The sequence below is a fragment of the Saimiri boliviensis genome, chromosome 13 (assembly GCF_048565385.1).
Source record: "Saimiri boliviensis isolate mSaiBol1 chromosome 13, mSaiBol1.pri, whole genome shotgun sequence".
Lineage (NCBI taxonomy): Eukaryota > Metazoa > Chordata > Mammalia > Primates > Cebidae > Saimiri > Saimiri boliviensis.
This window is the reverse complement of record NC_133461.1, coordinates 46,300,785-46,417,785: the sequence shown is the minus strand read 5'-3', so window position 1 is coordinate 46,417,785 and position 117,001 is coordinate 46,300,785. Positions and strand designations below refer to the sequence as shown.

At 41.4% G+C, this 117,001-nt stretch overlaps 2 protein-coding genes, 1 long non-coding RNA gene and 1 other non-coding gene across 5 annotated transcripts; 2 read left to right on the top strand and 2 right to left on the bottom strand.

Annotated features, from left to right (window-relative positions):
- Nucleotides 1–14,943: 14,943 nt before the first annotated feature.
- On the top strand, nt 14,944–64,173 carry DSG2 (desmoglein 2). Its single transcript, XM_039463746.2, has 15 exons — nt 14,944–15,380; nt 34,741–34,776; nt 36,310–36,444; nt 37,290–37,451; nt 37,594–37,738; nt 38,874–39,040; nt 41,711–41,848; nt 41,962–42,147; nt 46,421–46,686; nt 50,558–50,700; nt 51,206–51,433; nt 53,781–54,008; nt 56,235–56,356; nt 57,555–57,887; nt 61,019–64,173. The coding sequence occupies exons 1-15, from the start codon at nt 15,336–15,338 to the stop codon at nt 62,036–62,038; spliced, it is 3,354 nt and encodes a 1,117-aa protein (XP_039319680.2). The 5' UTR covers nt 14,944–15,335; the 3' UTR covers nt 62,039–64,173.
- LOC120361788 (U6 spliceosomal RNA) lies at nt 40,422–40,528 on the bottom strand. Its single transcript, XR_005577903.1, has one exon. It is a non-coding gene; the product is annotated as a U6 spliceosomal RNA (small nuclear RNA).
- LOC120361659 (uncharacterized) lies at nt 57,176–71,289 on the bottom strand. The gene is made up of 6 exons (XR_005577811.2): nt 70,345–71,289; nt 69,028–69,101; nt 65,169–65,465; nt 61,034–61,204; nt 58,133–58,424; nt 57,176–57,354 (listed from the first exon to the last, which is right to left on the bottom strand). It is a non-coding gene; the product is annotated as an uncharacterized LOC120361659 (long non-coding RNA).
- A 34,737-nt stretch (nt 71,290–106,026) lies between these two features.
- TTR (transthyretin) lies at nt 106,027–113,054 on the top strand. Of its 2 annotated transcripts, none has more exons than XM_010335466.2 (4): nt 106,027–106,134; nt 107,058–107,179; nt 109,334–109,469; nt 112,801–113,054. In XM_010335466.2, exons 1-4 carry the CDS (start codon nt 106,066–106,068, stop codon nt 112,906–112,908), a joined length of 435 nt encoding a protein of 144 aa, XP_010333768.1. In that variant the 5' UTR covers nt 106,027–106,065; the 3' UTR covers nt 112,909–113,054. The 2 variants fall into 2 exon arrangements, with proteins under 2 accessions (XP_010333768.1, XP_010333769.1); XM_010335467.3 differs by lacking the exon at nt 112,801–113,054 and adding an exon at nt 110,526–112,777.
- Nucleotides 113,055–117,001: the final 3,947 nt, after the last annotated feature.

The following is a 117,001-nucleotide window of genomic DNA, read 5'->3' as shown; positions in this document are numbered from 1 at the left end:
AAATACTCTTTACCTTTTGGTAAGTTTTTGGGATGACTGATACTGGTTGTTGCTTTCTGTGTGTAATGCTACTTTCAGAAGCTCTTGTAAAGCAGTAGTGATGAAATCTCTGAGTGCTTGCTTGTTCACGATAAATTTTATTTTTCCTTCATTTATGAAGCTTAGTTTGGCTGGCTATGAGATTCTGGGTTGAAAATTCTTTTCTTTGAGGATATTGAATATTGACCCCCCACTCTCTTCTAGTTTGTAGGGTTTCAGCTGAGAAATCTGCTATGAGTCTGATAGGCTTCCCTTTATGGGTAACCTGACCTTTCCCTCTAGCTGCCCTTAGAATTTTCTCCTTTATTTCAACCCTGGTAAATCTAACAATTATGTGTCTTGGGGTTGCTCTTCTTGAGGAATATCTCTGTGGTGTTCTCTGTATTACCTGGAGTTGAGTATTGTCCTGCCTTACTAGGTTAGAACAGTTTTCCTGAAAAATATCCTGAAGAATATTTTCCAGCTTTGATTCATTCTCTTCATGACATTCAAGTACACCTATCAAACGTAAATTAGGTCTTTTCACATAGTCCCATATTTCTTGGAGACTGCTCATTCCTTTTTACTTTTTCTTCTCTAATCTTGTCTTCTTGTTTCATTTCATTAAGTTGGTTTTCGACCTCTGATATCCTTTCTTCTGCTTGATCAATTTGAGCGTTAAAACTTGTGCATACTTCGTGGAGTTCTCGTATTGTATTTTTCAGTTCCATTAATTCACTTATATTCCTCTCTAAATTGTCTATTCTCATTAGAATTTCATTAAACCTTTTTTCAAGGTTTTTAGTTTCTTTACATTGGGCTAGAACACGTTCTTTTAACTCACAGAAGTTTCTTATTATCTACCTTCTGAAGCCTAATTCTGTTATTGGAATGCACTCTTTCTCCATCAGGCCTTGTTCCCTTGTTGATGAAGAACTGTGATCCCCTATAGAGGGAGAGGCATTCTGATTTTGAGTATTCTCAGTCTTTTTACGCTGGTTTCTTCCTATCATTGTAATTTATCCACCTGTCATCTTTGTAATTACCGACTTTCAAATTAGGTCTCTGAGTGGACGTCCAATTTGTTGATTCCCAGCGCTGAAATCTGAGCTACCCACTGCACCAGCTGAAACAGCGGTGTTAAGATTCTTCGTGCTTTTCTGCCCAGGAATCTCTGGTCTGGCTTCCCTCTTGAGTCCCTTTTCCAATCAGCTGAATGGGTGACTCTGCCTTCTCAGAGCTCCATACATTGACCAAAAGGGGACCCAGTCCCATTTACTCTGCACCAAGAACTGCCGCGCCGGCCACGAGAGTCATGCTGGTGACCCATGGGACTCCTCCACTGGGAATCTCCTGGTCTGTGAGCAACAAAAATTCGTCTGAAAGTGTGGCGTCCTCCCGTTCTCTGCACTTTCACTGGGAGCTACAATCCTGAGCTGCTACTAATCGGCCATCTTGGGTCTCTCTCCAAGAGGTCAGTTTTCAAGATACACAGTAATGTTCATAATGAATACAGTGATTTAAAAAAATTTTTTAAACCACAACTGTCCTCAGACAAACTGAAAAGGGTCATTGTGAGCATTACACCTAAAGTATCCAGAATAATTTTTCCCATTGCCTTCTTTGTATGAAACTTTTTGTTTAATCAGTTTGCTTAATATTTAAACATATCTCTGTTTCATAAAACCTCCACTTGGAGTGAGAATTAGAAGAGGTAGTGTAACTCAATCTAGGCCTACTAAAAAGAAAAACTATATAATTTGAACAAAATAGTTTTAAAAACAAACATTTTCCACTGGGTGCGGTGGCTCACGCCTGTAATCTCAGCACTTTGAGAGGCCATGGAAGGGATATCACAAGGTCAGGAGTTTGAGACCAGTCTGACCACATGGTGAAACCCATCTCTACTAAAAATACAAAAATTAGCTGGGCATGGTGGTGTGCACCTGTAATTCTAGCTACTCAGGAGGTTGAGGTAGGAGAATCACTTGAACCTGAGAGGCGGAGTTTGCAGTGAGCCAAGACTGCACCATTGCACTTCAGCCTGGGCTACAGAGCAAGACTCTGTCTCAAAAAAAAAAAAAAAAAAAAAAAAAAATTCCTGAAATGCCAGACACCAGAGACAATGTTTTGGTTCCCTTCTCTTATAATATCTAAAAGACTGCTTTGACTCTCCAGTTCCCTGGGTGTGTATAGATGACTGAGTTAATTAAATTATTGTTTATCATGTTATGGGGTTTTCAATTACTTTGGCTACAGAGGTAAAGTTACCAAATAGAAATAATTTTCCGTTCACAGTGTCTAACCTCGAATTCAAGCATAACAATATTATAATTGTAGTCAGCACAGCTCATGAAGTGTGTCCTCCAAAGTAGATGACATTCACAAGCTCACACTCACAGATGGAGAAGCCCTGAGCTCAAGGCTAAGGCTCCCATCTCCTTCCCATGTTCTTTCTCAACCTGAGGAGAATGCAGAACACAAGTGAATAATTTCCTTATTGAATAGCCTTAAATGTATTCCAATCATTTTAACCAAGTGAATCATTTACAAATTTCAGAATGTTGTTATTAACAAATTAGTACATTGACTGAAATTTCCAAGCCACCAACAAAAAGACTAATTTGTAAAGTGAATTAAAATAAATAATTTAATTTCTTTAAATTCTTGATTTTCTTTAGAATGAAAATCATGTACTTTTGAAATTGTGCATCTCTCAACCAAAGTACTTTCAGTCATCATTCTAGGTCATTTGGAAATATTTTTAAACCCACTATTTTACTTCCAAGTTTGCTCTCCAAAGCTACCGCATTGCTTCTATTTCACGTTTTTTTCTTTTATTTATTTATTTATTTATTTATTTATTTATTATTTTACTTTAGGTGAATACTATATCTGGTATTTCTCCCCATGTTATCCCTCCCCACCCTCCCTTCCCTCCCCACTCCCCATTGTCTCTCCCCTACCCCCCTCAACTGTCCCCTGTGTGTGATGCTCCTCTCCCTGAGTCCACGTGTTCTTGTTGTTCAACACCCACCTATGAGTGAGAACATACGGTGCTTGGCTTTCTGTTCTTGGGCCAGTTTGCTGAGAATGATGGCTTCCAGATTCACCCAAGTCCCTACATAGGACAGGAACTCATCGTTTTTTATGGCTACGTATTCCATGGTGTATATGTACCACATTTTCTTTGTCCAGTCTATCATTGATGGGCATTTGGGTTGGTTCCAGGTCTTTCCAATTGTGCACAGGGCTGCAATAAACATACGTGTCTTTATAGTAGAACGATTTGTAGTTCTTTGGGTATATGCCCAATAGCGGGATTGCTGGGTCAAATGGAATTTCTATTTCTAGATCCTTGAGGAATCGCCACACTGTCTTCCACAATGGATGAACTAATTTACACTCCCACCAACTGTGTAAGAGTGTTCCTATTTCTCCACATCCTCTCCAGCATCTGTTGTCTCCCCATTTTTTACATTTCACATTTTTGTGGCACATAAAAATGTCATTGTCTGTCTATGAATGAGTGGGATAATTGCCAAAAACCAGTTTTGTTTGTTTTTTCTGTCTTCTGAGGGCTTTTTGTTTTTTTCTGTGTATCTCCCTAAGCTCATTAGCCACAATGGGTCAGTGTGATGGTTTCTGCCGGACACTCAGTAAATAATGCTGTGCCTGCCCTAAAACCCTGCAAGCCCTGTCATGCTGGTGATGGATTCCACGGCTGCTAACTGCTGTTAGCAATCAAGGACTCCTCTGCTCTCTTCCCTTGCTATTTTCCTTATCTTTCCCAGAACTCCCATAAACAAAACCTAGGGTGAAACCAAAATGGTAGATATTCATCCTGAGTAGATAAATCAGCTCTCCTCAGATGTTGCGCTCCTGTAGTGAAGGCATACTTTGTTCATTGCCAGGGGTAAAGAGGATTTTTCACGTTGTTGATGCTTTCTTTTTTGGTTCCCTCTGCAAGGAAGGGAGCCATAAAAAAGAAAAACACAGAAATCTTCTCCACTGGCCTCTGAACCTCTCCGCTTCACCCCGTCCAGGCAGTCTGAGCAATGCCCACCCTTGACAAAATTGTAAGGTAGAGCAATTTTGTCCACAGCAAGCCAGGCCTCTTACACCCCGACCCCAGTTTGGTGACAGTCACTCATGTCCTTCCAGAAATCCAACGTTCTCTTCCCCTTTTCCCCTTTCCCCTCCTTTTACACAAACACACACATGCACACTTCCAAAACAACCTTAAAAATGTTCTCACTTATTCATTCATTTACACATTCCGCTGGGACTAACTATAGGCCTACACTGGGCCAGGCACTGATTTATTTGCAAGATACATGGTAGTTCACAGGAAAAATCCCAACCCTCATAAAGTTTACATCCTAGGGAATGGCAACAGATAAGAAATAAGTAAAAAAAAAAGAAAGGAAAAAAAAACACACAGTCTTTCAGGTACCAAGAAGAAAAATAAAGACGAAGCAAAGAGGATGGAGAACACTGGGCATGGGCAAGGGCAAGGGGGCGCAGTCATTACAATTTTAAAATCATTGGTCAGGGAACGTCCTTACTGAGAAGGTAACACTTGAGGGGAGAAAAGTGAAGAGTGATAGAAAAGACCTTGCACATTTCTGGAGCAGAAACTCCCAGGGAAAAGGAACTGCGAATGTAAGGCTCTGAGGTGAGGCATGCCTGGTGAACCTGTGGCATTAGCTAAGATGTAAATAACTGATAATGGATCAACACGCTGTCCTTTCCCAGCAATACGCACTCCATGGAAGCCTTCCACTGAAGGAATGCCGGCATTGATCAGCGAGAGAGAGAGGCCTTCTGTTAGGGCATCCAGGCCTTGCTGGGGTTTCCCAGGCAGTCACCTGTTTCATAATTGTCTCAACCCAGCATTAGTATATTCTGATCATATTTTTAAACTAGTGTGACTTAGTTTTAAAAAGATTACATGAGATGTGTTCAACACCTTACTGATTCCTAAGAAGAGACCATGTTGTTTCCTCTACTACATGGAATCCTATTTTGCAACTGTCATTGTCTTTCCCTAATTCTCCTCCACCTCATAAACGATGTTAACAATTTCCTTAAAACAGCTTGGCTCAGAGACTTTGCATCCAAAGCAGTCAGTCCGTGTATACTGACTCACAAGGACGAGCATGTGGCAAAAGCTCAGTGAGACACTGTGACTCACAGCTCTGGGACTTTCTCACTCTTTCGGGATGTTGACGTCTGCGGCTATGATCTCAGGGCTGCCTATTTTTGCTCCCCCAGAATGGGGGGCCTGTTCATTAAGAATGCGCTGGCTTCTTTGTGCTAGATAATAGGGCTTGGAGTCTGCTGGGCTTTATTATCTTTTAAGTTCTAACGGGGCGAGGAAACATAACTTTTCTCACTCTCTTATTAGAGGCTGCCTCCACCTCCAAGTTGCCCAAGGCTCCTCTCCCAGCATCTAAGGCAGAAGCTGCTCTCAGTCTATCTAGAGAGTCCATAAGAATTTCAAGATCCTGACTACAAATGCTGGTGCTGTCATCCATGCTTTGACTTCCATGAAAGAGGACCATGGGTCTTTCTCCAGGATTGAGGGGAAGAACGATCCTCTCCCATTTCTCCACAGCCAACATAACGAACCGTCTATTCTCCGCTGTGCCCCTGAACTCCTCCAGCTTCACCCTGTCCATCCTCCCCCTGACCACACTCAATTCCAGGTGTATCCTGGATATAGGAAAATATTCCTTACAGAAATGATTTTTAGGACTTTTACATTCTTTTTCTGATACTGTCACTTTATTTTTTAGACAGAGCACTCTTGTTGCCCAGGCTGGAATGCAGTGCTGCAATCTTGGCTCACTGCAACCTCCACCTCTGGGGTTAAAGTGATTCTCCTGCCTCAGCCTCCCAAGTAGCTGGGATTACAAGCATGCGCCACCACACCCAGTTAATTTTTTATACTTAGTAGAGATGGGGTTTCACCCTGTCAGTCGGGCTGGTCTTGAACTCTTGACCTCAGATGATCCACCCACCTCGGCCTCCCAAAATGCTGGGATTACAGGCTTGAGCCACCATGCCTGACCACTTTATTCTTTACTAGGTTAAATATTCCCAGCACCTTCAGCCTTTTGTTATAGATCTTGTTTAGCATCTTCGTTTGTGTGATATTATCCTCAGTGCCTAGTTCAGTTCTTTTTATTGATGTTTTACATAGATATTTCCATAAGATGTCTTCAATCTGGACCTAGAAAAACATCAAAATAATAGTTGATCTTTCCTGCATGCTTACACCTTTTAACTGCCAGCCAGGTCACTCTACCACCCTGACTTACACCTACCAGCTGCCATCCTTGTGCTGCTCTGGGTTGCAGTGTTGTTAGCAAAAACACACGTACACAAACAGGTGTGTGTGTGTGTTTGTGTGTGCAAATGTATGTACACACACATATTACAGACCAACATCTTCTTACCAGCATGTCTGCTAATTCACCCACAGTAGATATTCCAAACACTTTTTCTTCCAATACTTTTCACTTAAAATCAATCTCTTCCTGTGTGTGGGTTTATTTCACCAAATCTTAATTGATCATCTGATATGTGCTGGAATGCTGAGGGTTGGGCCCACTATGACTATCTTATGGCCTCTGCTCTCAAGGAAGCAACAGTTTTGAGAAAGAGAAATGGGTGGAGTAGTAGACGTGGATGAAATAACCATAAACTACACTGTGATTGCTGCTATGCAGGTTGTGTGAGTCATCTGGGATAGAGCCGCAGAGTCCTAAAGGAGCAGTAAGTAACTGGATATGGAGAGTATGGAAAAAGAGGAACTGAGGATGGCACTCAGGTCCTGGCACAAGTGGCCAAGTTCACAAGGCTGCCATTGAATGAGTTGGGCATATGAGGAAGTAGCAAGCTTGCACTGAAGAGATAGTAAAGAGAGGGTGTATTCGTCTGTTCTCATGCTGCTAATAAAGACATACCTAAGACTGGACCACTTATAAAGAAAAGAGGTTTAATGGACTCACAGTTCTACATGGCTGGGGAGGCCTTACAATCATGGCAGAAGGCAAAAGAGAAGCAAAGGTACATCTTACATGGAGGGAGACAAGAGAGAATGAGAGCCAAGCAAACAAAGAAACCCCTTATAAAACCATCAGATATGGTGAGCCTTTTTCACTACTATGAGAACCGTATGGGGGAAACCGCCCCCCTGATTCAGTGATCTCCCACCAGCTTCCTCCCAGAAACAGTGGGAATTATGGGAGCTAAAATTCAAGGTGAGATTTTGGTGGGAACACAGTCAAACCATATCAATATGCTGAGTTTTATATCCCTACAAAATTATTATGGAAATGTGAGGTTCCCATGAAATATCCAAATAGTGATGTCCTGTGATTCAAGCTTGGGAAAGAAAGCCAAGTTACATAATGGAATTGACCACAGAATCATATCAGCTACTAAGTAAGAACAAAAGAGGTGAAGTACAGAACTCAGAAGACACACACATTTTACAAGTAGCAGAGGGTAAGAAATGGGTTGAAAAGGAACAGCCAGTGAGATGGGAAAAAAATAAGGTGACTATTCCTGCTATCTAAATCTATTTGAAATTCAGTCGTCCTTTCTCATTTCAAATGACTTGCTAGGCTTTTCTAATTGGATTTTGTTCTAATGTCTCTAATTCAACAAGTTTTTACCAAAAGAAAAGGTTTTACTTCTGATTTCCCTGTTTGTGTCAACACAATGAAAGGAAAGCTTTTTTCACAACTAAAGCAAAAGCCCCTGACTCTTCAACAGCATCCATGCTTTGAGTTACTCTGCCCTGGCAGGTTCAATACCTGGTTCACAATTACCCATCCTTAAAGAATCACTTCACCAAACCTCCTCCAAGAAGCCTTCTCTAAACCCATAGTCCAAAGTGTGAGTCTGGAAACTTCATTGTTCATATTATGCTGCATGTGTAGTTCTATCGCAGTGCTTATATTATTTTATTTTATACATAATTATTTTATAAGCACCTATTCTTGCTTCTTTGGATACAGGAAAAAACATTAATTTTGCATATTCAGTAAAATGCAAATTAAATGTTTGCTGAACAGGCACTAACTATTGAACAAACTAGTAGAACTAAAGCAAAAAACAGATTCCTCCTTGGATTTCCCTTCTCAGATTATCTGGGAGTATCTCATATTTTGTCCTGTGTTCATATGCCCTTTACTAATCAACATTCCATGAGTAATCCTCCTGAGCATGATAACCTTTTTTTATAACAGCTACACAACTCTATGATTTGTTTACAAGGCATTTTAAAAGGATAGCAACCAGATTAACTCTCACCACTGAAACACTAATTTTAATACATATACTCACCAGGATTTTCACTGGAATTAAGTGGTCAGCCACTTATTATACCTTTAGCCAGAACTGTTCATTTTAAGAAGTAATATTTAATGCTAGGATGTGTTGGGAGTAAGGAGGCAGTGTTAGAAGAAAAGAGATATATTAATTTCCATTGGTCTTTCTGAAAAGCTTTAAGATTTTTTTTTGTTTTAGATCATATTAAAGAGGTGATTTTAATGAGCTAATTATTTGAAGATTACTCTCAACTGTGTATGTGTGTGAAGCAAAGTATCCTGGAAAACATAAATTCAGGTAGATATTTTGAATTTATCTAGATGTTAAAGGTAATTATTATTTGCACAAAATATGTTTTGAACTAATCCGTTCTAAATGTCTTAAGAAAAGTACATTAACCATAATATTCAACTAATTTGCGGGAGGAAAACCTGAAAGTTAAAATTTTCACAACCTTTAACACTTCAATTTATTTTAAACAAATCTTCAGTCCTTTGTTGGTAATGGCTACATTTATTTTTATGCACAGAAATGTATGAAACAGATTTACTCTAATCCCAGCATAAAGAAGTTAGGAGCCAGAGAGTTAGCTGTGAATTCCATGCTTTTCAAGAAGTCTCTTCACCTCCCTGAGTCATAAGTTTTAGAATTTTAAAAATAGAACTGATTCAGGAGTGGCATTCTATGGCATTGGATGATATATTGGCACCTTCTCTCAAAGCCCTGAGAAAAATGTCTTACAGAAGGAATACTACCTTGAAACTTAACTTTGACAGCCTTCAGGGGAGGTTAAATAATATAACGGAAATAAAGTTTACATTGGCTATTTCTCATTCTGGAAGCTATGATGATCTTCATTACTGAATAGAAACCAAAGTCTTAATGAGGTATAAATATTTCTTTATAGGACTCAATTGCAAGGGCACAAATTTGAGGCAGGACTGACATAAGTTTCCTGCAATGATCTGTGCAAGTGATTTGGTAAAGCCTTGCTTCTTGAATCAGGAGTGCTCCCAGCATGATGGCAAATGAGAAGTATCACCAAGGTATGCTACCCACTCTACCTCAAGAGAAAGCAGTGGACATTAAGACATCTTTCCTCCAGATTCAATTATGTAAAAAAGTTTGCTGAGAGTCTTCCATAGTACAGAGCACAGTCTGGGACACTTCTGAGCAGAATGTTGAGCTACGTGCTCAACTAATTCAACGACCATCACTTAAGTAACTGCATGAGAAAATCCACTCAGCAGCTAAGCCCCAAACATATGGAGAATCTGCTTGTTTCAGCTCAAATAGACAGTGTTCCTTGGGGACCTGGGAAGAACAAGTGTAATGAGGAAGGAGGTGGTGACTATACTGGATCTTGAAGATTGGCACTTGGGAGGGAAAGGTGGGAGATCCTGCCAGAGGGAGAGGGGGCGTTTTGGACCACAGAAGGAACTCTACTATTTATATATATAGGTGTGGAAAAAAACTTAAATATTAAATTTGGACTCAGTTGAACATGGATACAAACAATGGTCACCAAATCCCGAACAGGTCGTGTGAGCCCCTTGAGGAATTCATCCAACACTGTTTCGAAGAAACCTCTATTTCAATCTGTTCCTATACATGAGTTATTGCAAAACAGCAGACAATCCCCAAAACAAATTGACCTTTTGTGTTACTCGAGCCCAGTCATGAAAGGCCCTTATGACTGGGCCTTATGCCTAACAACTTTTTACAAAAAGAGGTAGGGTCCCAGACCGAACCAAAGCTTCATGAGACCTCTCCTCGTCTGTGCATGAATGAGTGGCCGACTCTGGAGCACAGGCTGTGACTTCTCAGTCTAGTGGTGAATCCTCCATAGTCTGGTGACTGCAAATATATATATATATATATATATATATATATACACACATATGTTTATCTTTTCCCTTCTTCCCTTCCCATTGCAATTTGCTTATTATATCAATTTGCTTATTATATTATTCGCTTATTATATCTACATCGCCATTTATGTGGGATAAAGGTTGTTTACTCTTAAAAGCATTGTGTGTGCCTTCTTCCCTCGCGGTTCTCCCATATAGAACATTTTTGGCATCACGAACAGGATGCAAAAGCGAAAGCATGCCATTTTTTGGCTGGGAGGACCTCACTGGGAGCTCTAGGACTTCCTATATCCCAGAATGGAAACGTCCCCAGTTCTACGTCCCCAGGTCATTGAGTGGTCCAAGGGAACTGACCTTTGTGAAAATTCGGAGTCTAAATTAGCGCATTTTGAACTGTCGGCTGTGTGTGAGGCACTGCAGGGAATCCCCGTCGGTAAAGGAGACACTGGGAAGATTTCCTGGTGTGGATGGTGCTTGCTTACTGCTTAGAAGTTAATATATCAAGATAGGGACTGCTTGCTACAAGAGATAAGTAAGCTGAAAAAAGAAAATGTTAATCTGACTTCCAGACTCGCCTGGGCCCAATGCCAGGCCTATGTCTTGACTGATCAAGCTTAAAGCTAACAGCCTATTGCTAAAAAAAGCAGCTGACCAAGTGGCCCCCTCAGGGTAAAACTGAAGAACTCATCAGCCAGGGATTGAAGCAGGTAAAAACCCAGCTCCTATCTCAAGGATGAGAAATTAACCCTAGTAAAATTCAAGGACCTGCACAAACTATAAAATTCCTTGGCATCCTATGGAATGCAGGGAAATAGTCCATTTTACCAAAGGCTAAGGCTAAAATACTAGAATTTGCAACCCCTACCACTAAAAAGGGGGCCCAGAAATGTATTGGCTTGTTTGAATTCTGGAGACATCATATTCCCCACTTGGGCAACATTTTACAACATCTGCATGCAGTCACTAGAAAATGCTAAGGCTTTCACTGCAGAGACGAACAGCATGGCTTTTGAACAAGCTAACAAGCAATGCAACTGGTCCTGGATCTATGGCCCATGTGTGATGGGCACCTAGAACCGCAAGTAACTGTCCTAGATCAACATGCTAATTGGAGCCTTAGCCAGGAACAAGATGGAAACAGGGTGCCTTTGGGGTTTTCAACCCAGAAACTGCCAGAGGCTGGCAAAGCTTATACATCTTTCGAGAAGCAATTGTTAGCTTGCATTTGGGCTTTTCGGAGCACCTCTGCTTTAACCATGATGTCTTTATAAGGCCTGAAATTCCTGTTATGACTTGGGTCACGAATTCCCCCAAAGCTCACTGGATAGGGCATGCCCAGGAAAGTAGCATCATCGAATGGAAATGGTACATACAAGATCAGGTTAATTCAAAACCAAAGGGGGTATCACTTTTACACGAGGATGTACAAAACCTGCCCGCTCAGGAAACCACCAAGCAAGTTCTGCAGATAGGGAAGGAAACCCCCTCCACCCAATGGGGCAAATCCTTTAAAGAACTAAGCCCAGAGGATCAGAAACTTGGTTTACTGGTGGATCTGCCAAATACGTTGGTGGGACCCAATGCTAGAGGCCGTGGCTTATAACTCTATTAAAAAGCATTTCTGATGAAAGCAGGGGTGGGAGCAGCCAGCTGGCTGAACTAGTAGCTGTCCTCTGAGCTATTCAGGAGGAGGGATTTGTCACTTGTATACCGACTCTTGGTCAGTAGCAAATACCTGGATGCCCCACTCACTGGCAGCAAAACAAGTAGTTAATTGGGAATAAAGAGGTTTGGGGAAAACAGTACTGGGAAGATATCTGAATCCTGGCGCACACCACCATTATCACTCTTTTCCATGTTGATGCTCATGCATCTCTGCTTTCTCTTGACAGACTATTTAATCAGTAGGCAGATCAACAGGCCAAAATTTCCACTGTAACTGCAAGCTTCAATGTGGATGAATGGATTACAACATGTTCAAGCCTTGCAGTGAGAGGCATTATAATGTATGGTGGTATGATTAATAGTGATTACCAGGGAGAGTTAAAGGTCATGTTAGACAATACCACTCCAGATTCTTTTGCTATAAAACCGCAGATGCGGGTAGCTCAATTGTTAGTGGTACCTTGTCAACAATTAACCCCTGAGGAAATCTCTGCCCTAACAGAGGCTACACACAGAACTGGGGGATTCAGATCCACTGGTACAGATAGCTTAAATCCTGGAGCCAAAACATGGATACAGCATCCATCAGATCCTGATCCCGCCCCTAAGGCTGGTGACCTTGTAGCTATGGCAACAAAAAATGATATCACAGGGAATAACCTATCGACTAATGGTCAGCACCTGTGTCTTTGTTTCTGAGGCCAAGATTAACTTCATCAACTGGGTAGCCACCGCTGCAGAAGAAACCAACCGTAGTCAATGTTGGCTATGCATTGAATTGCCAGAGGCCACCGGGAATGGGCTACCTTGGAGAATCGTCCCTGCCAACATTTCTGAATGGCTATGTCACTACCAATGGGACCACAACAACACTTACAATCCCACCTAGACTTCCTTTGACCAAACCAAGTCTTGGTACTCTGGGGTTTCTCCTGCCAGACAATTGTCAACATGTACTCCAAATCAACATTAGCCCTAGTGAAACACAATCTCTTTCCTACTTTAATAACACATTGGTACACTACGATTACAGTAACTCCATTGCTGTCCCCTATGGGGCCCTCTGGGTATGTGGATCCTATGGGTGGTGATACGTGTTCCCACACTCGACAGGGAGATGCACTTCAGGGTGGCCATTAATTCAATTCACCATCCGGATAATATTCTCCTCCCCAGTAATCTAGATGCTTGCAAACATCGATGGTTACAAATGCACCCAACTCTCTGGGGGTGGTACCCTATCACCGTATTCTTCCCTGCGGCTGGTAGGGTCCTGCTTCCGCAACAAATTAAAATATTAAGCTTACAGGTAGAAAAGCTCTTAATGATAGTAGCCCTGGACTTATGTTGGTATCAAATGAATTTGCTCAGCTTTCGTACTGTTGTGTTGCAAATGGAATGGCATTAGATATGCTTATCACAGCTCAAGGAGGGATTCGCACCTTGCCGCATACTGAATGTTATGTATATATCCCTGATGATTCTCACAGTATTACTCTCCTTGCAAAGCCATGATGGGTGTTGTATTTATTCGTTGTGCTTTGAATTCTCCTGTGCTTACCCTGTATCTGTAATCTACATCAACTATGCCTTCCCCATGTATCTGTAAAGGTATTTTCCTGCAACTGAGTATCAAATTGAAGCCGAATGTGGAGGAAAAGTTAAATGTTAAATCTGAACTCAATTGAACATGAACACAAACAATGGTCACCAAGTCCCGGAACAGGTCGTGTGAGCCCCTTGAGGAATTCATTCAGCACTGTTTCGAAGAAATCTCTATTTAATCTATTCCTATTCGTCAGGAATTGAAAAAAAAAAAAAACCAGACAATCGCAAAAACGAGCTGACCTTTTTGTGTTCCTTGAGTCCAGTCGCAAAGGACCTTCACAATGGGGCTTCCTACCAAACAACTTGTTACAAAAACAGCTAGGGTCCCAGACAGAAGCTTCATGAGAATCCTCTGTCGTCTGATGAGTGTAAATATAAAGGTATCTTTTCTCTTCTCCCCTTCCCATTGCAATGTGCTTATTATAGTAATTCGCTTATTATATCATTTGCTTATTATATCTGCATTGCCATTTAATTGGGATAAAGGTTGTTTACTCTGTAAAGGAATTGTGTGTGTGTCTTTTCTTCTCCCCTGGCGGGTTTCCTGCATAAAGTAGGCTCCTCCACTACCTCTAGTAGTTACATTTCTTGGAAGTTTCATAATCCAATGCTGATTCTAGTGTTTGGATGTCTGTACTTCACTTCTGCTTTTCAAGAAGATTTCAGTTTAACATCTTATCTCACAATCACATTGTTCTAATTTTAACAATTATCATATAATGAACCTTTAAGCTCTAGAAACTGCAGATTTTCTAGAGCTTAAAGGTTCAATAAATGATAATTGTTAAAAACATAAGATTTTCCCATTTCGTACTCAAAACATCCCTATGTGCTGATCGCTATTAATCCCATTTGACAGATCTGGAAACTGAGGAGGCCCAGAGAAGCTAGTCCAGGCCACCCAGCTAGTTACTCTTAGAGCGGAGCCTCTGATCGCTAGTGGTGTTAATAGAATTTGTAAATCATATCAAAGAGTATATATATATATATATATATCTTCCGTAACACTCCAGAGTTTTCTCCTGGCCCAAGAATTGTCCTTTTTGACCTCTGGTGATTGTTTCTCCCTGAGCCAGATAAGCCGCAACCCTGTTGGAAGCAGTGAAGGGCCGTAGGGAAGAGCAGCCTTTGCGGAGACAGCCACCTGAAATCCTGCTCCACAGCTTCGGCTCCCGGAGAGCCGGCCCAACGCACAGCGATCGCGGCTCCCCTGAGGACGCGGGTCCCCGAGTCACCAGCGCCACCTGCGCTCCGGGCCCAAAGCACAATCACAAAGCGCGGGACCTTTGGGCGGCGCGGGGCGACCTGGCCCCCCGCAGCCACCGGGCTCGATCGCGGGACCCCGCAAGGACTCTGCTCCGTGGAGCGTTTGTCCTTGGGCCGGGGCTCTGCGGCCCGCGCGGCCCAGGCCGAGCCCCGCCGGGGGGCTCCCTCCTCCAGGTCGTTCTCCAGGGAGGAGGGGACCGGGAAGGAGAGAACGGGGGGCGGGGCCTGCCACCCACAGTCCCCAACCCGAGGACGTCACGGTCCCAGGTGCGAGTGCGAGGGGGCGGGAGTCCACCCCGCGCCTCCCTCCTCTGCAGAGCTCCCCACCTCGTAAGAGCCGCGCGGGCCGCCCCCGGCTCCATTTTCTCGCGGCGGCCACACCTGGAGCCGCGCCTTTGGGTTGGGCAGGGCCGGGCCGCGCGGCCGCCGCGGGGAAACGGCCCTCGGGGCGGGGAGGGAAAGAGGGGGAAGCCGGGCGGCCGGGGCGGGCTGGGCCGAGGCCGGGCGGAGCCGAGTGCGCGCTCGGGGCCGGCGGCGGCGGGAGGCGGAGGCGAGGGCGCGATGGCGCGGAGCCCGGGAGGCCGGTGTGTCCTGCTGCTTCTCCTGGTAAGTGCGGCGAGCGGGGCGAGGGAGCCACCGCCGGGGAGGGCGTCGGCGGGCGAGGTCTAGAGCTCGCGCCCGGACCTGCCCGCCCGCCCGGCGCTCCCTCCTGCTGCCCCGAGGTGGGAAAGGGCCGGGCAGGCTGGGGCGAGACCCGACCTGGGGCTTCGGAAAAACCTCTCGGCTGCGGCCAGGAGGGTGGGTTGGGACCTGTCGAAGCTGTGTTTTTCTTCCCGCGACACCCAGGCCCCAGCGCCCTTTGCTGTGGTGTGTGGGTGTAGTGAGCCCTGGGACGGGGAACACCGTTGCTGGGGGTCCGGGGCTTTGTTTGGCGTCTCTGGGACGGGAAACGTGGGGGCAGTAGGGAGCCACCTGGCGCCTCTTCCACTTTCCTTAAGTTTCCCTAGGATTCCCCAGTTCCTCTAGCCGCCGACACACGCCAGTGGAACTGGGGAAACCAGGAACATACCTGTATTCTTAGAGTGCAAAAAGTAGGCTAAAAATAGTTTCTTTTTTTAAAAAAGGTGTGATTTACAAAGCTTAACTTTTAAGTGGATCACCCACATAAGGATAGTTTTAACCTAAAGTTTATAAAATCGATGTTTCGAAAGTTTTCCAGTATTAAAGATAATAAACATATGTCATAGTTTGAAGGCTTATTCATTTCAAAGGTTATAGAAAACCGAAGTGTTTTTTTATAAACCTTTTTTTATAAAAGGTTATAGAAAACGGAAGTGTAGAGCCCCCTCCCCGACCCCCCTGGAGACGACGTTCATTCCTTCGATCTAGCGTTCTTATGCTCAAACTGGATTTTAAATTGTTGGTTGTCTGTTTGTTAAGGGGTTGCACATATGTATCTCAGTTATAGGGGTTTGTTAAATGGGTTTTAATAAAGTGACAGTTATGCTGCAAATATAGGTGTGGGTTCACCTTCCAGAGAGTTCACAAATATATATTCACAGAGATTAAATGCAAAATCATACTCAGTTTTCCTATGTAATGATGAAAATGAAATTGAAAATGCAGATACATTCACTGTCTTCAAAGTTCTGACATCCAAAAGATGAGCCCTTCTGTCCCAGAATTGTGGTGGGATATGGAAGAAAATCGTGTGTGTGTGTGTGTGTGTGTGTGTGTGTGTGTGTCTCAAAACAGAAAAAGACTGACTAAATCCAGTGTAGAGCTTTCCATGAACTCTTAGGTGGAAAAGCATGATAATTAGGACCTCCAGGCCTACCACACAGTTCATGTTTGTGCTCTACTTATCCATTTCATTTTGCCCGTATGTTTGAAGTAACTTTCAGTGCAAGTTCATTTGGTTAATAAAACTTTTCTAAGACATGATTTGGGGCTTCTTTTTTAGCCTCAAGAATGGCAAAGCAACTAATCCCCTCACCTTAGTGATTTCTTGGCTAAGGAGAATTCCAAGCTAATATAGCACCTAGCTCACTTTGAGAGTTACATATTCCTTCCATGTATGAAAAGCAATGACCTTTACTCTTCAAAGAATATAGCAATCAGGCCAATTTGTACACTCACAGAGTAGCAGGTAAACACGTTAGGTTTATCCTTCACTTTAGCAATTTGATACTTTTACCTTATTGGGCAGTAATAAACAGCTCCTTTAGAAAGCGACTATAGCCAATGGAACAGGAGCAAAATTCTTGGACTGTTCTATGTATTTTCTATAAAACTTTCTGCAGTATAAATTTGAGTACGTCTATTTTTTGTTCAGAGAATAGTGGGCAATTAAGCGTTTTGCCCCCAGTGTGTTTGCAGTTGTAGTCTTTTGGTTAAAAAAAAAAAAAAAAAAAAAAAAAAAAAATGGAAAGCAACTCATCTGTCAGAAGTAATTGCCAAGGAAACAGGTTCTTTACTGGAATATAAATTGTAGTCTGTTGGATCAGAGTTCAGTTGCAGATAGCAGACTACTTTAGCTGTTTAAAGCAAGAATAGGTTTACTTCAGGGCACTAAACTGACTACCTAAGCATAAGAAGGATTAAGAAGACTCCCATTTGAGGTCTCAATAATGACTTCAAAGCCACACAGCAGAACCACACCACTTAGGGAGCTGCTGCCTCACCTGTGACCAGGAACTGCACTGCCACTCCCACATTCTAGAAACTGCTGTGATCAGGGTGCCCCTTTTGCTACCAGCTGCCTTCCATACATCCACATCTGCTCTCCAGCAAACACAGCAGGCACAGAGCTTCTGCTTCACTTCCTTCTTTCAAATTTCATGTAAATACCGATTGAAGCCAAACCACATTCAGAACGAAGCCTGCAATGGCGTCTATGACACATGGCCTTTCACTTTCCTCAACAGTACTGGGAGACACACCAGAAGGTACCTGGGTCACCCACACAGTTATCACATGTTTAGGGCAACTCTATCAAAATGGAGAAAAGAAATAATTTTCTGAACAAATTCAGAGAATGTTTCCTCTTCAAGCATTCTTCATCTGCAATCCATCAACTCCCAAATGGTTCACAGATAGAATTCAGAGGGTTCTTAGAGATGGCAAGGAATTAATTACATACATATTTTAACTGACTTCTGACTGAAATTTAGTATTTCTTTAAATTATGAGTGTAGGGAAGACACTGCCACAGTAGTGTGAGCAGTACCTGTGACTATCACAATAGAATTCGCAAATCCCTTTACATCATGCTATAGTGATCTCAAAATACCATTTATTCTGAACATCACTAACAGACTTTCTACTAGATCTTTTGCTTGATATGTTAATAACAAAATACATGATATTGCTGCATCACAAATTGATATTTTAAAAATGCTAGTAACTATTTCAATATAATTGGGTTCATTGATAATCCCCTGTATTGTATTTTATAAATTTGAAATCATTAATCTGAGGAGTTCATAGTCCTCACCACGTTGCCAAGGAGGACTCATGGTTGAGAGATTTCCTGATGGTTGCTTCAATTTTGGGTTCGACTAATGAGGCTAGTGCTTTAAAATCAAACTACATTTTAAGGATTCAGTGACAGCAAATCATACTGTGGGCAGATATATTTAGTAGGTATTAGTTTGCTAGGGTTGCTGTAACAAAGTGCTAAAAACTGGATTGCTTAAAACAACAAAAATGTATGACCTCACAGTTCTGGAGGCTAGAAATCCAAAATCAAGGTGTGAGCAGGGCCATGCTTTCTCGGAAACCAGTTTCCCTCCTTTCCTCTCGCGAGTGCTTGGTGGTTTGTCAGCAATCTTTGTCATTCCTTCTCTTGCAGGTGCATTCATTACTCCAGTCCTCCCTCTGCACATGGCATTCTCTCTTTTGTCTCTTCATATCCTCTACCTTTTGTGCATGTCTGTGCCCTTGGCCAAATTTCCCCATTTTATAAGAATATCGGTTGTATGGATTATGGCCCAAAATAATGACCTCAACTTGGTTAAATCTGCAAAGACCCTATTTCCAAATAAGGTCACATTCTGAGGTACTGGTGGTTAGCACTTCAATATATTATCTTGTTGAGGACATAATTTGATCTATAACAAGTGGATTCAACTATCTATAAATTACCAATATCAGAGTTATGCTTAATGTTCTAATATACAACTGAATAACACATATGAAAGAATACATTTAAGTATAAATTAGAAGGTGAATGTTGAAGCCGTAAGAATAATCAATTATATTCAAGGATTTTAGAAACATAGGGATTTCTTACTGGTTTTTGCTTCTAAAAGTTAGTAGGTAATGAGAAAATGGCAGCTCTTAACAGAAATTTTCTTTAATTATAACTTAAGGCAAGTATGTTACAAAAAGACACGAGCATTCATTGGTCTAAATTCTCTCTGATTATTAGAAATCCCTGATGAGCTAGCTAAATTAGAATTTCCAAGGCTAATATTCTGTGGTGTGTGGGTATAGTAAGCCTTGGGTGGGGCTCACTACAATATAAATCTGTATTTATAGAAACTTCCCAATTGATCTAATTGTCAGACGTGTAAGCATGAGAATTACTGATCTAAATTTTGCAAAACAGTTTCTTTATGACATAGAAAAATTTACATGGGAAAAATTACATGTTGAATATTGGTATTTTTAGAAACTGCCAAATTGTAATAAAAATTAGAAACTTTAGGCTGGGTGTGGTGGCTCACACCTATAATCCCAGCAATTTGGGAGGCCAAGGTGGGCAGATCACCTGAGGTCAGGTATTTGAGACCAGCCTGGCCAATATGGTAAAATTGCCCAGGCTGGTCTCTACTAAAAGTCTCTACTAAAAATACAAAAATTAGTCAGCCGTGGTGCATGTAGTCCCAGGTACTCAGGAGGCTGAGGCATGAGAATCGCATGAAGCTGGGAGGTGCAGGTTGCAGTGAGCTGAGATCACACCACTATACTCCAGCCTGGGTGACAGAGGGAAGCTGTCAAAAAAAAAAAAAGTAAGAGGGAAGAGGAAGAGGGGAAGGAAGGAAGGTGGGTAGGTTAATTGAAAGCATAAAGGACTTTTAGATCTATTTGAGCAGTTTTTTGTTTTGTTTTGCTTTTGACATGGAGTTTTGCTCTGTTGCCCAGGCTGGAGTGCAATGGCTCAATCTTGGCTCACTACAACCTCCGCCTCCTGGGTTCAAGTGATTCTCCTGCCTCAACCTCCCGAGTAGCTGGGATTACAGGCATGCACCATCACACCTGGCTAATTTTGTATTTTTAGTAGAGACGAGGCTTCTCCATGTGGGTCAGGCTGGTTGAGCAGTTTTTAATCACAGCCTTTTTTCCCCTGTCTTTCACTATGCCACAGATTTCAATAGCTTTGATAACAGTTTATAAACATATAGTCTGTATATGATGAAAAGCTATCTTCTCAGTTTTGTTTTTTATTAAGTTTTCTTCATATGCAAAGCTCGGTGATTAGGCTGGAACAACAGAATTCATACCATGGTCTGTAGTGAGATGAGAAATGTCCATAAGAAAAGAAACCAAACACACATGACCCCTATTTAGTGAATCCCTGTTTGATGCTAGGCAGTGTGCTAAACAATGGGGAACTAAGAAAAAGCCAGACATGTTCTGCCCTCATGGTGCTTACAGTCTAATGGATAGTGCAACATGTAAATGGCTAACTTCCAAATGGGTAGTTTGGATAAGAAAAGTAATAATGGAGAAGCATAGTACCGTGGAGCTTCCAGAAGGAGCAACTATCTCAGCACTGGGTATCCCAGCTGGTATCTGAGAATAATTATACATTAGTGAGATGATATGAAGAGAAATAGATTCTAGGTAGAGAGAAGAGCATCTACAAAGGCCTGAAAACAACAGTTCATGGTTCTGCAGAGGATCTTAAAAGTTCGTTGTTGCTTGAACATAGAACGTGAGGCAGAAGAATATATAGGAAGATGAGCCTTCAAGAAGCCCAAGAAAGCTACTTGCCAAGGAACTGTTTTTAGGGAGGTATTCACATAGCTAAGCAAATGAAAACATGGGCTTTGGTTGAGATGGTCAGGAAAGCATCAAGAAAGAAGAAATAGGATTTGAGTGATTGAGTACAGTTTTACCCAGTTAAAAAGAGAGGCAAGAGGTTTTGAGAACTTGGTAAGCTGAGATCAAAGCCAGGCAGAAAAGCCCAGAGGCCACGGGGTACCTGGGAGGGAGAAGCAGCCTGGCCACCATAGGGAGATTGGTTTGGGAGCAAAAGGAATGGGAACGCATTTTTGTTGTCACAGTACCTGAGGATGCCCCTGGTATTTAGTTCCCAAAGTCCAGGGATACTAAGATTCCTGCATTCTGCATAACCCTCAAGAACTGGCCACGTGTGAGGAATTTTCCTATCCAAAATGCTTATAGCACCCACACTGAGAAACAGTGATAGGCAAATAGTAAGAGGTTCTAAGTAGGGATTTATTTTACTTGTCTGGATCCTCTTTTTAAAGGGCAAATATCTCTTAGGTTGACTACGCCTTGATACATTCATCCACTCGACAAATACTGGGCCAAGCACTGTTCCAGGTCTCACCTCAAAATCGCCTGACTGAATAATTTTCATCAGTCAAGCGGTTGCCCACTGGCTGACTGGGGAATGTTTTGGATGGAGATGAGGGGAGATGAGACCGTTCAGATTTCCCTTGTTCTAACACACCGCCATCCCACCACTCTTTCAAGTCCTCTACAATGCAAACAAAAACATTCAACTAAGTGTTTGATACCCACTTCCTCATTTTCATGGTCTCCTTAAACCCTAAAAGTGCTAATTGAGAAATGGGGCAAGGGTCCCAGCTCAGTCATCATCTTCTTTTAACACCATTAATCATATCATCTCTCCTTTCAGATCTCTCTTTCCTTTGCTTTCTCAGTATTCTGGGGTTCGTTTCACTTACAGAAACCTGCAATGCTTCTTATCCCTTTTATTTCTGGGCAAGCACAATGGGGCGGAGGAGGGTACACAGTACATATATCACTAGAAGACATCAAATAGGGGTGGGAGACACAGCAGTGGCTGAGAGGGTGCTGCCTTTAGGACAGTGTGTGTGTGGACGTTGAGAACGTCTCCAGTGGTCAGGCGATCCCTGCCCATCATTGAGCCGCACTGCCCTGCTTCCTATTGTCCAGCCTGTCTCCTCCCTAATCAGATACTTTCCCCAGGACCTAAGCTTGACATGCCTACAGTCTGTCCTCTGGGAATTGCGTCTTTCTAGTCGCTCAGCCTGAAAACATTGGCACCCTCTGACTCCTTCCCTATTATCCCCCCATAGGGCATTGCTAAGGATTTTTGTCCCCATAAAGACTCCTACCTCTACCTGTCTATCGCATTGCCCTTCCCCTGATGCTGTTCCTCATTCCATCTCCCTGGCTCAGTACTTGAATCTCGGCACTGTCTCCTGCCTTTCATCTTGCTCAGTGCTGCCGGAAAGTCTTTTGGAAGCACTAGCGACATAGTCTCCCTAATCATAAGCTGGCAACGACTCTCCACTCCTTATAAGATCAGTGAAGAGCCTCAGCTCAGCGCCTTGTCCTTGTTTTCTACTTGCCACCATCGTATAGTTCTAGGTGCCAAGCTGCACTACTTCTCATGTTTTGTCCTCACATCTCCATGTTCTGGCACATGCAGTCTCTCGTCTGTGCGTTTTCCCTTCCTCCTATGGGCACAGAAGCAGATAATCTTCTATTTCCAAGGCAAAGCCCATTGCTACCTCCCTGCTAAACATCTCCTGGTTTCCCCAGAAGTAATCTTGTCGTCAGAAGGAAGTAATCTTGCCTTTTCTGAGTTCCCCAGAACTATTTTTATAGCCATCAGTAACACAATTAAGGTTTCCTATCTTATAGTAGATTGATCCACCTACTAAACTGTAAGTTTCTTCAGAGCAGGATTTTTGTGTCTTTTATCTGTAAACTAGCTAAATGCCTTGGACACAGCCATATTCTTTTAAAAATGTGACCTAAAGTATCTTTCTATATTTAGAAAAGCTGGAATAATGATATGAATTTCATGTGTATAAGGTAATTATTTAATGCCTAGGTAGGTTAAGTGGTAAAGTTTTTTTTTTTTTTTTTGAGATGGAGTCTCATTCTGTCTCCAGGCTGGAGTGCAGTGGTACAATCTTGGCTCACTGCAACCTCTGCCTCCTGAGTTCAAGTGATTCTTCTCCCTCAGCCTCCTGAGTAGCTGGGAATACAGGCACATGCCACCATGCCCAGCTAATTTTTATATTTTTAATAGAGACAGGGTTTACCATGTTGGCCAGGATGGTCTCGATCTCTTGACCTCGTGATATGCCTGCCTTGGCCTCCCAAAATGCTGTTATTAAAGGTGTGAGCCACCACCTGGCCAAGTAGTAAATTTTTATTTAACTTTATGCATTTAGCAATCACAAGTTGGGCTTCTCCTGTATGACCAACTGTCTTCTAAGGGCATGTGAACTGCCCCTGTAATCTTGGAGCTTACAGTGGAGAAAGAGGAATGTAAGGGCAAGAAGCTGACATTTTTTGAATATCCGCTGTGTGCCAGTCACTGGATTTAGTGAAAGTTAATAATGGGTGAAACTGAATCAAACCCAGGTTCACCTGGCACCAAATGCCTATACAGCAGTTTGCTATAGTGAGTCATCAATAAGGTCCAAACTTCTGAAACTAGATAATTAATTTCACTGCAAATTAGAATTATTCTAGAAAGGAAAAAAAGAAATGTAAATTAAGATTTACCTCATTTCAGAGATATAGTCCTGCAAAAGTATATATACACTTTCTAAAGCCGTTGATTTTCACACTTTTCAATTTTGCTGATCCACTTATTTGAGACCAGTGAAATGCCTGTTTCCCACTTTGGATCTTGGAGTCGCCTGTGGGTCAGTTTCTGGTAGTTCCTGCAGTTTACCTTACTAACAGGCCAGTGCCATCTAATAGTACCAAAGGACAGCCTGAAGCTCTTGGTTTTCTTAAACTTCTCAGTGAAAAGAAATCATTTCCTTCATTTTATTTTTTAGTGTAGTGTTCAGGAATATATTGCAGCAAAAATCTGGAAACAACCTACCATTTTTGTCTATCAGATTATGTGAGGTCTGTCATACAGATTTATTTATATTTCGCCTAATTCCAAAAGCATTTGTGACCGTTACAGTAAATACCTACCAATGAAATGGTAAAACGTGTTGTAAGTGACCACTGCTTAGGACCAGTAAAAGTTAAACTAGAAGAAGAGGTATAAACCAGGGAAGACACTACCTGCAGTATTCCAGTTGTAGCTGGTGAATACTTGTAAAGTGAGAAATCTTTTTGTGGTGAGGAGAACTCAGTTACTGAACTGCCAGCTTTATTTTATTTTATTATTTTATCTATTTATTCTTGAGACAGTCTCACTCTGTCGTCCAGGCCCGAGTGCAGTGGCGCCATCTTGGCTCACTGCAATCTCTGCCTCCCGGATTCAAGTGATTCTTGTGCCTCGGCCTCCCGAGTAGGTGGGATTACAGATGTGCACCACTACACCTGGCTAATTTTTGTATTTTTAGTTATAGATGAGGTTTCACCATGTTAACTAGGTTGGTCTGGAACTCCTGACCACAAGTGATCCACCCATCTTGGCCTCCCAAAGTGCTGGGATTATAGGCATGAGCCACAAAGCTCAGCCTGAACTGCCTGATTTAGAATACATATTTTCACACATCTCTCCATAACTAGGGGCTCCTTATCCAGTTTATGAATTATCCAGGCTCTCATTTTCTTCCCTTTCTCTTGCTACCATGTGGTTTTACAGAGTGGTTTTCTCTCCTACTTCTGGGACCAAGCAGTATCAGCACCACCAGGAAACTTGTTAGAAATACAAATTCTTGGACCCCATCCAGACTTACTGAGTCAGACACTCTAAGGTGGGGCTCAGTAATCTGTGTTTTATCAAGGTGATTCTGATGCTACTCGAGCTTGAAAACCACTATTAACATCCCAATTAGAAAACAAAAATAACTAGAGTAAAAAAAAAAGATTAAATAGTAAAAAGCCCTATACCAAGGGGAAAAAATAGGAACTGTCCCTGAATACACAAAACTTTACTTGAAATAAGAATTCACAGTATGAACAAGTCAAGTGTAGTAAAGCATTGCTAAATGCATATTTTAAAATTCTATGAGTTAATAAAAAGTCTACAAAGAAACTGTCTTCCTCTTGGTAGCTAACTTGAGTATGACTCACCTAAAATCACATTTGTTACATTCAGATTAGCCCAAACATCTGAAGAACAGGTGAAAGATTTTGATAAGTCATATACTTTATTACTGTCAGACTTAAAATATTTATTTTTATCTAAAATTCAAATTCAGAGTTCAAAAATTAAAAGTTCAAAATATCGCTCGTTTTTTTTAAATTAACAATTGTGAAAAATATAATCAGTTGTTGAGCAAGACTGCTGTAGGAGTATATAAATGTCTAGATCGTCTATAACTTGGACTTTTAAGTTGGAATTTTCTAAATAAGTTGTGCCAGTTAGCCTTAAAATAAATTTTATAAAAACTGCGTTTTCTTCCTCCCATCCTCAAAATAAGATTAAGAAGAAAAAAGTGTAATAGGTGAATTTTAACATAAATTCTAACATAAATCTAACATAAATTCTAATATAAATCAGACTTATCAGAGCAGATCACCAAAATCATTGGATCGCCCTGACTGCACTGAGTCACTTGAACTCTTCTGAATGTGTACATTTCTACGACTACAGACTACAGAGCTTTCTTTGTGGCTGCAGAGACTGCTACAGACCAGACCTCCAGCTCTGCCAAAACAAATAGAAAAATCAGGATGTGTGACCAGAGAAAATAAACAAGTGGTATCCACTGGCTTTCTTTTATCTCATTTTATTTCCTTCAGATTATTTTAGCCAAAGTTGAAAAGCCTTTAAAAATGGATTGGGGATAAACCAAGGATCCTCAGGGCAGTTTTTGATTTGACCTCCTGTACAATAAAAGGGAGAAACAAAAGAATTACAAAACATTCTGGGGTTGGGGGGGGAAATAGGGGAGGGACAGCAAGGGGTGGGGAGTTGGGGAGAGATAGCATGGGGAGAAATTCCAGATTTAGGTGATGGGGAGGAAGGCAGCAAATCACACTGCCATGTGTGTACCTATGCAACAGTCTTGCATGTTCTTCACATGTACCGCAAAACCTAAAGTGCAATTAAATAAATAAAACCTTCTGCCTGATTAGAAGGTTGAGTAACACAAGGAGAGAAAATAACACAGGTGTTAGATGATGGGCCTCAGATGGGCATGAGTGTAAAGAACCACTGGCAAGTGCTATGTCCTCTGTGTTTGAGTTGTAAAGATGGTCCATTGAGCACACTGCTTACCTTGTAGTAATTTCTCGCTGAATGGACATAAGAAGCCATTATAATGACTCAAAGTTGAAATAATATTTTAAACTACTTTGTATTTCTCTACATCCATTTTTTTTGTATGAACATTTGATTTTATTCTCTGATATAAGTTTGTGGGAGGGTAATGATTGAGTCAAATAATAGGTGTATCTTTTAATTTTTTTATTGCATTTTAGGTTTGGGGGTACATGTGAAGAACATGCAAGATTGTTGTATAGGTATACACATGGCAGTGTGATTTGCTGCCTTCCACCCCATCACCTATATCTGGCATTTCTCCCTGTGCTATCTTTCCTCAACTCCCCACCCCCCCGTCCCTCCCCTATTTCCCCCCAACAGACCCCAGTGTATGATGCTCCCCTCCCTGTGTCCATGTGTTCTCATTGTTCAATGCCCACCTATGAGTGAGAACATGTGTTTGATTTTCTGTTCTTGTGTCAGTTTGCTGAGAATGATGGTTTCCAGATTCATCCATGTCCCTACAAAGGAAATGAACTCATCATTTTTGATGTCTACATAGTATTCCATGGTGTATATGTGCCACATTTTCCCTGTCCAGTCTATCATCAATGGGCATTTGGGTTGGTTCCAGGTCTTTGCTATTGTAAACAGTGCTGCAATGAACATTCGTGTGCATGTGTCCTTATAGTAGAACAATTTATAATCCTTTGGATATCTACATCCATTTTTAATAAGATATCTCTTAGTCTGAGCTGTTAAAGCTTAAGGGATCACCTCACCATAAAACCACTGAATACTTCAAAATCCTCTGCTTGAAAGGTAAGACTTCTGATAGAGAACCTATCAGCTAGGAGGAGCGGTTATCCAGTGACTCATGAGTCCTCCTGGATTCTTGTTTAGACTCATCAAGGTGACTTCAGAACAGGAAGTCTTTTCTAAAAGTGCTGACCTTGAAAACAAAGAGTACATTGATTGATCGTGTTTGGCATTCCCTCATACCTCTACAAAAAAAATAATAATAATATTTTGCCAGTTACCAGGAAATTCAGTTTTCATAAGATGTGCAGGATCCAATGGTAGAAAAAAATTTTTAATGTTTTTCAAAGCAGCAAATCCAGTTAAAATAATTTTTTTACAGTTTAGTGAATTAGAAAAGCTTTTGTAGGATATTTTGTTCATCTGAAAACACTGCTTTGGATACAGGAACTAGCAGCTTACTTTTCCTCATCAGTCTTAAAGGCATGTTGCAGGTGACATTTTTCTGTCACCAAGTTCCTGGTAAAAAAAAAAGTCACAAATTTAGTGTTTGTAAGAAGCCATGTCAGCCACCATGTCCAGTCAGCCATCTAATGCTCGAAACCGCTTTACAGCATCCCCACGGGTGGTCACTCGAACTTACAAAGTGGCCAGGTTTTTCAAAAAGTGCCAGGGAGTGGGAATGGAGGAGTAAGGCAGAGAGCGTCTGCTTATTCCATTCATGTTACTTTGCCTTATATTACCAACTGGAGATGTACAGAATCCCCACAGTCCTCTGCAACTTATATGATTGTCCTGACTCTAGTTATTACAGTAGCTTCCAGTCAGAGAATCATGGTCATGGTTTCTTAACCTGGGCACTTTGCCATTTGGAGCCAGAGTACACTTAGTTGTAAGGGCTAGCCTGTGCATCGTAGGATATTTGACAGCATCTCTGGTTTCTACCCACTAGATGCCACTGGCACTCATCTCCTCCACCTCGAGCCCAATCCTGGTTTGACAACCAGAAATGTCTCCAGACATCACCAAATATACCCAGCGGCGGGAGGAGCAGGGCAGGGCAAAACTGCCCCTAGGGGGAGAACCACTGGTCTAAATTAAGGATGCGTTCTGTGAGATAAAGGGTCTGAAGGAACCAGATCAAAATTATTTAGAAAGCAGTGGCTGAGATCTTAACTGTTTGCTCAGTCAAATAAACAGTTCCACAACTGACCAAATGTTGATGCAGTTCTTTTTTTCTTTTTTTGTGCAACGGATGAAGCAAATATTTCAGTCCATCGCACCTTACGAAAAACAGGCTACTGCAGTAGGTGCTATAAAAATGCAAATAGTGGAACCCTATTACCTAAATTCCAAGACAACCTTGACTTTAGGATGCACATCCATTTTTTAACGTTTTAGTGTAACATACAGAAAAGTGCACATATCCCAAGTTCACTGAATCTTCACAAACCGAAAACACCATGTCACCAGTAACCAGATGAAGAAACAGATTGTCAGCATCCCAGAAGGCCCCTTGGGCTCCCTTCTGTCCCTGCGAGCCCCCTAGATAGCCATTGTCCCGATTCACAGCACAGATTAGCCTTGCCTGTTACACTGGCTCCTTAGATGCACATCAATCTAATAATAGCCTTTTGAGAGAAGAAAAGAAACATTACATTAAAGATGTACAAAACCTCTAATAATGCATCCCAGTTCCTTAACTAAAACCAACTGATGCCTCCCAAATTTTTATCTCCAAGCGTAACTTCTTTTCTGAGCTACTAACTCTTATATCCAACCAGCCATTCACACAGAACACATAAAAACAGCTCTTACCTCCCATTTCACTCCTCCCTCAACACCACCCCCTCTCCTGCCCCACCTCCAACTTATCCCCTCCATCTCCCCATTCTGTCTCATCTCTGGAAATGGTGCCTTCACTCACCCAGGTGTTCAGGTCAAAATTCCAAGGGTCATCTTGACTACTCTCGCCCTCATTCATTCCATTCACAGGTCTCTGTTGCCTCTGCCTTCAACATAGACACTAAAGGTATCTACTTTCTTTCATCTTTGCTACAGCCCCCAGGGTGCGAGCTAGTGTCATCTACTGTGTGCACTTCTGCAGTGATGCAGTGACTACCATCTGGTCTCTATACGTTTGTTCTTGCCCCTTTATGGCCCATTCTCCATATGGTAGCACCAACAAGCTTTTTCAAACATAAACTGGTTTGTATCATTTCCAAACATATAAGCTTCCAGTGGCTTCCTCTCACACTCAGGATAAAACTCAAGTCCTCTCCCTGCCTGGGTACTGGCCTGTCCCTCTGACATCATCGTCACTGATTCACCACTGCATGGCTTGGGTGTTCTTTCTGCAGGGCTCTGCCTGACTGGCTTCCTCATACCATTCAGGTCTCTGCAGATGCAGCCCCTTCTGAGAGTTTTCCCATGCTTCTAAATCACTCTCTACTATCCTGACCCTGCTTTAATTTTTTTTTTTATAGCTCTTATCAAAGGCTGATCTGTCTTTGCCTCCCCAGTATGTAAGAATCCAACAGGGTAAGAACACTGTTATTTATCATATCCTACAAGCTCAGAAAATTGAGGGTATGAATTAATTCAAACTTGCAGAAAGGTTAAGATGAGGACCACGCAAGACTTAGAACTGGGGAAATGTCACCATCAATTCTATTTATTGAATGCCGGTCACTGCAATAGTTACATTTTATGTATTTCTTTAATTTGCACATCAGCCCTGGAAAATGGATGTATCCTAGTGAGGTGGCTTTCAGATGCAAGTAACAAAATCCAACTAAAGCTAGGTTAAAGTAAAGAATATTTAATATCTCATGAGAAGAGGTCTAGAGAGTGCGGCTCCATATTTGAACAATTCTGTAACTTCAAGACTTGATGGTTTCAGTTTGGCTTCGCTAGCATTCTGTTAGCTTTCCCCTCGCTCACAACATGGCTGTAACTATTCCAAATGGCACATCCTCACTCATCAATCCCCAGAGGCACTTTTAGAAAGGGACGTTATGTATGCGCTGCTCTTCTAATGGGTGAGGACAATCTTTTGTAGGGTCTCCTGATATCCCATTGGCCAAAATTCTCTTACACATGTATGCCTAAGCCAGCCCCTATCAACATAAACAGGCATATGTACCATGCTTTGTCATACCAGTCATTCAGCTCCATGAGCTGGGCAGGGTCTACCCGAGAGTATAAAATAGAGTCTTATGAACACTGAAGATGACAGAAAATGGCAAGAAGCCAGACAATTCAAACTGTCTGTCACAGTATGTATTACTCTCCTGTTACAGATAAGGAAATTCAGACTAAAGCAACTTGTCTGGCAGAATCTCCTCCCCAGTTCCCTCTGACCTGAAGATGGGCTACACTTAGTGACTCACGTCCAAAGAATGGAGTAGGGAAAAATAGTAACTTTACAGTGGAGAAACCGCAATCACTGCCTTAGTCCATGGTGTCATGTGGATATTGCATACCAGACAGTATGGTCACATACTTTTTTTTATCACTAAAAAGGGCGCTTCAGCTCTGTGATTTTCTTTCCAAAAACGCATAATACTGATCTAATCAGGAGAAAAACAACAGATAAACCTAAACCCAAGTTGGAGGACACTGCGCGGGACACTCAGCCAGTATTCCTCAAAACCATCAAGGTCATGAGAAACAAAGACCGGGGAACAGTCAAAAACCAGAGGATACAAAGGAGATGGGATAACCAAATGTGGAATCTAGGCTGGGTCCTGGGACAGAAAAAGAACATTCGTGGGGAAAATGGTAAAATCACAAGAAAGTGTGGAATTTAGTTAACAGTGCATTAACTAAATGCACCAATGTTAATCTCTAAATTTTGACAAATGTACAGTAGAAACTTAAGACGTTAACATATGGGGAAAGTGGAGACAGAAACTCCTAGTACTATCTTTACAACATTTGTGTAAATCTAAAATTATTCCTAGGTTAAAAACATGTTTTTTAAAAAATGTGTGCTAGGTAATTGTTGAGACTGGATGTTAGCTCTATGGTGTTCATTGTATTATTTACTCTGCTTTTATACATGTTTGTAATTTAAAATTATTTTAATATTAAAAATGCATACATTAATGAAATATATTTTGAGTTTCTGCCTTCAAGATATTAGCAGTCAAGAGTGACAGAAATTCTCGTGCTGACTACTGAAACAATAATGAATAAGGCAGATTTTGTTGACTTGTTGGTACCTAAACAAACATATAGTATTTCATGTTACATTCTACAATCTTGCTACTCAAAATTTGGTGCAAGAAACTACACTGCTATCATCTGAGACCTTGTTAGAAATGCAAAGTGTAAGGCTCACCTATAGACCTAATGAATTGGAATCTTCATTTTAACAAGGTCCCCAGTGAACAAAACACACATTAAAGTTTAAGAAGCACTGTTTGTTACCATGTGATTTTCTGCATTTCTGAGCAGATCACATCTAGAAAGTGAATTCCAATAAAAATCAATGAAGATGCTCATATGATGATTTTACTTCTGATTAGAGGACTATAAATTACTTCCATTTTCTCATATCCTAATAAAACACATGACATTTGGTCAGAATAATAATATTGACTTAAAGTAACATGTAATATTATACCCTCTTGCTAAGGCCAGTAAGATTGTAGGGAAGAATAAAAGCAGCAAATATTCAGTCCAGCCAACTCCTTAATATGGCCTGTATCAAAGAGAAGAGTCTGATGGTTAAAAGGATGGGCAAGATTCTTACATTAAATTTTAAGACTGTTCCCTGATCATGTGGGCACTGAAACCTCTCCGATCCAGGCACTGATTTTTCCCTTAAAAAATTCCCACCCAGGCAACATGCAGAGAAAAGTGATCTATCTCACCATTGTTTTCCCTTTCGTTTCATACCATGCCACCTTTGAAAATATGCAAATTTGGGGAGCACCACTTTGGTAGAGACATCTCTGGTCATTGCTAGCTGGGCAAGTTAATAGTAAACAGAATAAAGAAGAGATCATTAAAATAGAGAATTGATCATAAAATAGAGAATTGGCCGTAATTGTTCTTCTGCCTCAGAGAAGCGTACACTACAAGCTGAACATCTGCTCTCCTTGAGTTACTCTTTGGAATGGAGAGTGAAGAACCCGAAATGACAATGGAAAAGAAAGAAAGAGGCTGAAGGATTCACATGTGGAATGTACCCTACAGGAAGCTTTCAAATAGACACAAAGGATGTGAAAGAGACTGAAATTTTAGGGAACTCTCTGTTTTTCATGATGTACCAACTAGGGCTTATGGATCTATGTGACCATGCAGATGGGAAAAGGCAAACAGCTGAGACAATCTACACCAAAGACAGAGTCCAGTGAATTAATGCATCAGTGGAAGGTGGGGTCGTGGGGGCAGTGCATATAGACAATCGTTTCAGTTTGGAATTATAAGTAAGAGAGGGATATAGAGCAATAGATCATTAACAGAAACAAGAGAGGGGTCTGGTTTTTTCAGGATAAGGAAAACCTAAATGTATTTGGTTTGCCAATCAAGAAAATTAATGTGTTGATTAGCCAATAGAGAAGGAAGATAAAAGGTTAGTGGAAGGATCAGGTTCTTTGAAGATAAATGTGAGAGAACAATAGAATTGCAAATAAAGGACACAAATGGTGATTCGCCTTGGAAAGGAGTCAGGACACCTCTTCCCTGGGGAAAGAAGGGAACGAGAGGATGACTGAAAATAGCCTCAGTCAAATATGTGGGGTCATCTCATAAGACTGAGTACGTACAGAAGTGTGACTAGTCCTCTCCTGAAATTTGGAATGCCTGTTGTAGAAATGCAATAAGGGTAAGGCAATGACAAGGCGGTGATATAATTTATGGTGTGAGCACACTTTTGGGGATGAAAGGGTGGCTAACAGATGGAATGCCTCACAACAGTTGTCAACCTGGACTCGCAAATCCAAACACATGGCCACACTAGATAGGAACCACCACCCCAAGGAAGAAGCAGCTATTTGAGAGCATGAATGTGTAAGGGATCCATTCAGCCACTGTGGCCTCCTCTAGCAATGTTCCCAGTACATGGTCAGAATTAAAGAGAATGCTGGTTTCTCGAGTTGAGAGGAAAAATGAGGAAGAAATAGCAGAGTCATAAAAATCATGAAAATGAAGGCTCCCTGGTGATCACTGACATCTTTGGAGTGGCAGGCAGCAGTCTGCTACACTCTCCAATAGAATTGTGTGCAGGGATGGAAATGTTTTCTGTCTGCCCTGTCCAAATGGTAGCCCTTAGCACATGTGGCTGTTGAGCAACTGAATTATTCATTTCAAATAATTTCAGTTAAAATTCAAATAGCCACGGGTAGCTACCATATTAGAAAGTGCTGGTTCAGACTGAGCCAAGCAGAGTAAAGCCAGCAGGGAGATTAATGGACTGTAAGCACAACGTGACTGGAACTGGAGGTCATTATGTTAACTGAAGTAAGCCAGGCACAGAAAGGCACATACAACATGTTCTCAGTCATATCTGGGAGCCAAAAATTTTGATCTTATGGGCATAGAGAATAGAATGATAGAAGCCAGAAACTGGAAAAGGTAGTGGGGAGGTGGGGGAAGAAAAGAAATTGATTAATGGGTACAAATATATGGTTTGATAGAACAAATAAGACCTAGTGTTTGATACATCAGCAGGGTGACTATAGTTTACAATAACCTATTATACATTTCCAAGCAGTTAGAAAAGAGTTATTTGAATGTTTCTAGCGTGATGAAAAGACAAGTATTTAAGCTGATTGACATCCCAAGTACACTAATTTGATCTTTACAAATTACATGAGTGTATTATCACATGTATTCCAAAATTATGCACTTCTTTAATGCATCAATTTTTAAAATAATTTTTAAGTGCAAAATATTGAAAAAGCTAGATGGGAGTTTATTGGGCAAATTTAAGAGTAAGCATAACTGCATTTAGAACAGTACTATGTCATGAGGAAGTCCCAAGTATGGCAGTGCCAGTGAACAACCAAAGAAAAGAGTTGATGGGACTGAGGATACTGAGGAACCAAGAAGTCAGAAGATGGGCTGTCCGTGTGTGTGTGTGTGTGTGTGTGTGTGTGTGTGTACGCTCACACACCCACAGAGAGTTAGCTGGGTGTGGGGTACATTACATAATGGTAGCCTTGAGGAAAGGTAAGCAGGTACTGGAGAACACAAGATAAAAACCATAGGATGGGCCGGGCATAGTGGCTCAGGCCTGTAATCGCAGCACTTTGGGAGGCTGAGGCAGGTGGATCACAAGGTCAAGAGTTCAAGACCAGCCTGGCCAACATGGTGAAACCCCATCTCTACTAAAAATACAAAAATGAGTGGGGCGTGGTGGTGGCCACCTGTAATCCAGCTGCTTACGAAGCTGAGGCAGGAGAAATGCTTGAACCCAGGAGGCAGAGGTTGCAGTGAGCCAAGATCGTGCCACTGCACTCCAGCTTGGGCAACAGAGCAAGACTCCATCTCAACAACTAAAAAATAGGATGAGGAGAAGAGATGAGAGAATGACTGAGATTTCATAAAGCAGATTATTTTGTTTGTTTTTTAAGATACTGTTTTCTGGAGGAGTCCGTATGGATCAAGGAGAATATAGATTTATCTTCTGGCACTGGTCATTAGGGAAGGCAAAGGGAAAAATTAAATTTGTTTCCTCTTGACAAAGGATAGTAGTAGTGGGGTTTTTTTTTATGTCTATAATATTCAATGTGGTAGGTTATTCATGAACAATGTTTTCACACTGAATTGAGCAGTAAATTGGCTAAATATCAATTAAATAATTTTATTTTACAGATCTGCTTTAACATTGGAAGTGGACTTCACTTACAGGTGAGGAAACAAGGGGATTGTTTTCTGCCTTTTGACTCGGGAGACTTAATTCCGTGGCAAACAGGTTGGCTGGGCTTTACTAGATTAAAAACACACATTGTATTGGACCCAGCCATTTTCATTCAAACAATTGCAGAGGAGCTTACCCAGGGGTGATCAGTGCAGCAGCTTTTAACAATGTAAATATCCACCAATAGGTGAATGTTAAAACCATTTATGGTACATGGAAGAATGTTCATGACGAGGTGCTGAATGAAAATCAGTGGGCAAAATAAGATATATAGTATAAGTCCATTTTATAGCAAAAAGACCTTTATATATCTATGTATATATGTGTAACTATAGTTATGAAAAATCATAAAAGATATTTATCAAGCTGTTAACAATGAATACCTTTTGAAGTATAAGTGAAAAAGCCACTTCAATTTTTTGTCATAGAAAATTTTGTTCAAGGAAAAAAAAATCAATGACCTAGTGATAACCAGTGTAAATATTTTGAAGTAAAATACCTATTACATAGATCAACAAAATGAGTAAAATGACAAAACAAACCTAATATAAGGATTATTTCTGATCTTAGGATTTCAGGTCAGCTATATTGAAATTTTTCCTGAATAAAATATGTATTTACCTATAAAACCCAACTGAAAATTTACAAAACAGTTTTTTCTACCTAAGGTTCTGAAAATGAAATGGGAAATTTAATTCTTCACTCAATCCTGAAAACAACAAATTTATTAAATGGCAGTTTCCCTAGTTTTAGTCAAATTTATATCAATAGATTACTAAGATTTAGTCTTTAAAAAATTTAGTAATTTATTTTTAAATCACAAACCACCACAGAAAAATGAGACTTTATTTTCAGTTAATAAGAAAAAACGTTTTTGACATGATCGGTTTTTTTTTTACTTTGCCAATTGGTAAAGCTACCAAATGATTCTTTAAACTTTTCAAACTCTCACTCTGGGAAATCATTTCTTACAGTTAAAAACAAAATTCTACTGGCTAGGAACAGTGACTCAGACTTGTAATCCCAACACTTTGGGAGACTGAGGCAGGTAGATTGGTTGAGGCTTGAGTCTAAGTTCGAGACCAGCCTAGGCAACATGCTGAAACCCTGTCTCTACTAAAAATACAAAAATTAGCCAGGTGTGGTGGTGCACACCTGTGATACCAGCTTCTTGAGAGGCTTAGGCAGGAGGATGGCTTAAGCTGTGGAAGTCAAGGCTATCATGAGCCAAGATCGTGCCACTGCGCTCTAGCCTAGGTAACAAAGCGAGACCCTGTCTCAAAATAAAAAATAAAAATTAAAAAAACCCTACTGCTTTACCCACTTGGAGACAATCTCTTGGGAGCCTATGCAGTTTGCTGGAATACATATATATTTCATTTTAGAAAATGAACCCTCATAGGAAATATAAAGCATACCTTAAAATTTGTACTATTTAAAAGTTTAACATGTTATAAGACACCATACTACTGTTCTAAGTTTATGACACATAATACATTGTTGGCAATATTCTATTGTTGTAGGTCTTAAACACAAGAAATGGAAATAATCTGCTTCCTAAACATCCTCATTTAGTGCGACAAAAGCGTGCCTGGATCACCGCCCCCGTGGCTCTTCGGGAGGGAGAGGACCTGTCCAAAAAGAATCCAATTGCCAAGGTACCTCCTAAAGAGGAGCATGAAATACATACATATGACAAAAATGTGGTACGAGAGGACTTTTATGTCTGCTTTAAGGAAAATTACATAATGTGCTTTCTGAATTTTTAAATATTCAGGATACATCTGAAAATTAGCAGAGCTTACTTTTCAGCATAAAGCATCAACTTTAAGATTCTCTTTCCCATTCTGGAAGATGCAAAATCTTGCATTGACAAAAATATAGATAACTTTGAGTTTTGATTTAACCAAGAGTAAAGGGATCTGGCACTGGTAACATGGAGTGTTCAGTGTTCAAAAGACGTCATAAAATGTCATTTTCAAGATGAACTGGTGTCTCTACGAGGTAGGGTGACCATCTTCGTTTGCCTGAGACAGTCATGCTTTATGCCTGTTGTCCTGGCTTATGATATCTATGTTTTCACTCTCAAAGGGTCGAATTTATTGATAAATTATGTGAAAATGTTGCTACTCTGTATTTCAATGACATGTACAAACATGAACCCTTCATTTTTTTTTTACCCCTAAAGCTTTCCTTTATAAATTCTACCCATTTTGGTAAGTGATGCTATAATTCTACAATTTTTCAAGCCAAAAATGTAGCACATTCTATCAGTGCGATTCCAGAAATGTATTTTAAATCTTCTCTTCAACTCCACTGCCATTCCCCTAGCCCAAGTCATGGCATCTCTGGCCTGTATTACCAAAGAACTTCAGAAGGAAATTGTCCATAAAAATATTTACCTGTAAATTACAGAGAATCACTTATCAGGCTTTTGGCTAAGATCAAATCTAGTAAATTACGGAGAGTTCAACCTGAAACATTCCTGTTATTTTTCTGTTAGATACACTCTGATCTTGCAGAAGAAGGAGGACTAAAAATTACCTACAAATACACCGGAAAAGGGATTACAGAGCCACCTTTTGGTATATTTGTCTTTAATAAAGACACTGGAGAGCTGAATGTTACCAGCATTCTTGATCGAGAAGAAACACCATTTTTTCTGGTAAGAAGAATAATTTTACATTTATTAGTTTGTAGCTTTTCTTTTGTAATAAGTAGCATATGCTTTATTTTTTTCATAGTATGGTAATTCCATTTTCTTAGCTTGAATCTAATCTTATTTATTATTTGTGTCATAATTTCAGCTAACAGGTTACGCTTTAAATGAAAGAGGAGTCAATATAGAGAAACCCTTAGAGCTACGCATTAAGGTTCTTGATGTCAATGACAACGAACCAGTGTTCACACAGGATGTCTTCTTTGGGTCTGTTGAAGAGTTAAGTGTGGCAAGTAAGTGGGTTTTTTTTTTTTTTTAAATGAATAAATACCTAAGATTACTTTATTCCCACTGTAAATAAACACTAAATTTCATATCTTAGTGAAAGTTGAGTATTACCTACAGAACAAATTGTAAGAAACCTTTCACTCTAGGTTCAGAACTGCTTTCCTTATAAGTTTAGTGGACTTTACATGCCATCGTTTTTATCCTCAGTACAGATATGGTATATTAATATGACAGATAAGGTCTCTGTAGCAACTACTCAACTCTGCTCTCTGCAGGAAAGCCCCATAGACAATATGTAAACAAAAGAGCCTAGCTGTGTTCCAATAAAAGTTTATTTACAAAGACAGGTGGCTGGTGAGCTTTGGCCCTACAGTTTTGGCTATAGTTTGCTGACCTGTAACTTATGTTATTTTTACTCTAAGGTTTATTGACAACATTGTTCACACAGTGCTCTTCATGAGGACTCGAATGAGAGATTTCTTTTTGATTCTGATATCAAAACTAGTTGGCCGGGTGCAGTGGCTCATATCTGTAATCCCAGCACTTTGGGAGGTCAGGAGTTCAAGACCATCCTGACCAATATGGTGAAACCCCATCTCTACTAAAAATACAGAAATTAGCCGGATGGGGTGGCAGGTGCCTGTAATCCCAGCTACTCAGGAGGCTGAGGCAGGAGAATCTCTAGAACCCGGGAGGCAGAGGTTGCCGTAAGCTGAGATCGCACCATTGCAGTCCAGCCTGGGTAACAGAGCAAGACTCCGCCTCAAAAAAAGAAAAAAAAAAAAGAATAGTTATGCTTCTGATTTGTTTGTGTCTTAATAAATATCAGGAGCATGTACCTGCTCATGTTACTTTCTTTGTATTGGCTACTACTACTATTATAAACAAATCTGTCATCTTACATAGGAATTTTTCAGGACTCCACTCTCAACCTTGCCTTCATCCTGTTTTTCCTGCTGTTATATTCCATTCATGCTTATGTCCTCATCAGTTGAATGTTATATTGTGGTCATCTGTATGTGATTTTTAATAAGCACCCGAAATCTTTTTTGGAACAAGGTAAAATTATAAATAAAATAACAACAGGTAAGTGTGCTTAAAGTTGAGTTTCATCTTGGACATCTTTATTTCTAATGCCAGATACACTTGTGATGAAAATCAACGCAACAGATGCAGATGAGCCCAATACCCTGAATTCTAAAATTTCCTATAGAATTGTATCTGTGGAGCCTGCTTATCCTCCAGTGTTCCACCTAAATAAAGATACAGGAGAGATTTATACGACCAGTGTTACCTTGGACAGAGAGGTAAATTAATATTTTATGTTGCTCATCTTTAAACACCCTTTCTTTTCCAGTTTCTCCTCTCTTTTTCTTTTCCAGTTTTCTTATTTTGTTCTGTATTCCTTGTCCATAGGATAACTCTTGCAATTACTCTCTTTTAGGGATGTGCTGTCCAATATGGGCCATTAGCCATATGTGACTATTGCACGCTTAAAACGTGACTGGCCCAAATTGTAATGTGCCACATGCATATTGAGTTTGTAATATATGCACCAGATTTGAAAAACTTAGTATTAAAAAAAAATGCAAAATATGACTTTAATTTTTTTGTGATCATTGCATGTTAAAATAATGTTTGGATATCATGGATTAAATAAAATATACTTGTTTAAAATTGTTATCACATTTCTTTTTAAAATGTGGCTACTAGAAGATTTAAAATTACATAAAGACAGCACCATGCTAGGACCTATCCTATCAGGATACTGTTTACTAAACATTCCTAAAACATTTCTCAGTTTGCAGTTCTCTAGTGAAACATCAGGAGTCTCTCCACTGCTAGTACACAGGAGGCGGTGAGGGAAAGGGTGACAACAGGAATCCTAGTTAGAGAATAAAAGTATTTGTAATGGAGAGAATTAACCTAAATCCCAAATTGAAGGAAAATTTGAGTAGGTTTTCTAGGAAGGGCATTTTTTGAACATTTCACTTTATTATTTCTAACTCAAAGGGAATTTTTTTTTTTTTTTTTTTTTTTTTTTTTTTTTTTGAGACGGAGTCTCACTCTGTTGCCCAGGCTGGAATGCAGTGGCATGATCTTGGCTCACTGCAACCTCCACCTCCTGGGGTTCAAAAAATTCTCTACCTCAGCCTCCCAAGTATCTGAGATTACAAGGCGCATGCCACCACGCCTAGCTAATTTTTGTATTTTTCATAGAGACGGGGTTTCACCATCATGGCCAGGCTGGTCTTGAACTCCTGACCTCATGATCCACCCTCCTTAGCCTCCCAAAGTGCTGAGATTACAGGTGTGAGCCACTGTGCCCAGCTTCAAAAGGAAATTTTTAAATAAAAAGGGGTTATAGAAGATTTTTTCAATGCTATATGCATAAAGGTTTTAACAGCGTAAAAGAGTAAAATGGTATTGATCCTAAAGTACACTCTTTGTCACCAAATAGAAATCATCCATGTGCATTATGTTCAGTATTTCTTAGAAAAATGATTTAATTCTGCCCAAATTGGAAGGATTGTGCGCAACATGCTTAATGGGATGTTTATAAAATTAAAGAATATGATTACACCTAAAATTCTACTCTACACCTTTTCACATAGAATTAGAATGGAAAGGTGCTACTTTGCATCAGTAGTGTGATATTTAACAAACTGTTCTTGCTTTTTTTAAAAAAAAAATATGGAATGCTTCACGAATTTGTGTGTCATCCTTGCGCCGGGGCCATGCTAATCTTCTCTGTATCGTTCCCATTTTAGTATATGTGCTACCGAAGCGAGCACCAAACTGCTGTTTCTAAAGGACAGAAACTTCCGCCAATAATAATGGCTGTTAACTTACTGGTTATTTACCCTCTGCCAGGTGCTGTTCTGAGCCTTTTGATGGATTAACCCATTTAATCCACATAGAAACCCTATGAAGCAGATTCACTTGATACCCTATCTTACTCAGAAAGAACCCGAAGGTCAAAGGGATTAAGTGCATGCCCAACACAGCCAGTAAGTGATGAGGCCAGAATTGGAACCCAGGTGGCTGACTCCAGGGTCCCGGTGTCCTGTGCACTGAATGGTTCTGCCCTACACAGGACCCAAGGCACTGACACTACCTGCCCTCCTCAAGCTCCAGCCACGCTGAACAGAACCATAGTAAGGGGACCTCATGAAAGAGAAGAAGTGACGTCTGAGAAGCTGTTCTCTAGGACACATACTATACGAACCAAGTCTTGGCCAGGCACAGTGGCTCACACCTGTGATCCCAGCACTTTGGGAGACCCAGGCAGGAGGATCACGAGGTCAGGAGTGTGAGTCCAGCCTGACCAACATGGGAAACCCCATCTCTACAAAAAATACAAAAATTAGCTGGGCGTGATGGTGCCCATCTAATGGGACGTATAATCCCTGCTACTCAGGAGGCTGAGGCATGAGAATTGCTTGAACTCAGTAGGCAGAGGTTGCAGTGAGCTGAGATCGAGCCACTGTGCTCCAGCCTGGGCAGCAGAGCCAGACTCTGTCTCAAAATAAATAAATAAATAAATAGAATCAAATCTCTGGGGAATTCTGGACAAAGTTCATTCCATTTTGCCTTCACTAGCTAAGTTTATTTAGGAGCAGATTTTCCTAGCTGAGGATGAAGTGTAGGACAGAAAGACCCAATTCCGACAGTTCCCCCTCACTTTCGGCAGAGAATAAACTACATTTTGAACAGTGGCTCCTTTGTGCAGACTATCTCCTCGTAATATCACCAATGACATATTTAAGAATTTGACTGTCTACAGCTCCTGAGACTTTTCTGTTCTTCTACAAAAGTTCTGACTGCAAGTAAATAGTATCTTCACACAAATAATAACAGATCCCAATTTGTAAATAAAATACACTGCGGTCCATGATAAACTGGACTAAAACCAGAAAGCCAGATTTGAGAGTGACTGTTTTTATCCTAGCTGGACATTTTTCATTGCTCTACAGGAACACAGCAGCTACACCTTGACAGTAGAAGCAAGAGATGGCAACGGACAAGTCACAGACAAACCTGTGAAACAAGCTCAAGTTCAGATTCGTATTTTGGATGTCAATGACAATATACCTGTAGTGGAAAATAAGATGGTAACTATTATTCTTACAGTAACTATACCTATTCATATTTTAGTCCTAACTAAAAATATTTCACTTATATTTTTATTTCATTGAAATAAAAATCATGTGTTCATGTTTTGCAGCTTGAAGGGATGGTTGAAGAAAATCAAGTCAATGTAGAAGTTATACGCATAAAAGTGTTTGATGCAGATGAAATAGGTTCTGACAATTGGTTAGCAAATTTTACATTTGCATCAGGAAATGAAGGAGGTTATTTCCACATAGAAACAGATGCTCAAACTAATGAAGGAATTGTGACCCTTATTAAGGTAAGTACTAAGTATTCAAAACTGGCATGGGCCAAGTTGGTGCTGGAGAGGAATCTAATATATATTGAGCCCTGAACACTTAGAAGTGCTTTACATGCTCAATTAACTAGCACTACAATTGTTTGAGAAAGGGGCCTTCCCTATTTGCCCAAGTTCTGCAGTTAGGAAGTGGTCACACTGTGGTTCAAATTCAGATAAGGGGACTCTAATCCTAGCCAGACAGCATGGTACTAGCATCATTACTGCTCAGCACATTTCCAGACTTTCTTGGAGCTCATGCCTGGTAATCACACTCTCATATTACGGCCTCTTGCCTCTATCGAGTGTCCCCTCAGTTACTACCTCTTATTTTATCTACTTAACAGTAAAGCCAGGCCCTTACTTTGAGAAGCCAAGGCAGGCAGATCGCTTGAGTCCAGGAGTTCAAGACCAGCCTGAGCAGCATGGAAAATCCCCACTTCTACCAAAAAAAAAAAAAAAAAAAAAATACAAAAATTAGCTGGGTATGGTGGCACATGCCTGTAGTCCCAGCTAAACTCAGGAGGCTTATTAAGTGGGAAGATAGCTTGACCCCAGGAGGTGAAGGCTGCAGTGAGCCATGATCACACCACTGCACTCCAGCCTGGGCAACAGAGTGAGACCCTGTCTCAAAACAACAACAAAAAAAAACCAAAGACTGAAACAAAACCAGTAAATCCAGACCTCACTAATAACATCTAAAAGTAAAAGCTATGATAACTTGATAGTTAAGTATGCCTAAGAATCACCTCATAATATACAGTATGCCAAAAATGCAGGTTCCTAGTCTCATCTTCAAAAAGTTTCACTGGGCAGGTCTCAGGAACTTGTCTTTTTAACAAAAATCCACTTGTGATTCTAATATAAGCAGTATGAGGCTTATATTTAGAAGTATACTAAGTTCTTGTGCTTAATTAAATCAGTGAAGGAAAAATTGAACTAAATAGGGATATTAAGCAGTTATATCATACACATTTGGAGCTCGTAACTCTCACGGAACTTTTTAAACAAAAATTACAGGACGGATTTGTATGTAACAAAATTGGTAAGGAGTAATATCAATGTATTTTAAGTGTCTTATGTTAGAATTGCCTTAGGAGGTTTTAAAATAAAATGCAAAGCTATAGCTTTCAAAATGCTATTTCATTAAATTACACACAGGCAAAAATTGATTCCAGAAGTTTCAAAATTCTTAAAAAACATGATATATAGCAGACTGGGCAAAACTGGCAGTGGAAAGAGGAATAATGTAGATATAAATGTACAACAGAATACAGAAGAATTAACTTGAAGTTTTATGATAAGAATTATGAGCACCATTTATTGAGAGCTAGCATATGCATTTCAGCTACCTTTTTCAAAGCAGAGGAAAATTGAATATCGTTACTTCATGTTTAAAGGGAAGACGTCTTGTGATTATTGAAGAAGTGGATCATGCCATTTGAGACAAAATCAGTTTATCTGCTTGTGTAGAGATATAATTTTTAGTCATCAGTTACAGGTACAGCCATGCCAGATACCCGAGATAGGAAAGCCAATTAATTGCACACGTAAGGAGAAACAGTCAGATATTGATGAATGACAGAGGCGCTAGCATAGAATTGTCGTGTGCCACATAAGAACAGTCAGTGATAGACTACATACACACCGATGGCCCCGTAAAATTATAATGGAGCTGAAAAATACACAGAGTAAGGTTGTAAAGAAAGAAAATATTTTTGTATAGCTGTGCAGTGTGTTTGTGTTTTAAGCTAAGAATCATTACAAAAGAGTCAAAAAGTTTAAAAATATTAAAAAGTTATGTAAGGAAATTACGGTAAGCTAAGGCAAATTTATCATTAGGGAAAGAAATTTTTTTTTAATGCAGTATAGCCTTGGTGCAGTATTACAAAGTCTGCAGTAGTGTACAGTAATGTGCTGGGCCTTCGTATCCATTCACCACTCACTCACTCAGAGTAACTTTTAGTCTTGCAGGCACAAATTGTGGTGAGGGCCTACACAGCTGTACCATGTTTTAAATCTTTACTACCATACTTTTACTATACCTGTTCTAAGTTTAAACATGTTTAAATATCCAAATACTTACTATTGTGTTATAATTACCTACAGTATTCAGGACAGAAAGGTGTGATACAGGTTTGTGGCATGGGAGCAATGGGCTCTCCCATATAGTGTAGGTATGTAGTCGGCTTTACCATCGAGGTATGTGTAAGTTCACTGTGTGATGTTTGCACCTCAACAAAATTGCCTGACAATGCATTTCTCATTTCTCAAATCATTCAGCGATGCATGACTGTATTTTTAGTGTACCATGATAGCACAAAAAAAGGTGATATAGTTACTTGTATCAAGAGGGATGTGGATTAAAAAAATAGTAAAATGAGTATTACGATGAAAGCAACCAAGTGAAAAAATTACAAAGTCACTGTCTCAATTACGTAATGAATTGCTTCCAAATTATAAGGGCAGTAATCAGATTCCACTGAAAGGAATTTAGATGAAAAAGATATACAAGTAGCAAATACCCACATGAAAAGGTGCCCAACATCATTAGTCATAAGGGAAAATCAAATTAAAACTATAAGAGATACCACTATACCTTCTAGAATGGCAGAAATCGATGTCTTAGTCTGTTTGGGCTGCTATAACAAAATGCCATAATGTGGGTAGATTATTAGCAACAGAAATTTATTTCTCACAGTTCTAGAGGCTGGAAAGCCCAAGATCAAAGCAGATTGAGTATCTGGGCAGGTCCCACTTTCTGGCTCACACACACAGCGCCTTTTTGTATCGTCATGTAGTGGAACATCCAACAAGCTCCACCAGGCGTCTTTAAAAGAGCATCGATCTCAAGGTCTCCCAAAATCCCCACGCTTAATATCATCACTTTGAGAATCAGGATTTCAGCATATGAATTTTAGGGGAACACAGACATTCAGACAATAGCAATCAAAAAGATTGACAACACCATTGTTTTTCTATATATCGGCAAAAATGGAAACTGGATTGCTGGTGCAATTGTAAAATGATACAGACAGTTTGGCACTTTCTTTTAAAAGTTACACAGGAGTAGTTATCCTGTGATCCAGTGATTCGATTCCTAGGTTTCCACCCAAGAGAAATAAAAACATGTCTATACAAAGACGTGTCTGCAAATGTTCATAGCATTATTCATAATAATAATAATAATAAACCTAAAAGCAGTCCAAATGTCCATCAGCTGGTTGAGTAGATAAATAGAATGTGGTCTATTCACCTGATGGAATACTAATGAGCAATAAAAAGGAATGAAGTATTGATACAAGTTACGACATGGATGAACCTCAAAAACATTATGCTATGGGCAAGGCGTGGTGGTTCACACCTGTAATCCCAGCACTTTGGGAGGCCAAGGTGAGTAGATCAGCTGACCTCAGGAGTTTGAGACCAGCGTGGGCAACATGGTGAAACCCTGTGTCTACTAAAAATACAAAAATTAGCCAGGTAGGGTAGTAGTTGCCTGTAATTCTAGCTGCTTGGGAGGCTGAAACAGGAGAATTGCTTGAACCTGGGAGGCGGAGGTTGCTGTGAGCCAACATCAGTCACATCACTGCATCCCAGCCTGGGAGACAGAGCGAGACTCTGTCAAAAAAAAAAAAAACACCATTTTGTTCATTATGCTATGTATAAGCAACCAGACACAAAATACTACATATTGTATGATTCCATTTACTTGAAATTTTTAGAAAAGGCAGAACAATGGGGATAGAAAGCAGATTGGGATTGTTTGGAGTGGGGACTGACTACAGACACACATAAAGGAACGTTTGGGGGTGATGGGAGTGTTCTAAAACTGGACCATAGTGATGATTGTATTATTTGTAGGGATGGGAACTCCCTGTGTTGCCCAGGCTGGTCTCAAACTTCTGGGCTTGAGTGATCCACCTGCCTTGGCTTCCCAAAGTGCTGGGATTACAGGCATGAATCACCACGCCTGAACAAAATACATCTATTTTTGCAATGATTTCAACATTTAGAAAAATAAATTGGTAATACTTCCTAAACATCCTTAGCATTTGTGAATATCCAGATTGACAGAATTTTTATTTGCTTGGTGTCAATATAAAAGTTGGAATATTCAGTGCTGCTTTATTTCTCATGTGTTGAATTATTGTATGTAACATTAAAACCACACGTGTGTGTGTGTGTGTGTGTGTGTGTGTCTTCGTCTTCTGTTTTCTCTTTGAAAAGAATTCCCTTTGGTTTTCCCTTTTAGGAAGTAGATTATGAAGAAATCAAGAATCTTGACTTCAGTATTATTGTCACTAATAAAGCAGCTTTTCACAAGTCAATTAGGAGTAAATACAAGCCTACATCCATTCCCATCAAGGTCAAAGTGAAAAATGTGAAAGAAGGCATTCATTTTAAAAGCGACGTCATCACAATTTACGTTAGTGAGAGCATGGAAAGGTCAAGCAAAGGCCAAATAATTGGAAAATTTCAAGCTTTTGATGAGGACACTGGACTACAAGCCAGTGCAAGGTAAGAGAGAGACACATGTATTTCTTTCTTTTAAATTATTTTCAGTGCCTATTTTCAAAAATCATAATGAAATATGAATAATTCATTCCTTCAAATCCAGCATTATAGTTCCCCCAAAGGTCTATAAATTAAATTTTCCAAAGATGTGTCTATACCTGAGAGATGAGGGGGAATTTTCACCAGAATCCACTTTCCTCAACCACCTGTGTGTGAGGGGGAAGCTGCCTCACTCACCTCTGAAACAGTCCTGGCTAGAGACAGCTGAAAGGCAACAACGGAAAAGTTCAAGAAAAAACTTTTTAAAATCTGTCTTATTTTCTAAAAGATTATTAGTGGAGGATAAGAACATAGCAGTTAACATCCACAAGATTTACTTGACACAAGTTACATAGTGTGTTTTAATATAGGGAAGCCAGCTTTACTTATGCATAAATCTTGAGGATGAATCTTCGTTTAAACCTACGTATTTCAGAGGTTAATGAGCTTTTTACACTGTTTATGTTTGTCTTCATCATAGTGACCTTTACTCAGAATACATTTACTGAGAACCTACAAGATACTTGCTGTATTGTAAGAGACTGCTTGTGTCCACTCTGTAGTGGCACCTTACTGTGTGATACTTTTAAATTTTCAAAGTAAATTTACATCTTAGATCTCAGTGCCGTGCTGTGGAAAGACCGTTCTCCACAGAGCTGACATTTATGGAACTCTAATTACTGTTACCGCAGTTGAATTTAAAGAGTCCCCACCTGATATCCCAGACACAACTTTGGTGACCTCCTGCTCAGTGCCAGAGCTGCCTGGTTGCTTGAGTGTCCTTACACACCTGTGTCCCTGTCTTAGTCCATTTGAGCTGCCGTAGCAAAAATACATTAGACTGAGTCATTTATAAACAACAGATTTGTTACTCACAGTTCTGAAGGCTGGGAAGTCCATTAAGGCACCAGCCAATAGATTTGGTGTCTGCTGAGTCTTGCTGTCTGCCTCCAAGATGGTACCATCTTGCTGCATCCTCACATGGTCAAAGGAGCAAGAAAACTCATTGGAGTCTCTTTGTGGTTTTTTGGTTTTTTAAATTATACTTTAAGTTCTGGGGTACATGTGAAGAACATGCAGGTTTGTTACATAGGTATATACATGCCATAGTGGTTTGCTGCACCCTTCAGCCCATCATCTGCATTAGATATTTCTCCCAATGCTCTCTTCCCTAGCCCTCCAGCTCCCTACAGGCCCCAGTGTTTGATGTTCCCCTCCCTGTGTCCGTGTGTTCTCGTTGTTCAGCTCCCACTTGTGAGTGAGAACATACAGTGTTTGCTTTTCTGTTTTTGTGTTAGTTTACTGAGAATTATGTTTTCCAGCTTCATCCGTGTCCCTGCAAAAGACATGCACTCATCCTTTTTTACAGCTGCATAGTATCCCACAATGTATATGCACCACATCTTCTTTATCCAGTCTATCATTGATGGGCATTTGCATTGGTTCCCAGTCTTCGCTGTTGCGAACAGTGCCACAATAAACATACGTGTACATGTGTCTTTATAGTAGAATGATTTATAATCCTTTGGGTATATACCTAGTAATGGGATTGCTGGGTCAAATGGTATTTCTAGTCCTAGATCCTTGTGGAATTGCCATACTATCTCCCACAATGGTTGAACTAATTCACACTACCACCAGCAATGTAAAAGCATTCCTATTTCTCCACATCCTCTCCAGCATCTGTTGTCTCCTGACTTTTTAATGATCACCATTCTAACTGGCATGAGATGGTATCTCAATGTGGTTTTGATTTGCATTTCTCTAATGACCAGTGATAAAGAGCTTTTTTTCATGTTTGTTGGCTGCGTAGATGTCTTCTTTTGAGAAGTATCTGTTCATATCCTTCACCCACTTTTTGATGGAGTGCCTTTTTTAAGAGCACTAATTCTATTCATGAGGGTGTAACCCTCATGACTTAATCGCTTACCAAAGGTCCCTCTTAATATTATCATATTGCGTGTTAGGGTTACAAACATTAAAACGGTAGCAGTCCCTGTGTGCCAGTGCTTCATGAAACATTGTATTTAAGTGCATTGCCAAGTGTAGCAAGAATGAAAATGTGGAAGAAACTCTTCAATGACCCTTTTCCTTTAAGTGAATCTCCTTTCAATTCAATTCCTTAAATAATTTTTTTTCCCCCAAAACAATGTTAACAAACAGCTTCCACTGTGTTTTCTGTGGTGCCTTGGTGACATTCTTTGGCCTTCCCTGCTTCTCTTGAGTTATGTGGTCTAGTTTTAATTTTCTCAGCCCTGTATCTCACAAGACTATATGCCCTAACTGAATTCCCAAAATTGAGGATGAATTTTCTATATGATCATTTCTCACTGCTGTCCTCAGAGAAGCTTATATGTTCAAACTAATTATATACCAATAATATGTGGCCACCTACTGAAGCTTCTGTTTCACCAAATTATTTACTTTTGGCTGCTGTTTTTTTTCCAGGAGCTGTGAATATATCAAAAGGTTGTGTGTTCTGCCTGGAAGAATAATGAACCATGGCTCTTTTATTTCTTAGTGTTTTATTGTATTCTTTAGCACACAATTACAGAATTTTAGAAAGAAAAGATCTTAAAGACCAGTTCGAACCCGTTATTTTAGAGATAAGGAATAGACGCACAGCCAAGTTAAATGATTTTCCAAATGTTCACCCAACTAATTAGTGGCTGTTATTTTGAAACATTAATAAGCGGCTGGGCATGGTAGGCTCATGCCTGGAATCTCAGCACTCAAGAATCCAAGGCAGAAGGATCACTTGAGGCCAGGAGTTCGAGACCAACCTGGACAATACAACAAGACCTTGTGTCTCTACAAAAATATATATGTATATATATTTTTTAATTAGCCAGGCATGGTGGCACATGCTTGTAGTCCCCCCTACTGGGGAGGCTGAGGCAGGGGAATTGCTTAAGCTGAGGAACTCAAGGTTCTGGTGAGTTGCAATCACACCACTGCCCTCCAGCCTCCTTGTCGTAATTTACTGTTTTATTGATTATTCATGTGTATCACCTGTTTATTGATATTTTACATAGCATGTAAGCAGCTATGCTACTTGAATGATGTTTAGTTTTGTTTTGGGGGGTTTTGTTTGCTTTTTTGGACGGAGTCTTGCTCTGTCACCCAGGCTGGAATGCAGTGGAGCAATCTCAGCTCACTGCAACCTCACCTTCCAGGTTCAAGCAATTCTCCTGCTTCAGCCTCCCAAGTAGCCATGATTACAGGTGCCTACCACCATGCCCAGATAATTTTTGTATTTTTAGTAGAGATGGAGTTTCATCATGTTGGTCAGGCTGGTCTTGAACTCCTGACCTCAGGTGATCCACCCGCCTCAGCCTCCCAAAGTGCTGGGATTACAGGTGTGAGCCACCATGCCCAGCCCGCTGCGATCATTTATTTTTAAAGTCGATGTTTGTAAATGTTGCTAACACCCCCAATAAACAATAGAACATAAGACTGCTCTTCTCCACCAGTCCTAATTGTGTGACTAAGTTATTCCCCAAAAGTTTAACCCAAATTTAAGGGAAACTGAATTGAAGGCCATAGGACAGACTGCAGAGCAACTTAAAAACTTGGGTTAGTGGGCCCAGGAGAATCACCCTTAGTTTTATGTCTTGCATGTGTTACAAGAATAAGGAAGGTCCAATTTAAGTGTGGCATGCAGGAAAAAGAGGGGCTTTTAGGATGGTTTTATGAAATTAAAAATATTCAAAACAAATGTCTGTAATAAGAACATATTTAATGAGAAGAAAAGTAAGCCTGAAAGAGCTATAGATGTTAGAGATTGCCAATTCATGCAGAATTCAAAATTAATTTTACGTTTGTTTTATGACAGATATGTAAAATTGGAAGATAGAGATAATTGGATTTCTCTGGATTCTGTAACATCTGAAATTAAACTTGCAAAAATTCCTGATTTTGAATCTAGATATGTCCAAAATGGCACATACACTATAAAGATTTTGGCTATATCAGAAGGTAAGTTATTAAATAGACGTTTTTCTTGGTTATATATATTTAGATTTTTATTTTCCAACATCAGAAACCTTTGTTTTCATCGTGTACAAAAATCTAGTCTCAGCCAAGCAAGCACAGTGGCTTGTATCTGTAATGCCAGCTACTCAGGCATCTGAGGTGGTAGGATCTCTTGAGCCCAGGAGTTTGAGACCAGCCTGGGCAACATAGCAAGATACCATCTTTGATTAGAAAAAGGAGGGGTAGGTAAAATTTAAAAATAGATGTTTAAAAAATTTTTTTAATAAGATGAAAAAAGCACCTAATTTCTCCAGTAGATAAACCTGACATTTCTACTTGGTAAGTCGATTGGAAGATATGACTTGGGCCAAGTTTGAAACGTATCTAGGATAGAAAATGTCCTAAGTGGTTAGTACCTTCTCCACTCGAAATTGGTAAGGGAATTCAAACTATGTCTGTTGTCAGCAATAGGAACAGAATGTACATATTTTTCTCTCTTATTTTTAAGATGATCTTAGAAAAACCGTCACTGGCACCATCCGTATCGCCGTTGAAGACACCAACGACAACTGTCCCACACTGACAGAACCCGTGCAGACAGTGTGTAATGACGCACAGTATGTGAACGTCACTGCAGAGGACCTGGATGGATACCCAAACAGTGGCCCTTTCCGGTTCTCTGTCATTGACAAACCACCTGGAATGGCAGAAAAATGGAAAATAGTACGCCAAGAAAGTAAGCTAAATCACTGGACTACCCTGAAATCCAAATATTAAGCATGCTAGATATCTGAAATATTTGTAAGTTGTATGTCTTCTCATAAATTATGTTTCCAGTATAGTTTTTTAAAGGAGTTTTGAAATGAGGTCCTGAATCTACAGGCATATAGTATCTTTTATATGCTTATGGAGAGAAGAAAAATAATGTAAAATGTCTTAAAGGTAACTGGTATTCTCTAAATAGCTCTTGAAGTAGTTTTGTCTGGTGAGGTGAGGAGTACCAAGCCTTTCTCAGTACCACAATTGTAGTAGGTACCTTCTAAAACTATTGAAGTATAGTAACAGTAATTCCATTTAAAGCACCATTTATTGAACACTTGCTATATGCCAGGCAAATCTGCTAGCTCATCCTATATATTACCATATTTAATCCTTACTTCTAATATTATTCCCTGATTGAAGCTGAGGATACCTTGATTTAACTGGAGGTAAGTAAAGCTCAAAGCTAGAACATGATAGAAAGAAACAACATGACAACGGGATTATCTGATTCCCCTGACTTCTCCATGCCAGTAGGCATGTCCGTATGTCCATATCCGGGACATCTAGACACTTGGACCATATGATGTGTTGATATGAGTTTTCAGATGTCCTTCAGGGTGGTTTTAAATGCAGAAAAGTCTATCCAAAAAACGATTTTGTTTTAACCAATTAGGGTTCATTTCAGAAAAATTTCAAAGACAATGATTAGGTTTTTTTTTTTTAATCTACCGCTTTATTTTGCCGTCTAGCAAATGTTTGAAATCATTTTAAGAGGCTTTGAATAATGGTTAGTCCAATTAACAAATTAAACATCATCAATATTACAGTTTTAATACATTTAGTTTCCTTTCTTATGTATTTCAGTGATCTGAATTAACAAAGCCTCCCTATGATCCTTATACTCTAAAATTCTAATAAATTTAACTTATAAGTATATCGAGTTGTGTATTAGAGAGTATTATCAACAATAAGTTGAAGTCGGGTGTGGTGGTCCACGTCTGTAATCTTGTAATCCCAGCACTTTGGGAGGCCGAGGCAGGTGGATCACTTGAGGTCAGGGGTTCAAGACCAGCCTGGCCAACATGATGAAACCCCATCTCTACTAAAAATACAAAAGTTTAAAATTAGCGAGCATGGTGAGGGGTGCCTGTAATCACTTGAACCTAGGAGGCAAAGGTTGCAGTGAGCCAAGATGGCGCCACTGCATTCTAGCCTGAGCAACAGAACGAGACTCCATCTCAAATAATAATAATAATGAAGTTTAAGAGTGTTAATGTTCCTTGATCTTAGAAGCTGTATGCTGAAGAATGTCATGCTATCTCTAACTTACCTTGAAATAGTTTAAAAACTTAAAAAAAAAAAAGAAAAGAAAAGAAAGAAAAAGTGAGTATATAGAGGGCAAGAAAGTATTGTTGCAAAAATGTGAACAATTAGTGAAGGGTTTGTTAATATTCACTAAAATGTTCTTTCAACTTTTCTGTAGGTTTGAATTTTTTTCTATTTTGGATATATACAGTATTGACAACAGAAAAAGAAGGGACTAGAGAAAACAAGATCAGCCCATTGTTGAAAACGATTAAAGCTGAGGATGGATAGTGGGGGTTATGCTCTTCTATTACTATGTTTGAAAAATTGCCTTAATAATTTTTTTTTTTTTTTAAGAAATGGTAAAATAGGCCAGGCACGGTGGCTCATGCCTGTAATCCCAATGCTTTGGGAGGCCAAGGCAGGCAGATCACCTGAGGTCAGGAGTTCGAGAGCAGCCTGACCAACATGGAGACACCTATCTCTACTAAAAATACAAAAATTGGCCCAGTGTGGTGGCACATGCCTGTAATCCCAGCTACTCGGGAGGCTGATGCAGGAGAATCACTTGAACCTGGGAAGCGGAGTTTGCGGTGAGCCGAGATCACGCCATTGCACTCCAGCCTGGGCAACAAGAGTGAAACTTTGTCTAAAACCAACAAACAAACAAAAAAGAAATGGTAAAATAAAGGTCACTGAGTAGAAATGTTATTTAACTCACCACTTGTTTGTCACTGTATTCCCAGTATATAGAACAGTTCCTAGCATTTCCTAGACCCACAGACATTGGTTACAATTAATCATCATGAAAGTAAGGTGTCCAAGTCTGACCCTTTGCATGTTCAGGGCCTATGGGCAAATTTTAAGGAGCACACTTCAATGAGAAGTGAAGGAAGAAGAAAGTATCTAATTGGAGCTAAATATAATCAGCAATGAAAGAACATTTCTGAAATTTAATGTTGTCTCATCCTTGGTAATCATTCCTTTTTATTTCCTTCTGCCTCCCAACCTTGTAGGGACCAGTGTGCTGCTGCAGCAAAGCGAGAAAAAGCTTGGGAGAAGTGAAATTCAGTTCCTGATTTCAGACAATCAGGGTTTCAGTTGCCCTGAAAAGCAGATCCTTACACTTACGGTTTGTGAGTGTCTTCATGGCAGCGGCTGCGTGGGAGCGCACCGTGACTCCTACGTGGGCCTGGGACCCGCAGCAATTGCGCTCATGATTTTGGCCTTTCTGCTCCTGCTGCGTAAGTCTTTACAAGCCACTCTATAATGCTTTTAGGAATGTGAGTGCACTACTAGAGATGTGTTGCTATGCTAGTCACTGATTTCTTCACAGTTATTCTTCAACCACACCAGACTGCTTTGAGGGTGAACAGGGAAACAACTGATGATTGACAGATCACCAAAGCATAATATAGGACTCTTCAGAATTTGTTTTATAAATGTATATCATTTTCTGATCTCAGTAACTTAGGAATTACTTTTTGGCATAAACTTCGCAGGTATTCCCATTTCAGTGAGCTCTGTGAGGGCAGCATGCTGTCTGTTCTCTTCACTGCTGTATTCCCAGTGCCTGGAACAGAGCCTTGCATGTAGTAAGCATCAGAAAAGATTTGTTGCACGACTTGGAGTTATGGATGCAAGGTTTTTTGCAAACCCAGCTTATTCCAATCGATCCTGCTTTGTATTTCAGAGCTCCGCCTCCCTGAAATCCCCCACTTGGCTCGTTTCTTCACCAGCAAGTAGGCAGACCCTCTGAGCACATCCTGTGCTTCCTGACCCCAAGATGTTCTCAGCCAGTCCTGCCTGCCCTACCCACCCTCCAAAGACCTCAGGTTTCCTTTCATGAAAGAACAAGGGACTGAATCCTGGGGTCATGTGAAATACCACTCTACCTGACCACTGAGCGTGGGCAGAGGGCCACTTCCAAGGCAGCTGAGGCTGGTGCAGTGACAGAGGAGGGGCCTGTTAGACAAGGAGTCCCCAACCCCCAGGCCACAGACCAGCATCAGATCATGTCCTGTTAGGAACCAGGACACACAGCAGGAGGTGAGCAGTGGATGAGTGAGTGAAGCTTCATCTGTATTTACAGCCGCTCCCCATTGCTTATGTTACCACTTGAGCTCTGCCCACTGTCAGATCAGTGGCAGCATTCGATTCTTACAGGAACCCAAACTCTACTGGGAACTACACATGCAAGGGATCTAGGTTGCGTGTTCCTTATGAGAATCTAATGCCTGATGATCTGTCACTGTCTCCCATTGTCCTGAGATGGGACCATCTAGCTGCAGGAAAATAAGCTCAGGGCTCCCACCAATTCTACATTATGATGATTTGTATATTTCATTATATATTACAATGTAATAATAATAGAAATAAAGTGTACAATAAACGTAATGCACTTGAATCATTCTGAAACCACCCCACCATACCCCCAACCTCCCTGTGGAAAAGCTGTCTTTCATGAAACCAGTCCCCAGTGTGAAACAGGTTGGGGACTGCTGTGTTAGGGCTATTGGTAGATGTCCAGTTGAATGCACAGCACTCAACAGTTTGCAGTGTACTTTTATACAGTTATCTCCATGTTATGGCTACGTACACAGATACATGATGGTAAATGACTTGTCTCAGCTTACCAAGTGCGTAGGTAGGTACTGAAGCAGGGACTGAAAGAAGAAAGAAGATCCATCTTTTGCTCATGGATTCCTTGCACTGCTTTCTCATCTCAGATTCCCTGGAGCCTAATGTACTTGGCACATAATAGACACTTGATGAATGTTTGTTAAAATTGTTGAATTGCCACAGGCTGAGTTCAATCTTCTTCTTAATCATAGTAGCAATAGTTGATGTGCTGTTGACTGTCTTACATAAAAAGGAAATCTAGGCACTAGTCAGTGCAACATTGGAAGCTGCCAAACTGGAGTGGCAGATGGGCATGCAGATAAGCATGCAGATGGGCCTGCAGATGGGCTTGCAGATGTGTTTTATTCTTTGCCGCATTGATCAAGGGGTCAACCTTGGTCTTTGCTTTCTCCTAGGGGTAAAATAAAATCTAAGGAGAGAGCTCTGAAATTGTTACACATGTCACTTTATTATTTCTAATTATTATTATTATTAGCACATATATTTTGGGGACAGTGATTTTTTTTTAATTGGGCCATAGTTTTAAAAAATTTCATCTTTAAGCTGATTTTGATGAGATTCCGTCTGACCTAGTTCTGGTGTTCCACTCAACAACCACAGACAGCCTCTTTTTGATGAACAAGGCCTAGAATCTGTACGACTCCCTCATTCTGCCTTCGGGCTTTGGAGTAACTCACCCCAAACAGCTTGGCACAATTGGATCAGGGTTGACAAAAGAAAAATAGGGCTGCAAATAAGTGAAGACAACTCCAGGAAGGGACATGCAAATTCCAATTTAGAAATTGTCAGGATTAACCTTATCTGTGTTCCACTTTGTGTCTGTACAGTGGTACCACTTTTACTGCTGATGTGCCATTGCGGAAAGGGCGCCAAAGGCTTTACCCCCATACCTGGCACCATAGAGATGCTGCATCCTTGGAATAATGAAGGAGCGCCACCTGAAGACAAGGTCAGTGGATCAGTATGACTTGTCTTCTTTTTGGGTTTTAAAGGGGCCTAGGGAAGTGTTTCTTAGATTTTTGGTAGAGTGAGTAAAGTGATCACTATGGATTTCACTCACATGCCTTTGTTAAGCAAAGGGTTCAAATGAAAGGATATTTTGTGTTTGTTGCTGGGGCAGAATTGAGATGGTTTTACTCTGTTGTGACACTTCCCATGCTGTAGAGAATGTAGAGCAAGGTTCAGGAAGAGCAAGTGTGTGTAAGGATCTAAGTCTTTTGTCCCAGCATTAAACAGGCAGTTTTCACAGCCAGGAACTGCTTCATTTCCATTCCCCTCAATGCGCAGGGTTTGCAGAGGTAACCCACAACCCCCATGACAGTTGTAAAATGTTGCAAAGCCCACTTTCCCAACGACTTCATAGCCATATCCCTTTGTCTGTTGCATCTTCACCCTGTACCTCTCATCATCGTCTGTTATGAGCACCATTTCTAATAGGATAGAATTTAGCATCAAGTGGCAAAGAACTCAAAATAACAGTGGCTTAAACGTAAAATGGGCAGTCCAAGTCAACATATTGGTGATTCCTCCACAGTGTGGTCCCTGGCCCCCTCTTCCTTGTTTTTCCTCCATGGTTGAGTTCCATTCCCACGCTGTCCTCATGTGTCAGTGCTAGCTACATAGCTGCCATTCCCACATTCTAACCAGCAAATGGGAGAAAAGTGAAGAATGCTCTTTAAGCACACTTCCCAGAACTTCCATTCTGCTTAATTCACATTGACCACAGCTTAGTCAGGTGGCTATACCTAGTGGCATCAGAGACTTGGAAATAGTCTTTATTTTGGGTGGCCATGGATCCAGGTAAAAACAAAATTAAAAATTCTATAACTATAGATGAAGGTATCAAACTGCACAGGAAGGTTGAAATGCCACTGGTGCACACAGAGTAAAGGAGCTGAGACCCTATGTGACTTTTGGGGCCTTGTTTCCTCTTTGGGTTATATCCAGCTATAAAACAAGAAGATATAAGAAAGAAGATCTTCATAAGACTTATATAAGTTATTTAACCCAAAAGATTTTTTCTAATTGGCCTCAGTGGAAATAGCTTATACCTTCCAATGCCTACTTGGCTCAGATCCTTCTTCCAAGGATGAAGGAGTCCCCCTCCATCTTCCTGACTCGGTTCTCAGCTGTGTTTCCTCTCACAGGTGGTGCCATCGTTTCTGCCAGTGGATCAAAGGGACAGTCTAGCAGGAAGAAATGGAGTAGGAGGTATGGCCAAGGAAGCTACCATGAAAGAAAGTAGCTCTGGTTCCTTTGCCAAAGGGCAGCGTGAAATGTCTGAGCTGGATGGAAGGTGGGACGAACACAGAAGCCTGCTTTCTGCTAGAGCTACCCAGGTTACAGGGGCCACAGGGGCTATCATAAGCAAGGAAACCATGAAGAACACAAGAGCCACAGGAGCTTCCAGAGATGTGGCTGGAGCTCAGACAGCTGCTGTTGCACTGAACGAAGAATTCTTAAGAAATTATTTCACTGATGTAAGGATTGGTTTTATATATTGGGGGGGTGGGGAACATTTATATGTAAATGTAATATTATTAGGGTAATCATTGCCTTGGATCCAAATGAGACTTTGGGGTTTTTTTCTTTTTTCAGGGAATACTTACAGGCAATAAGGAAAGAGAAATGGGACCCACTAAATCAGTTGGTGTTAGCCAAATTATGCTGCGGTAACAAGTGAGCCCACGATCTTAGTTCTCACATAGGCATATTTCTCACTTACAGTTATGTTTCTGCCAGTCAGCTCAGCTCTGCTCTGCTTCATGATGTCTTCGTTTCAAGATGCTCTGAGAGAGCAGATCTGACCTGGGAAGCTGCCATCCTTGTGGCCCAGAGAAAAGAGCAAGGCAGAACCAGGCAATGGCTTTTAAAGCCTCCAGCTTTTTATACTCACATTTCATTGACCAAAGCAAGTTACGTGATCAAGACAGATGTCAGTGGGTCAGAAAGTTTTATCCCTGCAGTAGCAGACTTGGTAGGGATGAGCCCTGCAGGAGAGACAGAGAATATATAACCTAAAAAACACAATCTATTAAGTCCATTTAAATTTTACCTTCTGTATGAGAGTACTTGGCTTTGCTATTCTGAGGGTGTACCAAAAAATGATGAGAAAAGCTGCAGGAAGATGATCAGATGCAGTAAGGAAGCTCATGCTAGAATTAGGAATTAGAAGCAGGACTGAAAATAAAAGTATGATGTAGAGGTCAGGCACAGTGGCTCATGCCTATGATCCCAGCACTACGGGAGGCCCAGGCAGGCTGATCGCTTGAGCCCAGAAGTTCAAGACCAGTTTGGGCAATATGGCGAAACCTTCACTCTCCAAAAATACAAAAAATTAGCTGGGCATCCTGGCACACACCTATAGTCACAGCTACTCAGGAGGTTGAGGCAGGAGGATCACTTGAGCCTGGGAAGCCAAGGATGCAGTGAGCTGTGTCAGACCACTGCACTCCAGCCTGGGCAACAGAAACTCTGTCTAAAAATAATAATAATAATAACAGAGATAAGTATACTTCAGAACAAGGATTATTACCAGGAATAATGAGGGATGGTTCATAATGAAAAATGGGCCAATTCATCAGGAGGTCTGAAACTCCTAAATATGTCAGAACCCAATAACAAATTATTAAAACTTAAAGCAAGCCGGGCGCAGTGGCTCAAGCCTATAATCCCAGCACTTTGGGAGGCTGAGGGGGGTGGATCACGAGGTTCAGGAGATCGAGACCATCCTGGTCAACACGGTGAAACCCCGTCTCTACTAAAAATACAAAAAATTAGCTGGGCATGGTGGCGCGTGCCTGTAATCCCAGCTACTCAGGAGGCTGAGGCAGGAGAATTGCCTGAACCCAGGAGGCAGAGGTTGCGATGAGCCGAGATCGTGCCTTTGCACTCCAGCCTGGGTAGCAAGAGCAGAACTCCGTCTCAAAAAAAAAAAAAAAAAACTTAAAGCAAAAACAGAACTGATAGAGAAATAGACAAATTCATATAGTTGGAGAGTTCAACCTGTTCTATCAGTAAATGAAAGAACAAGTAGACAGAATCAGTAAGCATATAGAAAACTTAGTATTATCAACCAAATCAATCTCGTTAACATTGAGAGAACACTCCATGCAACAGAAGCAGAATACACATGCTTTTTGATTTAGACTATATTCTAGAACATAAAATAAATGTAAATAACTTTTGAAGAACTGCAGTCATACAGTGTACTTTGATGACAAAAAAAAAAAATAAAACCAGAGATCAGTAACAAAGTAATATATAAAATATACTCAAATATTTATAAATACACATGACTGCAAATTAAATTACACTTTATGAAAATTTGTGGGGCACTACTACAGTGGTGCTTGAAGGGAAATTGTCACAAAAATGGTTATATTAGAAGATAGGTCTCATATCAGTGACCTAAGCTTCAACCCTCAAAAGCTGGAAGAGCAAATTAAACTCAAAACAAGCAGAAATAAGGTAATAATGAATTTTAGAGCAGAAATCAATGAAATACTTAGCAAAAAGTAATAGAAAAAAAAAAAAAACATTGAAACCACAAACTGATTATTTAAAGAGGTCAATAAAATTGATAAACCTTTTACCAGACTAGGATATTAAAAGAATAAACACAAACTATGGATATCAGAAATCAAATAAAAAACATTACTACAGATCATACAGACATAGTCAGAATAATTAAAAAAAAAAAAAAAAAAGCAGGACTGGGTGGTTTTCTTGAGAACAAGGCCTTGTGCTCCCATAAGGATGGGCAGAGTTGGAATATACGGCATCTGAAGGGCCCTAGAGAGTAGTAATAGGGGGGCTTCCACTGAGGAAAGCAAGTTGCTTCCATCCCCCGTCTTCTATATTTACAAATTATTAGTGAGCTTTCCCACTTTCTGCTCCTCTCCACCCTCCCTTCTTTCATACCGTCCTTCACCCACCTCCAAGTATAGCTTAACGGGGATGTGGTTGGTGTCAAGGAAGACTACATCTTGGCCTTTCCTGTCTCGCTGCTGAGCTCAGTTCTAGCATCCTATTTGTTTTATTTTTGATAGGTTTTCCCTCTCCACTCGAATCCTGCTCTAGTCATTTTTGGTTATGTATGTATGTGCTAACTTTTGATTTAGAAGTCATTTCAAAGTCATTAGAAAATTTGCAAGAATGGTAGAAATTCTGAACCCAATTATTAACATTTGGCCACATTTGCTACTTGCTTTTCCATTCTCTCTCTCTCTCTGACACACATCCACACTCATTCTTTTACGTCACTATAGTACAGTTAACAAATGTAGAACTTTACCACTGACACAGTGCACATTTCAGTGTAGCCAACTATCACACTGTCTTTTGTTGCAATTTTGTTTTTTCAGAATCTTGCATTCCATTAAGTTGTCCTGACACTTTAGTCTTCTTTAATCTGAAACAGTCCTCTCTGCCTTTCCGTTTTTCCCCTGATATTAATATTTTTTGAGAATACAGGATCTCTCTCAATTTGTGTTTCCCTGTAATCCACTTCACATTACTGCATTTTCAACAGGAATATCGTCTTGTTTTTAAATGAATTTGTATTGCTCATTATTTGTTTTGTGTTTGTTTCATTTTGTTTTCATCTTAGAAAGCGGCCTCTTACACTGAGGAAGATGAAAATCACATAGCCAAAGATTGCCTTCTGGTTTATTCTCAGGAAGAAACCGAATCTCTGAATGCTTCTATTGGCTGTTGCAGTTTTATTGAAGGAGAGCAAGATGACCGCTTCTTAGATGACTTGGGACTTAAATTCAAGACGCTAGCTGAAGTTTGCCTGGGTCAAAAAATAGATATAGATATGGAAATTGAGCAGAGGCAAAAACGTGCCACAGAAACAAGTATGAACACAGCTTCACGTTCACTCTATGAGCAAACCATGGTTAATTCAGAGAATACCTCCTCTGGCAGTAGCTTCCCGGTTCCAAAATCTTTACAAGAAGCAAATGCAGAGAAAGTAACTCAGGAAATAGTCACTGAAAGATCCGTGTCTTCTAGGCAGGCTCAAAAGGTAGCTACACCTCTTCCTGACCCAGTGGCTTCTGGTAATATGATGGCCACAGAAGCTTCCTATGCCACAGGTTCCACTAAGCCACCAAGCACTGTGATCCTGGGTCCTAGACAGCCACAGAGCCTTATTGTGACAGAAAGGGTGTATGCTCCAGCTTCTACCTGGGTAGATCAGCCTTATGCTAATGAAGGTACAGTTGTGGTCACTGAAAGAGTAATACAGCCTCATGGGGGTGGACCGAATCCTCTGGAAGGCACCCAGCATCTGCAAGATGCACATTACGTCATGGTGAGGGAAAGAGAGAGCTTCCTTGCCCCCAGCTCAGGTGTGCAGCCCACTCTGGCCATGCCTAATTTAGCAGTGGGACAGAATGTGACAGTGACAGAAAGAGTCCTAGCACCTGCTTCCACTCTGCAATCCAGTTATCTGATTCCCACTGAAAACTCTCTGAAGGTTAGGAACACCATGGTGTCTGGAGCTGCAGTCCCTGGCCCCCTGCCAGATTTTGGTTTAGAGGAATCTGGTCATTCTAATTCTACCATAACCACATCTTCCACCAGAGTCACCAAACATAGCACTGTACAGCATTCTTACTCCTAAACAGCAGACAGCCACAAACTGACCCAGAGTTTAATTAGCAGTGACTAATTTCATGTTTCCAATATACCTGATTTTTCATGAGCTTTACAGACTCAGAGACACATACACATTGAGCTTTAGATTTTTCTTAGTTGCTGAGATACAAAGGGCCACACTGCCTCTGCTTCCAGGAGTGTATTTTAGAAATGCCCTATGATTTACTGAGGACATAGAGATGATGCTGCTTCTTAGGTGCCTTTAGTGAGCTATGCAGACAATCCTGACAAAGCAATACAGTCAATCTGGCTTCTGAGAACTTACCAAATTAACAGAGTATGCAGTTCATCCTCCGACCAGTAAAGCAACCCAGGAAATTGAATGGGTCTCTTTGCCTACCATATTAACAGTTAACATTGATGTTCCATATTCTGTACTTTATTGCATGTAGCAGATTTTCAACACCTCATTGATCCAAAGATATATGCACGATCTGGGCACCAGTTTTGATTTTCCTTAAGACTTGAACCCTTTTCATCAGGCGTCCCCAAACTTTTTACACAGGGGGCCAGTTCACTGTCCCTCAGACCGTTGGAGGGCCGCCACATACTGTGCTCCTCTCACTGACCACCAATGAAGGAGGTGCCCCTTCCTGAAGTGTGGCGGGGGCCGGATAAATGGCCTCAGGGGCTGCATGCGGCCCGCGGGTCATAGTTTGGGACACCTGCTTTTCATCTGTGTGTGATTCATTGAATTTTAGAACACTGATGATAACAATACACATTGTTATGTTTTTGTGCACATGACTGTGTGTGTGTGTGTGTGTGCACATACATACTGTATAGTCTTAAAAATAGCATTATACCTCTTATCTCAACTGCCATGAAAATGTTGAACACTCCAAATTCAGTTGAATAATCCAAAGCAAAATTTTTATACTTTTTACAGTTAAAAAAAACACCTTAGGATAGATTATCTTCTAAACAGCTTCAATTTAGTGCAGCTGCATTAACCAGCCATGTTTTCTAGTTGTGGTAGGAACCATTCACGGCTGGGTTATCCTCAGTGCCTAATGTGGGTGCCAAATAATTGTGGACTTACACTGAATTGTACAAACCATCTTTTTTTGTTTACAATTGCCAAAAATCTCAAAAGGTCCTATATTTCTGTAATTCTGTCTTTGAAATTATGATTTTATTTTGATCTCTCAGTTGTTGACTGGCCGGGTGTGACTTAGTATATTAAGTACTCAATATTACATTATAAAAACCTCAAATAATTGACTTGAGTTTGCACAACATCCTTGCCTTTCTTTTCTGTAAGTTAATTTTTTTACAAATTATTTGGGTTCCTTAGCTCCTAAATAGGTTATATTTTATTGCTCCTAGAAATAATATTTCAAGATATGTGTGCATTATCAGTAATAATTTATATAAATATTTCCCACAACACAATAATTTTCATAATTTTCAAAGACTAATTTCTTAACTGAAGATATTTTGCTAGGGAAGTGACTTTAAAATTTTGCAGACTTTAAAAAAATTGTTGCATGGTGTTACGCAAAGGATTTATACAGTGTGCTCCCACTAACTGTATAGATCAGGGCATGTAGTTTTAGAGATCTGCGTCTATTGCTTAAATGGAGGTTACTCTTCCATGATCTAGAATTGTTTACTCTGTACCTAGTAATTGTTGTTTCTTTTACTATTATTGTAGACTTATTAACAGTTTGATTTTGCCAAGTATGCAACAGGAATATCACTAGTATGTGAAAATGTAAATATCACCTATGTACTCAAAACAAATAAAAGTGGTTCTTAAGCTTCCTCCTTGAACAGCCTCAGAAACCTAACCTACGCTTTGTAGCATAATCACATTTTCTAAATGATTTTCTGTGTTCCTGAAAAAGTGATTTGTATTAGTTTTACATTTGTCTTTTGGGGAGAGATTATATTTGTATGTGTGTCATAAAATATTTAAATAAAAAGACTACCTTTAGAGTGACACTTTCTCTATTATATTTTACAAGGAATAAAGCTCAGTTGTTAGGGAGAGTGCCCTAAAGGCAGGTATTTCTTGGACTTTGTTATTTAATTAGATCTGCTTGAAATTAAAAAAGTTATCGGTTATCTAAAATTCAAATTTATCTGGGTACTCAGCATTTTCATTTTCCAATTCTGGCAACCTTGTTTCTAAGGAATTAAAGATTGCATTCCGCCCAGAGTAACACTGGAGAAATCTGTTGGGCTTGGCTGGAATTTGTTGGTATATCTAAACCAAAGAGAATCAATCTACCAATGTTTGAGAGGCTTAATTGCTTGTCATAGTTTACAAGGGAAAAGATCAGAGTTGCTGCTGTCAGAAGAAAAAAAAATCTTTTTCTTCTAGGTCCCCGGCTGGGGCTCTGTAACAAACACAGATTAGCAAGAAAAAAACAGACATAGTCTATTAACATGTGTATCTCATGCATGCTTTGGCGTAACTGGGATGAGTAGCTCAAAGGGGTGGTTAGATCTTGGGTGTAAAATGTTAAAAGAAGAGCTTTAAACAAACTAAATCTCACGGTCTAATTAGGCAAAGGATGATTCACAAAATTGGGCTGCCCTGGAAGTAGAAACGTTCAGAGAACTCTGTTCTGCAATGTGGGCAGGCAGTATTTATCGACAGAAAATGGAAGTGAGGTCGGGAAACCGCTTGACTGGTTACAGCTGAGCCTTCGCCTTATTCGGAGGTGGGCTGATCAGTTGGCAGCCAGTGACTGGCTGAACTCAGTTGCTGTGATTGATTGACACTCAGCTATGTGTTACAAAAGTACATTCCTAAGTTAGGCTGTCAGTTCATTTATGTACCAGGCTAGGTTGCAGTTGGTCATGTGGGGATTCGAGGTATGAAGGCAGCCTCAGGCCAAAATTTAGTTTAACAATATACCAACTTGGGCTAAAACAAAGGAAAAGGGATTGGGGGCTTTTGGGCAGTAGAAACAATGGAAGGTGACCAGGAAAAGTCTGGTAAGCTTGGGTAAGATTTGTTATACAGATTTCAGTCAATGTCCTTGTCATTTATAGTCATCCCTGTGTCTGGTACAGAGGGAGACAACCTTACAAATAGACATTTCCTTTATAAACGTAAATTCCTTTACAAACGATAAACTTACATTCTGTCTTCAGAGCTTTTCCTGCGTCTGTTGTTTCTCAAAATAACCCTTATACTAAAAAAATATTTTGGGGGGTGTAGCATATTCTAGTCTACACTGCTGGCAAACTGGAATGTCTCATGAATGAAGATTTCACAGCACTGGCGCATCCGGACATCCTAAAGCATGAAGACTGTTTTATTCCTGTGACTTCAGTTCCCGCTCCAATCAGCGAATTCCGGCTGATCGCTACAGAACATATTCCAATCACCACCACATCAAAAAGTCTGCAATAGGACATTGCTAACCAAACGTCACCTAAAAATGAGACATTTCAGATCATTAAATCTGACTCTCTTAACGGACAAAAATTTTTTGGTTTCATTATATGTTTCATTTTAATCTTCTATATCATTCCCAATTACTTTGTCTACTTTTTCTATTAATGACTAAGAGAACGGTGTGGAAGTCTCCCAAGTGTGGCTTTGCCTATTTCCCCCTTTATTTTTTTCTGTTTTTGCTTCCTGTGTTTTGAAACTTTTTGCCTGTGTTATTAGGTACAAACACATTTAAGATTACTGTGTTCCTGAAGAACTGATCTTTTTATCATTATGAAATGCCTCTTCATCTCTGCTAATCTCTGTTTATAACTGCTAATTACTTATAGCCTAAAGCTGCCTGCCTTTACATTCTTTTTTTTTTTTTTTTCTTTTTTTAGATGGAATTTTGCTCTTGTTGCCCAGGCTGGAGTGCAATGGCACAGTCTCGGCTCACTACAACCTTTGCCTCCTGGGTTCAAGCGAGTCTCCTGCCTCAGCCTCCCGAGTAGCTGGGATTACAGGCATGTGCCACTATGCCCAGCTAATTTTGTATTTTTAGTCGAGATGGGGGTTTCTCTATGTTGACCAAACTGGTCTTGAACTCCCTACCTCAGGTGATCGTCCACCTCGGCCTCCCAAAGCGCTGGAATTACAGGCACGTGCCACCACACCCGGCCCTCCTTACGAATTTTTAGTTTGACCTGAAGGTTTCTCCATACTTAGTGAACTGTAACCTAACTGGATGTGTAAACATATTATAACCTACTCTTGTCTCAGGCAATCACAGCCACAATACTTCAACCACTCACAGGTGGACAACTGTTCAAACTGCATTCAAATAAGGCGAACCATGAGCTGTAACCAGTCCCGCTATTTCTGTACCTCACTTCCTTTCTCTATCCATAAATCCTCTGCGGCCACGTGGTAGCGCCAGCATGGTTCTGCATCTACTCTGGTTTAGGGGCTGCCCAATCTGTGAATTGTTCTTTGCTCAATTGAAGTTTGTAAAGTATATTTGTTTATTTACCTATTTATTTATTTTTATTTTGCAGTGGTGGGATCTTGTCTCACTGCAACCTCTGCCTCTTGGGCTCAAGTAATTCTCCTGCCCCAGCCTCCCGAGTAGCTAGGATTACAGGCGTGCGCCACCACCCCAGGCTAATTTTTGTATTATTATAATTTTTTTTAGTAGAGATAAGGTTTCCTCATGTTGCCCAGGCTGATCTCGAACTCCTGGCCTCAAGTGATCCACTGCCTCAGCCTCCCAAACTCCTGGGATTACAGGTATGAGCCGCCACACCCAGCCAACTTTGTAAAATTTAATTTGCCTGAAGTTTTTCTTTTAACAAATTCTTTGTCCTGAAATCCACTTCGCCTAGCATTAATAAAGTCTTCTTACGGTTAGTGCTTCTGTGGTATATCTTTTTGATCCTTTTGCTTGCCACCTGTCTGTGCCTTTATAGTACATTTTATAAACAATATACAGGTAGGTCTTGCCTTTTCCCGTTTTGACATTTCTGACTTTTAACGGAAGGTTTTGCAGCAATTATTTATATGGATAAGTTTAAGCTTCCATCTTGCTGTGTGTTTTCTCCTTGTCCATCCGGATTTTCGTTGGTTTTTTTTGTCTTCCTCCACTCTTGCTTCCTGATTCCTTTTGTGTACCGCATGTTTTAGGGTTCCACTGTAGCACCTCTTCTGACCTTCCCCTACACCCACTTGTGTTTACTTTTTAATTGGTTCTCTTGTTGAGGAAATACAACAAGATATCCCGTCAAGCTAAGAAAACTATCCACAAAGTAAAAGGGAAAGAAAGCAGTTTTATTACTGAATAAGCATTAAACCAGGAAGGCGAGGCACATCATAGGTAGCTCCTAAAGAAATTGCAAAGACAGAAAGCTCTTGCTTTTTATATAGCCATTTAGAACACACCTGTTCACAAGATACACTATAGCTTGTCCTCAAGTGAGAGGATTTGACAGAGCCATTTGTCATGCATAGCTCATCTTAAATTCACCTGGTAATTGAGGTGGCTATTGTGTTTGCTAATTGCCTTTATTCAAAGAAATAATAAAACTTCTTAGATCACACTCACAGGTAGCTAGTTAGGATTTGGAGCCAGCACCCATGGAGATGGGAAGATAGGGGTGCTAGCTTCTTTGATGTTAACATTTCAAAGAGATAGCCCCAGGGCCTTCAGAAAGGCATCCCTGCTTATAAAGCTGGCAAAGGAGAAAGAGAAATAATTAGCAACCACAAGTTTTTTAAACTAAATGCTCTAAGAAAAGAGATGAGAGACAGGGAGGGATCCTTTTTTTGCACCAGGGAAAATTGAATTTTTTCCCACTTAGATTTGTACTTACACTCTAGGGCAGGGGTCCCCAAACTACAGCCCGCAGGCCACATTCAGCCCCTGAGGCCATTTATCCGGCCCCCCGCCGCACGTCAGGAAGGAGCACCTCTTTCATTGGCGGTCAGTGAGAGTAGCACAGTATATGGTGGCCCTCCAACGGTCTGAGGGACAGTGAACTGGCCCCCTGTGTAAAAAGTTTGGGGATGCCTGATTTAGATGATAAGAGCCTTTCCCTAAAACTAAACCACCTTATAAAACTAATGAAAGGCCACCAGGTTAGGAGGATGAAAGGGGTTTGTAGTCTGCTAAGGTGTAAGTATAAACAATTCCCATCCATTATTTCAAAAGTCACAAGATTGGCAACTTCTCCAATTACTCCGGCAGATAACATTATTATTATAAAACATAAGATTGGCCTTTTGAGATGTCCTTTCGGGCTTTCGCATTTTTGATGACTGGATACCCGTGACTCTTGGCTCAGCTGCTCCTGTGGCCCCAATCCTGTAGCAGACTTGGCGCACTAGGACCATTTTCCACACCCTTGTGATCATGTCTCCAACCAATTAGTAGCACCCATTCCCAAATATCCTTGAAAAACTCTCGCCTCCAAATTTTCAGGGATATTGATTTGACAACAGCCTCCCATGTGATATGGCTGGTCCATGTCAATTAAACTCTTTATTGTAATGTCATGGTCTCCGTAAATTGGCTTTGTCTGTGCAGTGTCAGGAAGAACGCATTGGGTGATTACAATGGTTCTGGAAATTACAACATGCATCTTTAATTTGTCACAGTCAACCTTCAAATGTTCTACTACTTCACAATGATATACATGAACCTTGAGCTTTCACTTGGTGGATCTGGCTATGCCATTCAATCTCTGACTTTCTTTCTACCCACTTCCTAATCAAGAAGCTATCAGCATTGTCTCTGTCCCCCACACCTTCCATCATACCCCCACCCCACTTGCTATAATGCATTATTGGCATGATATGAAACATACAGTGTCAAGTCCATCCTTGAATGGGAATGGACTCACATTGCTCCACAGATTACAAAAACTCACCCATCCAGATTGAAAAAATGTGACGAGGAACGTGTGTCTCTGCTAAAAATCTAGATGTGCCCTGGGCCGGATATTTTCCATTTGCCTCTTCATACTCACTCTTTGCCCTTCTTCGCCCTGCTCTGAGACCCAGGAGCTTACCTTTTACGGATGTTTCAACGGGCACTGCTTGCTGCCTCTGGCTTCTAGATGGGCTTGGCCAGTGATGACCTTGGCTAGAGATTGGTGAGAAAGAGAAAAATGAGGTCAGGGCATCTCTTCCCCCGGCTCCCTCTGTCATGCGTCTCTCTGTTAGAGCAGCTCCCTCTCTGAGTTCCCGAACCCATATCTCTCCTCGTTCCTTAAGGCCTATTAGTAGTGGTTGCCTCCTCCTCAATTATTATCAGACTTGAAACTGTCCCCCAGGGTTAACAAGGATTGCATGCTGAGTTCTGGACAGAAATATATTTGTAATTAAGCATTAATCAGGCTACACTTCGGCCCACTTCCTTGTCGCTAAAAGTCAGGTAGCACCAGGTACTGACCATTTGCATTCCCATTGTTCCTATAGATCGGATCTCTGAAATTAGGGTCCTAAGACGGTTGAAGAATTCATTTGCATCCCCCATAGTTCATAGTGTCAGTAGGTATTGAGATAATCGAAGGCAGGTATGTGCCTTTTTGATGTTTGTCATCTCGTACTTACTCCAGTATCAATCAATAAAAGAAATTGTTGGTGATTGAATGAATAGATGGCCAGTCATAGGAAGAATGGTGAACCGAGGTGGGAGGAATTTACCTGCCTCAGAGAAGAAGGGTTTTTGGTACCTTCAAGCAGGACAATTGCAAAAATCCAAACAAAATTTTCAGACTGGTTTTCTAAACCTGTGCATGATTCATTTAACGGGCAATATTTAATCTGCTGCATCCCAAGCCCAAGTGAGTTCTCACTGTTAAGTCTGAATCAATGGATTCTCAGTGGGTTTGAGGGATTCTGAGGAAAACTACAGAGGTTTTAGTGCAGGACATGATCCATTTGCAATGGTTCAAAATCCCTTTTAGTTCGTATATTCTGGTTACTCAGATTGTTGGAGATTTTACTCACTGTGCTAAAGATCTGTTTTATTCTTCTTTCTTTTTAGCCGAGGCTAGACCTTAAATCGTACCCTAGATGTTCCCCTGCCCATCATCAACTGCTTTCAGCTTCTTCTAGCAGGAAGTTTGGTTTTGCAAAGCCCTCTTGGGTTGTACCCTTCTAAAGTAATCTCGAGTTTGTCATTCTCAGCCTCTCCAAGGACCCCATCTATTATTTCCCTAGTTTACATAGGTTCTTTTTCAAAGAAAAACACTGGGTTGGGGTACTTCAATGAAAGAAGTCGGAAACACACGGAATACAAGCATCTTAAATGCTTCTAGATATACCCCACCTAGATGGAACCAGATTGAGTTGGCTTAGCAGTAAATTACGTATGTGCTCACCTAGTAATAATCTGCAAGTTTCTACATTTGGAAATCCTCTGGACTACAGAAATCAAATGGAACAGCAGAAGCGCTGTGGCGTAACTATGAGTGTTATATGCTTTCTGGCCACAAGATGGCACTATGCATGCAGTAAAAGAGGCAAAGTCAATCTATCAAAGCCAGAAGGAAAAAAAATTAAGCCATTTCCTAAGTTCTTCAGCAACGCAAATTGCAAAGTCCAATACCTCCCTTCACTAACTGTGACCCTCTTAGATAAAGTGTGATATGCTTCAGAGCGGCCTGAGAAACGAGACCTGGATTACAGAAGTCTAATAAAACCTGTACCACTCTGATGGTGATATAGAAAACGTCTTTCTGAAGGTCAGTCATGAGCCTCTGGTTCTATCAAAAATGCTGCACTTCGGAGGAAATGACGCTGGCCAATGGATTCACAAATAACACAGTCAGCCTGGTGTGGACTATCTTAAGAATAGATGTTGACTCTTTCTGAAAAAATTAGATTCAACAAAGCATATGTTGAATTCTCATTATGTGCAGAGCCCTGTTTAGCAGCTTTAAAATTGTTCAAAGATGTGTAAGACCCAGCCCTTGCCCTCCAGAGGCTCACAATATAGTGAAAGAAGTAGTTACAAATAGCTTATTATGAAGATCAAGACACTCAAGAAAAAAAAAAAAAACCATCAAAGATAGAAAATGCCAAGGCTGATTGGAGAGATTAATTCTTCTTTTGATTAATTTCTTTGTCATTCCCAATTCCTCCAAGTTTAACGGGAAAGGAAATGTCTCGGAGCTCTTGTTAGAGAGGTGGGCTTTTGATGAAAAATGGAAATTGATATAGTTTGGATATGGGTCCCCTCCAAATCTCAGTTGAAATGTGACCTCCACTGATGGACGTAGAGCCTAGCGGGAGGTATTGGCTGATGGGAGTGGATCCCTCATGAATGGATTTGTGCCATCCCCCTGGTGATGGGTCAGTTCTCGCTCAGGCAGTTCACATGAGATCTGGTTGTTTAAAAGAGTGTAGCACCTCTCTCCCCTCTCTCTTTTTCCTGCTCTCATCATGTGATACACTGGCTCCTCCTTCACTTTCTGCCAACAGTTGGAAGCTTCCTGATGCCCTCACCAGAAGCAGATGCCAGCACACCTCTGGTTCGCCTGCAGAACTATGAGCCAATTAAACCTCTTTTCTTTATAAATTACCAGCCACAGGTATTTCTTTATAGTAACGCAAAAGCGAACCAATCCAGAGCCAGTAAACAAGCTAAGGGAGGATCTAGATCCGAAGCTCACCTCACACAGGTGAGGGTGGCTCGGGGTAAGGGATTAGGGCGGTAAGTGCAGCAGAAGGTGTGGGTCAAGAGACGGGTACAGGCCACCCTGTGAAGGACTTGGAACAGCAGCTAAGGCTGTGGGATCAGACTCTTCATGCAGCAGAGAGTCGCAGACAATTATGAGCAGGTCACTTTCTGACCAGGTTTTAGAAAGAATCCTCAGTTGGAAGGAGGAGATTCTGCAGGAAGAGGGTGGGGAGAAGTTAAGATAACTCCAACCAATGTGAACCTTAAATATTAACCTTTTTTTCTTCTTGCATTGACTTTTCCATGCATTTTCAGTACCCTTTTCCTTGCTGTAAAGTAAATTTTAAATATTATGTCAATAGGTCACAGAAGCAACAGACAGGCGAGATATGGTGATGACAAAAATATTTCCCTAAACAAAATTAGAAGACAGCATTTGAGGAAAGATTTTTTTCTTAACTTGGGAGTTTGTTGACAAAAAAATCGCTTTCAAAAATAGTCAATCAAAATAATATGGAGTAATTTACTTAAGGAATTTCTTACGTTTAAAAGCAAAGTACTTGAATATAGAATCAACCTAAGTGTCCATCAGTGAAGGATTGGATTTTTAAAATGTGGCCCATATATACCATGGGATACTATTCAGCCATAAAAAAGAATGAAATCACGTCTTCTGCAGACACATGGATGGAAATGGAGGCCATTAACCTACGTGAAATAACTCAAAAACAGAAAGTCGAATACCGTATGGTATTCATGGAATATAGGTAGAATTTAAACAGTGGGTACACGTGGGCATACAGAGTGGAATAATAGACACTGGGGACTCCAAAAGTTGGGAAGGTAGGAGAAAGTAAGGATTGAAAATTTCCTACTGGATACAGTGTTCACTATCCCGGTGATGGATGCACTAAAAAGCCTAGATGTAACTGCTATGCAATCTACACGTGTGAAAAATCCATGGCCAGGCTTGGTGGTTCATGCCTATAATCCCAGCACTTTAGAAGGCCAAGGCAGGATGATTGCTTGAGCCCAGGAGTTCTAGGCCAGCCTGAGCAACATAGTGAGACCTCGTCTTTACACACACACACACACACAAAAAAAAAAAAAATTAGAAATTAGCTGGCTATGGTGGTGTACACCTGGGTTCTCAGCTACCTGGGAGGCTGACGTGGGAAGGAAGATCAGCAGAGCCCAGGAATTTCAAGGCTGCTGTGAGCCATGACTGTGCCACTGTACGCCAGCCTGGATGATAGGAGACTGTTTTTAAAAAAATTAAAATTTAAAAATCCTGCACTTGTATCCCTGAAATATTCAAAAACAAAAACAGAAACTTAAATAATAATAAAATGCATTTCTTTTAAATATCAAATAAATAAAAGCAAAATACTTGAAATTAGACTATTCCAGAAAATTGTTGACATGTTTGTTTCCCTCACAATTTGATACTTTGGTCTCCTTTATGAAACTGTGAAACCTCTGAGCCAAAAGCTTTGTCTTTCTGCATTCTTGTGTCTTTAGTACATATCATAATGCTTCTAGATGACAGGTGTATGACTGTTGTTAACTGAATAGCATACCATACATCAATAGACATTTTCCCCAACATTCTATTGGGAAACTTTTCACACACATAGCAAACTGAAAGAATTTTCAGTGTGCACTTGGATTTCCACCACCAAGATTTCACCATTAGCATTTTACTGTTCTCGGTTTATTATATATCTATCCATGTCTCTGTCCATTCATCAATCCATCTTATTTCTCTTGGTGAATTTCAAATTAAATTACAGCCATAAGTATACATCAGTATACTGAACACATTCACCTTATTTCTCCTGGTGAATTTCAAATTAAATTATAGCCATAAGTATACATCAGTATACTGAACACACACACACACACACACACACACACACACACACATATACACACACACACACACACATATATATTATATAATTAACTAGAGTTCAAGATTTATTTGCATTTTTTCTTCTAAGGCAAAATTATATAGCCTGAAACACACCAATTTTAAGTGTACATTTACCAAGTTTTGGAGAATGCACACACCCGTGTAACCCAAACCCCTTCCAAGATGTGAAAATGACCATGACCCCAGAAAATGCCAATGCCTCTTCCTGCTCAGCCCTCGTCTCTATCCCCCAGAGGCAATGACTTTTTATTTAAATTTTTTTTAGTTTTGCCTCTCCTAGAACTTTATATAAATGGAGCCATATAGTGTGTACTCCAGAATAGACTTCTATCACTCAGCATAACTTTTTGAGATTCATCTAGGTTGTATGTACCAGTAATACATTTGTTTTTGTAGAAAAGAAATTATTTTGCAATAGAATGCAATAGCATTCTTTTGTCTAATTATGCCAAAGCTGCTTTTCCATTCTCATTTTGGTGGACACCTAGGCTGTCTCCAGTATTGTGTTATCAAAAATGAAGCTGCTATGAACATTCATGTTCAAGCCTTGATGGCCAAATGTTTTCATTTCTCTGGGGCAAATACTGAAATTGCTGGCTCATAGGGTAAATGTATGTGTAGACATTTTCTATAAGCTTTTTTTTTTTTTTTAACAAAATGCCAGGCTATACTTGTCATGCTGTTTCTCTCCTAGTTTGCCAATTTATTTGTTTATTTTCTTGAGACAAGGTCTCGCTCTGTTGCCCAGGCTGGAAGGCAGTGGCACAATCATAGTTCACTGCAGCCTCAATCTCCCAGGCTCAAGTGATTCTCCTGCCTCCACCTCCCGAGTAGCTGGGACCACAGGCACACATCAGCACATCCTGCTTTTTTTTTTTTTTTTTTTTTTTTTTTTTTTTTTTTTTTTACTTTTTGTAAAGATGGGATTTGCTGTTGCCAAGTCTGGTCTTGAACTCTTGGGTTCCAATGATCCTCCCACCTTGGCCTCCCAAAGTGCTAGGATTACAGGCGTGAGGCATTGCACCGGGACTAGCTTGCCAATTTAAAAGAAATCTCTAAGAGCACCCAAGGTCCGCTGAATGGCCTTCACCTCACTCGGAATTCTAGAGCCTCAGAGGATCTTTCCATTCCATATGATACACATCCAACCACACGCTCAACCAGCAGCTGACTGGATGAGAGAGAGGTACTGAGCCTAAAAGTAGCCATCTACAGGTTGTCTAGAAACCCAAGAGACAGACTGTTCAGAGATCTACCCACAATGGGATGATGATGAATAATCAATCCAGTTAACTCCCTTCTCTGAGAATTAGAAATGGAGACACTCAGAAGAAACATTTAGTTAAAGGTGGACACAGAAGGAAAAAGACACACAAGCGAAGCATTCTTCAGACTTCTTTAAGAGCAGCTAAATGGCTGGTTAAATTGACATGTGGAAATTCGTGCTTTTCTGAGGAATGAGCTCTGTCACCCAGGAGTTTTTCTTGCAAAAAAGGACAAATAAAATTCCCACATAATCTAGAGCGCTCTAAGGAAGCATAGAAAAATCCACGTTGTTGCTAGTTTTAAGACTTATAGTCTTAAAAATCAGAGAAATTTGTTAAGGATTTATAGTCCTACAAGTTAGAAAAATCTGCCTAACTGATCCACATTGAGAAGCTGAAATGAAACAAAAATAGATCATGATTAAAAAGAATATTCACTCAATATTTATGCTCCCTGCCCTGCCCTACCTGTCATACATACTCCAGTAATATTTGGCCATAAGTAAAAACCAGAGGGTTAGAAAAAGAAATAGGGTAAACTAAGACAAACTATAAAGGAAGTAAAAGGAAGCAGAGGAAAACAAATTCTTCATGTTCCTTTCCCCTTACTCCTGATACAGCTCTGATAACTGGGGTTGAAGAACATCTGCTACCAGATGTATCCTCTGATCATCTAATGACCTGATCCATGGAAAGAGAACCAAATTCTTCAGCCCAGCTTCTAGGATCTTACCTCAGGAGATCATCTCACAATTATGAAAAGATATGTATAAGGATGTTTGTTACCATGTTGTTTGTCATATAAAAATTGTAAACAAGGCCGGGCGCGGTGGCTCAAGCCTGTAATCCCAGCACTTTGGGAGGCCGAGGCGGGTGGATCACGAGGTCAAGAGTTCGAGACCATCCTGGTCGACATGGTGAAACCCCGTCTCTACTAAAAATACAAAAAATCAGCTGGGCATGGTGGCATGTGCCTATAATCCCAGCTACTCAGGAGGCTGAGGCAGGAGAATTGCCTGAACCCAGGAGGCGGAGGTTGCGGTGAGCCGAGATCGCGCCATTGCACTCCAGCCTGGGTAACAAGAGCGAAACTCCGTCTCAAAAAAAAAAAAAAAAAAATTGTAAACAGCAGGTTATTGGTAGAGTTCATTCAAAGTCAGCTCTGTGGGTCGAGTGCCAAAGTCAGCTCTTTGGGTTGAGTGCAGTGGCTCACGCCATAATTCCAGCACTTTGAGAAACTGAGGCGGGAGGATCACCTGAGGTCAGGAGTTCAAGACCAGCCTAGCCAACATGGTGAAACCCCATCTCTACTAAAAATACAAAAGTTAGCTGGGTGTAGTGATGGATACCTCTAATCCCAGTTACTGGGGTGGCTGAGGCAGGAGAATTGCTTGAATCTGGGAGGCAGAGGTTGCAGTGAACTGAGATCACACCACTACATTACAGCCTGGGTGACAGAGTGAGACTCCATCTCAACAACAACAACAACGAAATCAGCTCTGTGCAGTGCTACATGTGGATTAATGAGGCGTTTGAGTTACAAGACAGAGATCCTCCCAAACTCCTTTTGGTAATTGCAAGAGAACCTGGAATAGATCTACCTACCACACTATCTGACCTTTCTAAACTTGTGTGTCACTTACAAGATCTATTGCTTCACTTTTTAGATGAGCAAGCCAAAGGTGAAGTTCATGCAACTGTAGCGCACCTGTACACAGGTAAAGCTTTCAGACACAATGGCCTCTGTTACTCAAGGATTCTTACCCAGGTCAAAAGGTATTGTACTTCAAGCAGTCTTTAAGAGAGAAAATTCAATGTGCATTTCCCTTTGGAATAATAATACTCTGGAGCACAGAGAGAACCTGGTACATGACACTGGTGACGGCGATCACACCACTAATAAAGAATACAGGCTGCACGGAGTACCTTAGTGGTGACAGTGATCACACCACTAATAAAGAATCGAGGCTGCAGTGGGTACCTTAGTGATGACAGTGATTAAAGCACTAATAAAGAATCCAGGTTGCACAGGGTACCTTAGTGGTGACGGCGGTCACACTACTAATAAAGAATCCAAGCTGCATGGGGTACCTTAGTGGTGACGGCGGTCACACCACTAATAAAGAATCCAGGCTGCACGGGGTACCTTAGTGGTGACAGTGATTACAGCACTAATAAAGAATCCAGGCTGCACGGGGTACCTTAGTGGTGATGGCGGTCACACCACTAATAAAGAATCCAAGCTGCACAGGGTACCTTAGTGGTGACAGTGATTACAGCACTAATAAAGAATCCAGGCTGCACGGGGTACCTTAGTGGTGACAGTGATTACAGCACTAATAAAGAATCCAGGCTGCAAGGGGTACCTTCTCTGACAGGCCCTATGCTGAGCATTTATCATACTGTTGTCTGATTTTGTCCTCATACCAGTCCTAGTGATCAGTACTATTATTCTGCCCCCATTTGATGGGTGAGTAAGAGTTGGAAAAGATGCCGGTGGTTTGTCTCACGGTTGTTGCGTCATCAGACAGTTCACCCCAGCTAAAGAAAGGATGAGGGGAACGAGAAAAAAAGTCAAGGATAGGGGCACTTCAGAACTCCAGAAAACCGTTTGTTACCTCTTCCAATGTTTGGATTTGTTGGGACACAGAAAAGCTGTTTAAAAGCAATTCAAGACCCAAAGTTGTAGAAGTGTGGGGTTTTTTTTCTTTAAATGCCCAAAACTATTTTTCGTCTCTAAAAGAAAGCACAGGGTAGAAATTTCCATTCACCTGTGACTGGCTAATCTTTAGCTATCACTTAGCAACTGGGTAACAAATAAAGGTTGGCAAAGCCAGGCTGATTAGCATTCCTTTTTAGTCAAAAGATCAGCTATTACAAGACACAGTCAATATCTCTGAGGCTTACAGGAGATGGAAAAGGTCAGACAAAGTTGCTATTGGTTTTGGTTTGGTTTTGTTTGTTTTGTGGGGTTTTTTTCCCCCTTCAGAGCGAAACAAATTTTCTTTGTTTATTTGGTTTATAAAACTCATATGATCTTTGCAAAAGAACAGATCCTGGACTGTGGGGAGGGTCCCCAGCTTGCTCAGTAGAGCTTCTCTGTTTTTCTGCCTCTACGGAAATCCACACTAGCCCAGGTTAATGAAGATAGGCCATGAAATGCTTTGAAGTCTCTACAAAAAAACTGACTACAATAGCTTTTCACCAGTGGGGAAAATAGCAGCAATAATTTGCAGTAAAAAGAAAAACACATTTACAATCACAAAGAGAATTAAAAGAAGCTTGAGAGAGGTCAACTAGTCCAATCCTCCCATTGGGAGATACCTGCCAACCTGTGAAAGGAGGGAATGGGGCCAACATCTTATATCATTCTTGGTTATCCACTCCTAGGGTTCACAGTATATGTGTCAGGAAGTTCTTTCTTATGTGTCACTGGAGTCCCTTTCGCTATTGTTTCAAGCCGAGGCATCAGTCTTTCTTAGAAATTATCTTAGTCTTGCTTGATGTGCATAATAAATTCATAAAGACCTTTCTCTCCTGCAGGTTCAATTTTTAAATCCACTGGGTCTGGCAGCAGGATTGCACTTTCTAAGTCCAGAACAAAGAAAGATTTATAACACGGCCCTTGCCCACAAGGAGCTCATGTTCTCATGGCGTAAAGCAGAGGTTTAAAGAAATGATGGCAGCAGAATGTGATTGTGTAAATTTCTGATAGTCTTTGTTTTCAAAACTTTGCATTTTGATATCTGTACGTTTGAGATTACCTTATTTTTCCATTTCAAAATTTTAGCTATAATTTTATTACAAAATTTTATTAGTCATTTCCACTGATGGGGTTGGGGCAGTGCGGGGGTGCAGGAATAACAGAATAGGCTTGTCATCTAGTGGCAAAATGAGATAAAAAGAACACCAAACTACCAGAATCTTGTATCTACATGGAGGAGGAACAGGAATATATTTCCTGGATTCAAGGTATCAAAAATTGTAAGATGCAGTTTTTTTTGGTTTCGCATGAGAACCAAAAGACCAAAAATGGAAACAAATATAACAAATATATGCATCATCTGGATTTTAGAAGTCCTAGGGGAAGTGCGGGGCATCTGAAGGAAGCATGCTCACTGCTCACTACTTTCTCACTAACACTTGGCAGCTGATGACGAGTGGTGACTGCGGCTAATGGTGGGGATTACCATGCACCCGGTCCCTGCAATATGCTGAATATTTCACAATTGTCCACAGAAGGGACATTATTTTTGCCATTTAACACCTGGGGAATGAGAGGCTCAAGAAAGGATCCACTCCTGACTTTAGAGCCAGCACTGAAACTCATGAGGCTGGCTTACGGAGTTCACAATTGTTCTACTCTCCTGAGCTCCCTTCTGCTTTCTCTGCAAACTTTCTCAGCGCTTTCCTTGAACTCTCCCAGGCATATAGACAAGGTCTGATGACTCTAATTATTGGACTTTCCCACATACTCCAGTTCACTACCCACTCCTGGGCCAGATCCATGAGCCTATCGGCTCCTAAAACCGTTCCACCTCAGAAACCTCCATGTCAAGCGCCAGGGTATGGCTCTATTCTTATCACCTCTTCTCTGGTGACTTCTAGAAACTCCTCCCTGCTTATAGATGCCCCCTAATTTGCAGACACCCTCTAAGCTGTCCTGAGATAGCACCCTGATTCCTTCACAGGCTTGGCATGAAATTCAGGAAACCTGGAGTGTTCCAGAAGGCAACATGGAGATGCAGAGAGAACAGGTGGCCCAGGTCAGGAGATGAGGCCAGAGAGGTGGCCCCCTCATCAACAGAGGTAAACATCAGAGGCCTTGAAATTCAGCGGCAAGTCTCAGCATATTGGTCCAAAGGACATGCGGAACTGGACACATGTCAAGAAAGAATGGTGCAGAACGTTTGAGGACAGCCTAGCTATTCCACAGCAGACACCAGCATGCTGAGAGAGGCCCATCCCTCCAGGAGTATGGGTAGGTCTCTCCCTGTATCCAGGAGCATTTTATGAAGACAGGAGGGAGAGGCAAGACAGCTTAAGTTAACCCCGAAATGACAGCTTTAAAACCCTAAGACACAGAATTTTCTTGCGTTGGCAATCTTCAGTAGTATCCCATCCCAGCCTCCAGAATTGGTAGAAATGGGGCTCTAAACATCAGTTACAGAAAACAAATGAAGGCCAACTCTATGCAGATTTGAATAGCAGCATGTATCTATCAGCATGCGTTCAGGAAAGTAGAGTCACCGTGGATATCATGGAAGAAGAGACTTAGGATAGGGATTAGACCTGACACAACTGTGGGAGAAGCTGGGACGACAGAAATCTGGCAGGGGAAGTGAGAGTATCAGAGAAAACTCACTGTCTGGTCCTCCTGAAGCCCTGGCCAAGTGGACACACCAGAGCTTGCTAGGGATCAGGAAAGGAAGGCCAAGTGCTGCTCGGCTGCTGAAATAGGGTGACAGTGCAGGAGCTGGAGGTGTGGGTAGGGAGCTTGTCCACTGCAGGCCTACGGCCAAGTGGCTGGTGCTGGGCCAACAGTCAGAAAGAAGAGCTGGACATGGCGAGGAACAGAGCAAAGACGGGCTGGGACCTGCAGGGCATATGCCCATCTGATGGCCACGATATCAGCCTGCAAAGAGTTCCAGAGGAAAACAACGGCTATTTCTCTTCTGCCTCTCAAATCTCATGCAAGTGTCTCTTTTGACCAACTCTATTTAGGATCCACAGAGGGAAGGAATTCTGAAAAATATAGTTCTAACACAGCCAAAGCTGACCGTGGAACGATCCAGCACCCTGTGTACATTTCAGTCCTGCTCCAGGATTTATAGCTTTGCAGTAAGTTATTAGACGCATGAACACATGGCAGTGCCAAACAGCACTGGCTGAATTCAGAGAAAGCCATGGGAAAGTTGACTCTGAGGTGGACCCAATATATTTTCTGTCTAAATTTTTTTTCATGCACTGAACATTCATCACACGGTAGCTGACATGTAACAGATTCTCTGACGAGCGATATACTTCATGACCTATGCATGCTCTGCTACTGACACCAACATTTCCCCCAAACCTTCCTTCTTTCTTAGCAGAGAGTTCTCAACCAGGACCTGCCACCTCCAGTTATTCACAAGCAGCAGCGGAAGAGGAAATACCAGCTTCCTGTTTGCCTCACATTCAGGATTTCAAGAATAGTTCTGGTGAGTCAATAACTGTTCTTTCAACAAGGATGGAGAGCAATTGAAAAGATTGGTTGTGACGTGAAACTGCAGTGTGGTTACAATTTCCTTATATTTTCTAAGCAAGACCTTAAAGGCTCTGGAACATTAAAACGCTGTGGCAGGCACTGTCATTGTGTCTTAATGGTACTCTTAAGAGTGTCTTAATGGCACTCTTAACAATAGCCATTTCCTGGGATTGTCTTCCTTTCTGGATGATAAAACCCAAAATGCCAGGCACTGGCTGTCCTACCATCACACGTAGCCAGGACCTGCCTGTGTCCCAATCCTGGCTCACAGGATCAGAAGGAAAGTTGTGAAAAGGTGTCGCTTTCTCCCTGATAAAAAGAAATGTCCTTTTCCCACCTCAGGCTTCTGCAGAAGACAGCTCTGGTGGCCGTCTTGAGAACTGTGAGAGAAGTCAAGAGAATCACAGAGAAGCAAAACCCAGACCCATGACATGGCTGACATTGTGAGACACCCTGCAGCCACCTACTGCTTGACTCCTCTCATGCCAGAGGATCACGCCACTCTTGGGAAGGCGTTCTTGGGTAGATGCACACCGACACTTAGGCCTGACGCATTTTTAACATTTCCAGTTTTGCAAGGGATGCACTGCTTTTTTGCAGCCCACTTGACTTAACGAGGGTGCCTGAGCAAGCCTGCTTAGGGCCACGGAGAAACCCACATGCTCTGCACGCCATCTCCATGCTTCGCTCAGGCTGCTGCTCACGTTCCCTGCCAGACTCTGCCACCTCCTGGCCTTGCTACTTTCTCTCACCAGAAATTTGCTCTGAACCTTGGCTTCTGCTGACTCTTAATCAGCAGGCTTTGGATGTATTACCACAGCTTTGCCCCTTGTTCTCCTTCAGAATAAGAATTCCATTTCCTGCCTCATGCATCCTAGTATGCCGGGTAACCCCTATGCCCCAGCCTTGATACTGCCAGGCTGGGTCCACCTCATGCCCACCAAACCTGTCCCACTCCACTCCTCCTATGGGCACGAAGAAGATGTAGGGTTAGTCCATACGACTATGTATAAAAAAGCTTCCTGGGAATTTTTCCAGAGTCACAATAGTTTTTCACCTGGGTGCTCAGTGGTTCATGCCTGCAATCTCAGCACTTTGGGAGGCCGAGGCAGAAGGACCATTTGAACCCAGGAGTTTAAGACCAGCCAGGGAAACATAGTGAGACCCTGTCCCAATAACAAAAAAATTAATAAAACAAAATTAAAAACAATGTTTTCCCCTAATGTAATTCCTTAAAGTTGAATGTATAAACACCAAAAAGGGGAAGTTTGAAAATCAGATATAGTACCAAGAAGAAATCAATACCCAGAGAAGGAATAACATCAAATTCATTCAAGTCCTAACCTCTTCTTCTGTGTGAGCTCTGTATTTGTTTATGTGGAGGTCTTCTACAGGAAGTGCTGGGGCAATACTGTTACCTGTTAATGCACATCATGCATTTGACAAATTATATTTTTCTTCCACTGCATGCTAAATGCTGTCATTATCAATATAGAGAATGTAGTTAAACATCCACAGGAGGCACAGGTGAGAATTTCACTGCCATCAATTTCAAAGCTAAACCCTGATGTCAGTCATTATTTTTAATATTTATGAGTTATAATTAGGGCATCCAATTTGTCTTGAGTTTGCACATCATTATGCCTCACAATAAAAAGTAAGCAGGATCTTGGTGCCTGAATTTTGTTAATCATTCTTCTTGGTTGGGGACCTTAATCTTGGCTTCAGCTCTGACATTAAATTAAATAAACTTGCACACAAATTATTCTAAGTGCCTTATTTAGCCTGCCATGAAGAACAGGGCCTGGCAGTGAGGCATTTCCCCGTTACCTGCACCTGAGCTAGTCCCTGATCTGGCGCTATCACTTCTGCAGTCAGGCCTGGTAAGGTTTGCAGTTCTGCCCCCTGCCCCAGGAATCCATATCCAGGTCTCTGAGTGCTATCCCTTCTCCTGGGCCTACCCTCTGCCCCAACAACCCTCACACCCAACTGCTACTCCATCACTGATCAGGTCCCTGTACGGAGCTATTTCCAAGTGGTAAACTGCACTTAGCGCTATCATTTGGCTATTTGTCCCCTCCACACCTCATGTTGAAATTTGATCCCCAGTGTTGCAGATGGACCCTAGTGGGAGGTGTTGGGGCCATGGGGGCGGATCCCTTATGAATTAATGAGTGCCCTCCTTTGGGGATGAGTGAGTTCTTACCGTTAATGCCCATGATAAATGGTTCTTAAAAAGAGCCTGGCACCGCCCCCTCTCTCTTGTTTCCTCTCTGGTCATGGGATCTCTGCACACACCAGCTCCCCTTCACCTTCTGCCATGAGTGGAAGCAGCCTGAGGCCCTCGCCAGAACCAGATGCTGCCACCATGCTTCTTATACAGCCTACAGAACTGTGAGCCAAATGAACCTCTTTTCTACATAAATTACCCGGTTTCAGGTATTGCTTTATAGCAACACAAAATGGAGTAGGACACCTAGACATCCAGGTTTATCAACGTAGACACATATATACAAGCATTTTCACACATAGCTTGCTACAATGTGCGTGTCACTGGGGCTCTTTCATCTATACACTCGGAAAAAAGTGTCTGCTTCGTTTTCATTTTGGCTTTGCTCACCTCAGCTTCTTTCTTTATTTCTGACACCAACTCAAGAAAGGGGCACTTTGATTCAATCACCCAAGAAAATCATTCCCAAATGACCTTGGGACCATATTTTCATTCTCATTTAAAGTTATCTAAAATTATTTAAAAGAATGGAAAATAATAAGAAACAGAAAAACCTAATAGCTTGGAACAACATGTATTCACTGATTTTGTTTACTACTACCTCCATCTACGGGAGTTATTTTTAGCAAGATTTTTTTTTTTTTTTTTTTGAGACAGAGTCTCACTCTGTCACCTAGGCTAGAGTGCAATGGTGCCACTCAGCTCACTGCAACCTCTGCCTCCCAGTTTCAGCTCTTCTCCCGCCTCAGCCTCCCGAGTAGCTGGGATTACAGGCACGCAGCTAATTTTTTGTATTTTTAGTAGAGATGGGGTTTCACCATGTCGGCCAGGCTGGCCTTGAACTCCTGACCTGAAGTAGTCTGCCCACCTCGGCCTCCGAAAGTGCTGGGATTACAGGCGTGAGCCGCCACAGTTGCCCTGCAAGATTCTTTTTTATTGAGGCAATTAAAAGTTAGAGGATAAGAAATGACTGTATAAAAATAGGAGCAAATAGAAAATGAGAAAGGCTGGGCACAGTGGCTCATGCCTGTAATCCCAGCACTTTGGGAGGCCAAGGCTGGTGGATCACCTCAGGTCAGAAGTTCAAGACCAGCCTTGCCAACATGGTGAAACCCCACCTCTCCCAAAAATACAAAAAATTAGCTGGGCATGGTGGTGGGCCCCTGTAATTCCAGCAACTTGTGAGGCTGAGGCAGGAGAATCCCTTAAACCTGGGAGGCGGAGGTTGCAGTGAGCCATTGCACTCCATCCTGGGTGACACCACAAGACTGCATCTCAAAAAAAGAGAAAAGAAAAAGAAAGAAAGAAAAGAAAATGAGAATCTTACTGGTCTCAGCCCTCAAGTAAAAGAAAAGGGCAGGGCTAAGTTAGCAGAGTGATTAGGAAACTTATTCCACAACCCTATTGCCTAAATAGCAAGGGGCAAACATTAAGATTCGGGTATTTTCCTCTTGGTCTCCATGTGGATTATGTCCCCCACGAGGGAAACCTGGACACATATTTATAGCAGCTTTATTTATAATTTGGCATAGTTGATTTCAAAACTTAGAAGCAACCACGTTGCCCTTCAAAAGGCGAGTGGATAAACAAATTGGAGCACATCCATACAACAAAATACAATTCAACGATAAAAAGAAATGAGGTGTCAGGCCATGAAAACACAAAGAAATCTTAAATGCATGCTGCTAAGTGAAAGAGGCTAATCTGAAAAGGCTACATACTATATGATTCCAACTGTCTGACATTCTGGAAAATGTAAAACCATGGAGACAGTAAAAAGACCGGTGGTTGCCAGGAGCTGCAGGTGAGGGAAGGAAAGAGAGAGGGATAAATAGGTTTAATACAAGGGGATTTTAGAGCAGCGAAACTATTCCATAAGATACAGTGATGGTGGTTAAGTGTTATCATGCATTGGTCAAAACCTCATTCAACACAGAGCGGATCCTAATGTAAACTATAGATGCAGTTGAGAATAATGCATCAGTGTTGGCTCTCAATGATAACAAATGCACCTCACTGATGCAAGATGTTTATCATCAGGGGAAGCTGTCAGGTGGCAGATTTAAGGAGATCCACTGGATAAAGGGGGTAAATGATGTATAGGAGATAAAAAACAAGACCGGGCTGAAAGAAGGCAACATATTGGAAAGAGGTTTTATAAAAAGCCATTCAAGTGAAGAAATAGAAGGATAGACTGAGAGCCGATTCTTTGTTAAACCCGTGCTTTCCAGATCTTGCTCTTCCAATCTTTACCAATCTTCAGGAATACAGAGGAGGAACCAGACACTCTGGGAGACCTGAGATTCACCTACACACCTAGAAGGTGGTAACAGCAGGGTTTGGATAAGGTCTGTCTGACTCAGAGCTCCTGATCCTTCCTCCACCCTACCTTACCTTTATCCCCTTACAGAAGACCCCAGCTTGTCTTCTAGTTGGGACAGGTGTAGCCACGGAAGTACTAGGAACCACTTAACAGTTATTCCCAGCAGCTGCCTAAGGAGATTTTTCTCTGCAAGAACAGAGGATAATGAATTCTCCTAATGAATGAGAGAAATCCCAGAGGTAGAGATGCAAACATCCAAAAAAGTTCAGTCACGGTAGCCCAGCAAGATAGCATCGACTGACGAGTCTACTGCCTTTAGAGAGGAGGAGTGATTTCTGAGAGCCTCTCGCTGAGCATTCCCTGCTGATCTGGCAGCTCCAGCTTAGCGCTCAGAGGAAGCCACAATGAGAAGACCAATTTTCCAGTCCTAAGAAGAGACACATCCCCTTCTGTGCATACATTCCTCTCTTATTCACTGTTTTCACGCAGCCCCCTGCAGCCTGCATAAGGCTTGAAATTGCAACCCTTATACATTCAAGTCCAGATTATCCTTCTTAAAGGGAATCAACCATTCTTGAAATCCCCAGATAATCCCCCAACTTCATTTGTACCATTTTTTTGTACTGCTTTCCCAGAAAGTTCAAGCCCTAGACTGAAAGAACACACGAAGTAAAATTGATGGCTTTGAATGGCAAATCCCAGCCAAGAATCCAACCGAACATGATGTACCAGGGCCCAAGCATGCTTCCCGTTCCCCACTAGCTACCAGCTCCCAGGCCCCTTCCTCCTCAGACTGCCGTGGGCCCATGCAGACAGCCCTAGAGGAGGCGAGGAGGCTTCCTCCAGGTGGGACAAGGTCTGGGTGAGGGTGGCAGGCACAGTGCAGACTCCTCCTGCAAGCCCACATCAGGGAACAATCTGGCTACCTCCGAGGTTGGGATCTTAATCTCTGATTTGGCTCTAAAAGCTGCTCAGGCAGTACCCAGTGCAATAACTGTGGGGCCAAATCAAGAAGTATCTAGCAGGAGAGAGTTTCCAGAACAATTGTGCTGAGGGTGCTACAAACTGAGCATTGAGCCTATGGACTCTAGCCCCTGGATGGTCTAGAGGGCCCAGGATCCCACTTTAACCTGTTCTCCCAGCCAAGCAGGAGCAAACCACATCTGACTTAATATACTCTTGCAGAAGATCTACCTACTCTATGCTTCTTCACAGTCTCTGCTGGAGCCACTAGCAAGGTATAAGGGCTTGTACAAGGTACAAGCTCACAGGATGGACACGTGGGAGAGAAGGGGGAAAGGGAGGAAAGAGAGAAGGAGGGAAAGCGGGAAAGCGAAAACGGTCTCTACGTGGGCAAAGGGTAATGAAAATTTCACTGATAGGACTCCCTTCTCCTTCTCCCTGCTTCATTTCTGTCTTTGAATCTTATCGTTTACTCTAGACTTCGGTGAAACCTCCTCCACCAAGTCTTCTTTAATGCCACAACTGAACACTGAGATCCCCCCATTTCCCACGTGTGTTAGGCAATTTCGGTCTGCACCACTAACAGAGCACTTTATCACAGGCCTCTGGTTTTAAGTATATAACCTGGTTCCTGACACACTCTCCAAACAGGAGGCTTCGCTTGCTCAAGGACAGTAATGCTAGACATTTCCTTATAGCCAAGACCTAGGACTGCTCTTCACTCTCAAGATGGGCAGTCACTCACTCACTCACTCACTGAACTCCCTCCCACATCCCAGCAAGCTCTCAGCTATGCAGCACTGGCAGGAGAAGCCTCGAGAGCTCCCCTTCAGGACCAAGGGAAGGTGCTCCTGTTCCCCATCTCTGGGTCCCCAGAGTCTGAGGCACAAAGATATAGCAGAAGGCCTGCTAGTCCCTGGCCTAAGCATTTCAGGTGGTCTGGAGCTGATATTCATCCAGAATGGGTTACTGTTTTTCAAAGACACACACACACATTTGATTTATAAAATACAAGCCAGGGGACTTACACCTGTAATCCCAGCACTTTGGGAGACCACAGTAGGAGGATGGCTTGAGTTCAGGAGACTGAGACCAGCCTGGGCAACATGAAAAGGCATTGTATATTTTTTTCTTTTTTTCTTTCTTTCTTTCTTTTTCTTTTTTTTTTTTTTTTTTTTTTTTGAGACGGAGTCTTGCTGTATTGCCCAGGCTGGAGTACAATGGCGCGATCTTGGCTCACTGCAATCTCCACCTCCTGAGTTCAAACAATTCTCCTGTCTCAGCCTCCCAAGTAGCTGGGATTACAGGCAGCTGCCATCATACCCAGCTAATTTTTGTATTTTTGTAGATGCAAGCCTTCACCATGTTGGCCAGGCTGGTCTTGAACTCCTCACTTCAGGGGATCCACCCACCTCAGCCTCCCAAAGTGCTGGGATTACAGGTGTGAGCCACCGAGCCTAGTCAAGAGGCATTATCATTACAAAAATAATTGTTTAAAAATTAGCCAGGCGTGGCAGTGCATGCCTGTGGTACCAGCTACTTGGGAGGCTGAAATGGAAGGTTTGCTTGAGCACAGGAGGTTGAAGCTGCAGTGAGCTGTGTTCACACCACAGCACTCCAGCCTGGGTGACAAAATGAGACTCTGTCTCAAATAATAATTTAAAAAAATAAAATAAAATGCAAAGTCATTTCAAGCCATTACTGACTTTTTATTATACATTTATTTTTAAATAGGTAGATATTAGAAGTTCAGGTCCCAGGATTTTTTGACCTTTGAAAGAATTTCAATGTCATATTAGAACATTTTGGAACTACTGATCCATACACCGAATGTGGTTCCTCTCCTCATTCACAGTCAGGTGGCATGCTGCTAGCTGCAGCCAGAATCCAGGTTCACCATTTATGAACACATGGCTACTGAGTCTGCCAAAAATTCGCTTCTAAATTTGCAGAAGTTCAAAGCTTAGGGAAAAGTTTAAAGGCAACTGACGCAACTGTCACCCTTGACCAATTTGCTGGGAGCTAGAATCATACGCAATCAATAAATCTGACTTAAACAGTTCTATTTCAGTTTATAATCAACAATAAGGCCCAGATCCAATCCTCCTCTCTCGCCAGTGAGGATTATTCAGAGCATTTTCCTTGTGTAGCTAGGAAAAGGTGAGGACCAAGTTTCATAATATTCCGTGATATTAACAGACACAACAAAACTCTCTTCCCTTGACCCAGTTCACTGCCTTCATTTTCACAAAGTACTCGGTGCAATAGCCATTTAGCATAGTGTGTCCCACTAAAACAAACAGGAGCCTCATTTAGATGCCATTCTAACTCCTTACATTTCCACATGCTTATAAACTATGAGGCAACTGTCAAGTTAATAAATATCCAAATTCTGACAGACTTACATATTATATTTTGACATTGTATTTGCATTCGGAGCAAAAATGAAATGGGTCTTAGAACGAGTCACGATAAAGTGATTGCTATCCAAAAGTCTGGAATGTGGATCCAGACAGCCATGGGCTTGCAACTTTCTCCATCGAACAACAAACAGACTCAAGGATTAAAGTGCTCAAATAAAAATTAGGACAGGTCTGCCAACCCCCATTTGTACCTCCACCTGATTGAACCAGTAGTTATGAATGACTATGGCCCATAAATGGTGCTGTGCTGCTTATCCACTATTGAATGCAATCATCCCTAACAGACAGATGCTATTCTTGTCACTGTTTAACAGATAAGGACACTAAGCCTCAGAGGTTGTATAAGAAAACACAAGTTAATCAGCTAGTGCAAGTCAGACTCAGACCAAGATTTTCTGAAAATCCAAAGCCCATGCATGTTCCTGTTACACTACTTTGCCTCTCACGTGAAATATTATTTCTTTGCCTAGCCGCCCTCACAGCCAGGGTGGGTGTGCACAGATCTGTGTATGGCTCTAGTATAAGAAAGTGGGGAGATACTTAGAAGGCTCAAAAAATGGTGGCACCAAAAATTCAAACCATCCCCTGTACACAGGAGTCTCAGTTGAGTTTTTAAATCAATATTCCCTCAGCTGACCCTGATAAGACAGAAATTTCAAAAATCTAACATGCACAGACATTTTCCACTTACTCATGTAAATGTCTTAAAAACTCAGCAATGAGTGACCCTATGGAGCTCCAAGTACAAATGCTGTGTCTATTGCCTTTGAGGTCTCCAGACAGAGGCAGGCAGTGAAGGAAGGACTCTAGGGGATGGACATAATGCAAGGTAGGCAGCTTACCCATCTCAGGAGCTGGCTCCAACAGTACCACAGGGATGGAGGTAAGAGATTGCAAACACAGTGGGCTGACTGCAAGTGTGCTATTAGGGCGACTACTAACCCCAATCAGCAGCAATCACACTTGATCTTCAGGATGACTTTGGAGCAGTTCGCAGAACTAAACGGTAGAGAGAAGGCCAAGCGAGGTTATACATGACTTGGATAAAGCTATGGATAAATTAATTTTGTTTTCGTGTGCAAACATTTACCCCAGCTGAAGAATTATAGTGCTGGCATGAATATGCGTTAAAAGAACAGAAGCTGAATTGTGTTTCAAGGGAATTGTATTGACTACACAAGCAGCTAATGACATGGTTTTCTTCTCCGGCAGAATCAGCACTCATTTTCAGAGTGACCTTATAGTGTAAACTCTTTGAATTGAGAGCACAATGAACAAGCTCCTCTACTGAATTTATAAGTAACTATAACATGCCAGCACCAAGTCACTCTCTGGGCAACTCTTCTGCCTGTCGAAACCCAGGTTGATCATTGTTTGTGCACCAACCTTCCTAAGCCATTACAGTCTGCAAACAGATCTTTCTGTGCAGATTAGAGAGAGCCCACATGTTAATAGAACCCACATGTCACAGATCATTTGCTTTGCCTCTCTCAACACAGAACTTTAGCATCTGATTAGCAGAGGCCAGATGTCCTTCTTGGACACCTGGACAAGTGGATTTATTTCTAAGCAATCCATTTCTTAGAAATAATCCATTTCTTAGAGATAATCCAATTATTTCTAAGCAAAGTCAGAGGAAACCAGAGATAGTCATGTACCTGGGGTCCCCAGTCAGCCTAGCCCTTTTAATGTACCTAGCCATCCCTGAAGTCTTGCCCTGTAAACTAAATGGGAATTTGCCATTGCTGTCTTTAGAGGGGTTCGCAAAGCTATAGAATAAAATGACTACAATTTGAGATCAACTGACTCAAAAATTTTATCTCCTAGAGCGAAAAAAACTAAAGTCCAGAGAGTCAAAATGACCAGGCCAAAGTTACCCAGCTAGGAGGTGGCAAAGCTTTTAAAGAAACCAGACTCTAGATTCCATTGCCCAAACCTCACTCCTGGCTATTAGTTGAGTCTAAGACAATGGCTTTCAAACTTTCGCATCAGAATCATCTGGAGGGCTTGTTAAAACAGATTGCCAGGCCCCAGAGTTTCAGATTCAGTGTTTCTGGAGTAGGGCCCTAGAATTTACATTTCTAACAAGTTCCCTGGGGAATGGTGATACTCTTGATCTAGGGCTCACACTTGGAGAACCACTGAGGTAGCATGTGTGATTAGATAGGAGAAAGAAGTTGCTCATCTGACCCCATGGACATAAAAGATTTATCTAAAAACTTAAAGAAGTTTGTTCCAGCTTCCAAATCTGTTCTAAGCTATGTAAGTTAGGGGGAATCTATCTTCTAAAATGCACATTTTAGAGACTTTTAAATGTCACAGGGAAAGGCTTCTGTCCATCCGCTAAACAATACTAAAGAAGCTTTACATTTGAGTCTGAAGTTGAAGATGAAGAAATAATCCTCAGACAAATATAGGAGCCTAGGGAAAAGGATGGGTGGCCATGGAAAGGTGGGCACAGGCATGTGGGCGGTGAGATTGTCTGGCTGTGTCCCCACCCAAATCTCATCTTGAATTTTAGCTCCCCTAATTCCCACATGCTGTGGGAGGGATCCAGTAGGAGGTAATTGAATCATGGGGTCTGTTTCCTCCATACTGCTCTCATGGTAGTGAGTACATCAGCTCTCACGAGAGCTGATGGTTTTATAAGGGGTTTCCCCTTTCCCTTGGCTCTCATTCTCTCATGCCTGCTGCAATGTTAGATGTGCCTTTTGCCTTCTGCCCTGATTATCAGACCTCCCCAGCCACATAGAACTGTGAGTCCATTAAATCGCTTTTGAGTCCATTAAACCGCTTTTTCTTTATAAATTATCCAGTCTCAGGTATGTCTTTATCAGTCCAATGAAAACGAACTAATGCAGGTGGGGAAAGAAGGACACGATCAGTGGATGAAACAAGGAGCCCTGGGGCTCAGAAGCAGTCTGGCTCAGTTGGGCGCATGCAATCAAGAACGTGGGAAAATGGCAATTGGACTGTTGAGCTGGAATCAGGAATGCCAGAAACAGGGTAGAGGGCAATGCAAGTGTTGGTTCACTAAGAGAAGGCAAGACCCAGCTGTGACTGCGCTGACTCCATTCATTTATTGAATCATTCAGCAAGCATTTACTGGGCATTTCCTGCATGCTAGGCCCTGCACTAGGACTGGGGATGCAAAACGTAAGAAAGCATTGCCCAAGAAAGAGAAATCGTGAACACAAACAACTCTGATGGAATGGCACAAATGTTCAACAGAGGTACAAAGCATTGCAGAGGAGAGTTAACTTCTGCCTGGAGAAACCTCTATTTGAGGTTTCTCTTCCTTTTATCACTGGCCAAAGGTTGGTTTACCCCATCACTCTACCCTTGGACATCTTATTGTTAAAGACTTTAGGGGCCAAGGCTGGTATTTATGCCTGTGATCCCAGCGCTTTGGGAGGCCAAGGCAGGAGGATCACTTGAGGCCAGGAGTTGAAGATGAATCTGGGGAACATAATGAGACCCTCGTCTCTACAAAAATGAATAAATAAGTTAGCTGGATGTTGTGGCACCAGCCTCACTTAAGCTCAGGAGTCTGAGTGCAGTGAGTTATAGCCATGCCACTGCAATCCAGCCTGAGCAACAGAGCAAGACCCTGTCTGTAAAATGAAATAAAATATATTTTTTAGTCTAGTAGTGACCTCCAAATGCTACAATGAAACTCACATGCTGAATCTCAGCCTGATTTCCTCCAAGCTCCATCTCCTAGGCTGTCATTTCCAGCTGTCCCCTAGGCATGGATGCCTACATATCAATCTTTTTATCTCAACATGTCCAAAAAACAGATTCATTTTATTTCATATTTTTAACCACATAAGCTAATGGCTTTACCATCAAAACATCCTCCAAGACTAAATAAAATATTAGAGACATCCTTGGCTCTTCTCACTCACTTTCCATTTCTGATGTCAACAGAATCTCTTATATCTACTCTCATAACTCCCTCTCATCTGGCCTTTTCTCTCTGTAACCACTGCCTTCAGCAACACTCCACTGATGTTGGCTCCTTCAGATAATTAGAAGTGTGAGGGAGAATGGATGAGGAAAGGGTAAGGGCCCTGAGCTGGGCTGGGCTGTCACAGGCTCTGCCCAGGATTCAGCTGGTTTTTGAAGGGCCAAAGCAAAAAGCCAAGTCATGGCCGTCTCTGAATGTCAGACTAAGGACATTTGACTTTATTTGGCTGGCCATGAGGAGTGAGGAAAAGCTTTTGTAGAGAGATGTGATGTAATCTGAGGTATGCATTAAGAAGATTAATTTGGCAGTAGCTTATAGAAAAGATTATATGGAAAATAGATTAGCAGTAAGGAGATCAGCTAGGACATAATTGGAAAAGGCCATATGATTAACAGGGAAGGTTTGAATTCAGTTGGCAGTTGTGGAAACAGAAAGTAAGAAATGGAAGAAATATTTTGGAAATAGAATTGATATTACTTTTTTAAGTCTGGTGCTAAGGGAGGCAGAATTCAAACATAACTCTTGAGGTTCTATCCTTGACCAGTCAGGAGAACAGGGATTTCACTTAGGGAAAGAACAGTGAGACAAGGGACAAAGAACAATGGGAATTTGTTCTGCAAATTCCTCCATCTTCCCTGACTTCTCAGGCTGTCAAATGCAGTGTTCAGATTTAGGCATGTTGAGCTTGAGGCACGACTGCGATCTAAGAGAGTTGAGGGATTCCGATTGTGAGCCTGGGACAGGAGGACCAGAGCTGCATGGCCTTACGTAGAGGTGACGAGCCACTCTGGGTGAAATGGATCAAGGTGTAGGCCTGACCAAAATGCTTTTGTAATTGGTAATGATAAGAATATCAGCACCCTTGAAGTAGAAAAATGCCCTATAAGAAGAAGGGGTGGGGAAAGTAGACTGCCATCACTGCTGTTCACGATGAGAAAGGAGAAGTGGCACCATAGAGTCATCATTAGCAGTGATAGAAAGAGAGGCAGAGTCCTAGGCAAAGGCTGTAGGAAGATTGGGAAGGATGGGTTGCCTTGGGATGACATGAATTAGTTTTCAGGCACAGAGACCTAGAAAAGGTAGGGAGAAAGAAGGAGAAAGGACAATAGAGAGTAGATAACAGATAATCTTAGAAAAAGATAAATAAGAACAAGATCAAAATAGGAACAATAGTCTGGAAGAATAAAAGATGGGGGTAACCCAGAAGAAATAATGAACTTTCTTCTGAATTGGAGATGAAAGCAAAAGAAGGGTCAAGGAATGGTTCACATAAGAAATGAAGGCTGAATGTTTAATGCAAGTCTTTAAGAATATGTGGAAAATGTAACAAGGAGTAAATAAAGTATGCACATGAATATAATAATTACCTGGATGGGCACGGTGGCTCACACCTGTAATCCCAGCACTTTGGGAGGCTGAGGTGGGTGAATTGCCTGAGCTCAGGAGTTCACGACCGGCTTGGGAAACACAGTGAAACCCCGTCTCTAATAAAATACCAAAAAAAAAAAAAAAAAAAAAAATTAGCCAGGCGTGGCAGCGTGCACCTGTAGTCCCAGCTACTCGGGAGGCTGAGGCAGGAGAATTGCTTGAACCCAAGAGGTGGAGGTCACAGTAAGCTGAGATCACGCCACTGCACTCCAGCCCAAATGACAGAGTGAGACTCTGTCTCAAAAAAAAAAAAAGAAAAGAAAAGAATTATCAAACTATAATAAAGGTTACATACTAATTAAATGAATGTTTTGAGGGCATGATCAAGACAATGTTGTCACTTTTCCGTTAAGCAAACTGAGCACATTGCCTCCTCCCAGGACTGTTCTTCAGTCAGAGGGTGAGGAAGATTAAGGACAGAAGGCATCTAGGGCTCTAGGTGAGAGAAACACTGAAAGGACTGAGCATGGGACACAGGCTGGCAGAGAAGATAAGCGAATCCCAAGGAGGAGTGCTGAGGCCTCCAGGATCTCTCGATCAGGCTGGGGAACTGGTACCACTGAAGAAAGCTCAAGAGAAGTGCACTTGCTGGGAGAACCCAGATTCCAACAAGACGGACTACAGAGAGAACTTAGGGCACTGACTGAGGATACTGGCGAATTTGGGCACAGTGGGATTGAAGCTGTCTGGAACTCAGTGGAAGGAATGGGCGGAGGAGTCTAAGAGAGCAGAAAGCCTGAGAAGTGAGGGAAGACGGAGGGTTTTGCACCTGTGGGGATAAAGGCGATTGAGCCTGACTTGTAGGTCAATCCCTTGTTCACTCAGCAGGTCACGGGATCCTGCCCACTGGCAAAATCAGCCATCCTTCTCCATCTCTGAGTGATGAGGCAGATCAACCTAAGCTTATTACTCTGTTGTTTCGTTCTCGTGGTCCATTTGTCTAGACGGTCTCTTGCAGAATGCCAAAGGCCTTTTTGAGGAAAACGTGATTGTTTCAGGGACATCAAATTAAAGTTAAACTTGCTCTGTCTCCTAAGCATCTGCCTTTAAATATTCAATAACTTCCCTTGTCGTAAACAAAATCCTTAGTTTACTTGGTTGTTACTTTGATTCACTGTCTTATGTCTCTGTCAGGGCGAACGTGTCTAATCCTCTTGGGTCCTAAACTAGAGAATCATTCTGACTTCCACCTTCCTCAATACCCTGGCTCTCTGCTATTAGTCCTCGCTCAACACTGCCTGCTGCATCCATCCCTTCCTTCTATAACCAGTGGCACCACCCCCACCCGGATTACTATTGGTGACATTGTAGGAGAAGCACTTGCTGAGGTCAGAGTGTCTCCCAGAGGAAGCCAGCTAACACTCTCTCCAGGGCATTACCTGGGCGAATTTACCAATTTCTTCAGGCTGGCCAATGCCCAAAGTCCACCAGGGTCTCAGAATCACAGTTTCATTAGAAATGTCAGAAATGGACTCACTAACCAAGCTCTCGAACACTAGGGCATAAGAATCTCAGTGTAGTAATAGTCCATAAGGAATCCTGCAGTCACGCAGGCCAGAATGACTAGTATATTCTCTTTCTGGCATATCTGTGTAGCAAGTCTTTGCAGCCGTGTTTCCTACTCTAGCCAAAGTTCGCAGTCCAAAAAGCCAATACACTACAACTTCCTTTTTACTTCCTTCCACTGCTAACAAATTCCAGGGATGAGTGCCATTTTCTTTACATGTGCTCATAGATTCCATTCGATTACAGCCATGCCTTGATGCCCTGGGAGAGATTATTCTGTGTCTTTGCCCAGGTTCTTCACCTTATTGTGCATAAAATTAAATACAGAGAATGAAAAAGGAAACCAAATGTGTTGAAATCCCTCTATTAAAGTATTTTTTAAATTGTCACTTAGTAATATACGTGCATCTTTATTAGTTACAAAATCTAGCCCTGGGTCTAATAACTAGCATAATTTCAAGGTAGGGGTGAGCATAAAGAATATTTCAAAATACCTCCATCGACTAGATGTGATGTGAGTATATCTGTAATTTCTATTGGTGACAAAGTCACAGTTACTGCTAATAACTTCCCTGGCTTATTATCTACATTCGTAATTTAAGAAAATGCTAAATTATAATCAGAGGCTTTGTATAAAGATGTAATTTTTTCTTATCCAGTAGTCATGGATTTTCTGAATTCTGCCCACAGACATCAGGGATTTGTGGAGCCCAGGTAAAGAGCCCCTGCTGAGGTGATGTGACATGGCTCTGCTCTTCTCATGCCAGGCTGATTTCTTAGTGTATCTCCCACATCACAGTTTCTAAGTTCTTGGACGACTCATTTCCATTTCACAAATACTACCTATGATTGTTAGATACGTTCTCCATCTTTGCACGAACATTGTTTTTTACATTTGAAAACATATGAGACAATCACCAAAAACTGGAAACAACTGAACCGTTGCTAAGTGGTGAACTGATCAGTTGTGGTATCTCTACTCCATTGAATACTACTCATGAATTAAAGAAAAAATTAATAAAACATGCAACAACATGGAGGAATGTTAAAAGAAATTATACCAACTCTAAGAAGCCACACTGACAAGACTATTTACTGCATGACTCAATGGGTATGACATTGTGGAACAGGCAAAACTATAGGGACAGAAGACAAATCAGTGACTTCCAGGGGGTGGGAGGAAGGAGGAAATTCACTACAAAATGGTGTCAGGGAATTTTTTGGATGAAAATGTTACAACTCTTGATTCTGTTGTTAAATTACATGACTTACATACATTTGTCAAAATTCATATAACTTTACACCTAAAAAAGAATTTTACTGTATGTAAATTATAGTGCAATATATCTTTTTAAAGTATGATAAAACATATTCAGACCTTCACATTATAGAAGTCTTTTTAGTAACATTTTATTGAGAAAATACAAGTGTGCACATAGACTCCAGAATCTGCAATAACTCCAGAGGGGCAGGGCTGCAGGTAGCCTTGACCCACAGGTTGGACCCTCCTGATTACACAACTATATTAGTGTCCTAAATGGCCACTTAACCTGCATATTTTTCTCCTCCAGCTTCCTCCAGGCTCAGGCTCCCCAGTTTCCATCCTGTCATTATGTCACTCAGAACTCTCAACAACCCCCTTATATAGACTCATTATTGGAAAGGACTTTAAAGGTCATGAATTTCCAACTCTGACTTACTTCGAAGACTCATCCCCAGTACTCCTGCCTGAGAGTCAGCGAGCTTCTACCCAGTACCCTAGTGGCAATGGGCCACCCCACCTCATAAGGCAGAGTGCTCGATGGGAAACAGCCCTGAGTTACCAGATAGATTTATGTTCCTGCTTACAGAGAAAACTCAAACTTCCCAGGAGAGCACTAAAGATCCTCCACAGTCTGACTCCAAATGGTATCTCTGGTTCATCTCATTAGGTTCATATAATCCACAGGGTAGGCACTGTTCTGCTCCTTGTTCTCAGGCCATGCCTAGTGCTCTTCCATTTCTGCACCTTCACTCATTCTGGTGTATACATCTTGTAAGACAGATTGCCTTGTCCTGTAAACTCAGTGCTCAGAGATGCTCCCTTATCCTCCTTCTCTGAAGAGGCACCAAGAGTCCAATAACATCTATGATGGCAATAACAAATATCATAGCCAAACACTGTTAACTAGACCTCAGTGTATTACGCTGAAACTCCTGAATCAGGTGTAACAAGTGGTCTCTTCTGCCCTTGGAGTTGCCAAGTGAGGCCTGGGGCAGCTGGATTCCCTGGGCTCATTATCTCCAAATGGAGCAGTCTCTTCCATTTATCCCAAAATGCTGATACACACACACACACACACACACACACACACACACACACACAAACACACTTAAAATAAATATGTGTGTATATATAACATATAATTTTATCTATATAAAAATTATTTCTATGCATGTGGAAAACTGACGAAGCAGAATATTCAGATGTCTCTGTGGTCCAGACTCCATCAGATCCCAGGCTCTAGAACTGCTCCTACGTCTCCGGACCTGCTTGCTTCATTGCCTCCATGACTGTCCCACTGCCTCACGCCTGGTCTAACCCACTCTGCCTAGCCCTTTAACACTGATGCTTCGTCAGATTCTATGCTTGGTAGTACTCCTAGGTTCTGGATTTTCCTCCATTCCTGGTTCCACAGCACTCATGCTATTAATTTCTTCTTCCATCCCCATCAACTTGAGGCTCTCAAATGCGTTCCCACTTGTATGGAAGAGGAATTACACACACTGTTCTCTTTTTCCTGAGTGGATTGTATTTCTCCTTGATGATCAAGCTTCAATCTCACCTCCTCACAGAAGCTTTCCATGATCCCAAAGTCACTTCCTCCCTCTCTGAAATATCATCTACCTCATCAACTGTTTTCTGTTAACTGGGCAAATATATATATATTTTTCCTTCTTCTTCAACTTTTATTTTAAGTTCAGGGATACATGTGCAGGATGTGCAGTTTTGTTACACAGGTAAATATGTGCCATGGTGGTTTGCTGCACAGATCCTTCCATCACCTAAGTATTAAGCCCAGTGTCCATTAGCTATTCTTTCTGATGCTCCCCCTCCCCAACTTGCCCCTCCTCCAGCAGGCCCCAGTGTGTGTTGTTCCCCCCACTTATAAGTGAGAACATGTGGTGTTTGGTTCTCTCTTCCTGCATTAGTTTGCTGAGGCTAATGGCTTCCAACTCCATCCATGTCCCTGCAAAGGACATGGTCTCATTCCCATTCATTTCTGCATAGTATTCCATGTTGTGTATGTCCCATGTTTTCTTTATCCAGTCTATCATTGATATGGGCACTTGGGTTGATTCCATGTCTTTGCTATTGTAAATAGTGCTTCAATGAACATACATGTGCATGTGTATTTATAAGAGAATGATTTAAATTCTGTTGAGTATATACCCAGTAACGAGGTTGCTGGGTCAAATGGTATTTCTGCCTCTAGGTCTTTGAGGAGTCGCCACACTGTCTTCCACAGTGGTTAAACTAATTTACACTTCCACCAGCAGTACAAAAGGGTTCCTTTTTCTCCACAACCTCACCAGCATCTGTTGTTTTTGACTTTTTAAAAGTAGCTATTCTGACTAGTGTGAGATGATATTTCAGTGTAGTTTTGATTTGCATTTCTCTAATGATCAGTGATGTTGAGCATTCTTTCATATATATTTTTTCTTAATAATTAAATTATAAGCCACTTGAAGGCACGTGCCTCTTGATAGCTCCCATAGTGATGACTAACACATTGGCTCACATTAGGAAGATGCTTAATAGCTGCTTCTTTTAAATTAGTTGCTGAATTCAAAATATCTCTCTCAGTTCCAAGGTTGAAAGAAGAGAGAAGTAGCCAAAATCTATATCCTGAACCATGTACACTGGATTATGGCCACAGAATCAGTGCAGCTGATCTAAGGGATATGTAAGTATAGACATAAAGTCAACCAAAGAAATCCTCTTTAATTCTGACTGGTGCTATTGACTCATACCCCAATGCAGTCTCTTGGTAAATGGGGATAAGTTATTAAGCATCAAAGGGATGTGTTTGGAGAAGAAAATTGTCTATTTCATATCACGTATCCAGAAGGCCACACCCCACCTCCTTCCTTCACAGATCATGGCCAGAGAGGCCACCTAAGTGGCCTGTTTTGCCACACCAGCTGCATGAGAGCTGTGGCTGGGAAAATAAAAAGTAGCCCTAAGAAAATCTACCAACTAGATTCTTTTAAAAATACCTTAACATTTTAAACTTTCTCTCGTCTGCATATCTGTCCCATAGATAGGGGTGGGTGAGCTTTGAGTAGCTCTAGAAGCCAAAACTCTGTGTCTAATAATTGTTTGTGGATACAATCTTCTAACACATGTGTGATCACTAAGACGGATATGAACGTGGACCAAGGTATGGGTGTCTTGACGGGATCATCAGAGCTACTGATACATAGCAAAATCCCCCAGATAGAGACAGGGTATGTTCTCAAGCCATGGCTGGGACTGAAGTTGCCACTCCTGGTTATACAGTTGCCAAATATGGGGCGTGGCAGGATGCAGGCTGAGAGTTGTGCAAGATTCTTACACAAGGGAGTTCTTGATGGTTGTCCCTAACTAGGTTGGCTCCCAAAATTCAACCAAGAAACTCAAACTACAATTAACAAAAAATAAAACATGGTCTAATTAATACATCCTAGATAATGTTTGCCTTTACTTGGATGGTTATCCACATGGACAAGGGAAGAAGAGGGAAGATAAGAGAAAGGCTTTTTCTGTGTTTATCCAACCGTGGCTGAGGAGAGGCATGCCAGATAAGGCAGACACAAGCATTCCAAGCACAAGAAAATTATGTGCTACAGAGAAGCCGGACAGCTTTCCTAGGCTCTCCCACAGTCCAGATGAAATACTCGCAAAAAAATTAGCCAGGGCCCTTTACTTCAGTTTCTTTCTTACCTAGCAACCATCTGACTGTTAATTAAATTGGTATTATAGTCTTAAAATGAATCTTTTATGATTTGCTTACCATTAATCAAACCCCCAAGGCTTATTCACCTCAAGGAGAGCTAACAAAATTGAATTCTTCAATCTGCAAAGATCCAGGGCCCCCAAATACCATCATTTCCACTCTCCCCTAAACCTCACCATGAGGCCCAGTCTCAGCACTCAGCCAGCCTATGCCCCACTCTGGCTAATCAGCTTAGCCACATTAATATGAGTGGGCATTTCAGTATCAACAGATTACTGCCTAGCAACTGACATGCACCATCAGAAAATAAACCAAGAAGGAAGAGTTTATCTATAATATCAAAAATTTTCATAGATAAAACTGTCCATTACAAGGAAAAGGGTAGAAGAACCCTCAACTAAGAGCCAGGCAACATGTTCATTAATCACAGCATATTCTGTAGGAGAAAGAGAAATGTCATCAAATTGGTCTTTTTCACCTCAATTACACATCTAGGCTGTAGCCCCACAGTCAGATTGAGACGGAAAAGTACGTGGCTAAGAAGACATAAACTTGCAGCTGAAATGCTTCACTGGTGCTTCTTTTGTTTTATGACATTGGATCTTCATAGCTACTGATTGTGCCCAAATACACAGTATCTTCAGCAACCACTTCGGTCTCCAGGAATGTGGTGATTATTGACCCTAATTCATTCCTCTTCACAGATCCTATGTAATCAACCTCCAAAAAGAGCTTTCACAAACTCAAATAAACACAGGAAAGAAAGACCTTCTTATCTTTGAGAGTGTATGTTTAATCCTATAACTCTCTCTCATCATAAATTGCTTCTTAGGCAAAAAACATTGGATTTTTCTTGTATTTGTCATTGCCACGGGTTCCATACAACCATTCCTTTAACAAATAATGCACTCCCTGTCCATTTTTTGCTTTTTCCTTCATGCTTTAGACTTAGTCTTCTCTCACCTAAAACACTGCAAGCTGCTTATCTCAGAGCTCTCACTTTGACTCCGGACTACCCACATTGCATCTTTAAGTCTCTACCAAAATTTTCTCTTTTTTTATCTTTTTAATTTTAATTTTTTGTGAATACATAGTTGTATATATTTACGAGGTACATGCAGTGTTTTGATACAGGCATGCAATGTGGAATTAGCACAACATGGAAAATGGGGTATCCATCTCCTCAAGCATTTATCTTTTGAGTCACAAACAATCCAATTATACTCTTTATTTTAAAATATACAATCATTCATTATAGTCACTCTGTTGTATAGTCACTCAAATAGTAGATCTGATTCTATTTTTTGAACCTCTCGTCTTTTTATACTAAAAAATAATCTTTATCTCTTTAAGCTTTATCTATGATTTCCAATGAAAGTTAGGGTCTTCTCTGTATCCTGAATTGCCTTACTTTTTCCCCACTTCCTTGTCTTGTTTAAATGCAAATTTCATTAAGGATTTCCAGCTCAATGACAGTTCAGAAAGAAAGCAAGTCAAAGTGACCAAGGGCATGGCCTGGAAAGTGTTCTAAGACAGGAATTCACAGAACAACTATTAAATGATGTAAATAGCATTGTATTAGTCCATTTTCATACTGCTATAAAGAACTACCTGAGACTGGGAAATTTATAAAGGAAAGAGGTTTAATCGAATCACAGTTCAGCATAACTAGCATAACTAGGGAGGCCTCAGGAAACTTACAATCATGGTAGAAAGCAAAGGGAAAGCAAAGCACATTCCTCACAAGACGGCAGGAAGAAGAGCTACTGAGCAAAGGGAGAAAGGCCCCTGTAAAACCATCAGATCCACTCACTTACTATCACAAGAACCCACACTTCAATTACCTCCACCTGGTCTCTCCCTTGACATGTGGGGATTACGGGGATTACAATTTAAAATGAGATTAGGGTGGGGGCACAGAGCATAACTGTATCAAGGATCAAGTGGGGGGCTGAAACTAAAGGATGAGCTCTATCAGATACAAACTCAGGTTCCCATATTTGGGTTAAAATTCATAAATGATCGGAGAGAGATCCAAGATGGCTGATCACTAGCAGCTCGGGATTGTAGCTCCCAGTGAAAGCACAGAGAACGAGAGGACATCACACTTTCAGATGAATTTTTGTTGCTCATGCACCAGGAGATTCCCAGCAGAGGAGCCCCACGGGTCGCCAGCGCGTCTCTTGTGGCCAGCGAGACAGTTTTACCTCCGTGCAGCGTTTCTTGGTGCAGAGTCAGAAAATTCATAAATGATCAAGGCATAGGATGACAGATAATATGTATTATTTTAGGTTATTGTGACCAACAGATCACAGTGGGTAGTGTTACAATGAAAGGAGGGTCACAGTTACTACAGTTACAGATGGATTCTGGGTACAACATTTACACTAAAGTGCCTTTGCCAAGGGAGGCAACAGCCTCAACATCCAATGGGTTGGCCTGATCTACTCCAGGGACGGTGTCTTGTTCAGAGCATCACATTTGAAGAGAAACTTTGACCAATGGGAGTATGTCAAAGAAGGAAGTTCAGGATGCTAAGGACCTTAGAAACTATGTCTAAACAAGATTCATTCACAGAAGCAGGAATGTCTGGCAAAAAGAAAATAACTATTTACCTGGTGGTTGGAAGACCAGCAATCACAAACTCAAATTTTCAAAAAGCTGGGCAGAAACACAGATGAGAGAAACGAGCCATGTGTAAGAAAAGAAAAAAGCTCAAGCATGGTATGCCACCAGAGAATCCACCTAGCCTCGGCATTGGCAGAGGCCTCGGGAGTCGTGGTGCCTGACAGTGACCTTCTGATGATGGCTGTCATGTGTGAATGTGGGCCTAACACTGCCGTCATTTTTGGTTTCTTAAGAGAAGCCAGAAATCCAAATTGTTATGCAACATGTCTCCATTTTTAATTTTAGCAACTATTACAAAATGTTGAAAGAGACACTGTGCAGCTCAAATAACATATCTATGGGCTAATGGCAGCCCAGGGTTGCCAGGTCACTGGGTCTACAAGAGATGATTCTGAGTTTCAACAGAGTACCATGCTAAAATGCATGCACAGTAGATTTCACTTGAGTTATAAAAGAACTTCCAAATATTTATGATTCATAGCCAGAGAAAAGGTTCTCTCTTCAGGTTCTGAACAATAGGAAATTACCAAGAGGATACTGGATGACAATACTGAGAGATGTTATTTGAGAAAGGATTTTCTCCTGAGGCATAGATGTTGAACCAAATTCTATTAGCTTTGCTTTTACACCAAGATAGTAGTTTACAGTTTACAAAACACTTGTACATCATCTCACATTAAAGGTTATTAGAACAGGCCTTTGAAGTAGAAAAGTAGGATTTCTGTTTTACAAATGAGTTCGCCAAGTAGCTGAGATAGTAAATAACTCATAGAAGGTCATCCTGGAAATGGGGCAGCAGAACTGAGATCAGATGACGCGGGTCATCCAATTCCAAATTCAAACGTCTTTCTGCTGCTGCTTCCTAGTCAAACTCTAAGGGTCAAAGATTCTCAACTAGCTTTGCTCATTGCTGTGAGAGGTCAACCCACCTCCCGGAGTGCTCTCCTGCACATTCCCATGTCCCTAAAAGGCCTTTCTGTCCCTTCCACTACTCCCTGAAAGTCCCTGTGCTTCACGATTTCTTGCTGAATTTTTTCTAATCTGACTCTATCAGTTATGGAAATGTTCCCTCAACTCTTACTGCTCCAAACTGGACTCACTCTTGACACATATCTGTCCAAAATATTTGTCTTCTCTATATCTTCTACATATTTGTCTTCTCTATATCTTCTACATATTTGTCTTATAAGGACAAAAACCTGTCTTAATTTATCCACGAACAAAGCCATGCATGCTAATGCGCACACACACACACACACACACACACACACACACACACAGAGGATTTTGTACTTGATTAATGAGTCATCAAATCATCATAATTTCTGGACTTAATGTATTAATAAGCTGGCCAGGAGGAAAAGAATCTGTTGTCAATCGTGGCTTCTGGTTCTCTCAGTCATCTCTACTTTCTTCCAGCAAGTTTGGTTCTGTCAAAAACCAGCTGGCAGCCTTGTTCCTGCATGCCCAAAGCAGGAGAGACAGTCAAGAAGATTTAGTTCTCTGTATTTAGGGTCATCGATGCCAGATTGAAATATGTCATTCTGGCCCAGCTCAGTGGCCCACACCTGTAATTCCAGCACTTTGGAAGGCCAAGTGAGTGAATCTCTTGAGTCCAGGAGTTCAAGACCAGCCTGGGGAAGAGGCTAAGAGGCTGAGGTTGGAGGATGACCTAAGCCCAGGAGGTCAAGGCTGAAGTAAGCTGTGATCATGTCATTGCACTCCAGCCAGGGTGTCAAAGTGAGAGCCTGTCAAAAAAAAGAAGGAAGGAAGAAAAGAAGGAAGGGAAGGAGGAAGGGAGGGGAGGGAGGGAAGGGAGGAAGATGCCAGTCTGTCTTAGATTGAGGTGGACCTTATCTGGTCAGAACACACACGCACGCACACACACACACACACACACACACACACACATGCGCGTGCACATTATGGAGAAATGGCTAACTAAGCAAAGCTTCCAAATGGCAGTTTGGCTAAAATGTAGACTTTTAAAAATGTGAGCACTGCCAAGGGCTTTTCCTTGTTGACCCATGAATCCATCAAGAGCAAACATTTTCTTATGCCTGTGCAGCCAAATGTCATTCAACATGAAATACATTATTACAACTTTCATCTGTCTAAAATCTTGCATCAAAAATGAAAGACAAAAATGTAAAAATGGAAAACATGCATAGAAATATGTAAGAGAGGGAAAAAAAAAAATACCCCAAGAATGTTAGTGCATTCAGCCACACAGGGAGAAGACTATTTTTGTTTTGTTTTTATTGTTTTGTTTTGGTGATCTAACTGGTCAAATGACCTATTAAGAATATTTCATAGAGCTTATGTCCCAGTGCTCTAATCTCTCCAGACAAGGTTCATATTTGTATGGGTTACTTATTCTCTCTTTGTTGACTAAGTCAATAATCGGAATCAGCAGGTTTGGAGTCAGATTGGCAGGGATAAGCAGCCTAGCTCAGGAGAAGTGGGTATAAAAGTCCCAAGCTAGAAGCAGCCATCACAGAACTCTACTCATTCTTGGCAGGATGGCTTCTCATCATCTGCTCCTCCTCTGCCTCGCTGGACTGGTATTTGTGTCTGAGGCTGGCCATACGGTGAGTGTTTGTTTCTGTGACATCCTGTTTCTACATTTAGGAAACAGATTACATGAAGCAGAAGTGGCTCCTTCTGCCTTTGCCAACCAGCTTTTATTACTAGGGCAAGGGTACTCAGCATCTGTTTTAAATATCATTGATTCAAACTTCAAAAAGAATGAAGCTCCGCTGAACTTACTGAGCTGGGACTTGAATTCTGGACATTCTGCCTCATAGCTTTGGTGCATTGGGTTTGCAATGTCTCGTACCTCAATTTCCTCAGATAGATGATAGAAATAAAGATGTGATATTAAGGAAGTTAATACTGAATTTTCAAAAAAGCATCCCTTTATCAAATGTATTTGGGGGGCAAACCGCATGAAATTATATTCTGGCCCTATAGCTAGTCAAAATGTATTTATTGATTAATCTTTAAAAGGCTGGTGAGCAATATTCTAGATCTCTGTCTAATTCTTAAATCCTCTAGAAGAATTAATTAATACTAAAAAATGGGTTAGGATGTAGACTGACATGATTTTATAACAACCGGTAAGAGGGAGTGACTATAGCAACAACTAAAATAATCTCAGGGAAAACTCTTGGGTCCTGTGTATGGTACATTACACCTTTTCAGTAATTCCACTCAAATGGAGAGGCTTAACAAAGCAGCTATTCTCAGGGGATCAATTTTCTCCCTTAAAATTCATTATACACATCCCTGGTTGATAGCGGCATATCTGGAGGCAGAAACCATTCTTGCTTTGGAAATAATTATGTCTGTGTTATACTGAGTAGGGAAGCTTATTAACTGTCAACACTTATGTTCCTGATAATGGGATCAGTGTGTAATTCTTGCTTTGTTCCAGATTTCTAATACCATAAACCATAAATCCTTCCACTCTGATCAATTTTGTTACCTTCTCACTTGTCTTCTCTACACCCAGGGATACAGCTGTCCGCTGATGGTCAAAGTTCTAGATGCGGTCCAAGGCCGTCCTGCCATCAATGTGGCTGTGAGTGTGTTCAAAAAGGCTGCTGATGAGACCTGGGAGCCATTTGCCCTTGGGTAAGTTGCCAAAGAACCCCTCTATGGGACTTGGTTTTATTGTCCCATTCTCCCCTCACTTGGTAGAGAGAGGCCCACATCCTCTGCTAAAGAATTTACAAGTAGATTAAAAAACGTGGGCAGAGATCAAGTATACCCTCTGAAGGATGCCCTCTTTTTGTTTTGCTTAGCTAGGAAGTGACCAGGAACCTGAGCATCATTTAGGGGCAGACAGCCTGGAAAAGAAGGAGTCAGAAAGCCTCTCCTCTAGCTGGGGCTTGCAACCCTTCTGGGTCACCGATCACTTTACATAGGTGATGAAAGCTAAAGACTCTATGCCCAGAAGAAATGCACAGATACACACCCATACAAAACCATGTATGCAATTTTAGGAGTTTCACAGATTCCCTGGTGTCTCTGGGTAACACCAAAGATGAGAGTCCTTGTCTTAGACTTTTAGGAAAGAGGTACAATGTGTATTAACTCATTAATGGCAGGAACAGAATTCAGGAACATTGTTTACTGGGCATCTGTCTATAGTAATTTGGATCACCCAGAAGCCAGGGCTTTTGCCTAATGAACACTTTGGGGCACCTACTGTGTGCAAGGTGGGGGGCTGACAAGCTCAGTTAAAAAAAAAAAGACAGAAGAGATAGATCCGTGAGGCAAAGTACAGCCCCAGACTCATCCCACAATCACCCAACATCATGTGCAAGAGAGACTGCTCACCTTTGTTGTTAGGCAGTTCACAATTTTCATGGAGTTTTTTTTACCTGCACTAGCAAAGCTTCAAGGAAAATACATATTAATAAACCTAAGCAAAGGACTGAAAGACAGAGCAATCAGGAGACCCTTAGCACCCAGCAGAAGAGGAACTGCTATGTATTTACGTCTCCTTGGAGAAGAATTTCTGTTGCATTTTAATTGAACCCCAAGAACCACATGATTCTTCAACGATTATTGGGAAGATCATTTTCTTTGGTCTGGTTTTAACTAACTTTTTATTTGGTAATTCATTTATGTTTATGTAAAATGCCAAGCATAATATGAAAAGTGGTTACGGGACTATTCTTTGGTAGAGAGAGAATGGACACCAAAAATATTTAAATGTTCTTGTGAATCTTTTTCCTTTTGCCAGGACCAAAAAAAAAAAAAAAAAAAAGGAAGTGAAAAGAAGAAAGGGAAAGGAGGAGGGGCACGATTAGAGTCAGTAAAGACAACTTCTATTTTTATCTGTCTTAGCTGTTGCCGTCTAATGGGAAGCAATTTCCAGCATTAAACTATGGAGCTGGTACTTACATGGAAATGGAAGTTGCCTAGTGTTTGTTGCTGGCAAAGAGTTATCAGAGAGGTTAAATTTATAAAAGGGAAAAGAGTCAGATACAGGCTCTTTTTCCTACTTTAGATTTTCCACTGTGTGTGCAAATGATACTCCCTGGTGGTGTGCAGATACTCTGAAAGGTATTGTCACACCACAAGGGAAAGGATGAGTCCTTGCTGTCGTGAGAAGTGCAGAGTTAGAACAGTTGTAGCCACTTCCGGGGATGGTCACAACATCCTATCCAATCATCAGTCTTGAATCACAAGAACTCTTTCTTAAGTAAGCATTATACTTGGCTGGGTGCGGCGGCTCCTGCCTGTAATCCCAGTACTTCAGGAGGCCGAGTGGGCATATCACCTGAGGTCAAGAGTTCAAAACCCAGCCTGGCCAACATGGTGAAACCACATCTCTAGAAAAAATACAAAAATTCACCAGGCATGGTGCCAGGTGTCTGTAATCCCAGCTACTTGGGAGCCTGAAGCTAAAGAATCCCTAGAAGCAGAGGTTGCAGTGAACTGAGATTGTGCCATTGCACTCTGGCTTGGATGACAAGAGTAAAACTCTGTCTCAAAAAAAAAAATATGTATATATATATATATATATATATATATATATATCCCTACATTCTCTTCTTATCAAAGGAAAAAATCTACAGTGAGCTTTTCAAAAAGTTTCTGCAAACTTTTTGCTATTTAATTTCAGACAGTTATGAATTTTCCCCATTTCTGACTTAGTTGAAGGGAAATGTATATAACATGTTTGTGTGTGTGTGTGTGTGTGTGTGTGTGGTATCACTTTGCCATGCCATTTGTTTCCTCCATGCCTAACTTAACCCAGAATTTCACATCTTCTAGGAAAACCAGTGAGTCTGGAGAGCTGCATGGGCTCACAACTGAGGAGAAATTTGTGAAAGGGATATATAAAGTGGAAATAGACAGCAAATCTTACTGGCATAACCTTGGCATTGCCTCATTCCATGAGCACGCAGATGTGAGTACACAGACCTTTGAGGGCTGTTTTGGTTTTGGTTTTGGTTTTTGGCTTTGGTGTCCCAGGAAATGCAGTTTTACTTAGTGTATTACAGAAATGTCCTAAAGAAGGTGATGAATGAGCAAAGGTTCCCTTATCTCTTATACAAGAAGAAATTTACAACACTCTGAGAAGCAAATTTCTTTTTGACTTTGTGAAAACCCATTTAGTAACATGACCTGAACTTACATGACACTCTTCATAGCCTATTCATTCCACTTGATACGAATATTGATGTATTTGCCGACGAAATAATATGTTTATGAAGCAGCCCTCCAGACCCTACGTAGAGTGTTATGAAACAAGAGATGCACCACTTTATTTCCCTAACACCTAAAACGTTCTTTATTTCAAAACACATCTGGCTCCTTGGAGGTTTGGATAAGTGATTCTTGGAACACATACATACAGAGACAATAAAATCAAAGCAATAATGGCAACACAATAGATAGCATTTAGCCAGCATACACCATGTGGCAGACACGATTATAAGTGTTTTCTATATTTAACCTACTTAATCCTCAGGAACAGGCCACTAAAGTCAGTCCTATTATCCCCATCTTACAGACGAAGAAAATGAGACACCACAAGGTCAGATAATTTGTCAAAGGTCACAAGGCTAGGAAATGCAGGAGTAGAAATGTTTACAAATAAGACCCAGGCTGGGTTTGGCCTCAGTTCTGCTACGTCTCACATTGTGCCTCAGGAAACTTTTTCCCCTGTGAAAAGCCAAGCTTAAAGAAAGAAAAGCCACATGTGTCACGTGCTCCGTTCCCCTGGCTATGGTAAGGATCGTCAAACAGTTATACATGGGCCCAGTCCCCCTGCCTCCTCCTTGTCTTAATTTCTTAAATCATTTGAAACAGATGGCTGTCATGTAAATAGAATCCAGACATGTTGGTCAGAGTGAAAGATCAACGAATTCCATCAAAAATAGCTCGGCATGAAAGGGAACTATTCTCTGTGGCTTAGTCATGGATGAGACTTTCAATTGATATAAAATGGTTCCCTTATTAGGCAATGTCACCGGGGAAATGGCAGGGGCTTGTTTGACTTCTGGGGCCCACAAGTCACCAAGGAAGACTCCATCTACCAAGAAGCATGTCCTTATTACCGCTCAGTCAGGCAGCAAAACACAGAGCCCAGTCAGGGCAGGAGCAGCGTTTCAGTAGTGCCCAGCACAAGACATCGCCCTGGAGTCTCAGCCCCTACCCTTGAGTAGTGGATCTCCCTCCTTGAGACCGTTGCCTACCTAAGACCTGGGTCTTAGGGACCTGATGGGACCATCTAAAAAGGTTCATTGCCATACTGCCCACCTGTTGTTCTTTCATTAGATCTTAGCTTCCTTGTCTGCTATTCACTCTTGCAGTATTCATTCAAGAAACATTAAAAAATAAAAAAAATAATAAAAGCATTCTATGTGTGGAGCACTCTGCTAGATGCTGGAGATTTGGAAATGAAAATGCATCCCTACCCTTGGAATGGAGGGAAAAGGACTGATGTAAGACAGATTAGGCAGGACTGTCAGCCCAGCTGGAGGCCTGAATAAATATGGAGATCAAGAGAGAGCAAGTAGAGAGAGACGAAGCCCAGCGCCTCACTTTATCACTGGTGCATGGTAGGTTTCGTGCAGCTTCTTCTGATAAATGCCTCCTTCGGAACTGTTCACGTCTACCTTGGCCAGCGAGCCAGGTGGTCATATTAGATTTACCAAGGGAAATTGGAAACTTTTATTTGGAGCTCTTAGGCCTCTTCACTTCAGGGATTTTTTTTCTTTTTTTTGAGATGGAGTTTCGCTCTGTCACCCAGGCTAGAATGCAGCAATGCAATCTCAGCTCACTGCAAACTCTACCTCCCAGGTTCAAGCAATTCTCCTGCCTCAGCCTCCTGAGTAGCTGGGATTACAGACATGCATCACTATGCCCGGATAGTTTTTGTATTTTTAATTGAGACAGAGTTTTGCCATGTTGACCAGGCTAGTCTCGAACTCCTGACCGCAGGTGATCCACACGCCTCAGCCATCCAAAGTGCTGGGAGTACAGGCATGAGCCACCACACCTGGCTACTTCATGGATTTTTGATCACAGATTATGCCTCTTACAATTTTTAAAAAGAATCAAGTGGGCTGAAGGTCAATGTCACCATAAAACAAAAGACATTTTCATTGGTTGATTCTAGGGAGTTGGCTAAGGGGAGCACTTTCTTCTTCAGAGAGACTCTTAGGTGATTCTCACTTCCTCTTGCCCCAGTATTATTTTTGTTTTTGGTACATTCACTCAGATCCTTTTTTCCTCCTATCCCTAAGTAATCTGGGTTTCTTTTTCCCGTATTTGGAACAAAATGCATTTATGCAGCATATGCCCAAACCTCAATCCAAGGCCTGTATACAAAATAAATCAAATTAAACACATCTTTACTGTCTTCTACCTCTTTCCTAACCTCAATTTATCCCAACTTGCCTCACTCTGAAAACCAAGGCTGTGCCAGCACCTGAGTCGCAGATACGCTACTGAATTTGACGGAACTGTGTGATTAACTGGAACAGCATTTTCATCCACAATTTGCCCATTTAGAAAGCTTAAATGAGCTCTAGTGCATGCATATAGATTTCAAAATTCCACCATGATCTTCCACATTCTGCCTGCATTGTAAATAGGGACCTGTAATGCTTTTACTTCGTATTTCATTGCTTGCTATACATAAAAATATTATTCTTTGTCTTCGTGTTAGGAAATGCAAAGAATAGTGGGGTAGGGGAATCTCTGAGCTTAGAAACAGAAGACTTACCTTCCTCCTGTGGTTCTGTCAGTATGTAGGCTGGGGTGACACCGTAATTCAAGTCTGGTTTGCTCATCTGTAAAATGGGAAGGATGTTTCCAATGCTAAGTCTCTAAATCTGTGCTTGGCAGCCACTGCTGCAGCGGCTCTTCAATGAACACATTTTTGCATTCTCTCCACCTTTTTTTCTAAACCCAATCAAATACACACAGCCTTTAGGGTCTCCGGGATTTCCCTAGGTCAAGCGAGGGCCACCCTGACTTTTGGTGTGAATTTGCAAAACAAGACCTAATTTTAGAGGCGGTCGAGAAGAACTCCTGCTCTAAGGACTGCACATGCTTCCAAAGGCTTAGCTTGCCAGCCTATCCGAGCTTTTGCCTTCTGTTCAAACTGTTCCAAAAAAATAATGAAATTAATTAATTTGGCAGAGGACTTCTGGGGGCCAGTCATGTGTGTCTTCTGTCACGTTTTTTGGGCTCTGGTGGAAACGGATCCTGTCTGTCTTCTCTCACAGGTGGTATTCGCCGCCAACGAGTCCGGCCCCCGCCACTACATCGTCGCCGCCCTGCTAAGCCCCTACTCCTACTCCACCACGGCTGTCGTCTCTGATCCCAAAAATTGAGGAACTTCTCCTCCAGGGGATCTGAAGGACGAGGGATGGGATTTCATGTTACCAAGAGTATTCCATTTTTACTAAAGCAGTGTTTTTACCTCATAAGCTATGTTAGAAATTCAGGCAGAGACAATAAAACATTCCTGTGAAAGGCACTTTTCATTTCATTTTAATTTGATTTTTTTTAATTCCCTATTGTTCCTTCCAAAAAAAAAAAAAAGAATCGAAATTTTGCAAAGCAGCAAAGGAATTCTAGAAAGCATCTGGGCAGAACACTGGGAGAGATCCAAATTTCCAAAGTCTTGCAAGCAAAGCACATATTAAATGTGATCTGCAGCCATTAAAAAGACACATTCTGCAAATGAGAAAGCGTTATTTTCCTATAATCTTCAGTTAATAGCAAAAGAGACATTCTAAGGACCCACTTCTTTACTTTTTCTTTTTCTTTTTTTTCTTTTTTGAGACAGAGTCTCACTCTGTTGCTCAGGCTGGAGTGCAGTGGTGGGATCTCGGCTCACTGCAACCTCCACCTCCTAGGTTGAGGAGATTCTCCTGCCTCAGTCTCCCAAGTAGCTGGGATTACAGGTGCCCACCACCATACTTGGCTAATTTTTGTATTTTTAGTAGAGATGGGGTTTCACCATTTTGGCCAGGCTGGACTCGAACTCCTGACCTCAGGTAATCCACCTGCCTCTAACTTCCAAAGTGCTGGGATTACAGGCACAAGCGACTGTACCCAGCCCCTATTCTGGGCATTTCTTTGAAGTGCTTTACTGATTTAAGAGAAGGACTGCTCCAACGAGACACGCCTGCAGTGATTCAGGCCGTCCGATCAGTTCAGGTCAGCTCCACACTGCAATCAACCGGGTCAGGGGCAAACCAAAGAACCCCACACACCCGATTTACTGAGGCTGATCCAAAATCCATGCATGGAGAACTCACATACACCAGGCACTAGTTTAGGTGATCTGGAAATAAAGAATAGAACCTAGTGCCTCCATTTATTTAAAGAACTTACAGTCTTTTGAGAGGATAACTGTGTCATCGCGATTTGACGGGAGGCTATGGTACAAGCTACAGCAAGGGTACAAAGGAGGAAGAAGCCAATACCCTAGAGAAATCAGGGAATGACTCTGAATAGGTGTCACTTAATCTGAGTGTTGGTAATTTGTCAGATAGACAAGGGAAAAGGTCTTCTAGGTAGAGAGAATAGTTTGCAAGGTCCAGCCAAGTGAAACAATTAGGTAAGTTGAAAGAACAGATGGTGATTTCTAATGTTGAAGGGCAAAGGTACGAAGGTGGGATGTGTTGTGCTGCGATCACAAATAACCCCAAATCTCAGGGACTTAACAAAGTAACAGTCTATGTCTGACTTGTCCAGGTCCAACACAGAACTCTTGGCTCTAGAGACTCTAGGGTGGCTTTCCTTCTAATGGTGACTCTTCGAGATAGTTTGATTTAGTCTTGTGGCTTCAAGGTCACTCTGGTTGTATTTAGCCAGCAGACTGAGGGTATGGTAGTATGGTATTAGACCCCTGTGTGCTAAAGTGTCACACCTGAGTCCCACTGACATCTCACTGGCCAGAGGTAGTTACATGCTCCTATCTAGATGTGCTGAGAATTGTGGCCCCTGGCTGGGAGCCTTTTCCCAGAACAACTAATCTGAGTTGTCCAACAACTGTCTCTACCACAGTTGGGTTGGGACTGGTGGGACATGAGACTAGAGTGAAGGCTGGTTTTATCTGCCACCCATTAGAGCTGGAGCTGTGAATTTGTCTTAAAAGCAACATGGGTCCATTGAAGGGAACCTTGACATCAGTCATGTGGCTGGGACAAGAATAGCTACCACTTGCCCATAATCTCCAACAAGGGTTCTCTAGTAAAACCTGAGTTAGACACATGGCTTAGGCCTAAACCTACCTGAGCGGTCTATTTTCCTCCAAATTCAAATCTAAAATCTTGCTACCCTCTATCTGGCTCTGCTGAGAGAAGAAACTTGAAGAGAATACAGAACAGGTTTGGACTTTTTCACATGCACTTTCCCAAAATACACAGCACAATCTATGTCTCCAATTCTATTAAATCTTGTTAGCAAGTCCTTGTTCCATGCATATGGGTGAATCCATATCAAATTCCCATTTTTATAGATTAAATGGCCAAATATTGGCAATTTCATAAGGTTCAGTCTATTACCTGCCTTGATTGTATTGGTCAATAACTTGCCTATTTTCAGAATGCTGCATATTCATTTGACTGCTGTTAAATAGCAATGGATTTTTATAATCAAAGCAGGTTGAAAATATGAGTCAGTTTGAAACTGCAGGCGCAGTGGCTCATGCTTATAATCCCAGAACTTTGGGAGGTCAAGATAGGCAGATCACATGAGGCCAAGAGTTCAAGACCAGCATGGCCAACATGGTGAAACCCTGTCTCTATTAAAAATACAAAAATTAGCTGGGCGTGGTGGTGGGCACCTGTAGTCCCAGCTACTCAGGAAGCCAAGGAAGGAAAATCACTTTAACCCAGAGGGTGGAGGTTGCAGTGAGCTGAGATTGTGCCACTGTACTCCAGCCTGGTGACAGAGCAAGACTGACTCAAAAAAGAAAAAGAAAAGAAAAGAAAAGAAACTATATATATATATTTTAAGGAATTGGTTCACGAAATTATGTGGGCTGGCAAGTTTAAAATCTTCAGGGCAGGCCCTGCAGGAAACCCAGGGAAGGGTTAATGTTGCAGTCTTACCTGGAAGCAGAATTCCCAGGGAAGGATTGATGTTGCAGTCTCACCTGGAAGCAGAATTCCTTCTTCCTCATGGGTCAGGAGGGGGAGGCTGAGTCTATTCTTTTAAGGTGGTCAAGTGATTGGAAGGGGCTCACCTACCTTATGAAGGGTCATCTACTTTGCTCAAAGTCTACTGGCTTAAATGTCAATTGTATCTAAAATATACTCTCACAGCAACACCAGGCTGGAGTTTGACCAAAAACGGACCTAACCAAGTTGACTATAAAATTAACCATCACAGGCTAGGCACAGTGGTTCACGCCTGTAATCCCAGCACTTTGGGAGGCCAAGGCAGGAGGATCACCAGGTCAGGAGTTCAAGATCAAGCCTGGCCAGCATGGTGAAACCCCGTCTCTACTAAAGATATAAAAAATTAGCCAGGAGTGGTGGTGTGCACCTGTAATTCCAGCTATTTGGCAGGCTGAGGCAGGAGAATTGCTTGAACCCGGGAGGCAGAGGTTGCAGTGAGCCAAGATCGTGCCACTGCGCTCCAGCCTGGGTGAGGGGGTGAGACTCTGTCTCAGAAAACAAATAAAATAAAATAAAATAAAAATTAACCATCACAGTCCCCTTCCCCAAATTTGTTCATCATAGAATGAAATCTTTGATCACATTCCTATTCTTAAGGTCATGGGGAAATTGATATATCATGATGAAGATCCCTCCAGCTTTAGGGAATTAAGAGATGCCTGTATTTCTGATTAGTGCAGAAGGTTATGAATGGAATTAATTAACATACTTAATTATCTTTTGGGGTATCTTATGGGAATCAAGTGTAGGGCTGACGGGAGGCCACCAAGGTTGGTATGTTAGAAGCAGGATATTGGCAGGATTTTCTTATGAGCATTCACTGGCACTTCAAGGCTTTAGGTGAGCAATTCCTCACCATTTAAATTAATTGAGAATTCAATAACTACTCTGACAAACTTAAGTTTCCCTGCTTTTCAGGGCTTTCCAAAGCTCCCCATATGGCTTCAGGCAAATTGCTTGACCTTATGTATCTATTTTCAAAGCAAGCTTCCAAACCCAGCATTCAGTGACTCTCTAACCTGAACCAAACCTACCCATCCAATTTTTTCCATCACGAATTTCCAACTCTCTGCTTCTGAAAATCCAGTTCCCATCTCGCTCTCTGCTATGATCCCACTAATTTCCACCAAGATATTGTAGTTGATGTGGTTTTCTACAATGTAGACAACTATTCCTCTATCTGTCCCATCTTTCAAATGCAATTCATAATGTCTTTAATATACACAGAGTTCTAGCAAATCAGCATGAAATAAATGGTGCCTCTGTATAAGATGGCTGATGGGGGTGCACA

Coding starts and splice junctions, on each gene's coding strand:
- DSG2 (XM_039463746.2), top strand. CDS start 15,336: ATGGCGCGGAGCCCGGGAGGCCGGTGTGTCCTGCTGCTTCTCCTG. Junction 39,041..41,710: donor GTGTTACCTTGGACAGAGAG/GTAAATTAATAT, acceptor ATTGCTCTACAG/GAACACAGCAGCTACACCTT. Junction 56,357..57,554: donor GAGCGCCACCTGAAGACAAG/GTCAGTGGATCA, acceptor TTCCTCTCACAG/GTGGTGCCATCGTTTCTGCC.
- TTR (XM_010335466.2), top strand. CDS start 106,066: ATGGCTTCTCATCATCTGCTCCTCCTCTGCCTCGCTGGACTGGTATTT. Junction 107,180..109,333: donor TGGGAGCCATTTGCCCTTGG/GTAAGTTGCCAA, acceptor CACATCTTCTAG/GAAAACCAGTGAGTCTGGAG. Junction 109,470..112,800: donor CATTCCATGAGCACGCAGAT/GTGAGTACACAG, acceptor CTTCTCTCACAG/GTGGTATTCGCCGCCAACGA.